General features: G+C 32.3%; 2 protein-coding genes and 1 long non-coding RNA gene across 5 annotated transcripts; 2 read left to right on the top strand and 1 right to left on the bottom strand.

Moving 5' to 3' along the window:
• Positions 1-448: 448 nt before the first annotated feature.
• LOC126887967 (transmembrane protein 131) lies at positions 449-104,027 on the bottom strand. Of its 3 annotated transcripts, XM_050655924.1 has the most exons (19): positions 103,847-104,027; positions 103,711-103,766; positions 81,781-81,872; positions 81,599-81,722; positions 41,959-42,072; positions 40,768-40,887; positions 37,774-37,937; positions 36,139-36,440; positions 33,285-33,544; positions 31,380-31,556; positions 30,152-30,376; positions 27,978-28,169; positions 23,141-23,357; positions 20,034-21,652; positions 12,082-12,568; positions 7,277-7,885; positions 6,438-6,464; positions 3,472-3,752; positions 449-863 (listed from the first exon to the last, which is right to left on the bottom strand). In XM_050655924.1, the coding sequence occupies exons 1-19, from the start codon at positions 103,938-103,940 to the stop codon at positions 747-749; spliced, it is 5,277 nt and encodes a 1,758-aa protein (XP_050511881.1). In that variant the 5' UTR covers positions 103,941-104,027; the 3' UTR covers positions 449-746. The 3 variants fall into 3 exon arrangements, with proteins under 3 accessions (XP_050511881.1, XP_050511883.1, XP_050511882.1); XM_050655926.1 differs by lacking the exon at positions 41,959-42,072; XM_050655925.1 differs by lacking the exon at positions 6,438-6,464 and having other exon boundaries at positions 103,847-104,026.
• Positions 104,028-104,064: 37 nt separating this feature from the next.
• On the top strand, positions 104,065-106,349 carry LOC126887972 (28S ribosomal protein S10, mitochondrial). Its single transcript, XM_050655933.1, has 4 exons — positions 104,065-104,272; positions 104,328-104,548; positions 105,434-105,635; positions 106,229-106,349. Exons 1-4 carry the CDS (start codon positions 104,270-104,272, stop codon positions 106,301-106,303), a joined length of 501 nt encoding a protein of 166 aa, XP_050511890.1. The 5' UTR covers positions 104,065-104,269; the 3' UTR covers positions 106,304-106,349.
• Positions 106,350-109,749: 3,400 nt separating this feature from the next.
• LOC126887973 (uncharacterized) lies at positions 109,750-115,687 on the top strand. Its single transcript, XR_007699320.1, has 2 exons — positions 109,750-109,957; positions 115,580-115,687. It is a non-coding gene; the product is annotated as an uncharacterized LOC126887973 (long non-coding RNA).
• The last annotated feature ends 6,209 nt before the right edge of the window (positions 115,688-121,896 follow it).

Here is a 121,896-nt window from a genome sequence, read left to right as displayed (position 1 = left end):
AGACGACATCTGTTACTTCTCACACGCCCCCGGTACACAAAACTTTTAACATGATAGCGTAATTACACTACAATCTGCTTATACTTATTAAACAACAAGACTTGGTTTACTACACATACATTATTTCTCTTTATGTTAAATCACTATTCAAGTCTTCGATTAGTTTCCTCATTCTTCCTTTTTGTTTGATACTAACAAAATATCGATAAATGATTTTTCATTTCTATCCAACTTTGGACATAGGCCTTCCCCAAATCTATCCATTTCCGTCTGTCCTTGGCTGCGTTTTTCCAGTTAGTTCCTGCAGCTTTAACAATATCGTCCTTCCATCGCATCTGAGGTCTTCTTCTTCTTGTCCGCGTACTAACTTACTTATAAATTAACTTACTGTAGGTATAAATAAAATTAAAGGGGATATTAAAATTAAATGAAATGATGCTCGTACAAATAATTTGCTCATAACATTTATTGAGGGTTCTTCTTTTTTAAATAAAACTGTATAAACAGTTCCTTTAAGTCAAAGAAGGCGATTTCAACATCAATTTTCCAGAGATTGAAAGACTTCTAAGAAAAATCAAAAAAATAGGTCAGAGTAGGACAAAACGAATCCTACACAAATGAGTATTTCATATATTACATGCAGTCTTACAAAAACACAATCAATAAATTCCAAATAAGTATGGAATAAGTGCAAAAGGCCCAGAGAATCGTCGAAAATACGAATCAAAATCAGCCAGCGGCGGCGTTTACTGTCCTTGGGAGTAGTTCCATGGGTTCGTTTGCTGTTGGTTCCACAACGGAGAAATGTTGAAGGGGCTGTAGCTCTCCCTCGGCGATGACTGTTGCGGTTGTTGTGACGATTGCTGAAACAACAAAAATATCATTATTACTAACAATAGCAAGGTTTATCAGTATGTGTTCAATAATATATGGCACTATTATATTCGTTTTATTTTTCTAAAGATGGTACCACTGTTTGATGGACACATGTGAAGATCTGTCAACCCATTCGTTTATTTACAGCTGTTCAAATTTTATGAAATTCTTACAGCTGTGTAAGTTTAAATTCAACGTTTTTTAGGCATTTTTAAATGCCAAACCTCAAAATCAAAATTTCATCTTATACATAGGTTTTAAAAATTAGGCTCTAGCAAATAAATTCTATAGTGACCGGTCAATGAAAGTGATAAATTTTATTGATCTCATGAGAAAAGTAAAAAATGACAAAAATCGCGCAACGAATATATTTATTTAACAGCTTTATAGAAACTGACATCCTTTACGAAAAAATACAAAAATTGCTTACGAAAGTTGCACTCTTCAACTTTAAAACGTACTTTGATTTTTGTCGATAGGACACTCTGATCTAAAGATATCGAATTTTTCTCGTTGAGTTGATACGAATTTTATTTAAAAAATTGATTTCACCCTAGTAACTGACATTGAGAATCGCCGGTAGCTTCAAGCGTTGTTTCTGAGAGAACGGTTCATTCTACACAACAGATCTAATCAAATAATATAAACTGTAATACATACAACTCTTGCCATTTCCCAATAATTTTGAGGAAGCAAAAAAATAGCGCCATCTAGCGGTATGAGTAGGATAACCAGAGCAATCTAACCTTACATTCATAAAATTGCTTTATTATTGTTTTTGTATAAGTGTTTGAACTATTTTTATTTTAATTTAATTTAGCAAAATTAGCTCGTTATTCAAAAATTTATAAAATTAAATTTGAATGTTTACGTCAAATTTTACGTTGTCAAAACGTAGTTCAAATCAAGCCGACAGTGGCGCTAGTGGCAACGTGCTTCCAGATTTCTGTGGGAGTTGGATGTATTACAGTCAATAGTATTTGATCTAATAAACATGTTTGTTAAACATTATCTCAGCTACATTTCTTGTTTGAAACATTTTTTTCTACGGCATACAGATTCTTGATCAATATGTTTTCCGTTTCCCCCGCGCCTAATAGGGGGGTTTTAAAGAAAGCCCCTGGGTACGAATGGCTTGCATCTTTTTTGGGGTGGCAAAATTGACATTCTTATCAAAATTCCGATTCAGCTTGTTCGTTTCATTTTTAGAGGTCAAATCTATCACGGCTGGACTAATAGTAAAAGGAAAGAGAGAAGTAGATGAAGGACTAGGAAGGAAAAGACTATCATGGCTAAGAAACATCCGACAATGGACAGTGCTAAATTTTGAACAACTAATAAGAACAGCTGAAGACAGATAAGAGTTTGCAATCATGGTAGTAGATAACGTCCATTGAGGAGAGGGCAATTTAATAATAAGAAGAAGAGTTTTGCCCCTTATGCTTTTGTCGCCTTTTTGCTTCTTGAAAGTCTTTTTTTTTTCAATTTCTTGTATTTTATCTTCATTTTGTTTCCTTTTCATTTTGCGATATGGTTTTAAATTCTTTCCTTATTTATTTGTATTGTTTTTGGGTTAGTGTCACTGATATTTGACAATAGTTGCTACAGTATTTTCTATTTTGTTACAGATAAACTTGCACATTCTTAGTCAAACCAGTTTTGTCAAATCAGAAATTTGTCAAATGTACATTTGAGGAAAATAATTGAACTAAAACGACAGGATCATCCGTTCACAAAAAATATTATAATGGAAAAAGGTTTTAGCTGGGATAAAAAATGGTGATATTTGGGTACGAAAGAAATGGTTGGATATGTGGCTGCAATAGAAAATATACTTATAAATTGGGTTGCTCGTCATCCATAATCCGCCCTGTACTTATTAAGTAACAAAAACTACTGAATAGCATATTAAATTAAACTATGATAACTGGCAAAATGAGCGTCAACAAAGTAATACGATATAGAAAGGGAAACAAAGAAGTAAAAATACTCTGTTACGCAGACGACGTAATATTGATAGACCAAGATAAAGATAGTCTGCAAAGATTAGTCCCACAGATTTAACACAAGAGCAAAAGAATTCAATATGACAATTTCATCTCAGGAAACTAAAACAATAGTAATCAGTAAAGAACCAATGAGATGTAAAATAGAAATTGTATCAATAAATAATAATAATGTAATGTAACAATAAGAGATTGAAAGAATATTGTTCTGAAGCTATCTCTTTGTGGCATTTTTGTAATTCACTATTCTGATTGGGAAATAGGCCACAATTTAACTTAAAATAATTTTATTAACGTTTTGACTTCCACTTCGGACGTCGTTGTCAAAATACAAAATATTGTATTACATACAATATTATATTATATACTATATTCTGTATTTTGACAACAACGTCCGAAGTGAAAGTCGAAACGTCAATAGAATTATTTTTTCAAATTAAATTGTGGCTGATTTCCTAATCAGAATAGTGAATTAGATTGAAAGAAGTGAGAAATCAAGTAGAAAAAGCAAATAGACTGGCAGGATGTCTCAATAACACTATATGGCAAAACCGACATAAATAAATTAATATTTAGACGATTAACTAACCTCATCTTTCCGGTGAAGGAACTCATCGAAACCTGGAGGTGTCCTGGTAGGAGTCCTCGTCGTTTCCGGAGCCCAAGGTTGCCACACCGAAGACGATCCCCACAGATAAACATTCGATGCCGACGTCACGTTGTTCTGCGTTGGCAAGGCATTGGTAGCTTCGCTCAGGAGGGAATTCTCGTTCAAGAGCGGCGTGTCCGGCAACAGGGGACTGTCATTCAACAACGGGTTGTAGCTCTCCCAGTAGGAACTTGTGTTTAATAGATTTTGGTTCCATGGATCTTAAAAGAAAGAATATAAATTTAGAATATTGTTCTGAAGCTAATTCCTTGTGGCATTTTTATGAATAACTATTTTTATGGAAAATAAGCCACAATTAAATTGAAAAAAATAATTTTATTAATGTTTCGACGCCCAAATCGGGTGTCGTTGTCAAAATACAAAATACTACTAAAATAAACAAAAATGTTGTTGCTAAGTAAAATATTCTTCTAATAATTTATTTAATCTGACTCATTTATATTGGCAATTCAGACGTATATTATACATTTTAAAGTAGAAGACTTTAAAATGATATTGCCAATATAAATGATCTAACATATTATCAAATAAAATTAATGACACATCACTACAGGAAGACACCACATTTTTATGGAGTGCCGAAAATTCATAAAGCCAACATACCACTTAGACCCATTTGTGGTATGGTAGTATGGTAGTGAACTATCAAAATTTTTATTTAACATTATAAAACCATTTGCTAATAATGATGACACATTTATAAAAAATACAAAACATTTTTTAAACAAATTATCAACTATTGAATTTATTACAAATAATATTTTTGTAAGTTTTGACAAAACAGTTTATTTACAAATGTGCCATTAGATAAAACTTTAAACATAATCAAAACGAAATTAGAGAATGATAATACACTGACAACTAGGACAAGACTAAATGTATCAGCTATAATGGAGTTATTGACATTATGTACTAATAATACCTATTTTCAACTAAATAATGAATTCTATAAACAAAATTTTGGTCTAGCAATGGGCTCTTCTTTATCTCCATTATTGGCTAATATATTTATGGAGGATTTCGACACTAATATCATTTCTAAACAAAATTTAAAACCCCCAGTATGGTGGAGATATGTAGATGATGTGTTTTCAATATGGCCTCATAGATCAGAATTGTTGGATACATTCCTGAATATTATAAACGATCAAGAAGAGACAATAAAATTTACAATGGAAAAGGAATAATACAATAACACCCTGCCTTTCCTCGATGTTTTAGTCTCAAAGAAAGATACTGGATATGAGACTCAAGTGTATAGAAAACCAACACACACCAACAGATATCTCAATTACAAATCAAATCACAACATCAACGTTAAAAAGGGAATCATTAAATCCTTATATGATAGAGCCAAAATTACTTGTTCTAATGAAAATTCATTTTTAGAAGAAAAACAATTGTTAACATCTGTTTTATTAAAAAATGATTATCCTTTATCGTTTATAAATAAGGAATTGTCAAGATTGATTGATCAATACCATATATAAAAGGACTATCCGAGAAACTTAAAACAATAGGAAATAAATTCAACATTTCAACAACATTCAAAACAACAAACACATTGAGATCTATTCTATCTAAAACTAAACCTAGCAATGAACAAGATAGAACAAAAAATTGCATTTATAAAATGCCTTGTGAATGCGAACAATTTTATTTAGGTAAAACATCAGGATCATTAAACGTTAGAATAAGTGAACATCAGTCTTACATTAAAAATAGAGAATTTGATATATCTCAAATATGTCAACACGCATGGGATAATGAACATAGAGTTCAGTGGATAGATTCAAATATAGTCCTGAAAGAATCAGATAGTAAAAAGAGAAAAATCAAAGAAGCGGCTCTAATTATGCTAAATGACACCAACTGTGTCGCAAATTCCTCGGTAGAATGCAGTAGGATGTGGTTACCCATACTGAAAAAGGAAGTCAATAGAAAGAAAATACCACGATTAGTAAGTCAGTAACATATCGAGTTAGTACATATTTTATATTTTAGTATTACTTATCGTATATCTATGTATTATTAATATTATTTATAATTTAAACATATTAAAGTCAGAATTTGGTATTAGTTTCTTGAGAGTAAATTAAATGTAAGACCAAACACTTACGATGACGGGATAGTATCACGAGGTTTTTTCCTGGTTTTCCCTCGTGATTTACTATGGAATCTCTAACGCGAGAATTTTACTGTCATCGTTGCATTTGGTTCTCTTTTTAAAGACAGATCACATGCTATGATTTTTTGTGACGAATATTCATGAGTTGGGGTTGATTTCATGTAATCGAATGAACTATCTTTCAGTAAAGTCGTCCCAGGAATGCAACTCATAAATATTGGAAATATCAATTTAAAAGTCTTCTACTTTAAAATGCATAATATAACTATGTCTGAATTGCCAATATAAATGAGTCATATTAAATAAATTATTAGAATATTTTACTTAGCAACAACATTTTTGTTTATTTTAGTAGTATTTTGTATTTTGACAACGACACCCGATTTGGGCGTCGAAACGTTAATAAAATTATTTTTTTCAATTTAATTGTGGCTTATTTCCCATAAAAATTCATAAATTTAGAAGCTGCAAATTTTAACTAAAACATTAGTGTAGTCACTGAAGGTTTTCACCTCCGAGTTCGTTGAACCTCCATCGATTATGGAGATATTTTTAATAAAATAATTTTCACCCCTGAAAAGGCGTGGCATCTACCCCAGCGTAATAGCGTAAGTTGGCACCATGTCACTTTTGTTCCTTAAAGTATCCTCTTACTACTCACCAATTTTCATGCAAATCGATGGAGCTTCATCGAAATTGGGAGGTAATAGGTCATATCCACCACTAGTTACGTTACGCGTTTTAATTATACTCTTACCTATATCGTTTCCTTCTTCATAATCTTCTGTACGCAGCGAAAATTAGAAAAAAACACTGTATTAAATGATATCGTATAAATTTGTCTTACAAAATGCACCTTCCAAAAAAACTTTTATTTAGAACGCAATACCTTTTGCGCGACCCTGTATGATTTATTGCGGTTGACAATAAATAAAGAATGTTTAGTTTGAGCGGTTGTTGAAGAGACGAACTTTTCATTGTTTATTTTTCGAATGTTTCCTCTAAAATACCATACGTGACTATACGTGCTTATGGTTAATTTTAAACTGGCTCATATACTTTTTTTCTATTGACTGAATTAAATAGTTCGATAAGCAAATATGCCTTGGTGAGGTGATGTGTTAGAAATATTATTCATTCCTGGTTTTGGAGATGCCCTCCTTTATCGCCGATAGGGCATTTGTGATTGTTTTGGGCATCTTTTTGTAATTTAATTTTGAGAAATCTATTTAGTATGGTTTCCTTGTTGTGCTGCCTCTCGGTTTCCATGGGTTCCTCGGTTCAGTTCGTTATTTCTGATTAAAGGGATCTCATATATTGCAATCTATGGGTATAGTCAAATAAACTCACAATTCAACGTAGTATGAAGTAAAGACTTCTGTTACATATGTATATTGGTATATGAATTTATTAAAAATTCCTTAAAAGTTATCCAAAAGATAACGGAAAATCACAAAAATCACAAAACGTCTTCGCTCTAAACTAACCATCTTCAGTGTGAACGTCCAGTGTACAGGTATTTGAAACTAGCTACGGTAGAAGGTGTGAAAACCTTTCAATTACATTATTACTTACGTCTACGAGAAAATAACTTACCTTCCATGATGGTATTTGCCTCCGAAGAAGTAAATCCCGGCTCCAAAGCACTCCCAAACGTTTGCTGTTGGTTCCAGGTATTCAAATCCCCCAAATACCCGTTCTCCCTACCGACATTATCCAAGCGTATTTCATCAGAGAAGAAACTATTGGCTGGCTCGGTCCTTAACCCGTTCGTATGCAAGAAATTATCGTGGCCGAAACTACCCTCGCCCATGGATCTTCTGTTGTTCTCGCTGGAAGACCTCCTGTCTGTGCGTCTCGATCCAATCGGCCCGAGTTCTGTGGGGGTGGTTTGTTTGTAGGGCTCCACGTACATTGTGGGTTTCGTAACTGCTGACTTCGCCGTACTCGTGTGACTCAAGGGACGATTGTTGTTCGAAAATAAGGAACACGAAGATTCGGATCTCGCCACGACGTCGCTGAACTTGGCCCGACTTTCCCCCCATACCGTCGACGTCATGGGAGTTGGAAGGGGGACGTTGAAACTTAGAGGGTTTTTGTGTTTCTCGTGCTTCTCGTTTTTTTCGTGTTTCTCGTGCTTGTCGTGTTTGTCTGTCAGTTCATTGTGAATTTGTTTGTTTTTCTCCAATGATTTCTTATGGAACCCTAGAAATACAAAAAAAAAACGAACATATATTATATGAAATTGAAAAAAATCAGTTGATAGACGACAGGAAACTTAGAACATATGTTAAAACCATGAACAAAAAAGGTGCTACTCGCTGGGAGCGTTAACTATGATTATAGGTCATATGGGACACTCTGTCAATGCGGGGACGATGTTAGGTGTATGTTTTATGTGTGATTTACAAAAACAAAAGATTATTTAAATATTTACTATTAATTTTGTGCTAATGTATCAATACATTATGACAAATTTGCTATAAATACTCTCTATGGTAGAAAATGTCTTGATATAATATACAAATATAGTTTAAATATAGAAAAATTCGAAGGGATTTTAAGGTTGACAGCCGAAATGTGACGTCTTGACTGTCATATTGTTATTATCACTTTGTAAACAAAGGTTGAAAAGCCAGGATTTGCCCAATCTAAAGCCTTTTTTATTCCTATAAAGTTGAAATGTTGCTTTCTCTGCTGCTTTTTCTGCTTAAGTATATAGTGTTTTTAGGATAATATATTCGGTTCGCTAATTTCAGACACAACTCTCTAGTAGTTTTAGTAATTATTTTTTTGCGAAGTTAGTTACATTTTGACAGACTAGACTTGGCTGGAAATTACTATACAACCAAAGACACATGCCCATAGCCAATATTAAGAGTAAACAAACATCAATTACAGAAATCTTACGCCAATCAATAATTATTTATTGCACAAAATAAAACTATTTTGGGGAAATAAATTCCACCAAATTGTATGGGCTTAGTATACACTCCAACTATTTCCAATAATTCTTTAATTTGAGCTGTTAATAGCGTAAGGTAGGAATTTCTGTGTTGTATGTTTCCTACTCTGAATCTGTAGTGTAATCACCATAATTAGGTCCTAATATATCTATGAAATATAGTTTCTTAGTGATATTCACTAAGCAGTTAGGAACTTTTGAGTTTTTGAGAACTAAAGGGGATATTTAGATTCTTTGTGTTTCCAAAGGATCTGGTTGAAAAGAAGAGGTGGATTTCATTACTAAGGCAAGAAAATATAGTGAAGAAAAAGAACTGAAACAAAGTAAGTTCTCAATCGAAGAAGCATAGAAAACGACAATAAATATCGTTCCCATACCACTAGATTGACAACAGGTGGAATACTTTCTTTGGTTACACCTCCTGAGATTTTCAAAATTTATAAATCATACAGGATGCCAAGGAAATTAAGATGAGAGAATTTTAAATAATTCACAACTCATCTTCTCAGCGTGGTAAAAGTTCCAACAAGAAAGATTCCTTAATACTTCTACAAAAGAGTAAATGAATTAAAAATGTATAAACATTTTCAATTTCTTTGCAACACGAAAATGCAGCAGCTGCATGATCTCTGGTTAAATCGGATATAAATACCGGTTTCGGAAGTCTTTTCCCCCTTATCAGTAGTTCCATATCCTCTTCTCTCCGATTTCCCCAGGCATCACACTTTGGGCCTTTCCGAATTGCAAAGAAAGAAATGCCACGGATGAACTAAAGGCATCTACCGAAAAACAAAGTAAGTTATCAATCGAAGTAGCACAGAAAATGACAATAAATATCGTTCCCATACCACTAGATTGACAACAGGTGGAATACTTTCTTTGGTTACACCTCCTGATATTTTCAAAATTTATAAATCATACAGGATGCTGAGGAAATTAAGATGAGAGAATTTCCTCGGCATCCTGTATGATTTCTAAATTTTGTAAAATCTCAGGAGGTGTAACCAAAGAAAGTATTCCACCTGTTGTCAATCTAGTGGTATGGGAACGATATTTATTGTCGTTTTCTGTGCTACTTCGATTGATAACTTACTTTGTTTTTCGGTAGATGGTTCTAGTTCATCCGTGACATTTCTTTCTTTGCAATTCGGAAGGGCCCAGAGTATGATGCCTGGGGAAATCGGAGAGAAGAGGATATGGGACTACTGATGAGGGGGAAAAGACCTCCGAAACCGGTATAAACTCTTCCTGCACTCTTCGATTTAACCAGAGTATTATGCAACTGCTGCATTTTCGTGTTGCAAAGAAATTGAACATGTTTATACATTTTTTATTCATTTACTCTTTTGTAGAAGTATTAAGGAATATTTCTTGTTGGAACTTTTACCACGCTGAGCAGATGGGTTGTGAATTATTTAAATTCTCTCATCTTAATTTCCTCGGCATCCTGTTTGATTTATAAATTTTGAAAATCTCAGGAGGTGTAACCAAAGAAAGTATTCCACCTGTTGTCAATCTGGTGGTATAGAGACGATGTTTATTGTCGTTTTCTGCGCTACTTCGATTGATAACTTACTTTGTTTTTCGGTAGATGCCTTTAGTTCATCCGTGACATTTCTTTCTTTGCAATTCGGAAAGGCCCAAAGTGTGATGCCTGGGGAAATCGGAGAGAAGAGGATATCGATGACTTAGTGTGAAAACCTCGTATCTCATTTTTTTTCGAAAATGACATTTTAGTGGTTTTAGTTTGAAAACCTTTTATCTCACGATTTACAACTGTTAGAAAAATTCCAAATACACTAGACTATTTTATACAGCCGAAAAAAGAAACCACCTATATCACTTCTTGATTTAACCTCTTGATTTAGTGTGAATACCACGTATATTTATAACCAATAATTTGGTACTTAATTTGGAGTGTTTGTTTGAGAGATTCGACTTGCAGAAATGTTTTTTGTGAACAACAAAAGGTAGTCCGGCATATAGGAACATTTTATGAACCTTAAATCAAAATATTTGTATTGTATCGACCTAGTATTTGGAGGTGTGCAATAAGCTATGAAAAATGAAAACCTCGTAAATAATAATCAATACAACCCCATTTGAGATGAAAAACACGTATATCAAGATATACGAGGTTATCATAGTTACTTGGGCAAAGGCTCTATATACTGCAAGGATATTAACGTGTTTTTCATAGTTAATATTTTTATTTCCAATTTAATAGCAACATTTAACACTTTTAGCTTTGTGCCAATATCAGATATTTGTCTCAATGTGCTCGAATTAAAAATACGTAACGTAATTTTTGTTTTTAGGTTATATTATGCAGAAAATCACGTTTTTTGCCTCTCCTGTAAAATTGTAATTTAATGAGATACGAGGTTTTCACACTAAGCCTTCCATATGGGACTACTGATGAGGGGGAAAAGACCTCCGAAACCGGTACTCTTCCTGCACTCTCCGATTTAACCAGAGCATTATGCAGCTGCTGCATTTTCGTGTTGCAAAGAAATTGAAAATGTTTATACATTTTTAATTCATTTACTCTTTTGCAGAAGTATTAAGGAATCTTTCTTGTTGGAACTTTTACCACGCTGAGCAGATGAGTTGTACATTATTTAAAATTCTCTCATCATTTCCTTGGCATCCTGTATGATTTATAAATTTTGAAAATCTCAGGAGGTGTAACCAAAGAAAGTATTCCACCTGTTGTCAATCTAGTGGTATGGGAACGATATTTATTGTCGTTTTCTGTGCTACTTCGATTGATAACTTACTTTGTTTTTCGGTAGTTGGCTCTAGTTCATCCGTGACATTTCTTTCTTTGCAATTCGGAAAGGCCCAAAGTGTGAAGCCTGGGGAAATCGGAGAGAAGAGGATATGGGACTACTGATGAGAGGGAAAAGACCCCCGAAACCGGTATAGACTCTTCCTGCACTCTCCGATTTAACCAGAGCATTATGCTGCTGCTGCATTTTCGTGTTGCAAAGAAATTGAAAATGTTTATATATTTTTAAAAAGAACCGAATTTATCGCCCGTGGGGGACGGCTTAGAAATTATGCCACCATGAGAAGCACTGTCGACATGTCATATCCCCTCCATGTCAACCCTCCCAGCAGACAGCGATTTTTTCATTTTTGAGGTTATTTTGAGTTTGAAAGAATCCTTGACAGGGGACACGAATATATGACTGGTACTGTATAATTATAAAATGAAGGATTGACATATAATAATTTGAAACTTTTAGTTCAAATGTCACGAAAACTCTATACCTACTATGTACTCTATAATATGGTAATACTATTTATTATTATTGAGATTGTAGAAAATAAAGGAACAGACATTAGGAGTTATCTAAATTAAATGTTTTTCTCAAGCTTAAGTTATTTTTCAAAAAAAAATTTATAAAAATGTTAAAAACGAAAAACATACCTTTTTCTTTACGTTCTTTTGAAATCCTCTCCTTCTTCTTTTCGCTTCTGTCTTTCTGATGACTATGATGTTTGTTGTTAACAGGCGTACTGAGAGCGTGTTCAATGGTTTTATGATGCTCCTCGAAGTCTTTATTCTCCTTAATTTGTTTCTCGTTAGCCTTGGCGGCCTTCGCAAGTAATTTTTGATGTTTCAGTTTGTTGTGATGGTTACTGTGATTGAAATGAACGTGTTTGAACTCGTTAGTGTGATTCGGGTTGCCGTCTACGAAGCCGCCGTTCGTAGTGCTTGTCTTTTGGCTTTCCCTGTCTCTTTTTGTTGTGGTTTTTGAGCAAACTTTCACACTGATTCTTTGGTTGTTTTCTTTTTCGGGGTCTTCGTTGAGGCTGCCGCTACTCTCGGTCGTGCTCGACGAAGTCTCCTCTTCGTATGCAGGTACTACTGTATTTTTGGTATGCTTTTTGTTGTGGAAATGAGATTTCTTTACCTAAAAACCAAATATGACTCAATCATTTCTAGAGATAACATCTTGTCTATGTGCTTATACTTTTACCTAAGATAATAATCACCAAAAAAAATTAGGATTAACATTACTCAGGTTTTGCGTTTGCGCTATGCCGGATTTTGTTACATGGAACTTTGGACCCCCCGAATGACAAGGTAGCGCTAAGTATGTAAATATTAATCGTTTTGGATCCTGCATTAAACCTGAGTTTTTCGCGAAGTGCAGATAAATTATATACAATGCATAAAGTGTGAAATTAATCGGACAATCTTGGCACAAAAATTGACAGAGTAAACACAGACGTACAAGACTTGTTAGTCCATTGAAATGTAATATTTAGGGTTGCATTTCTTAGAGGAGTTAATTTTATTTTTTTAATGTGTAGAGGGGTTCAGTAGAAGCTTAAGTTCAAGTTTTTGGGGTCGCCACCCTTGTCCCCCGGCCGCCATATTGGAAAAAGGGGTACAAAGGGCTTTCGCGCTGTATCTCCTAAACTAGCAATCCTACAGAAAATTTAATTACACATAAAATATAGCAAATTAAATTTTCTACAATTTTATATGTATTACTTTTTATCGTCAAGTGACCAACAAAAAAGTTATAAATTGAAACAGACTGTATGACTTGTACACACTTCTAAAAAAGGTCAAACCGGCAAACAGGTGTATGTTCTCAAAGAAATTGAAAGTGTGTAAAAAACTTTTAATAATCAGCTAAGTACTTTCAGCACATAAGGTGCCATCATCAGAGCTTCCTAAAAGGACATTTAAGATAAGAGATTTTTTATAAACAAAAGATTGAAAAAACTTACGTCCTCTTATAAATCCTTCATAGAAGAGTAATTGTTAAAACTCACATGATAAATCATGTATACTGGGCAATAGCCACAGATATTGGGTATAAAACCCTTGAAATTAAAAGTTATCACATCTAAATTCTTTTTTTATTTTAAAATTACAACATGGCTGCGTCAAACCGTTGTGAGTTCACGTGAACAGCTGAGCGCTGTCATTCATTCAAATGATAAAGAAGGAACCACTAATTTATGCGCCCTCTATATTGGTATGTAAATAAAAATTAATTAAATTGAAAATGGCTAAAAAGCCATGTGTTGGTTAAATTAATTCTAAGTGAAGATACTAAATTTTTTTTTATTTTAAAGTTAAATTTTCAAAATTACAAATATTAATATTGAAGTGAAATGTTAACGTGTACGTAAGTTATCAAAAATTCTTTTAAAAAACAAACCGTTATGGTTTGACCAAGTGTAGAAAAGAAGTTAGATGAAAACAAACCAAGGAGAAGTCTCATTTGCCAAGTTCAGAGTTCAAAAGCTGTTATTTTATAAAATTAACAAATTTACCAAAAGATTAAGTCAAATCTCAAATATTCTACTTATATGTAATCAATGAAAGAAAACTCAAGAATACCGAAAAAGTAATGTTCAAAATACCTACAGCAATTGTTGGGTATACTGTATACTAAACCAAAATTATTAAAGAAATTTCTTAAAGATAGGATCAAATTTACAATTTAATTGAATCTGAGTGTTAACACAGTTTTGAGGATTTCTTTTCATTTCTCTACTTATTTCTAGATCTTCTAGTAGATTCATTTTAGTATAGTTATTATTTGGTATGCTATGTAGGATCCTACTATCTCTTTGGGGACTAAAGCTGTGTTTCGATGCATGCAAATGATGACCAAAACTAGATTTATCGATCTTTGAAAGATGTTCTTTAATACGTGTATCCAACGGTCGCATCGTTCTACCCACGTAGGTCACAGGGCAGTCACCACATGACAATTTATATATGCCACTTTTAGAAGTTTTTTTAATTCTGTCTTTAGTATGAGAAAAAATACACCTGCTGTTTTCTTTACATTTAAATGAGAGTTTTAAGTTAGGAATGTTATTTAAGATTTTGGCTATACTGTCTGAAGGATAACCTATGTATGATATAGATCTATACATAACTTCTGAATTAGAATTGTCAGGAGTAGCATTATAAGCTAGAGATCTATTCCTTTTATTCCTTAATTTGTTGAGTATGTTGTCAACTAAAGTAGGGGAGTAACCATTACTATATGCAAGTTGTTTAATAATATCTAATTCAGAAGTAAAATTTGTGTCTGATAATGGTAAGCTAAGTAAACGGTGGATATAGCAATAAAAAGATGCCATCTTCTGTTGAAAAGGATGATTAGAAGATCTAGGGATAGTGTGGTCAGTCTGAGTTGGTTTTCTAAAGACTGAAAAACTTAATTTGTTCTCTATTCTAGTCAATGTTAGGTCTAGAAAATTAATAGAATTGTTAGACTCTGTTTCTAAAGTGAATGTTATGGCTGGATGTAAATTATTGAGTGAAACTAGAATATTTTCTGCATCAGAGGAATTTCCATCTATAATAGCTAACACATCATCCACATATCTGAACCAATACAAGATTTTTTGTAAAGGATTATGAACTGAAGAATGATTGTCAAAGATATTACACTCAAGGTTATTTAAGAACAAATCTGCTAGTACAGGTGATAAGGGATTTCCCATTGCAAGGCCTTGTGCCTGTCTATAAATAATATTGTTAAAAGAAAAGAAATCTTGTGACAAACATAATTTAAGTAAACCCAACATGTGGGAAATTGTACCTCTATTAGTGTTACTTTTAATAATGTGATAACTTTTAATTTTAAGGGTTTTATACCCAATATCTGTGGCTATTGCCCAGTATACATGATTTATCATGTGAGTTTTAACAATTACTCTTCTATGAAGGATTTATAAGAGGACGTAAGTTTTTTCAATCTTTTGTTTATAAAAAATCTCTTATCTTAAATGTCCTTTTAGGAAGCTCTGATGATGGCACGTTATGTGCTGAAAGTACTTAGCTGATTATTAAAAGTTTTTTACACACTTTCAATTTCTTTGAGAACATACACCTGTTTGCCGGTTTGACCTTCTTTAAAAAAGTTATAAACAAAAATAAGAGAAAATTTTGTAAGAAGTTTCCTTTTGGATGTTATAACTTTTTTTCTGTTTATTTCACAATAAAATAACATCATAGCGATTTTGTAGAGGATTTTTCAATAAACGATGTTCACTATAAAGTTGTTTAATTTAATTTATTATCTAGGTTTTACAGCGCTCCAAACTTGACCAAATTCTCGAATTCTCATATAGGAATACAATAAAAACAATATTTTTCTATCCATATATTAGGCGAGCGGCATCAACCGTTATGCCGACCACGAAAATAAAATTTAAGGTGAATGACCATTTTTTGTCTATTTTTATGTTTTCGAGGTCGCTGAATCCGAACATGAAGTTTATTTTTATCTAGAGTTGGTGGAACATGTTCAAAAATCAAATTTTATACAAAAATGCCAAAAATAAATTTTGATGATTTTTCAAATTGACCTCGCTGTATCTTTGGTCGCTGTAAATATTTCCTTTTGAAAATTTTACTGTGTCATCTTTGAGGTATTTAGATAACAATGAAATTTGTCCAAAATGTTTAAACACATTAAAAAAGAAGAAGTTGTTAATTTTTAAACATTTTGTCATCATATTTCGTTAGTTTCATGTTTAGTTAAAAAAGTTGAGTGACAAACTTTTTAGTTTATAATTTTAACCAACACAACAATAAAATATAATTTATGAAGAAGTTTTTTGGAAAATTTAAGTCAAAATATACAATAGGAAAAAAGTTATGTTACTTCATAGACAAGCGGCACAACCCAAAAAACGCTTAAATCTCGAGATCCTGACCACGGTGTGGTGAATGGCTAATTTTGATCATACTTTATGATTTTGATATCAAAAATCGTTTTTGCAAAATCGTTTCTTAAGAATTTTGCATTTTGCGGTTGCGTAATTCTTCTTCTGAACCGGCGAATTTGTCCTCAAACAACTTCTTGGACCTTTTCTATATATGCTTAGGGTTATAAGTTTTATAGTGGGGAGAAAAGTCAAAAACAGATTAATAATAGCATAGGAATGTTCAAATCATAATAAATTGTATGAATAATATATATAGATAGAAAAGTAAGCCTAGCTTTTGTTTTTATTCGTATCCGGAATTTTGTTCGAATGAAATTTGTTCGAAGAAATTTATTCGACGGAAATTTGTTCGAATATATATTGTTCGAACAGAAAGTTGTTCGAAAGAAAGTAGTTCGAAAGGAAATTGGTTCGAAAATAAATTATTCGAGGAATTCGTATCTAGGGAATGGTCTACGTGATTAATACTTAATGACTTAGGTAATCTCTAATATCCGGGGTTACCCAAAAAGGCCACATACCAAAATACCTCTCTCACTCTAATACCCGCAAGTTGGGTTAGGACCGCAGGGTTAGGTCTCCTCCTCTCAGGTAAAATTTGGCCCTTTTGGGATGTCCCCCTAATATCCCTATTGCAATTAGACAGGTAGGAATTTTATTTTATAAATAAATTATTCTAGGGAATGGTCTACGTGATTAATACTTAATGACTTAGGTAATCTCTAATATCCGGGGTTACCCAAAAAGGCCACATACCAAAATACCTCTCTCACTCTAATACCCGCAAGTTGGGTTAGGTCTCCTCCTCTCAGGTAAAATTTGGCCCTTTAGGGATGTCCTCCTAATATCGCTATTGCAATTAGACAGGTAGGAATTTTATTTTATAAATAAATTATTCGAGGAATTCTAAAATAGATTCGAGGTATTCTTAAAAACGGTATCCGGAATTTTATTCGAATTAAATTTGTTCGAACAAATTTATATTCTAACAAATTTCTTTTCGAACAAATAACATTCGAACAAATTTCCGTCGAATAAATTTCTTCGAACAAATTACATTCGAACAATTTTCCGAGATTCGTTTTTATTGTATCCCTATGAGCATTCGAGAATCTGGTCAAGTTTGGAGCGCTGTAAAACCTATATAAATATGTAAATAGAATTAAACAACTTTATAGTGGAAATTATTCGCTGAAAAACCCTCTACAAAATTGCTATAATGTTATTTTATTTTAAAATGAACTGAAAAAAGTTATAACCTCCAAAAGGAAACTGGTTAAACATTTTTTACATATTTTTGTTTATATCTTTTTTGTTGGTCACTTGACGATAAAAAGCAATAGAAACAAAATTGTAGAAAATTTAATTTGCTACATTTTATGTTTAATTAGATTTTCCGTAGGGTTGGTAGTTTACGAGATATAGCGCGAAACCCCTTTGCACCCCATTTCCAAGATGGCGGCCGGGGGACAAGGGTGGCGACTCCAAAAACTTAAACTTAAGCTTCTACTGATCCTTCATCCCCCCTACACAATAAAGAAATAAAATTGACTCCTAACAAATGCAAGGTATGGCTTAAAAAATGTAACATTTTAATGGACTATGTACTTAGTAAGGTCAACAGATAAGCAGATAAAACGTCACCAATATCGGATCTGGCCCCGGTCGATTGGAAAGAGGTGTTGCGCCAAGTTTACAGTGAAGTCCTGTAACCAGGGAGACTCGAAATAGTATACATTGCTCAATACAATTATCACATAGAAATAAAATAAGGCGTTACACTGAGAAGGGAGGAGGCTTCAGAGGAGTCGATCCGGGTGAGACCCGTATCACGGTGAAACGGATCATATCTAATGAGCAGTGAAGAAAAGGGCAAATAACAGAATAGAATAGAAAGCGACGGTATCACAACAGACCAAAACAACAAGAAGACAAAAAGAGATCAAGAGAAAGAGTTACAGCGTGTTTAAAGAAAAAGGCGAATAATAGTCTGTTCTCCCACCAATAAAAGGGAGAAAATGGATGAAAACGTACAAAAAATTATCGAAATGATGGAGGAATGAGTAAAAAAGATCGAAGAACAATCAAAAGAACTGAGCGAAATCCGTAATAAGAGAATGTAATATTAAGCTAAAACGGGTAGCTTTTCAATCAGAGAAGAAAAGCCTGAAAGTTTATAAAATAATAGGCATAAAAATATAGCTATACAAGGCTTGGACATAGATAAAAATGTAATAATTTTTTTGCAGGTAGAATTAGCAGTAGATGATCAAGTAGGGAAGGCTGTGAAGTTAGGAAAAAGAGTCTGGTTATCTTGAAAAGGAAGAGGATAAAAGAAAAATTATGCAAAACAGAGATGGCCTAGTAGACAGTTGAGGTTGGACCAATAGGGAACTTGCATATTTTTTTTATTATATAATAATGTTCATCATCATCATCATCATCACTGGCTCGACAGCCCTTTCTGAGTCTTGGCCTATTCCAGGATTCTTCTCCATTCTGATCTGTTTCGTGCTTTTTTTCTCCAGTTTTTTATTTTTAAGGTTATAATAATGTTCAGTTTTGTATAAAAATGAGATTTCCAAAATTTCACGCTTCAAAAACTCATAATAACATAATAAGAAGTACAAATTTAAAGTCTTCTGTATTTTAAAATAGTTCAAACGACTCGTGACGTCACATAGTTTAACTATATGGTTCGGGTATGGTAATATTTAGGTATATTCTTCTTCTTCTTCTTTAGTTTATTGGCCTCCGCCTACATACTTGGGTATTTGGCCAGCTCGTCGTCGCGGAATAAAGGAAAAATATTTATATTCTAATTACATTTATCGTATGTCATTGTAATAATATATACCAGTTTGTTGAGATTGGAGTTTGATATAGTTATTGAAGGAAAGGAAAGAAGGTTTACTATGGAAAATAAAACCATTTTGTAAAAGTACAAATTTTCTATGAATAGTTCAAACGATCAAAAACACTTGTAACGTCACATAACTGTATTTTCTACTGACGTCTATAATGGCTCTAATTTAAAATTATATACACTTTTGTTTACTTTGTTGGTTCAGAATGTAAACATATAACCCGATGACGTCACGACGCCTTGTGGGCTGGCTGGTATAATTTGAATTTTTAATCGTCTTTAGGGGCCAAACGAAAGACAAATAAAACTTTTTTATCTTTGATACATGTTTTAAATTATGTCCTGTTGTGATTTATAACATTTTTTTCGAATTTAAAATTTTATGTAAGTTCCCTATTACAAAAAAGCTTTACGGCGCGGGAAATTTGAATTACTCCTCTTGGTTTAAAAACAGACTATAGTTGAAGTAGACTCTTCCTAACCCTTATTAGTAAAAGTAGATCGCAGGAAAAATGGAATAAACTCTTGCCATTTTGAGTTGACTATTCCTGGTTCGATTCAGTAAAATGTAGATTATACAAGTATAATCTCACGTGCTTTTTTGATAAGTGTGCGTCTCTTTGTTTTGACCGTTTCAACTAGTAAATGTTGAATAAAAATCTTAATTTTATATTTATAATCAACTTTCACTAAAACCAGCCGTTTGAGTTGACTCGAACTAGGAATAGTCCACTCCAACTGGATAATCAACTTGAACTGTAACATCCATAACATAATTAAAAATAAGCGAAATGACTTACCTCTTTTTCCTTAATATTATTTTGTACATGTTTCTTTTCTTTCTCGTCTACTTTCACAACCTCCTTTTCGTCTTTAGTCTCTTTAACTTTATGCTTGGGCTCCGGATGCCTTTCCTTCTTCTTCTCCACTTTGTCAGCCACCTGCATATAGCTCCCTTCCACCGGTGACGATTCGTTGCTGTTCCTCTTGGCCAACTTCTTCTTGGCCTTCCCGGTCGTAGGAACCAGCACCGTATATCTCTCCACCTCAGGCTTAGAATTGACTTCCGGAACCTCTTCCTTCGTGACCTCCTTCTCCACTTGGTCCGATTTGGTTTCCTCTTTACTAACGGTCACAGGTTTCTGCGACTGTATTTCCTCCCTGATCTGCTGCCCCACCAACCTTAAATCGAGAACGGGTTGGACTGAAGAATTACTGGGGAAGATGAAGGAATCCATAGCTTGTCTCTTAATACGCTCAGCGTCAAGAGTGGCTACGGATACGATAATAAATAGTAGCAGTGACATGGCGACCACTGCCAAATAACTTAAATAGACCTCCCAATTCGGTCTTGCTATCAGATCTGAGCACAACGATAGATATAACGGTGGAATAGTCGTATACAGGGTGTAATTCACCGGCATGTTAAGACTGGTACCTAACTGTAGCATTCGAGAAATTTTCGACAGTGTTAAGTCAGGCGTAAATGCTATATCTATCTTCTTCGTTTGGTTGGGGTACAAAACGAACGATTCGCAATCCATGACTTTGAATCCATAACCTTCACAAGGATATTCGTTTATATGAAACGAGTTTACATACAGAGTCACGTCTCCGATATTCCTGGCTGTAAAAGTTCTTTTGACTGTAAAATTTGGATCACCAGTGTAAAATTTTTGCTTCTCGCAATCCCTGAAGTGTCTTTCGGTCATCTCGAACGTTAAAGGCTGCAAGGAGCCTGGCTTCCGATTGCCAAACTTGAACAAAGGTTGCACACCCTTTGCGTTCAACCTGACAACTTCCAAAATCGTCAGATTGTTCCTTAATAATACTACAGCCGAATGGCAATGTCCGTCTTCCGCGTAAAATCCCACAGGGAAAGTAAATGTTTCTCCGGGGGGCAACAAAACGGGGATGCTTTCTGGATGCACGTTTACCCCTAACATTTCATTAAAATAATTGATTTGTTCGTGCCTGGTGTCATTAGGAAAGAAAAATCCAGTAGGAAAAAACCTGTCGTATATACTTTCGACGTCAAGATTGGGCGGCATGTCCGCCAACAGATCTAGATAGTTAGGGTAATCGCTTCCTAATACCAACTGTACCACTACAGTAACACTGGCTGGATTACGGATAGTGATGTTATGGTAGCTCATATTCCCCACTTGTGTTCGAGGAAACACTATGCTGGATTTGTTTTCTAGGTTGTTATCGACCAACAGACTAGGCCAGCTCATTTTCAATCTTGACTTAAAGACGTGGCCTCTGACTTCTGACGTATCTAGCCGCATGGATATATTTTGCCATCGTTTGGTGCCGTTTGCGGTTAGGTTTAAGTATCTGTTGTAGAATGTGTTGACTAGGTGTAAGTCGAAGTCGTACACGAACTTAGAGAGCGAAAACATCTTCAACCATTGTGCTGAAAAAAAAGTTTGCTACTGTCAATACAATATTATACTCAGCATGTTTTGCTTTTTAAGATTAGAAGTCCAAAACATCAACTAATTCTATATTTACACTTGATGGGGTATGGTTTGAAATCAACATTTCAAGCACATTTTTGGGATTTTTTTAAACTAGGGTAGAATTATTTTATTTTTAAATTAAATAAACATATTTAGTACAAAAATGTATAAACATTTTCAATTTCTTTGCAACACGAAAATGCAGCAGCTGCATAATACTCTGGTTAAATCGGAGAGTGCAGGAAGAGTCTATACCGGTTTCGGAGGTCTTTTCCCCCTCATCAGTAGTCCCATATCCTCTTCTCTCCGATTTCTCCACGTATCATACTTTGGGCCTTTCCGAATTGCAAAGAAAGAAATGTCACGGATGAACTAGAGCCATCTACCGAAAAACAAAGTAAGTTATCATTCAAAGTAGCACAGAAAACGACAATAAATATCGTCTCCATACCACCAGATTGACAACAGGTGGAATACTTTCTTTGGTTACACCTCCTGAGATTTTCAAAATTTATAAATCCTGTTTATAAATTTAGGCATCCTCTTTGATTCATAAATTTTGAAAATCTCAGGAGGTGTAACCAAAGAAAGTATTCCACCTGTTGTCAATCTGGTGGTATGGAGACGATATTTATTGTCGTTTTCTGTGCTACTTCGATTGATAACTTACTTTGATATTCAGTACAATTTAAAGAGTATTAAAAAAATTCAAGGCAAAATATTGAAAAATAAGCCAACAGTGGCAAATGTTAACAGACACCCAAAAAAATTGACTTTACGGTGGACATAAGAACTTTTCATTGTATCATGAAAAACAAAAGATTCAAAAAGATTTTATTAGCTTATGAGTTTCTCGAGGTAACTTTGTTGGGTTATTTAAATTTTAACGATTTTTGAGTTTTGGGTATAACTGTATCACACAGAAGTCAAAATAATGAAATTAAAAAAAAAAAGGAGAAAATCATCATATTTATTACTGTTAAACAAAAAATAAGCATTAAACAATGAATGTCTCGACAGCATCTAACGAAATGTCAAAAGAAAATCTATGAAAGATTTCAGATGGATCGGTCAAGTAGTTTTTGAGTTAACATGCCCACCCCCTTTGAAAAAAGCAGTTTGACAAAAACGCGTTTTGACAAATTTTATTTTCAATTTCTTTTTATCTGTCAAATCGTAAAGTGATGCATACCGGAATGTTTTTGAATCGCGGAGTAATTTACAAAAAAAGGAACAGTGAGTCGAAGGTAGGGATATTCAGTGTGCTTCCGGTAAGTTTGCTCCAATAAATCTGAGATTTTCAGATGGTATTCTTGAGGTTATGTACTTTCATCTAAAATAATAAAAAATATAAAATTTCAAACCATAACCCCACCCCCAAGGGAATCCAAATTAACCGTTAGAATGATTAAAAAACACATAATTAAATATAGATATCTTACCTGTTGTATCGCTTTGCAGCCCTGTGTAACATTCGGGATGACACCCCAACTCAGCATTTAAGAAGATGTGGCCTACAACTTTCGAAGTCTTGGCGAGAATGTGGCTTGTAAGTCGACTACTTATTCTCTTGTCAGGTGGCAATGTAATAACGTCTTCTATAACCATCGGGTCGTTAAAACTCGAATGCACCTTAAGAGGGTGCGTGCATAATTTGCCCTGAAACACACATAAAGTGAAACCAAATACAGTTGAGTCCGCGAGTCTTTACCCGTGCGTCATTAATACCTGGTGAGATAAAACACGTACTTTTTATTTAGCATCATTCTCTTGCACGCATGAAATTAATGACAAATCAGCTGCCGCCTGTTATTTAAGTAAAAACACATGTTATTTTTATGAGAGATTAAGACTCAGTGTATTGAAAAGAGATAGGTACAAAGAAAGACGATTGGGGATGTCTTCACATATTTTAAGTACAATTTCTGACGTTTTGGTTTGTTTACTTTTGTGGCTGTCAGTTTGTTGAATTTTTTGCTGTTATTTTGTCGAGTTTTTGCATTTTGAAGTTTTTTATAGTATACAAACAGTTGTTTTCACAACTAATTTTATATTGGAGTTAGAAATTTTGTGATAAGTTTATGTTATTTTAAGATAAATTTTGACGACGTACAAAGCTAACCTCATTGTTGACACAGTTGAATGCTTGTGTTTAGGGTTCCGCCAAAGTGAATAAAATAACAAAAAGAAAATATATTATTGAATTTTTTTATAAAATGTTTATTTATTTATTAATCAATGATAATAAAATAATTTATTAAGCTACTTCAAATGTAGCTGTAATGATGCACCAAAATTTTAAAGCAAAACTTAAGTTTGACATTCTGTTTATTTGATAACGTCAAATTTTATAATAACCCGTGGTCGGAATAATATCCATTTGCCGTTGCGTTCAGTAAATTTCCGACTTATTTCGTATGCTTTAAATGATGACGCACGGGTAAAGACTCGCGGACTCAACTGTATATAGCAACCTGTTTTGATGTATATCTTAATAGACTATGTTTCTTTTCATGAGCATATTTCAGTGCGTCACAAATGATAGAAAAAAAGGTAAGTCCGTGATAATACACATTTATGGCATTTATTCTAACATGACATTTTAGTTAAATCTGACAGTTGTCAAATTTTATTTGCAATTTGGCATAAAAACAAATCAATTGTGTTTATTGCATTTATAAAATGGTATTTTCTTTGATTTGTATAGTCTTATAAATTGTACAGATTATATTCGTAGATATATATTATATAATTAGTAAATAATTTTTTTTTTGATTATAGCGCCATCTATTGACAGCTAGAATAAATGTTATAAATGTCACCGAGGAAATGTAATCACCGACGTGCGTTTTTTTCTGTCACATACAATTTAATGCGTTAGAAAGAAATCGAAAAACTGTGACGCACTGAAAGATCCTCATGAGAAAAAGCATAGAATATTAGACTGCAAAAACACAGTTCATTGGCCTTTTTAACTTCGACAAACCTGAAGAAATGATCAAAATACAATTGATACATTTGAACTACTCATTTTGAAGTGCCTTCCTCTTGTAGTGCCTATCCGTTTCGGTGTTGGCGACCATCATGCAATCTTTACTTTGCATACTGCTGCTCTGAAAAGATTTGTGATTGTTGTGTTGAACATAGGTGTAACCAGGGGGCGGTTTTGGGGGTTGTAACATACATCCATTTGGATGTACTTTGAGCTCTATATACGCTTAATACCATTACTATTCCATACCTACCAGAGACCATCAAGTAGTTGTAACCCCCCCCCCCCCTTAGAATCATCCTGGTTACACCTCTGGTGTTGAACCACGTACGTAGATCTTTCAGCCAGGAAATCCTTTGCCTTCCTGATCCTCGTTTCCTTTTACTTTTCCCTGTAAAATTAGTTGAAGCATCCATAGCTTTCGCTGTTCTTCAAGATGTGACCGAGGCATTCGGTTTTGGCTGTTTTTATTGTGGTTAACAGCTTTTTCTTTTTGTATTCTTAATAGCCCAATAAATGACCGTTTTGGAGTGTAATTTCCAGGGGCAACTCCGAATTGCATGAAAATTTGGATTTAGGTTCTACTTACCCTCCACTTCAAAGTTAAAATTGAGCCGTTAGTTGCTTTTACTTGGGGGGTGACAGTCACTCATCTCGGGGGTGAAAAACATTCGTTCAAGATAAGACCGGAAATGGATAAATTGACTAATTTTAAGCACCTTTTGTTCTATAAAGTTTTTTACTTAAGTCAATACTTTTTGAGTTATTCGCGATTTACAATGTTGATTTTTCGACAAAAAAACTACGTTTTCAGACCGTTTTTCGCAAAAAACTGAAAAAGTACATATTTTATCGAAAAAATATTTTTAGCAAAAGTGTAGCTTATAAAAAAAACGAAAAAAATGGTGTACCAGTAAAGTCTACAAATTGAGTAGAAGCAAAGTTGTAGCTCATGAAAAATACGTTCTTATTCGTCTAATTCCAAATCGAATAATTCAACGCGAAATCACCGAAGAATGAAGCACTTTTCGGGAAAACCTTATTAACATTTTTAAAGTATCTAAAAAAAAGCTTACTATTTGTTTTTTACAAAAGTTTCCAGCATCAAAAATAAACGAGTTACACTGAAAAGAAAAGTTGGCCCCTTTTTTTGGTAAAAAAAAATCGTGAAAACCTCCCTCTATTTAGCACCCTAAATGAATTTAATCGTTACCGCTTTACCATTTATTTTAACTGTATGTGTATTGTTTATATGAACTGTAAGTTTGATTGGTTTGAAGTGCTTATTTTAAAAAAAATTTGGTTTTATAGTAAAAAAAATTTTCTAAAAATGTTTGAAAAATTTCCTTTTTCAAAATAATTTAAAAAGTATTAGTGATAAGAAAAATCTGAAACAGTAAAAAATATAGGTTTTGCTATTATAAATATGCTAGTTTCATTTTGTTTCTCAGTAAGACAAAAATTGGTTAAGATATGGCTGTTCAAAAGTTGCATACACCCGTCATTAGTGACCCATTCAAGCTTTTTCAACTAGAACCCTCAAAAATAAACAGTTTAAACCGGTGAGAGTGACAGATCATATAAAAAATAGATATGTAAGTAAATTGTTTGTAAAGCGGCAGCGATTAATTTCATTAGGGGAGCTAAACACGGGGAGATTTTCATGATTTTTTACAAAAAAAAAAGAGGGCCAACTTTATTTTGAGCGTAACTCGCTTATTTTTAATGCTAAAAACTTTTGTTGACAATTAAAATAAAGCTTTTTATAAACACTTTAAAACAGTTTAAATGGGTTTTTCCCGAAAAGTGCTTAATTTTTCGGTGATTTCACCTTGAAATATTCGATTTGGAAACTTTGTTTTTACTTGATTGATAGGCTTTACTGATACACCATTTTTTTTTTGTTTTTTATAAGCTACACTTTTGCTAAGAATATTTTTTTCGATAAAATACTTACTTTTTGAGTTATTTGCGAAAAACCGTCTGAAAACGTAGTATTTTTGTCGAAAAATCAACATTTTCAATGGCAAATAACTCAAAAAGTATTGACTTACGTAAAAAACTCTATAGAACAAAAGTTGCTTAAAATCAGTCAATTTATCCATTTCCGGTCTTATCTTGAACGTATTTTTTTTACCCCCGAGAAGGGGTGACTGTCAACCCCCAAGTAAAAGCAACCAACGGCACAATTTCAACTTTGAAGTGGAGGGTAAGTAGAACCTAAATCCAAATTTTCATGCAATTCGGAGTTGCCCCTGAAAATTACACGGTATCGCCGCATTTCCCGTAAATTTACTGGGCTATAATAAAAAGGTCGCAATTCACGTCTCTACATCGTTGAAATAGCACTTATAAGGCTAAAGAGAGCTTCCCTCGTGTTCACTAAATTCCGAAAACTAAACTGTGTACGTCTGAATTTTTTCTTCAAACAGTCTTTGATGTGTGATTTTTAGAAATACATAACTTTAAAATATGGCTCAGTAAGCTGATTTTCTGCAAATAAATGCTGAGACAACTCAGAAGCAATTATCAAAATTGTGACGATAATATAATTTTATCGTCTAGAGTACGCCAATGAATTAAGTAAAACGTGTTTTTGTACCGTCTTGGACGATATAAAAGTCAAAACGAAAAGCCTAGTTGATTATTATTCTTGGAGCGTTGATCGAAGAATAATAAATAACAACGAGGTATAAGAGGTGAGTTATCCCGACTATTTTCCGCCGTCGTTTTGGTGTGTTGAACGAATCCGACGGTTTTCCTTTTACCTATCCTTTTACGAGCGTTGATCGTATTTCCCTACATGTCTTTTTCGCTGGCGAGCTCAGCGAACTTTCCTCTCCTTATATGTCCGTTTCATATTAATAAATGTAATTCCTAATCCACGCGATCGTCGGTAGTATTCATTCATGTACTGGATATCGTCACATCAACCTGAACCTAATGTTCGATACATAGGTTATAAATATATTTTATTAACGAAATTAACGAATAGTAATTAAGGCTAATTATCTGATCATTTGTAATGTTTTGATTCCAAATAAATGTCTTAAAAAGCAAACCTTCTGTCTTCGGTTGAATTTTTGTTACCTGGAGCAACAAACGCAACGACCACGTTACAAAATACAATTGATACATTTGAACTACTTGATTTTGAATTGTGCCGAATCATAAAACAGTTATTTCATTTATACAGCGCCATCTATGTGCTACTTTTATAACTCTTACTTCTTGCTAGTAGTTGAATATAAACAGAAATATATAAAAACAAAATCTGAAATACTTACCGGAAAGCATTGATCGAAAACGAGTTTTTCAGCTCCGATTTCCAACTTTCCAGGCGCTATTTTGAAATGAACGGGGATTTTCAAATTCTCGAACTGAGTCTCCACGTAGATGTCGCCCCATACTTGCCCCTCCACTTGAGTCGTTGTAATGGTGACTTTTATTATGGCATAATGGCCTGCTTTGAGATTATGCTAAAAGACAAAGCAATTTAATAAAAATTAGTAGGAAGAATTGTCGTAAGTAGCTTTAAGTTTGCTTTAATGTTTCCTTGTGAGCAGTTTCCTTGAGAATTAATATTTAAAAGGGTTAATATCCTTCGTTAGATCAATTAACTTTAAGAAATCGTTACGGGAGATGGAATATGTGCATAAGTCGCAGTAGCGAATCCAAGGGAAGGCGATAGAGGCAATCAGCACCCTCTCCAAACAGGTTATTTTTTTTTAATTTTATACGAAGGTTATAAAAAAAGTTTTTTTTGAGATGGATGAATTTTTTTTTAAATTACAATATACCTATATGAAATATATTTATATTTTATTAGTACAGAACCTTTTCTGGTGGGTCGGTAGGTTAAAACGGGTCTGTATAGTAGAAAATTTTAGAAAATAGAGCAGATCCACCCTCCCTCTTCACAATGCTGGATACGCCGCTGCATAATTAGGATCTTTAAAAAATCATCGCAAAAATTCGTATTGCAACGGCATAATCTTTTTACATGCAACCAGTATTTTCCATTGTGTATATTTTCCCAAAAAATCATTTGTTACTGCACATTTTACTATTTTTCTGCTGAAAATAGTTAGGGCTCACATTTTTCAACATTTTCTTATTACTGAAATAGTTTTCCCCCTACGAATTATTTTTTATTAATAATTATTATAGTAAACGCCTCGTACATATCGCATATCAATATGAACATTATTGTGATATCGCTTTTAATCGATTGCTAACAATCGATTAAATCAGATAGGAATATCATTTTTTTTATCAAATGTAATATATTGAAAAGACGTTTACTTGTCAAGTATTTTATTAAATTATTTTTAATACCTGTCTTATATTTTACAATGTCAATATTAACCTGCCTTGAACCCTTTTTGGAATATTAACGTTATATGTATATAAATGTTCTCTGAGGATCAAGCTCGTGTAAAAAGCTGTATAATGTGGATAATATATATTTGGCGCCCAACGTGGCCACATGACGTTACATATTTGACGTCAAACGAGGTTAAAGAAAAGTCCGTATACTTCCGTTTTAATAAATACTGATTAACAGCTCTTTCTGCACTTAGAACAGAAAAGTAAGGACCCCGCGTACTAGGCAGCCGCAGTGCTATTGCACTGGCAGCCCGCAACCAAAGCGAGTGGATATTCTGAAGGGAAATGAATAATCCGCGTACTGGTCTTGTCAGCTAGACATATCTCACAACGTTTTTAAAATGACTTTTTTTTTATTGGCTTTAGGATTAGACCATGCGGCCAGAAACAAAGTAAATAGTACATACATACAGAAATATAATATATATCTTATCTAAACTATCTAATTACTAATCTAAGTTAGGGTTATCTAAGTCTGACCGACCTTTTTGTTAAGAATAGATATAATAAACATTTTATTTTCAGTGAATTTTTGCTAAATTAATCTTAATAAAAATTTTGGGATAAGGACAAGGGTTACACTTTTCTCATTCAAGGGTTTTTCTTTTTTTTTTTAATAATTATTGATTACCTATATACCCACCCCACACGGTAAGGCAGGCATGTAGGCAATCAAAAGGAAAGACATTTAAGGTTACAAGCCTAATCTAGTCATTCTATAACTTAATTTTACAGTCATATAGGAAAAACAAAATAAAATCAAAAATACGTTTATCACTCAGTGATAATTTTATTAAAATGACTTCTGACACCAAAAAATTAATTCCCATAGGAGTACCCATCAGTGCCCTTGATTGAATTTCTTAATTTATCCAAAAGATTATTAAACGATTGAACTGATATTCTTGTATAGTTAAAAAACCGGCTGGGAATCTACGAACATCCCTAAAATAGGTCATTTCCAGTGACATTCTAAAAGGAAACGTTGAATGGGTATTTGTTCTTGGTTCAGCAGGTTAGGCGATTATTTTAACAAAATTGCAATACACAAATAAAACAAATAGATACTTACGCATTTGGTGAGATTCGGAAACGAAGGAGAAAACAACACCAGTCTGAAATCACCCGAACCGCATCCTAGAATATCTGCGTGAGTCATCGGAATAGAAGAATGAACGTGTTTTACGTTGAGTGTAACGGGATTATGGTTGACGATCATAAAATAGACTTCTTTCTTTGTGTTGAAGCCCAAAAGCCCGATTTCCAAGGAAAAATCCTTACTTTTAAATGGCAAATGCTAAAAAAAAACAATTATGTATAACAAAATCAAGACAATAAAGACATTATTGTGGCTTTTTAGCCATGCATTTATTGTCAGTAGAATGCCAGAGGAAAGACAAATGAACGAAAGACTTTGCAAAGACAATGACGTCGACTTTGCAAAGTAACAAGACACTTACTCAACACACACACTACACATTACACCTGAGTTAGTGAGAAGTTATCCAATTACGTGGCTAAAGGTTCTAGTTCTAAACCAAGGCCAAAATCAGAGAAAAAAAAACATCGTTCCGATTGTGACTGTATTGTGTGTAGTACAGTCTTGTATGGTTCGCTTCCGTTCTGTAATCGTGCTTCAGATAGATTTGTGTTTGCGTGTTTTTTTGTCTACGTAATGGCAACAAAACGTAAAAATGTTGTAGTGACAACGAAAAATAAAGTAGAAGCATTAGGTAGGATTGACAAAGGCGAATCTTTAAAAACAATTGCAGCATCATATGGTGTCGGTACATCTACAGTATTGGATTGGAAGAAAAATATAACTAAAATCCAAGAATTGTTTCAAAATGATAATAAAAGACAATTTGGACAATCGGTGCAAAGCTAAAAAATCTAAAAATGAGACTCTCGACGACGCTTTGTATGTGTGGTTTTGTGCGGAACGCGAACGTGGTTTACCAGTATCTGGACCAACTCTATACTAGTCTATACAACTATACTTAATTTAGATGTGTACTGTGCATATACATTTCATGTTATTTCAATTATAACGTAGTTTATCTGTGTAAGTATATCGTATTTTATTAATTTTTGCCATATTCTCCGGCTAACCCGGATTTTCGATAACCCGGATCGGCCGCGGTCCCGATTAATCCGAGTTATCGAGGTTCCACTGTATGTATATACTTATAAGCATACATATGCGCATACTTTCCATTTTTTATGTGCATTCTCTCAGACTATTTGAAAATCTCCTAAACAATGTAAACATCATAAAAAAATTAAATAACGATACTTACCACTTGCAGCTTCCCATTGTAACTGACTAAGGAAACCCGCACGTGCGAAATGTTCGTTTTTAAAAGAATGAAAGATTGCAGTTGGAGATCTGATAGCCTAATGTTGTTTTTTAACTTAATATTAAATAAATTAGTTTCATCGCCCGGTTTTATCACCTTCGGCCAAAGGCTCTGAATCTGAAAAAAAAAACACAGTGATAGAATAAACATTCTGGAAACTAAATACATTGCCTAGCAAGACCACCTGTCTCTTATTAAACATTGCATGTCCATCACTTATTTCATCTTCTAAAATCAATTCTACAGACAAATAAATGGTGCACCAATCCTCACTCTCTCCAGTATTGCCAATATCTTTATGGAAGATTTCGAGACTCCACCACTATCCACATCAACGCTGAAACCCACATGTTGGCTACGATATATTGACGGTACATTCGTCACTTGGCCCCATGGCAAGGATGCTTTGATATATTTTCAGACCCATCTGAATCGTATAAAATATATCCTATTATGCAGTTCACGATGGAGATGGAAACTGATCCATCCCTACCGTTTCTCGACGTTCTCATAAAGAAAAACCAATCCAAAAATTTTCAGCAGTTTGTTTACCGAAAAACCACCCATACCAACAGCTATTTTCATGCCAACTCTCATCAGCCACATTCAGAAATTAATTGAATCATTAATGCCTTTGTATCCCGATGAATACGCCTTTGCGCATATAGTGCAAGTAAATCTACTGAGCTCTCTTGTTAAAACAAGCCCCCATCCAAAATGGTTACCTCGAAAATCACATAAATGGGAGCATCCACAGGCTTTAATCCCATGCTCAATCCCAACCCAAAGACTCAGAGTTTCATCATACGAAAACTGTTCTTCCTTACATAAAAGCTGTCACTGATAAAATCGACAAAATCCTAAAATCAAGAGGAATAAAGGCAATATATTCCCCTCAACAAAAACTCTCATCTCTTGTCTGATTAATCAAAGACAACATTTCAAATGAACAACATCTTCTTCTTGCAGTACCGTCTCCTATCGGAGGTTGGCTACCATCACAATTTTACCTTTGTTGGCTGCAGCTCTGAACAATTGTATTGAACTGTACCCGTACCACTCCCTTAAATTTCGCAACGAGGAAATCCTTCTACGTCCCACATTTTTCTTTCCCGAGATTTTTCCTTGGATTATGAGCCTTAGCAGAGAGTACTTTTCACCTCTCATTAGGTGGCCTAGATATTCCAGTTTTCTCGTTTGTATTGTTTTTATGACTTCGCATTCCTTCCCCATCTTCAGCAAAACATCTTGATTTGTTACTCTATCGGTCCATGGTATTTGCCACATTCTCCAGGCATCTTCATACAGGTCACAAACTTGACTTTGAACACTCCAGAACCATAGCCCGCATCCGCTTCTATAAACCACGAATTTTCCGAGAATCCATAAAGATCGAAAAACGCCCAAATCGTCTAATCTAAACAAAAGAGATGACGGCAACCGGTTGCCTTCGACATAGACACTCCTCCTAAATAAAACATCGTCCGCTCCACCTACCAATCAAAATTCCCCCGTCAGTAATCTTCGCGTCAACCCCTATCCAAGCGCCACGTCAGTGAACCCCGCAATCGACGATATAAATCAACTTTCCGCCGTCCTCAGCAGCTGTAGTGCAGTGAGTACTGGAGAGTACAGCATCTGGGCTTGGGAGACTAAAACCCCTTAAGCCCCGAGGAAGACAAAATAAAGGATGTCCAAAGCTCGGCACAATGACAATCGACGCGGTTCAACCTGGAGGTCTGATGAGTTTGACATTAATTTTTGTAGTAATATTAATGTTAATTTTAGGTTTAAATATATATAAATACATATCTTACTCTACATAGCTAATTTACGGATAAATACCTTAAAATAATGATGAATATCACGGGGAAAAATAACGTCAGCGACATAGATGTACTCGTCGAACTCGTTTTTCACTTTGAACGATCTCGCAGACAAATCCACCGTCTTGTCGTTTATAAAATACGTCGTTGTGAGGGGATCGTACGTCAGACCACCCTTCAAAATGGTCATATGGTACGGGATCTCCGACTTGTTCTTACCGTTTCTATAACTTACTGTTATTTTTCCTGAAAAGTCTTTGGTTTCGTAAGCAGTCTTCCCTAAAAACAAAGAAAGGGTTAATCACTCTTGGGATATGTATATAAGAGGATAATTTGATATTCTCATGCAGCCAAAAATGGTGCTTTCAACAAGAAATAATGCCGAAAGAATGGTGTGGTAGAATCATTGTACCAATACACATAAAAAGGAAAAAAGGAACATGTATGAACTACAGAGGAATTTCACTAATCAATACCACGTATAAAATATTGGCTTCGGTGATACTAAAAAGATTACTACCATATGTCGAGGAAATAGTTTTTGACCACCAGTGTGGTTTCAGGCCTGGAATATCGACTACTGATCAAATATTTACTATTAGACAAATGCTTGAAAAGTACTGGGAGTATAATCGAGACGTGCATTAGACCTTTATACAAACAGGCTTATGATTCAATTAATCGTCCAACACTATGGAAGGCAATGATTGAACTGGGCGTACCCAGGAAACTAACTGCAGTAACTCATATGTGTGTAGGTAACTCCTTTGCCCAAGTTAGAATAGAGGGAAAAATATCAAATGCTTTCTGCGTAAATTCTGGACTGAGACAAGGAGATCCGTTGTTTAACCTGGCATTAGAATGTCATGAAAAATTTATCAAAAAATCAAACCAGGCATAACTGCTCGGGGAGCAAAAAATTGTACTCGTCTTTGCCGATGACGTAGATGCAGTGGCACAATCAACATATTTCTACGAATTTTGCACTCTAGGATGTACTAAAAAATAGAAGAACAGCTTGGCGATACACAGTTTGGATTCCGCAATAACCTTGGGACCAGAGGAGTACTGTTTAGTATTCAGGTTATGGTACAGAGATGCAGAGATGTCGGACATCCGGTTTATATGTGATTCATTGACTTTGAGAAGGCCTTTGATCGAGTAAAACATACTGAAATGATTGCTATTATTCAGAAAGTGGGTATTGATGATAAAGACCTACGCATTATCAAAAATCTTTACTGGCATCAACGTGCAAACATCAGGATTGGCAGGGACACGTCTGAAGAACTTCAAATAAGAAGTGTAGTAAGGCAAGGCTGCATTTTGTCCCTAGTAAAATTCTGAGTTTGTTTTCAATAAAGCAGTGGATAATGCTCAATGTGGTATCAAAATGAATGGCGTCAATATTAATAATTTGAGATACGCGGATGATACGGTGTTAATTGCGAGCAATTATGAAGAACTTCAACATCTGATTAATAGGATTACCACAACGTGTGATGAATATGGACTCAAGCTAAATACCGCAAAGACCAAGGTGATGGTTGTCAGTAAGACGCCAATACAACCGGAAGTAGTAACAGCTTATGGTGAACAATTAGAGAGAACAGTATCACCTACCTTGGTTGTAATCTAAATGAGAACTGGAACATGAGCAAAGAAATTAGAATACGTATAGAGAAGGCCAGAGCTGCATTCTTTAAGATAAAGAAACTTTTATGTGGAAACAACCTCACCTTGCATCTTAAAACTAGATTAGTGAGATGTTATGTGTTCCCTACTCTTTTGTACGGTGGCGAAGGTTGGACTTTAACAGATACTCTTCTCAAGAAATTGGAAGCCTTTGAAATATGGGTATACCGGAGAATCCTACGAATAAGTTGGGTGGATAGAGTTCGTAACGAAGTTGTTTTGCACCGGATGGGAAAAGTCACGGAAGTCGTCAGAACAGTTAAAAATCGAAAACTTGAATATTTTCAAGGTAGATGGAAGAAGAGGGCCAGGTCGAAGAAGAACGTCATGGCTTAAAAACCTGAGAGAATGGTTTAACACATCCTCTGCATCCCTTTTCCGAGCTACCGTCAACAAAATTACTATAGCCAATTTGATAGCCAACGCTCGATAATCGAGCACGGCACATGAAGAAGAAGAAATCAACATCAGAAGCTAAGGATATTTTCTCGAGTTTTGAAGAAGCTTCATTAAATATCAGTCTAAAAATAAATGAAGACTAAACAAAATACATGGTACAGTTACGGTCACTGAATAGTTTACACTTTAATTTTTATATTGTAATACTGTAAAATTGCAGTGTCGTACGGATTTGATAAATGTCAAAGTCAAAAATCTCAAAAAGTCAATGCTTGTCAACAATTTCGTGAGTGTTGAAAAATAAAATAAGAAACTAAACCATATTAAGACCATAATCTATTTTATTCAAAAAAACTTCTTTCTATATTTTCCATTTTGATAAATTTTGTTAAATTTATTTTTATTATTTTGATTTTTTAAATTTAATCAACCTATTCTATAAAAAATTAAAATTTCATCATTGAAATCTGAAAAAAATGTTCAGTTAAAAACAAAACTCATACAGTTAAAGAAAAGAATCTGTGAATCGGAAATTAAAGAATATTCCTGCAGCTCCGAAATTCACGGAACCCAAATTAAAAATGTATATCTAAAAAGGTTGTAATGGAAATTACTAATTATATATACAAAGCGTAATATCTGTCAAAAAATCAAGTAAAAACAAGAAATTATTCCATTCTAATATTCACCGAAAGCAAATACCTACTGTTCAAGATATAATACAAATAAAACTGTTCCTATTGAATCTACACGTGATAATATTAAAGAGCTATACTTACAGTCAACAATGATAGTGCCGACATCTACGCACTGATCCCCTTGTTCTTCTGTCTCTCTCGCCGGAGGTAATCTGATGTTGTAATATTGTAATTTGAGCGCCTTGGATTCGGTGTAGATACTGTGAACCCTGACGTGCTTCGTGTTGGGATTATGCAGACATAGGTTTATTTCTGTCGGGTGATCCAAATGACCGCCCAAACCTAAGTCGACATAGCCGCTCGGATGGATAATCTCCGTGTCTTCGGTTACCTCAACCTCTACCGGCACCACTAGTGTTAGGTCTGGTTTATTTAAACGTATCCTATAAAATATAATATGGCTTTATACATATTTTTTATTGCACTCCTTTCAGAGTAACATTACAATCTGTTGCCTAACAACAAACGACCTAACCAAACTTTTCCAAGCTAGTGTTACATTAGTTACCTGTCAATGGGCCCCGAGGTTGAAGATTATGTGAATGAAATGCGAAGAAGAATGGACGAAATACACGAGTTGGTCCGTTCCCATCTTCAGATCACTAGCGACCGAATGAAGAAACAATACGATACCCAAACCAAAAAGGAATGTTTTCAGAACGACAAAGTCTGGCTCTGTAATCCAAAGCAGCGAAAGGATGGTTCTCCCAAGTAGCAGCAGTTCTGGGAAGATCCGTACCTCATTATGGAGAAGATTAACGACGTTATCTACCCAATGAGCAAGATTATGAGGGAAAAGCCGATGATAGCACACCATAACAAACTGGCGCCATTCGAAGGAGACCATGACATAGATAAAGAAGTGGAAGTAAACCAAGTCCGAGCCGAAAAGTATCTGATCTCACGTTTGAGAAAGAAAAGCAAGATCTACTCTCACTTTTAGATGACTACTCACTGGTCAATATGATCCAGGCCAGTATTAAAGATGTACAAAAGTTGGCATCCATCTTTCGAAGGAAGTTTGGTCGAGTTGCAAAACTTCAAAGCCAAGTGCCAGCTCCCAGCACCAAAAGGTGCTAATGGTTTGAAACTCCAAGATGCATTACTTCAATTGAGATGGCACGTGCTGGAGTCCAACGTGCAAAAGTTAGCCATGTCAAAGCTAGAATGCCACCAATTGGATTGGAGGGTTGTCCGAAATATGGTAGAAGAAATCTTTAAAGACACTGAAGTCCAACACTAGTCTGTTGCAATCCGCATGGTTACTGGTGCGGAGGGAAAACGGTCCCTTGCCACTTTTATACAACTGGGAGTTGTAAAAGAGGGTCCAGTTGCCGATACCAGCATCTAGTTCCAGTCCCAACCAGATTTCAGGAGGAACCAACTTTTAAGGAGGGAGCAATGTTACATTAGTTACCTGTCAATGACCCCGAGGTAATTGTTTTAATCGGAGCGTCACGTAGACAACTGTCAACTACTTGCTTTCAAGTATTAAGGACTACATCCCGAACGCTTCCATTTTGATTTAACTATAAAACCTGTTGGTACCAACAACAATTTTAGGTAAATATGACAACAATGTACAGAATACAAAATTAAAACCTAATTAGACAATTTTTTCATTTATCTAAGATCTAAGGTGAATTATGTAATTTTTCTTTGTTTTTTACATATTTATACATAAAAAGCAAACAAAGAGGTATATAAACTACTTACCTAACGTATGCGGTATAATTCTGTAAGATCTCCGGTTGTATAAACACCCGAATGATGGCTTTAGTTTCGTGGGGATCTAACTTCCACAGATCTTTAGCCCCCTCTGATTCCCCATTTGGTAATTCGAGATGAAATCCCCCTCCTTCGCCATGTACTTCTACAATCTAAATAAAAAGAAGGATTATTTTTACGAATATTCTTATCCTTTAGTTAAGCGAGTAAAAAACCCTTTGAAAACGAAAGTTTGAGAAAAAACACCCTTTAGTTATTTTATATACTAGGTACTCTAATTGAATTTTTTATTGCACTATTGTTAGGGCAGTCAATGAGGGTATTTGGCTCCGAATTCCATCCTACTACATCGATTTACTTGATATTTTCATAGTAAGTAGGGAATAGTTTAAGAAACAAAGTCTACCCTCTGACGATGTGCGCTTTTATCTTGGGGGTGGTTTTCACCCCTTTTCGGGGTGAAAAATTTTTTGGTTAAAATAGTCACGTAAGAGGCTAGATAATATAATTCTAAGCAAAAACTGTTCTATAATTATTTTTTGAAAACTCAACACTTTTTGAGTTATTCGTGGTTGAAAATTTGCCATTTTCATTGAAAAATGACACCTTTTCGGACGGATTTTTGCGAATACCTTAAAAACTATGCATCTAACAAAAAAAAACTATAAAAAATGTTTTTGTACCTTATAAAAAAACAAAGAGATTCGTTCCTTCATAAATCTTCTAGTTATAATACAAAAAGAAATATAGTAGGTGAGAAGTGTTTGTTTTTTGGTGCATGCTCAAATCGGTGTATTAAACTTGAAATAGAGAAACGGTCGATTTTAGGTGTATAATGGTATATTTAAAATGAGCAATATTAAATGGCAATTACATTCAAACTAAGCGAGATATGCTACAAAAAATTGATGACTAATGTATTTTAAGAAGAAATGTATTTAAAATATATTTAACTCCTCATCCATCAGAATTAAAATACATCGTTTTGCTTTTACAATACTTTTTATTATAGTGTTATTTCTATTTCCAAAAATTTAGACTGGTTTAAAATGAACGGTTTTTGAAAAAAATAAATATATAAATAATTATTATAATTAATATATAAATAAATATTATTATAATATAAATAAATATTAAAATAAATAATTATACAGCGCATTTTTAAATTTTCTTGAAAATCTTCCTTTTTCTCCATGTAACTCGAAAATGATAAGAGATACGAAAAAAAGATACCACACAAAAATGTGGGGTTCTTTTAGATAAAAATTTCGTTTTTATTTTTCATTACTGTATCTCTTATCATTTTCAAGTTACATGGAGAAAAAGGAAGATTTTTAAGAAAATTTAAAAATGCGCTCTATAATTTGATCTTATTTTTTTTAAACCATTCATTTTAAACCCGTCCAAATTTTTAAACATAGAAATAACACTATAATAAAAGGTATTGTAGTGGGAAAATGATGCGTTTACATTCTGGAGAATGGGGGTTAAAATTACTTCTCATTTTTTCTTAAAATACATTAGTTATCAGTTTTAATTGCAGCATATCTCGCTTAGTTTGAATGAAATGGATCTTTAATATTGCTCATTTTAAAGGTCTTTTGAAGCACTACAAAAGGTATTGATAGCATTATACTATACACCCAAAATCGACGGTTTCTCTGTTATTTCAAGTTGAATACACCAATTTGTCATGTACCAAAAAAAAAACAAACTCTTTTCACCTACCATATCTCTTTTTGTATTACAAGTGAAAGATTTGTGAAGGCAAGCGTCTCTTTGTTTTTTGATAACCTACAAAAATCTTTTAATATATAGTTTTTTTAGTTAGATGCATAGTTTTTAAGGTATTTGCGAAAAACCGTTCGAAAAGGTGTTATGTTTCAACGAAAATGGTCAATTTTCAACCACGAATAACTCAAAAAGTATTGAGTTTTCAAAAAAATATATAGAACAGTTTTTGCTTAGAATTAGGTTCTCTAGCGAATTCCGTGGTTATTTTAACCAAAAAAATGTTCCCCCTGAAAAGGGGTGGCAACCACCCCCCAAGATAAAAGCACACATCGGCATAGAGTAGACTTTGAATTAGGAGATAAGTAGAGGCTATTTCCAAAATTTCATTAAAATCCATGTAGTAGGATAGAATTCGGAGGTAATATCCTATTCTTGCTCCCATTGACTGGCGTATGTACAATTAAGGCATGTACAGCTGCGGTCATTGAATTTACACCTTTATTTTTACATTTATTTTTTGATTTATTTATTTACCTTTTAGTTTGACTTTTTAAATTTTAATCACCCTATTCTGGATCCGCCACTGATAATTACCGTCACTTTGACGTAATATGTGCGTTTAAACGAGGTAAAAAATTCAAAAAATCGGCTACTAGATATGTAAGGGTGTAAACTATTAAATGGCCACAGCTGTACATAAGCAAAATTATTAAAATATATCCATGAGTTATTAGGACTGTATTATAAGTATGGTTCAAATACATTAGGAGAGGTAATTATGTTATACAGACAATATCTAAATCAAGTTTACAAAAAAGGCTCACCAATAACACTATTATTTCACCCGCGCATCGATAGTCGTCACATAGACATATCTTGTCTGTCTGTTTTTCGCGGATACATGCGTACACGTCACTGTTTAAGTTTTATACTAGTTCAAAAGGAGAAAAAACATTTACTTATTTATTACGAGAGGCGGAATCAAAGAGCTTCGCGGTACTTATCACGTGTATCAAGGTACTGTTTTTGTTGAGATAGTCGTTATCAGTGAGAGATGGTACAAGAGCGAAAATAAAGGAGAAGAAACTGTGTGTTCTCTTCGAGAATCAAAGTCAGAGAGAGCGATTTGCGTCTGTTCGAGAGAAGAAATCAGAGAGTTATTTTTCATTGTTTTTCGCATGTGAAAATTGAACCACTATAAAAACGATTAAAAATAAAATATATTTTCTCATTGATTAGGATACTTACTTGGAGAGGTTCCAAATGGGGATTGTGCAAAAAAATTAACGGTGCAAACGTTGAATTCAATGGTAGTTTGACCCCTATGGGTCGTATCCTGTAATGGCTGTATGTACTGGCACCACGTACCTGCAAAAAACACTATCTTTAACTGTCAACCAAAAACAAATAACTGATTAATTCGGTCTACTTTTTCCAAGATAGAAATTAATCGAAGATGTGTTAATAGTGAAAAAATATGGACATTGGTTACTACTACCACAGTATAAAGAGGAATAGTAAAACCTTTTCCATGTCGGCACTTTGATCTCAAGAAGTAATACCGGCAGTACGAAATTTGTAATTCACCAGTGGTGGATGCGGGTTTTCCCTGTTGAAACCCGTACGTTTCTATGCGACTAGCAATGCGAGAGTGGGGCAAAAGCGACTGAGAACATTTCGCGGTCGCCATGCGCGACTAAAGATTTTACTTCCAATTTTTCGGAGAGAGGTTCTACTGTCTCTCTTTATACTGTGCTACTACTAGTAATACACTGACTGAGGCTAAACAGGCCATGGTGCACCCAAGTACGAATAACTCTTGGACTTGAGAGCAAATCGATTTTAGTCTTTAGTTAGCCAGCCATCTTCGGACTTTCTGTTTTCTTAAATCTGCTTCAACACCATCGATCCCGCGAAAACGCCGTCTTCTTCGATGACTTTATGGACAATTGTAAGTTTTCCTAATGCCTGATAGAACACAACCCTTTAAGCATCTTCAGACCTTCCAGTCTGTCAGAAAACCTAATAGTGTATCAGCGTATCTTATGTCATTCAGTCGTTCTCCGTTTATGAGTATTCCTTCATCTATATCAATCAGCACTAGGTTCATACTGTGCTCTGATTATATTGAATAATAATGGGTGCAGTATGCATCCCTGCGGTACACTTCTTTTAGTCGCCTGTTAAATGATCCTCAACTCTAATAGCTGCAGTTTGTTCATAAGAGATATTCTTGAGAATTGTAAAAAACGTTTAAGCACTAAGAAAACTTTGGAAAAATAAAGTCGCGGCGAGTAAAATACCCATTTTTATGAATCACTCTATATATCTGTCTGTAAGGCCAGGTTCAAAACTAATCATCAAACTTACATATCAAATCTACTTTACAAATCCGTCAAAAAATTCAATTCAATCTGAATACAACATGAAATAGCTTACATTGTACTTCAGAAATCCCTCTGAAGTATGTATGTACAGGTCGCTTTCTATATATCCTTCTTCTCGGCCCAGGAATACCACGTTGAAGGAGGTGTTTCCCTTTGGTGGTATGTTCTACAACAAATTAAATGCTACTGTATTTACAATTTCTTTAAAATTTACCGAGCCTTATGACGTCATTTTTATTCAGCCCGAGTGTCTGATGAAGGCATGGGAGCCTGAAATGACGTCATAATACTCTGTTGATTATCAATTCAAATATGAGAGGTTGGCGAATCGTTCTCCTACACCATATACTGGCTTATAATACATCGAATCAATAGTAAGGTTTTGTTAGATGTAAACTTTTGCACATTTCGTAAGTACAAAGAACAGAAAACGATATTATTACGTTGTTTTCGTTTATAGTCATGAAAATAGATGACACCTTAGTAAGCTAACCACTTAAGTGGAGAACAATTTAGAAACATTCCTTGGAGTTCAGTGTTTGATTTTTTTTTCAGCCCGAGTGTCTGATGAAGGCATGGGAGCCTGAAATGACGTCATTACACTCTATTGATTATCAATTCAAGTACGAGAAGTTGACGAATAGTTCTCCTATGCCATATATTGCCTTTTAATAGATCGAAGCAATAGCCAAGCTTATGCTAGAAGATGTGAACTTTTGCATAGGGTAAGGAAAGGTATATTGGTGATACAAGTAATTTGGTGATAATTTTTAATCAGATTACCACACAGTTTCCTATGCAAGCATATTCATGACACAGCGCTAGTAAGTTATTACGAATGTAAGCAGGACAAACATATATTACGATTTCGCAATGCGCGCACCTGCTTTTAGTAAACAGACTGTTTTGACCGATGCGTTGTGCGACAGTCGACAATGGAGCCATTTCTTATCGAATGTGAGAGACGGTTACATATTTATTGGACTAATTGCTGTTTTATTTATAAAACCATTCAATAAAATAATTATCAATAAAAAAGCTGCATTGAATTCGTGATTTAGCCAAGGTAAGTTAAATTCCTTAAATTGCGATTGTTTCACCACATTTTCTAACCACTATCACCAATATACCTTACCGTGTCACCAACTTACCTAACATAAGTTTGTATGCCAGTTTGACATTTACTATCATCTATCATTATCATTCATTTTTTGTTAACTAACTCTTCTAAACATTTACTTCAAATAATAAGTAACATAATAAAGCAAAACTTATTTCTTGCTTAGTTGTCAAAATTCCTATATTATTAGTATTTTTCATTTTTATCACCAACATACCTTTCCTTACCCTATACGTAGAAAATACCTACAGGCAAGAATATGCACTGTAAACGGCAGGAAATGGAAGTGAGATACACATATTTAAAACGACATAGCAATATTAGGTCTCCCAAATTCCTTGTCGAAAATTTAATAGTAGAAGTAAGTCAAGAGGAGAGGTTTAACACTCTTGCCAAACTTATTGTTTTTAACTAAAAATAAAGATGATTTAGATTTTATTACAGAATAGGGCGTGTACTATGTGCTTATACGTATTTCGAATCAACTTATTCTCATCGGAGCACCTGTGTAGAAGCACTGAACAGGAATAAAATATTTTCATCCTTTCGATGTAATTATTAAAACAATTAAAAAATATGCAACTAACACCATCTATGAATCTATGAAAAGTCAAAATGAGACAGGAACTAACATTAGAATTATTTATCCTCTGCGCTTTTTAAGATGGAAAAATAAAGCAGAACAGAGCGGTGAAATACTCGACAAGGGAATCTATCAGGCATAAAAATAAATTGCCTACCCATATGTGAAATTAGATATGCTGATGATACATTACTAATAGCAGAAAATATTATGCGGGCTCCACATTCTCGGCGAAGTTACTTCGTCAAAGTTGACCGAAGTCCGAAGTACCCTCTCTACACATTCGTTCTACTTCGCGAGGAACACATTCAAGCGGTGCGATACCGACAAAGATCCCTTTGACTCGGACGCGCCAGACCGACAGAGAATGGAAGTACAACGAAGTGAGGCAAAGTTACACAAGGTGGCCGTCTACACTCTCGTACTTGTTGAACCTCGATCGACTTCGGCGAGAGTGAAGTGCGGGCATTACAGATCTACAAAGAATTTTAGATAAGGTTGTGGCAACGAGTGAAGAATTTGGTCTGTCACTAAACATAAAGAAAACAAAATTCATGGTTATATCCAAGAAAAATAGAACGGGTTCAGAATTATAACTATTTAGGGACCAACATTAATGAAACAAACGATTATACTAAAGAAATCAGAGTTAGAATAGAAAAGGCTAGAAGTGCATTCAATAATATGAAATAAATAGAGACCTCAGCCTAAATCTTAGAAAACGAGTACTAAAGTGTTATGTATTTTCTTTTCTTCTGTATGGTGTGGAAACATGGACTCTTAAAAAAATATCTAAATAGATTGGAAGAATCTGAAATGTGGACTTATCAAAGAATGCTGAGAATCTCCTGGACAGAAAGAATAACCAATGAAGAAGTACTAATAGACGGAGAGGCAGCGCCGAAAAATCTCTTTGAATTTACTAAAGCTAGATCTTTCACAGTTGATTACTGTGAATGTGTAGAGAAACATACTCCGGTCGGTCAAGCGAAACGTAGAACAGGGGTTACTGAGAGGGTATCAAAGTTGCTTTCCTACGAAGGTAATTAAATCCATTTACTAAGGCTGAAAATCAGTACACACATTCTAAATTAAATATAAATAAAAGTTATTTTAGTCGGTCAGCTGCATGACGGGACAGAGCCGATCGGTTGGCCCCAATAGTCGATTGAGGAAATGAAGCATTTTGGCTCGCAATTTTTTCGTCCAGCATGGATTTATATGAAATTTTCACAGAAGGTAGGGAATAGTCCAAGGATCATTTTCTATATCATGCTGCTATCATACGCTAAAACCTTGGGGGGTGGTTGCCACCCCAACTCGGGGGTGAGAACTTTTTATTACATTTTAACCATGTAATTCGATGGAAAACGTGATTCTAAGAAAAAAGTTTTTTACATTTTTTTCGTAAAACTAATATTTTTTGAGTTATTCGCGCTTGAAAATAACAGTTTTTAGACGAAAAAATCGACTTTTTTAGAGGTTTTTGAGAATACCTCGAAAAATATGCATTTAATCAAAAAAACTGTAGGTATCAAAACTTTTAGTAACACAAACCAAATTCTTTTCCAATAATATATTTAAGACCAATACAAACCGAGATACGGTTAAAGGTTAGCTTTTTTCGTCAAATGCATAATTTGCAATATTCAAAGCCAAATAATGGGAAAAATTTGCATTTTTCGAGGAAAACTTCAATAATCTTTTTTCAGGTATTTAGACCTTTCAAAAAAATAATCAAACGTTTCTAGCATGAAAATTAAGCGACTTATAATCAAGAAAATATCGGTACCTGCTTTTCTCTACGAAAAAATCCGTGAAAACAACCCCCTACTACTAACTAACTTCCTAACAACTACCTTCCTAATTCAAAATTGGTCTTCACCTTTCTATAGTTCCTTTTATATTTATATTATCAATACACTCAAGGAGTTTGACCTATTTTACTTCAAAATATCTCCGAAAATACTGAAGATAGGAAAAAAATTATAAACTATAAATTGTAGCTTTTTTAATGACTAAAATTACCCTGTGCATAGATTTTCATTACAGTGAATAGTTAGCCAGATATAGCTGTTTAAAACCTCTATTTACCAGCAAACACCCCCTTATTCGAGCCCTTTAAACCCGCCCAAATTAAAAACTAAGGGATCTTACGGAATTTAATTTACACAGTCTTATAGCTCTTTTAAAATCCTTCAAAATCATTTTTGAAGAAACTTTTTATCGCCAAAAATATATAGAATATTTTTCGAGGTATTCTCAAAAAATCCTCTAAAAAAGTCGATTTTTTCGTCGAAAAACTGTTATTTTCAAGCGGGAATAACTCGAAAAATATTAGTTTTACGAAGAAGATGTAAAAAACGTTTTTTTCTTAGAATCACTTTTTCCATCGAATTACATGGTTAAATGTAATAAAAAATTCCCACCCCCGAGATGGGGTGGCAACCACCCCCAAGGTTTTAGCGTATGATAGCGGCATGATATAGAAAATCCACAAGGAAAAGAAATTTTTTTCCTGTAGTTGGCTGTATACCATCAATCACAAAATTGGAAAGAAATCCCTTGTAAAAGGTATAAATTTTTTTTTATTAAGATCCCTTAAAAGGGCTACATCACAACAAAACGTTTTCGATTTTTATAAAAGTCATCATCAGTGTTCTATAAACTGGATGCTAGCTGAGCCACAAAAGAAAAATATCCGGGTAAAAACCCTTTACATATAATATAGATGCCTTAAAAGTGCATACTTCAATAAAAAGCCCTGTGAGGGTCACATGGCAACCAGGATAATGCCCTAAGGTAATGTATTGAGATTTCCCAACACGTGGGATCCAAATTGAGTTTATTACATTTCAATGACTTAATGGCAACTGGTTGCCACTGCCATTGCCTAGTTGCCATTAAGTCATTGAAATGTAATCAACTCAATTTGGATCCCGTGGCATCCTGGTTGCCATGTGACCATCACAGGGCTTTTTATTGAAGTATGCACTTTTAAGGCATCTATATTATATGTACAGGATTTTTACCCGGATATTTTTCTTTTGTGGCTCAGCTAGCATCCAGTTTATCGAACACTGATGATGATTTTTTATAAAAATCGAAAACGTTTTGTTGTGATGTAGCCCTTTTAAGGAATTTTAATAAAAAAAAATTTATACCTTTTACAAAGGATTTCTTTCCAATATAGAAAATGATCCTTGGACTATTCCCTACCTTCTGTGAAAATTTCAAGTAAATCCATGCTGGACGAAAAAATTGCGAGCCAAAATGCTTCATTTCCTCAATCGATTATTGGGGCCGACCGACCGGCTCTGTCCCGTCATACAGCTGACCGACTATAATAACTTTTATTTATATTTAATTTAGAATGTGTGTACTGATTTTCAGCCTTAGTAAATGGATTTAATTACCTTCGTAGGAAAGCAACTTTGATACCCTCTCAGTAACCCCTGTTCTACGTTTCGCTTGACCGACCGCAGTATGTTTCTCTACACACTCACAGTAATCAACTGCGAAAAATCTAGCTTTAGTAAATTCAAAGAGACTTTTCAGCGCTGCCTCTTGGTCCATAAGAAGAATAGAGAACAGCAGGGAGATACTGGATCCCATCAAAATAAGAAAACTACAATATTTGGGTCATATAACACATGGTGACAGATAGGAAGTCCTAAAATTAACAATGCGCAGGGAAAGATTCAAGGAAGGCGCAACATAGGTAGAGGAAAAATGCCCTGGCTGAGAAACCTCAGATAATGGTTTGGATGCAGCTCAACTGAACTTTTTAGGGCTATAGTGTCAAAAGTTAGAATAGCAATGGTGGTTGCCAACCTTCGTCGCGAAGTAGGCACGTAAAGAAGAAGTAGTTTCTTGTACAGAATGGCCCCTACGTACGTATTTGATTATTATTTGTACTCCTTCTGCAGTTGTGTAAACAGTCGGCATATTGAATGTTTATTCGTTTCTTACTTTGAAGAGTATAATTAGATCGAAAATAATCGGCTTTATCGTTCATTTTGTTATAAATATCGTGTTAAAATATTCATCTGGTATCATATCCCACCACGGTACGTAACATTTTCCGCAGAAAACAGGATGGAAGAACCGCAAGATCCAACAATGATTAAAGGTAAGCCATATCAACAACACGGTTGATAACAACGACAACCTCAGTTTATAATAGCTCTAAATAAATAAAAAATGACATCATATGACAAGAATTAATTGTTGTGTTTATCTTTGCGTCATTGATAATGTTAAGGTGATTTAAAGTGTGTGTGTATATAAACGTTATCATTGCCACGGTCACCGAAATTATATTCAAAATAATTCACACTTTGAAATGATCAATTATTAGAATCCGAAGTATTACGAAAATGCACCGTAGGATTAGAATTCACGTTAAATTAACACGTTGAGATACGGAAAATATTCGTAAAATGGAAAATATAGTGATGAGCGCGCTAATAACCGGCAAAATAGCGCAAAAGATGGAAAACATATTACACTGCGAAACAAAAAGAGATGAAACTAGTGGAGGTGGAAATTATCAGTAGTATGTAATTGCACAAGAGCTCTAAAATTATTGAATTTTTCCCGAGTGACACTTTGACAGTTTTAATTTGTCAAAGTGTCACGAGGGCAAAAATTCTATATTAATTTTAGAGATCGAGTGCAATTTGTTGCGTTTATTTCATGAATAAAACTGTTAAAAACCAAAATGTTATTGTAATTTATTTATGTAAGTACAAATTAGTGCAATTAAACACACAGTTGTTATAAATATTTTACGGTTGAAAGTCATCACTTTTATAATTTTTAAAACATTAATTGTCAATAATGTCACTGAATGTATTTTTTCATAGCAACGAAGGGCATCTGACGTAATATACTTGACGACGGGAAATTGTCAGTAGTAATTGCACAAATTCTATATTAATTTTAGAGATCGAGTGCAATTTGTTGCGATTATTTCATGAATAAAACTGTTAAAAACCAAAATATTATTGTAATTTATTTATGTAAGTACAAATTAGTACAATTAAACACAGTTGTTATAAATATTTTACGGTTGAAAGTCATCACTTTTATAATTTTTAAAACATTAATTGTCATTAATATCGCTGAATGTATTTTTTCATAGCAACGAAGGGCATCTGACGTAATATACTTGACGACGGGAAATTATCAAAAATTATCAATTTAATTTAGATTTCTGTAGCTTTCTATTGGTCAGAATCTTCTATGAATGAAATAATCAAAAATTATCAATTTAATTTAGATTTCTGTAGCTTTCTATTGGTCAGAATCTCCTATGAATGACATAATCGTTATAAACGTATAAAATAACATTAAATTGCATAGTTTCCCACCTTTAAACGTCTGTGACAGGAGTATTTTATAAAATTCAACTGTCATAGTGACAGTTGTCATACTCCTCTGATACGTCTACAGGTGGGAAACTATGTAATTTAAATTTATTTTAGACGATTAAAACGATCGTTTCCATCTCCACTAGTTTCATCTCTGTTTGTTTTGCAATGTATTATGTTTTCCATCTTTTGAACTATTTTGCCGGTTATTAGCGCGCTCATCACTGTATAAACAAGACAATCGTAATACAATAATTATTTTGTAGTGATACATATTACCACCAATATTTTCTTTAAAAAGAAAGATAAAAAAAGTAGATGAAACTATAACGTAGATCATCGTCATCATCATCATTATCTTTGCTTAACCCTATGCGGGGCCTGCTTCCCCAATTGCATTTCTCCATAAGTTTTTATCTTGAGTCATATTAACATCAATTCCCTTTACTGACACATCCTGCCTAAGAGTCTCTCCCCAGGTATTCTTTGGTCTTCCTCTCCTACTCGTTCCAGGAACCCGTAGTTCAGCAGTTCTTTGTATTGGGTCATTAACGTCTCTGCGTTGAATATGACCAAACCATCTTAGCATATACTCCCTCATTTGGGTATCAATCGGTGCCACCCCTAGACTTTCCATAATGTACTCATTTTTAATTTTATCATTTTCTGTTACTATAGTCCGTCTAGAAAGTATCCGGAATTTTATATTTTTCCTAATTTTAATAGATTTCCTTTTTGTAACATTTTAAGACAAAAGTAATGCATCAAGTAGGTTGTGCCGATAGTAGGTTATGGACAAAATCGCATGACAACACCATCTGTCAAATATTGTTGTTTGTAAACAGACTTAAGATTTGTGAAATAATGTCGCAAGTAGAAAAAAGAAAAGTGGTGGAATATTTGTATAGAAAGGGTATCCGAAACGTTAAAAAATTAGTGCAATTGACTGAACTCGGAAAAAGTGGAGTGTATGAGACAATAAAGAGGATAAAAAATGGCATAGATATGAGACATATACCAGTTTCAGGTAGACTGCGTAAGATTCGCGGAAACAATTTAAATGCTTTAGTGGCTTTAGGATGACAAAATCCACGCCTAGGGTTTCGAAAATTTGCGAACAGATTTGGAAATCAACGAAGAATAAAAGTGTGCCCAGAAACTGTCCGCATGCCACTGAAAAAGCAAGGCTACATATCAAGGAATCCAAAAAAATCCCTACAATGACGAATGACACCTCTGCAAAGGCAACGAATAATAGATGTTTGTCAACGTTTTCGAGAAGATAATTTTAATAATGTATGTAATTTATATCTGATGAAAGTTGTTTCCAGCTTGATGCAAATCATCTAAAAGTCCTATCAAGAGAAAATGTTACCGTTCAAATTTCCAAATTTCCCACTAAAATAATGGTTTGGGGAGCAATATCTCAGCGTGGTGCTACACCTCTCTGTATAGTTAATGGTACTGTTGATAGTGCGAAATATTGTGACATCCTAAATGGTTTTCTTCTTGAAAGGGCTCATGTTTTATATCCAGAGGAGTGGCGTTTTCAGCAAGATAATGCAAGATGCCATACTTCTGCTTATACTCAAGCTTGGATGCAAGAACACGAATTGGCAACAATTCCGTGGCCAGCAGCATCTCCAGATCTTAGCCCCATTGAAAACATATGGGGACTGATGAAGATTGAAGTGGAACGAGCAGCGCCACGAGATAAAGAAGGTTTGATTCGGTCAGTTTTACAGGCCTGGAACACCATTACCGAAAATTATGGCCTTGACCTAGTTTCGGGTGTACCTAGACGATTAGTTAAGTATTTAGATTTAAATGGAGGTTGTATAAGTAAATGAGATGAAATATTTGTTGAAATTTTATATTTCAAGTGATAGAAATAAATACCGTAAAATTATAATTCTGCTTTCTTTTTCCGGATACTTTCTAGACGGACTATACATTCAACCATGTAAGTGTTCTCATTTCCGCCACATGCATTTGTTGTTCCTCTTTTTTTTAACTGCCCAACATTGAGTTCCGTACGTTCCATTTTGAGATGTATTAAAATAATTTCAAAATTTTATCAATTGTCATTAAAAAAGCGTTTTGTTAAAAAAACCTGTATACGATTTTTTCAGCTGTTTTTTTAATGGTCTATGTGCTGTTTCATATTATAAGGATTTTGAACGTGCGGTAGTTCTGACGCACTTTAGTCCAGGGCGCATCTGTTTTGAGATGGACGTTGAGAGGTGACTCAAATTTTTTTGCAGAAATTGCTTGAAAATAACTCAAATAATAATATTTGAGTTATCCTCCCACTCAAAATGGTCCGGAACATTGTTTAAATAATCAAAATGTCAAAATATGAAGGAAAAATTCGATTTTTTTATTGCTTTTTTGATTATAACTTTAAAGAAATTTCTGAGAAAAGTTGTACTGACATAAAAGTTGCGTAATTAAATTTTCTACAACATAGAATTGGTTAAAAATTAAAAAAATAGTCACCCTTGTTGCAAAATAGCAATAATTGCAAAAAAAAACATACAAAAACAAGTATTCGCATTTTACGTTTTTCAACCATTTATTCTACACTTAGGACCTTCATATTTTACCCAGAAAAACTTTATGATATAGTAAAACAACACTGTAAATTTCATTAAGATCGGTTTAATAGATTTTGCAAAATTAATTTTGCAATCCAGCTTTCGCAAAAAAAAACATTTTTTTTTAAATGTTGCAGACTGAAAATAAAGCAGGTAGCAAGTTGAATTTTTTTTGCTTATAGAAGTGTACTGCAACTTTCATTTGCAATTTGCAAAATTAAATTCGATTAATTACCACGGCGTCAGGAAATTTTTTAAATAAACATTAATTTTTGGTGCTACGCGCAGGACAGCGGTGTTCAATTCACACAAGTTGATTTCCACCAAAATTTCTTCCAAACTTTATCTAATATATTATTTTCTTACTCTATATTTTGTTGTATTTTAATATTTTAATTCCACAAAAATCAAATTAATTTTATTATTGTTTGTGAAATATTGTTTAAACAATGGCATATGTTTAAAAATAATAAACTTATTCTCTAAGTTAAAATATATGAACAAAGAGAGTTTTTGCTAGAAAAAGTGTTATTTCAAAGGATAGAGTATGTGTCTTTATTTTGCAATAAACAAATTTATTTATTTATATCGAAATGTAACAAAAATTAAAATGTATCAATCATTATCAAAGGTCATTGGAATGCCCTATCAGAGCAAACTATCCGCTGTCCTGCGTGTAGCACTAATAATTATTGTCTATTTAAAAAAATTCCTGACGCCGTGGTAGTTAATCGATTTTAGTTTTGCAAATTGCAAATGAAAGGTACAGTACACTTCTATAAGCAAAAAAAATTCAACTTGCTATCTGCTTTATTTTCAGTCCTGTAACAGTTTGAAAAAATAATATTTTTTTGCGAAAGCTGGATTGCAAAATTTATTTTGCAAAATCTGTTGAACCGATCTTAACGAAATTTACAGTATTGTTTAACTGTATCATAAAGTTTTTCTGGGTAAAATATGAAGGTCCTAAGTGCAGCATAAATGGTTGAAAAACGTAAAATGCGAATACTTGTTTTTGTATGGTTTTTTCGCAATTATTGCTATTTTGCAACAAGGGTGACTATTTTTTAAACTTTTAACCAGTTCTATATTGTAGGAAATTTAATTACGCAACTTTTATGTCAATACAACTTTTATCGGAAATAAATACTTTTAAAGTTATAATCAAAAAACGAAGAAAAAAATCGAATTTTTCCTTCATTTTTTGACATTTTGATTATTTAAACAATGTTCCGGACCTTTTTGAGAGGGAGTAATTTTGTTGCAGCAATTTCTGCAAAAAAATTGAGTCATCTCTCAACGTCCAAATGTACTAATATTTTTACAGATGCGCCCTGGTCTACTTATCCTTTTCACACAATAAGGATTGAGTCGCACGAAGATATTTTGCTGTGTTGTTTGGTATATTATTTTATTTACACTTTGTGGCTGAGGTCGGTACATGACACGATGTCTGATATGTATCATTACGATGTATCATTACAAATGGGTATTTTTTGTTCATGCTTTTGTCCTAATGTACTGTAATGCGTATTTAATTCATTTGCAATACTATTTTGTCAGTTTTTATTTCTTATGTTTTTAATTAAAAGCCTTAATTTGTTTTTATAATCGTTGTTCTACTAATTATTTGTGGGATCTTGGATTAGCTCATCTAATTAGTTCATACAATATATGTAATAAACTATTCTAAATGGGAAATAAGCCACAATTTAACTAAAAAAAGTATTTTATTAACGTTTTGACATCCGATTTGGGCGTCGAAACGTTAATAAAATAATTTTTTAGTTAAATTGTGGCTTATTTTCCATTTACAATAGTTTATTACAAAAATGCCACAAAGAAATAGCTTCAGAACAACATTACAATCTATGTTTTTCATGTACAGAATTTAAAAGACCCTCCGTCATCCACTCGTTTTTAAATGTTGTTCCCCTCGTTTTAAATGTTGTTTTTAGATAATTTCACGCAAGAAGCGACGGCCACCCTAGTACAGTCTTCCGAGTCGTTTACTCTATAAAACCAAATATAATTTCGTAGAATAAAAGATATAGTTATATTATATGGAGCGAAATCACATTATAGCGTTGTGGTTAATTTATTGTCGAAGAAAGAGAAATAAGAGGAACCGAGTTCTGGGTTCATCCTATGAACGCAAAAAGATACGATTTATAGATTTTTGTATTCACACATATTGATGGAACACCCTCTATATTGAACGGTAATTGCAACTATGTAAAATAAAGTTTATTATAATATACTTAGCAGTTTTAATTACTGTTGTTATGTAACATGTAATTAATTTTGCTGTGCTTACCAAATGTGTTTTTTTCTTTATCACCTAATTCGTCAAATTCACTGTTAAGTGCACGGTATACACCATTCCAAGCATTTCTCGTCAAGTTTCTATCTTTATATAGTTCTATATAATAATATAGTGTAAATAAAAATAATATACCAAACAACACAGCAAAATATCTTCGTGCGACTCAATTCTTATTGCGTGAAAAGGATAAGTGCGTCAAAACTACCGCACGAGAAAACCCTCGCACGTTCAAAATTCTTATAATGTGAAACAGCACTATAAGTAGTCATCGCACAAGACCATGTATTTTTCATTAAAAACTTTATTTTTTACTATCGTAGCCAGAGCTTTTTTACGTTGCTCTACGAAGTCAATCAAGCCTATAAATTATAACTTCTACCTTCGTAAAAACACGCCAAAAACAACGACATGATCGCCACGCAATCTAGTTCCCAATAACTTGTTCCATTTCTAGCTGAATACATCAGCAATACCCTCGTAATCACCTCACCGCTTAATTAGCAAGATCAGTCTGCTACATCGCAGAAATTTCATCTTGTATGTAACATTAGTGTACAGTACATGTACAAGCTATCAACTCCGCTAGACTTCAGGTCTGTGGTTTTACCGTATAATCCCAATTCCATTGTGATTTTGTTTCGGAACAAAATTAACCACACGAGAAAATGCCTCGTTTCGGAATGTGGTTACTTCCAAGGGAACTTAATAATTTGAAAATGTAGAATATGTACACACAATAAAATACTTCACCGCAAAGCGATATTTTTTATTTAAAACGTTTTTTCACCTTTTTATACATTTAGACCAGGCGGATCTGTTTTGAGGTGGATATGAGAGGTGGCATTCGGATTTTTGCAGATAAAGTTAGAAGTTATAGTCTAAGAGCTAGTGAACCCTCCGACTAACGGTCGTCCTGTAAGGCTAGAAATTTTTCTAGTGATAATTCATAGCACATCAAGGCTAAAAACCATGACCTGGCAGGCATCACCGGTGCACGTGTATCTACCAGGTGAATCGAAAAGTGCAAATTTAGGGGGTAAAATAAACTTTCTCCTGTAAGGTTTAAATTTAAGTATGTGTTTGAGTAAGTCATTTACAAGAAATGTGTACAATGACAGGCGATTCTGAAGAGCATAAGACCTTGCCAGGCGAGGGGAAAGATTAGGGGTTTTTCCTAAAATTATTCTTTTTGCATCGAACAAATTTTTTTTAGGTTTTTTGAATAATTCCAAATAGAAAAGGTCTTTAGTGATTTTTCTCTTAAGTTAATAGTTTTTGTTATATAACTGATTGAAAATTTTGAAAATTGCGAAATCGACCATTTTTAACCCTAAATCGGACATTTATCTAAAAATTTCAAAGTTGCCAAGGTAGGTAGATATTCTTTAAACATTGATTGATGAAATCCCAAAGAGTTTTTTTAAGACAATATCGGAAACGCCTTTGTTTTTTAATTGCTAATCAAGCGGGCGCGACACTGTGGTATAAGTGAGGACGTTTGAGTTCTCATAAATTCATTATCTCGAGAATGGGCAAATTTCGAGAGAAATCCTCAGACAGGTCGATTTTTATTTTTAAATTAGGACTTTTTGGCATATATGTAATACTAGTGACGTCATCCATCTGAGCATGATGACGTAATCGATGATTTTTTTAAATAAGAGTAGGGGTTGTGTGATAGCTCATTTGAAAGGTTATTTAATTCTCTATTCACTAATATAAACATTAACATAACTATTTATACAGGGTGTACAAAAAAATTTTTTTTATTAAATTAACTTTGATTAAATTTGACAAATAGAAGAAAAATTCTTTTTGTACACCGTGTATAAATAATTATGTTAATGTTTATATTACTGAATAGAGAATTAAATAACCTTTCAAATGAGCTATCACGCAACCCCTACTCTTATTTAAAAAAATCATCGATTACGTCATCACGCCCAGATGGATGACGTCACTAGTATTATATATATGCCAAAAAGTCCTAATTCAAAAATAAAAATCGGGGTATCTGAGGATTTCTCTTGAAATTTGCCCATTCTCGAGATAATGAATTTATGCAAACTCAAACGTCCTCACTTATACTACAGTGACGCGCCCGCTTGATTAGCAATTAAAAAAACAAAGGGGTTTTCGATATTTTATTGCAAATAACTCTTCGGGATTTCATCAATCAATGTTTAAAGAATATCTACGTACCTTGGCAACATTGAAATTTTTAGATAAATGTCCGATTTAGGGTTAAAAATGGCCGATTTCGCAATTTTCAAAATTTTTAATCGCTTATATAACAAAAACTATTAACTTAAGAGAAAAATCACTAAAGACGTTTTCTGTTTGGAATGTATTAAAAAACCTAAAAAAAATTGTTCGATGCAAAAAGAATAATTTTAGGAAACACCCCTAATCTTTTCCCTCGCCTGGCAAGGTCTTATGCTCTTCAGAATCGCCTGTCAATGTACAAATTTCTTCTAAATGACTTACTCAAACACATACTTAAATTTAAACCTTACAGGAGAAAGTTTATTTTACCCCCTAAATTTGCACTTTTCGATTCACCTGGTAGATACACGTGCACCGTTGAGGCCTGCCAGGTCATGGTTTTTAGCCTTGGTGTGCTATGAATTATCACTAGAAAAATTTCTAGCCTTACAGGACGACCGTTAGTCGGAGGGTTCACTAGCTCTTAGACTATTAGGTGACAACTTCGTTAATTGTAATTGACTTATGCTCCTTCTCAAATATGCCCGAAACATTAATAAAAAAATTAAAATATTTAAAAATTTCGATAAACATCCAATTTTTTCTACTTTCTTTGCTTATAACTTTAAAACAATTCATTTTGGAACAATGCCGTAGAAAAATAAAATAAAGATAATTAAATTTTGTATGATAGACGACTGATTAAAAATGTCTTAAATTATTAGGTACCCTTTCTGCAAAATACCAATAAATACAAAATAAGGGGTCAAAATGAGCCTGTTTTTATTCAATGTTTTTCAACCACTTTGGTTGCACTTAGAACCTTTGTAATTCGCTTAAAAAATTTTTATAACATACTTAAACCGTCCACCATTTCATTAAAATCGACCCAATAGATTTTGCATAATAATTTTGCAATCTAAATTTTTTTAAAATGTTCAAATTTTTTAAAAACTTTCTGAACAAAAAGTAGACCATTTAAAAGTTTTCTATTTTTTTACATATAAATAGGTACTTTACCTATGTATCTAATACACCTTGCAGCATTAAAATCGGATTATTTAAGCAGCCTCAGCAATGTTTTAAAGTTATATACAATTTTTTGGTTTATAAACAAATTAGTGCTGTCGTCAGGAGAGGGTGCAACGGCCTCCTTTATTTAGAAGGACTTACCCATTAGATATCGATAAAATTGTTATAAACAAAGAACTTGAGGAATTACATAACATCGATTTTTTGCAAAATAAAACATTTTTTTCTTCTATTTCTTGGGTCATTGTAAGCAAAAAATGTTCTTACAAGTTTTTTCGTAGGGTGCATAGTATAGCTTTCGAGATAAACGCGGTTGAACTTTCAAAAAATGGAAAAATTGCAATTTTTGAACCCGAATACCTTTTGATTAAAAAATAAAACAGCAATTCTTCTGACAGCGTTAGAAAGTTTAAGTCAAATTATACCGGTTTTGATTATTTGCATTGCTAAAAATTAATTTTTAATTTTTAAACAAAGCTATTTGTTTATAAGCCAAAAAATTGTTTATAATATTAAAACTTTTGCTGAAGCCCCTTAAATAATTCGATTTTAATTCTGTAAAGTGTATTATATAGGTAGAGCGCCTCTTTGTATGTAAAAAATTAGCCAACTTCTAAATGGTCTACTTTTTGTTCAGAAAATTTTTAAAAAATTTGAACTTTAAAAAAAATAGATTGCAAATTTATTATGCAAAATCTATTAAGTCGATGTTAATGAAATTTGGTAGACCATTTAATTAATTTATAAGAATTTTCTAAGCGAATTACTAAGGTTCTAAGTGCCACCAAAGTAATTAAAAAACATTGAATAACAACAGGCTTATTTTGCCCCCTAATTTTGTATTTATTGCTACATTGCAGAAAGGGTAATACTTTAAGACATTTTTAACCACTCGTATATCATACAAAATTCAATTATCTTTATTTTATTTCTGTACGACTTTGTTCCAAAACGAATCGTTTTAAAGTTATAAGCAAATAAAATAGACAAAAATCGATGTTTTTCGAAATTTTTAAATATTTTAATTTTTTTATTAGTGTTCCGGGCATGTTTGAGAAGGAGCATAAGTAAATTATTATTACTAAAGGTGTCACCTAACTTTATCTGCAAAAATCCGAATGCCACCTCTCACATCCAAAAATAGACGTTTTTTCACAAATCAGTCCTGGTCTAATTGGTCAAAGCGAAACTTTACTAATAATATGAAACATAAAGGCATAATATTATTTTGCCAACAATTTAGTAATAATTTGACATGTTTCGCTGTATATCATCTTCATCAGAAAGGAAATTTTATTTATCTTTTATTCAGAAAAAGAATAGCAGAAACATGTAGAAATACATACAATATCATCCAAAGCGATGGAATCGAGGAAAGCTGGGCAAAAATTAAAGCAAACATCTTATGGCCCAGCTAAAGCTCTGGGCAAAAGAGAGATAAATAAAAGAAAGTCTCTCTCAAAGCGAAAAACTCCGTGGTTCTGTACAGAGGTACAAAGAAAAATGCCAGTAACAGAAAAAAGCTGTTCTGAAGTACATGTCAAATAAAACACAACAAGCGAACGAAGATTGCAAGAGAATAAAATATGAAACAGATGCACTTGTAATGGTAGGGGAGCCCAAGCGGGGATTTTTGCAGTTACTCGAGCGCGTCAGATTATCATATGGGGAGAAACCTGGTACCCTGCAGATGTACCTCTACCATATATTGGCTCTTAACACAGGGAAGTTCGTTAAGGGGGCCCGTAAAAAAAATCTATCCTTAAAAATACTCGAAATTGTCAGATTAAGATAAGGTAAGTTAAGTGCATGCAAAAGAGTGTATATTTCAAAAATCTGACGATTTGAGCAGGGCGTAAGGAAATGGGTGAGTCAGAAAGTTTCACAAAAAAAAAGCGAATATTTCGCGAAACGAACGTCAGATCGAAAAACTATTTATTTATTTAGCGTATGGCTATATCACAGTTTTTGTATACACTGTGTCCGTAAAGTATGGAACAAATTCTTTTTTAGCTAAACAGAGCATTTTAAGAAATAATCCTGAAACACGTCGATTTTTGATTTTAATTTACCGTATTTTAAAACAATATTCTAATATACAGGGTGAATTACTTTCGAGTAATGACGTCACCGTCATTTTTTTTAAATGGAACACCCCCATTTTGTCTCCATTTTCGGATTACTCTAGCCGAGCTGATTCCAAAAATGTATCACATGTTGATTCAAATTGGTACAGGGTGGACAAAAATACAATAGATTTGTGTGTGTTCATACAGTAACGCGTTAGTTAAATTAACAATATTTTAAAAAATACTTATTTTATTTTTGATATTTTAATTATATTTTAATTTTAATTAATTTTTGATATTGTTTAGTTGAATATTTTAATTTAATATCAAAAATTAATTAAACTGTAATAATATGAGCATACACAAAACTATTGTATTTTTGTCCACCCTGTACCAATTTGAATCAATATGTGATACATTTTTGGAATCAGCTCAGCTAGAGTAATCCGAAAATTGAGACAAAATGGGGGTGTTCCATTTAAAAAAAATGACGGTGACGTCATTACTCGAAAGTAATTCACCCTGTATATTAGAATATTATTTTAAAACACCGTAAATTAAAATCAAAAATCGACGTGTTTCAGGATTATTTCTTAAAATGCTCTGTTTAGCTAAAAAAGAATTTGTTCCATACTTTACGGACACAGTGTATAAATAAAGATAACAATACATTATAAATAATAATTAATTTTTATAAACGAAAATTTAGTTGAAATTTGTTTTCTGTGTGTGTTTCTTGCATTGCGACCAGATCAACATTATCCTTTGCATTGCGACCAGATCCTTTAATAGTCTGTATAGAATTTGACATTTTGCTCTGCTTTTACCTTCTGTTATTTAATTGGCAAACTCTTACATTGGGTACAATTTCTTGTGTAATTTGTTCCTTAAAAAGTCCATTCATTGACTGTGTCATCTTTAATTTTATTCCCAAAAAACTGCGATATACTTCTGCCAGGAGATCTTTGGAAAGATTGTCTGGCGCCTCTTGTGCTAGTTCTTTAGTTTACCCAAGGTGCACGTGCAGTATTACCTGCGGACGCGAACTAGCGTTACACCCCCTTTAAATGTATAAAATTATGTATATGAATAAGATATAAATATAAAAATATATTTTAAACGATTTTAAAATCGAAAAACTAAAAAATACGTCTTCAATATTTTTCAAAAATCTATCGAATGGTACTAAACAGGACCCCCCACGGAGAGGGGTGGAGGGTAAAGGACATCGCACACATCTTATGGAAAATATAATGTCACTCAAATTCAATAAAATTTATACGAATAGATTCGTTTTAAATTAACGGTTAAATCTTATCATTGCGCCAACTCTTAATTATGATTAATTACGGCGCAAATTGCAATTAAAGTTGATCGAAATCACATTTTTGGAGTCCATAAATGTGTCAGTTACAATCACTATTGCTCTGGGTGCTATTCAAAATAGCTTAAACCCCGCTGGGCCTAAGCGGATTAGTGAAACTAATCCGCTGATTTATGGAGTACCGACAATTTGGGTATTATAAAATATTTTTTCTCTCTCTAACTTATGTACGTATCCATTTGATTTCAGATTTATTTATATCAATTTCTGCTCTTATTATTGAAAATATGGAGTTGGCGCAATGATAAGATTTGACCGTTAATTTAAAACGAATCTATTCGTATAAATTTTATTGAATTTGAGTGACATTATATTTTCCATAAGATGTGTGCGATGTCCTTTAAAATTTTAAATACAAACCCCGCGATATTTCGCAAAATGAACATCAGATCGAAAAACTGCGAAATACACTTTCAAAATGTTTTTGAAAAATCAATCGAATATTACCAAACACGACCCCCCACGGAGGTGGGGTGGGCGGTTACTTTAAAATCTTAAATGGGACCCCCAAATTTTTATTGCAGATTTGGATTCTTTACGTGTGTAAAAATAAGCAACTTTTATTCGAGACATTTTTTCGAATTATGGATAGATGGCGCTATAATCGGAAAAAACGATTGTTGGAAATTTATTTTATTTATTTTATTTATTGGTACACATCACAAACACCAGTAATAAACAAAAAAAATGTTACAATGGTAATCACAGGTGATGGCAACTTACAAACTAACAAACAAAACAACAGACCAACAATAACAAAAGAAAATACATATATATATATACATACATACATATATATACACACATACATATACTTACATACATACATATACTTACATACATACACATATACATACATACACATATAATACATGTGCATAGATATAGATAACATATAGATCTATATCACATTATGATATAGAGCCACATGTTACATAACTTCTAATTGCATCTGAAAATTATCCCAGCCCACCAGAAGCTTCTGAATATCTCTACAACTTGCATCGAAAAAATCCAGTTCTGGATGTTGGTCTAAAAATTCATTACAAACTCTGAGCATATTATTGATAGGAGATAAACTGTTCCATACAAAAAAAGGTTTCCTATTTATAATTCTCAGCCTAATCTTTGGTATCTTAAAATGTACAAAATTAACCATTTCACAGCTTTTATATTTAAAATTATTTACAATATTATATATGAACATCACAGACTGCCGATCCCTTCTAGCAGAGAGTCTTTCGACTTTGAAATACCTTAGCATTGAATAATATGAGATCATATAGGGGTACACTCTATATTTTCTGAAATAAAGATATCTTAAAAAACGCTTTTGAACCTTTTCAATTAAATCCGTTTTAAAAGCTGTTGTTGGGGACCATATGACTGACGCATATTCTAGATTTGGTCTTACAATGGCATTGTAGAGCCTTATAATTGTGTCAATATCAAAGTCCCTAGAATTACGTATAATAAAACCTAATATTTTATATGCCTTATTTACAATACTATAAAGATGTTTATGAAAGCTCATATTTGACTCAAAATTGACCCCCAGATCCCTAAATTCATTTTTCCTGTCTATAACTACACCATCTATATGATAATCTTCAATGATGAAATTTAATTTACGAGTAAATGTAACAACTGAACATTTGCTAATATTAAGTGACATCTTATTAATTCTAAACCAACCAGCCACATGACTTAGATCAGACTGTAACATATGACAGTCTTCATTACATGAGATTGTTCTAAAAAGTTTAAAGTCATCAGCATACAGTAGGCTGGTTGAAACAGTTACTGATGCTGGTAAATCATTGATAAAAAGTAAGAATAGTAAAGGGCCTAAATTACTACCCTGTGGAACACCTGACATGGCATTAAACTGACCTGAAAATGTTCCTCCCACCTTTACTATCTGTGATCTGTGAAGCAGGTAAGATTTCATAAAGTTATATGCATTCTCAGAGAAACCATATTCAACCAACTTATTTAAGAGTATGCCATGGTCCACCCGATCAAAAGCTTTTGCGCAGTCTGTATATATGACATCTAGCTGTTTTTTATTGACTATTGCATTACACGCATGTTCTGAAAATAGGCAAAGATTAGTGACTGTAGATTTATCTGGGAGAAAACCATGTTGTGAAATTGTTATTGATTCTTTTACAAAATTATATATATTTAAATATAAAATATTTTCAAAAATTTTAGCAACTCCATTCAAGATACTAATTGGTCTATAATTACATATGTCACATTTTTTACCATTTTTATGTACAGGAGAGATCACAGCATTTTTTAAATAGCTAGGAAATCGATTTTGTTCAATTGCTAAATTAAATATAAAAACTAAAGGCTTAATTATAAACTCAGCACAACCTTTATAAATATAAGACGGTATCTCATCAGGTCCTGTGGACTTTTTTGGTTTTAATTTTTTAATGCTATTTAATATATCAGAATCTACAACTCTAGGAAACTTAAAAAGCCCCCAGCTTTCTTTATTTGAACTATAATCAGTGTCATCAGTTTCTGCATATACAGACTGAAAAAACTGTGCAAAAGCGTTTGCTATATTCTGAGAACCCTCGTAGCTCTCGGTGCCAAATACCATCTTCATTGGTACCCCACTAAGACCTGCTTTTCCTTTTAAAAATCCCCAAAAACTACTGGGATCATTTGTTAGGTTCTTTTCTATATTTTGTTTATATAATTTGTAATCATTTTTTGTTTGAAATTTTATATTTTTTCTGAGTGTTAAATACATACTCAACTCTTCTGCATTTGCCTTACCTTTTTTAACTAAACAATGCAGACGATTTTTTAACCTAATATTTTTAAAAAAATGAAATGGAAAATTAAATTAAAAAATGGAAAGTCTTCACTAAAATGGAAAATTTTACTTAACTTTTTTTTGGTTTTACGACCTAATAATCACAACCCAATAGGTCCCTATAATCGAGTGACTGCAAATTTAGCATACTTTGCTCCCCCACCATAAGAAGAATTAAAAACGAGCAAAAGCTTTTCAATTGAACTGGAGTGTCACTTTTATGGTTTATAAAAAGAAATACGGCGCTTTACAAGAGCGAATGAAAAGGAATTAATAGACGCAAAACACTTTAAAAAGGTTGCAATGATTGACTATCTAAAGAAGAACAAATGACGTTGATACAACAAAAATTAGAAATTGACATAAACTAGCTGTAGGTACCAATTTGCAGAGGTATCAATTTGCTAAATTCTACCATGAAACTTAGAACTAAAACTTTGCAAGAACGAATAAATCAGTACATGTAATATTCGTCAAACATTTTACAGAGAAAGCATTAAAATACAATAGCCCCGCATTCCTAAGACTTAGACTTAAAGAAGGCATTTGACATCGTAAGACTTACAGATGTAATGCATTTCTTTTATAATAAAGAGATCCCGCTGTATTTACAGTCCCTGGCCATATTATTATGACCACCTATGAATTTTTATAAAAATCAACTATTCCACTAAGTACATTTTGTTTAAAAATTATTTTTAAATTTAATTGTGTTATGTAATGCTAATGTTATACATCAACTATAATATATTTAATAATAATAGGCTATTGATTATATTCAAAATAAGATAGCTAAAAGGAACTACAACGTTAACGGGGTTTTATTATTTCATATAGTCAAAGGACATCTATATATGAAAAAACCGCGGAGTGCTACCATTTAAAGTGGTGCGTTTTTGAGAAATGGGTGAATTAGTCTCTGGGCACAGGTTACATTAGGGTGAGTTCTATGCACTTTTGGTACAAACATATCTACATAAAAATTGTTCCTGGTTAAATTTCGTATCTAAATATCACTATTTAAAGTCAATGATACTTTTTTTTACAAAAATATATTCAAAAGAAAAAGCACAAAATAACCCAAAAGAAAGAAATTTTGTGTTTTGTCCCATAACTTTTGTCCACGAGGATATAGGTATAGACATTGCTTTACAGAAAAAAAATCTACATATTTTTTCTTTAAAATGTTGTTTAGTAGAGGTAATTAGGATTTATAGTTTTCGAGATATGATTTTTCAAATTTCGCAAATCACAGCAATTTTGGGCAATTTCCCTTGTTATTTCGCAAATATTGTTCTGTAACTTTTTTCTACGTAACTTTAGGTATATGCAATGGTACACGTAATAGGAATAGAAATCAATTACCTTTAAGATGGTCTACTGTATAATGTTGTACGACTTTTTTTTTAAAGAGATTATGGTTTTTAAATGTTTTATACTTTTAACGATTTTTTATAATATAATATAAAAATAAAATAATATTATTATATAATATATTATATATTATATAATATTATATTATATATTATATTATAATACCTAATATAAAAAACATATCTATTATTTTTTACGATTATTTTTGAAATTTCTCATAACTGTTTTCTTCTACATTTAGGTATATGTTATATAAAAAAAAGCTTATTTTGTTTACTTTAAAATGGTGTATTACAAAAAATTCTAGGATTATTTTTGAATAAGATAATATTTTTCAAAATGTATTAAGTACTTTCAACGATTTTTGATTTTAGGTTTATTTTTTAAATTTCTCATTATACCTTTTTTTCTTGTACATGAATAATATACTATATATTGCTCAATAAAGATGGCTTACTTTCTGTTCTTTAAAATGGTGTATCATCTATATTTAAATAATGGAAACCGAGTGATTCGTTTGTATTTTTTACCTGTATTATTTAAAATTATTTCATTTACAAAAATTACAAAAACATTAGTCTTAGAAAACATCACTTTAGTTAAAATTATTTAAACGTTGACATTTAAAAAATTTTTAGAATCAAAGTCCATCTCTTCGTTAGCATTAGATTCAATATCTTCCTCTGACACCTCAGTTATCTTAGAGTTCCCACAATTAGTACCCATGCACATGCACCCTTTGCAGAATATTGAACAACTAATTCCTATCTTCCTACAACCGCAGTTTTTTGTACATTCTTTGGTACATTTACATGCTATTTTTTCAAGCAAAGCTTGTGGTGCAGGAGCTTCAAGTCAAGTCAAGTCCGAGTCAAGTGGATCCAAAGTATTACCTATAAAAATAAGATTCAATCATAACACACAATCACATACAAAAATTACAATGAGAAATTAAAAAAATAATCCTAAAATCAAAAATCGTTGCAAGTACTTATTACATTTTGAAAAAGCATATCTTATTCAAAAATAATCCTAGAATTTTTTATAATACACCATTTTAAAGAAACCAAAATAAGCTTTCTTTTTATTATATAATATATACCTAAATGTAGAAAAAAAGTTATAATGGAAAATTTAAAAAATAATCGTAAAAAATATAAAAACTCGTTAAAAGTATAAAATCTTGAAAAAGATAACCTCTTTAAAAGAAGTCGTACAACATTATACAGTAGAACATTTTAAAGGTAATTGATTTCTATTCCTCTTACGTGGACCAATGAATATGCCTAAAGTTACGTATAAAAAAGTTACAGAACAATATTTGCGAAATAACAAGGAAAATTGCCCAAAATTGCTGTGAGTGGCGAAATTTGAAAAATCATATTTCGAAAACTATAAATCCTAATGACCTCTGCCAAACATCATTTTAAAGAGAAAATATGTAAGTTTTTTTTCTGTGAAGCAATGTCTATACCTATATACCCGTGGACAAAAGTTATGGGACAAGAAACAAAATTTCTTTCTTTTGGGTTTCTTTGTGCTTTTTCTTTTGAATATATTTTTGTAAAAAAAAGTATCTTTGACTTTAACAAGTTATATTTAGATAGGAAATTTAACCAGGAACAATTTTTATGTAGACGTGTTTGTACCAAAAGTGCATAGAACTCACCCTAATGTAACCTGTGCCCAGCGACTAATTCACCCATTTCTCAAAAACGCACCCCTTTAAATGGTAGCACTCCGCGGTTTTTTCATATATAGAGATTCATTGACCATATGAAATAATAAAACCCCGTTAACGTTGTAGTTCCTTTCTATAGTACATAATCAATAGCCTATAAACAACAATAGAATATTTGAAAATATTACATATTTATATATTTTTTAATATCTTATTGAATTCCTGACCCTATTCCATAGAAAATATTTGAGAGCTTTTAAAATGAGAAATTTCCAGTGAAAAGGTCACCAACAAATTTGTTTTGATTAAAGAACTAATAATCATTGGAACCACAATGACAAAATGAAGCAAAGTGAATTTAACTGCATTCAAGGTATGCCAAGATTGGCACTAGCGGTAATCATAGTTAAAGGGGGCTCAACAAAATATTAAAAAACTATAAATATGTGATATTTTCAAATGTTTTATTGCTGTTTATTATTGAATATATTATACAGGGTGTCTGCGTAACTTGGAACCATATGGGAAACCTTTTTAATATCAATTTTACGAAAAAAAGTCATTCTTTATAAAGTGCTCTGCATAGTCTAAAACCTAAGATGCAATCATCAGATATCAAATTTTGTCAACAGTATACGAGGTATGTCAAAAAATATGAATTTCGCTCAAGAGCAAACTACCTTTATATCTCAAAATATCAAATAATTTTATTATGAAAAGTTATTTGTAATTAAAAACCATACTCAAATATGCAATAACAGCCTTCTACTTAAAAAAAATTCTGAAATTTTCCTAAATTACCGATTCTGAACATCATTTTTATTTATTAGACATGTAATAACTCTTTTATTAATAATTTTAGGAAAAAAAGTTATTCTTCATAAAAATCTGTGCATGGTCTAAACCTCAAGATGCAACCATCAGTTATACAAGTTTGTTAACTTTATACGAGGTGTGTCAAATAGAATTTCTAAATTCTTTCTAAATTCATATTATTTGACACACCTCGTATAAAATTAACAAACTTGGATAACTGATGATTGCATCTAGAGGTTTAGACCATGCACAGATTTTTATAAAGAATAACTTTTTTCCTAAAATTATTACTAAAAGAGTTATTACATGTCTAATAAATAAAAATGATGTTCGGAATCGGTAATTTAAGAAAATTTCAGAAATTTTTTTTTTTTCAAGTAGAAGGCCGTTATTGCATATTTGAATATGGTTTTTAATTACAAATAACTTTTCATAATAAAATATATTGATATTTTGAAATATAAAGGTAGTTTGCTCTTGAGCGAAATTCATATTTTTTGACATACCTCGTATACTGTTGACAAAATTTGATATCTGATGATTGCATCTTGGGTTTTAGACTATGCAGAGCACTTTATAAAGAATGACTTTTTTTCGTAAAATTGATATTAAAAAAGTTTCCCATATGGTTCCAAGTTACGCAGACACCACCCTGTATATAGCAATGAAACATTTGAAAATATCCCATATTTATATAATTTTTAATATTTTGTTGATCCCCTTTAACTTTCATTACCGCTAGTACCCGTCTGGCATACTTTGAATGCATTTAAATTCACTTTGCTTCAATTTGTCATTGTGATTCCAATGAGATATTAGTTCTTCAATCAAAACAATTTTGTTTGTTACCTTTTCACTGGAAATTTGTAGTTTCAAAAGCTCCCAAATATTTTCTATGTGATTAAGGTCAGGAATTCAAGAAAATATTAAAAAATATATAAATATGTAATATTTTCAAATATTTTATTGCCGCTTATTATCAAATATATGAGCGGCCGTGGAGTAACGGCATATTCACTGGCCTCATATGCCAGTGCACGTGGGTTCGAGCCCTGCCAAAGACAAACCATTTTCATTTCCAATAATGACACGAGCCGTCTCACCGTGCCTCGGAGAGCACGTAAAGCCGTCGGTCCCCCTGGGCTAGTGTACATCGGCTCTAGTTACTTGAAACAGGGTTAAAGATGTAAATGGCGCCGGAACTGTCCGAAAGGATCTCCCCGGCAAAAATGCCATACGATATTATTATTATCAAATATATTATAGTTAATGTATAACATTAACATTACATAACAATATTAAATTAAAAAATAATTTTTAAATAAAATGTACTTAGTGGAATAGTTGATTTTTATAAAAATTCATAGGTGGTCATAATAATATGGCCAGGGACTGTATATTATAAAAATAAGTTTAAACGTCTATCAAAACTAGACCAGGGCGCATCTGTAAAAATATTAGTACATTTGGATGTTGAGAGGTGACTTAAATTTTTTTGCAGAAATTGCTTGAAAATAAATCTAATAATTATATTTGAGTTATCCTCCCTCTCAAAAAGGTCCGGAACATTGTTTAAATAATCAAAATGTCAAAAAATTAAGGAAAAATTCGATTTTTTTCTTGGTTTTTTGATTATAACTTGTAAAAGTATTCATTTTCGAGAAAAGTTGTACTGACATAAAAGTTGTATAATTAAATTTCCTACAATATAGAATTGGTTAAAAATTTAAAAAATAGTCACCCTGGTTGCCAAATAGCAATAATTGTGAAAAAAACATACAAAAACAAGTATTCGCATTATACGTTTTTCAACCATTTATGCTACACTTAGGACCTTCATATTTCACCCTGAAAAACTATATGATACAGTAAAACAATACTGTATATTTCATTAAGATCGGTTCAATAGATTTTGCAAAATAAATTTTGCAATCCAGCTTTCGTAAAAAAAAATCATTTTTTCAAAATGTTACAGGACTGAAAATAAAGTAGATAGCAAGTTGAAATTTTTTTTGCGTATAGAAGTGTACTGTACCTTTCATTTGCAATTTTGCAAAATTAATATCGATTAACACCACGGCGTCAGGAATTTTTTTTAAATAAACATTAATTATTGGTGCTACGCGCAGGACAGCGGATAGTTTGTTTTGATTGGGCATTCCAATGACCTTTGATAATGATTGATACATTTTAATTTTTATTACATTTCGATATAAATAAATAAATTGTTTATTGCAACATAAAAACACATACTCTATCCTTTGAAATAACACTTTTATTAGCAAAAACTTTCTTTGTTAATATATTTTAACTTAAATAATAAAAGTTTATTATTTTTAAGCATATGCAATTGTTTAAACAATATTTCACAAACAATAATAAAATTAGTTTGATTTTTGTGGAATTAAAATATTAAAATACAACAAAATATAGAGTAAGAAAATAATATATTAGATAAAAATTGGAAGAAATTTTGGTGGAAATCAACTTGTGTGAATCGAACACCGCTGTCCTGCGCGTAGCACCAAAAATTATTGTTTATTTCAAAAATTTTCTGACGCCGTGGTAATTAATCGATTTTAATTTTGAAAATTGCAAATGAAAGGTACAGTACACTTCTATAAGCAAAAAAAAATTCAACTTGCTATCTGCTTTATTTTCAGTCCTGTAACATTTTGAAAAAATGAATTTTTTTGCGAAAGCTGGATTGCAAAATTTATTTTGCAAAATATATTGAACCGATCTTAATGAAATTTACAGTATTGTTTTACTGTATCATAAAGTTTTTCTGGGTGAAATATAAAGGTCCTAAGTGTAGCATAAATGGTTGAAAAACGTAAAATGCGAATACTTGTTTTTGTATGGTTTTTTCGCAATTATTGCTATTTTGCAACTAGGGTGACTATTTTTTAAATTTTTAACCAATTCTATATTGTAGGAAATTTAATTACGCAACTTCTATGTCAGTACAACTTTTCTCGGAAATGAATACGTTTAAAGTTATAATCAAAAAACGAAGAAAAAAAAGAATGTGTGTGTACTTTGTACGCACGTAAGAAGTTATACTTCTATTATATGATTATATGATTATAAACGAAATTAATATACTTTTTATTTATATTTTATTTAAATATTAAATTAATTTATACTTACTACTTCTCAAACATTTTTATTAAAACAGTGCCAAAAATTAAAATAATAAAAAAATAAAACACACACAAACACACTAAAAATGCCACAAATGATTTCTGAACATTAATTGTCGGAAAATTTTTTAACTAAATACGTATTTTCTGAAAATAAAATTATATAATAAATATACTTACAATCATAAAATGTATAAAAAAAAATAAAAGTTTCTATTGGGATTCGAACCAACTTACCACGCGGCTGGTATTTGCGTTGTATTGGGATTCTCTCGCATTAAAACTGCGCCACAGAGACAGCTTGTCATTATGTGCGAAGATCGTCTAACTAAACAGATTAACCTTTTGACATTTTTAACTTATGTAAATTAAATTATTTTGATTTTGAATTGAAATGATTTAGAATTGAAAAAATACAACAAAACATAGAGTAAGAAGACAATATATTATGTAAATATAAATATAAATTATGTAAATAAAAGTATTACATACTACTTATGTATTTTGGTAGGTTCAAGGTAGGTATCGGAGCCCGTATAACGACTAATAAATTTCGCAATCACTTGCGTCGTGCAAAGTGGCTATGTTCAAATATCATAACAAAATTTGATCAACTATTTATAAAACACTTACCAGTGAAAGATTCTTTAGCTTTGAATAAGCGAGATCTGCGGCACTCATACTAGGCACAGTTTGATGAGCTTTCACATTGGCATGAAACAATCATCTCTTCTATGTAAATAAGTCCAAAAATATAATATGAAAACTATTTAAAAAGGCAGTATAACCATTAACTAACTTTTTGTTTGTTGTTTCTCTTCCTACAAATTTTAAAACGCAACAAGCATACATTATAACCAAACGCAGTCCCACAGCTGTGCCACAGCTGCCATATTGGAAAATTTTTGTCATGTCATTTGAACATCCAATCAGAACAAAGTTATAATGCGCATGCGCCCGGTCGCTAGGTTTTCCCATATAAAATTTCACCGTCATTACGCCCGTAAAGAAGTATAACTTCAAAAATCGAATTTTTCCTTCAATTTTTGACATTTTGATTATTTAAACAATGTTCCGGACCTTTTTGAGAGGGAGGATAACTCAAATATTATTATTTGATTTATTTTCAAGCAATTTCTGCAAAAAAATTTGAGTCACCTCTCAACGTCCATCTCAAAACAGATGCGCCCTGGACTAAACAATGAGATAGAAGTCAGAATATATGGACAACTTACGAATCTTATGGAATATTTTAATTAATAGATATTATTTATTAATGATTATTTATATTAATTTTTATTTATCTATTTACCTTTTTAGACGTCTATCAAAACAATGAGATAGAAGTCAAAATAGATGGACGACTTACGTAATCTATAGTTTACAAACTTTTGACGTATTGTGTTGGAATCGTTGGAATATTTTAAGTAATATTTATCTATTTACTATCTAATGAGGTTTTTGTATTTCCTTTTTTACTACCTTTTTTGTTTCCGTACCAAAGTCTAAACCGAGCGGTAAATATCATTTTTGTTTTCATGTTTTTCATAACGTCGATAAACATTTGTTTACGAATTAAAATAGAATTCGTACGGTAAAAAATTAATTTAAAAGCAATAACAATTAGTAAAGCATTACGTTTATTACTTAATATAACATAATGAAGAGAAAACCTGGTTTTCTTCGTCTTACGGTTGGTTATGAAAATCATAATGTGAGATATTAAAAAAGTATTAACAAATGGTTTTTGCCGGTGAGGTCACGTGGTCACCTTCACTTCAACTGATTACGAACATGATAAAAGAAAAAACACACAAAAAAACTGTTTACGAAAAAGGTCAAATATTACGCATTGTAAAGGGTATTTTTCATGTACACAGAGTGCGAAGCATGCTAGCATCAAAGAATACTAACACACCCACTAGCATCGAGAATAAATCTGAATGTGGTGGTACAATTTGTCAGATTCTGGAAATAACTCGATTAGGAAATGAGCTAAGGGGGAGGGTATGGTTTGAAATCAACATATCAAGCACATTTTTGTGAATTTTTTTCGAAGCTATGGTACAATTATTTTATTTTTAAATTAAATAAACATATTAAGTACAATTTAAAGAATATTTAGAAAAAAAATTCAATCCAAAATATTGAAAAGTAAGCCATTGGTGACAAATTTTGACAGGCAGCTCACAAAAAAATGGATTTTGCGGTGGACATCAGAACTCGTCACTAGATCATACGAAACAAAAAATTCAAAAAGATTTATTAAGCTTATGAGTTTCACAAGGTTACAACGTCGAGTTTTTTTATTTTTATTGATTTTTGAATTTTTGGTATCACTCAGAAGTAAAAAAAAATGAAATTTTTGGTAAACATTTTGTGAAAATCAACAGATTTATTATTGTGGAACAAAAAATAAGCAAAAAAAAGAAAAATATCTCGACGTTGTTACCTCATGAAATGTCTCAAGAAAATCTGTGCAAAATATCAGGTAGATGGGCCGAGTAGTTTTTCAGTTACAATGTCCACCGCATTTGAAAAAGCAGTTTTGAGAAAAATGCGTTTAAAGTTTTGACAACTGCATCTTAAAGTGATGCACATTGGAATATGTTTTTTGAATCGAGGAGTAATCTACAAAAGAGAAGGCGAACAGTTTTAACGTTTCTCACTACGCTCAAGCGTGCTGGCGCGAAGTCGCGGCAAAGTGAGCCGAAGGTAGAGATATTCAACACGCTGTATCTCTGGTAATTTTGCTCCGATCAATCTGAAATTTTCAGAGAGTATTCTTGAAAGTACGCACTTTTATTTGAAATAATAAAAAAAGTGTATACTTTTAAGAACACTCTCTGAAAATTTCAGATTGATCGGAGTAAAATTACCAGAGATACAGCGTGTTGAATATCTCTACCTTCGACTCGCTTTGAGTGAGAAACGTTAAACAACTGTTCGCCTTCTCTTTTGTAGATTACTCCGCGATTCAAAAAACATATTCCAATGTGCATCACTTTACGATTTGGCAGACAAATAAGAAGATGAAGTGGAAGTTGTCAAAACTTTAAACGTATTTTTCTCAAAACTTCTTTTTCAAATGCGGTGGACATTGTAACTGAAAAACTACTTGACCGATCGACCTGAAATTTTGCATAGATTTTCTTTAGACATTTCATGAGGTAATAACGTCGAGATATTTTTCGTTTTGTGCTTATTTTTGGTAAACAATAATAAATCTGTTGATTTTCACAAAATTTTTACCAAAAATTTCGTATTTTTAACTTCTTGAGATATATAGCAAAAATTCAAAAATCATTAAAAATGAAAAAACTCGACGTTGTTACCTCGTGAAGTCCAGAGTAATAAGAATTTTCTCGGGGCACTCAAAGATTCAGGTAGATGACTAGTTTTTTAGTTATTGTAGACCTATAGGAAGAAAACCTACCTGCTTCCTGCCTAGAGTTCGCGTCCATTTTTTAATTGTTAACAATTTAGTGCAAAAATCGCGATTTTTTTTATTTTTTGCACTCTATTCAAAAGCTAAACAGTTGACATAAAATTACAAAATTCAGTTTTTTAGAACATTGAAAAACCTTCAAAATGCCGTTTTTGGAAAGTTAAAAAGTTAATTTGTTGCTACGCAAACTGCAAAATAAGTGAAAATCGTTATTTGTTAATAACTTTTACTAAAACTACCTTATTTAGTGTTTCACCCAAAGTTGGGTATTGGCGTACTTAACAAACCTTCAAAATTTGAGACCGATCCATTAATTAGTTTAAGAGTTATTCTATTTGTTTATCCCAGAGACCTTTATTTTGCAATAAGATAAGACAGAAAATAGTGAATATAGGGCAATTCTGAGTATGCCAAATAAAAGTAGAAGAGTGATAGTATCAAAATGTATTAAAAAAAGATCAAAAAAATTAATATAGTTAAAAACTCAATGCCAAATTTTTGAAATTTTGTAGTTTATAAACATTTAGAATAACTTTAAAATTGTTGTCCGTAGAAACAATCTCTTTATATATTCGGAAAGATAGTATTTTAACACGAATTTTCAAATAAAAAAATTTAGCCTGGGTTCATTTGGGACAAAGTTAGCCACATGTTTTTTTTTTATTCACAGCTAATTTGTTTATAATAAGTAAGGAATCTCATGAATGCCATTTTAAAGAATGGGATTTGTATTTTTTCTTAAAAAATTTGCACAAACATTGCACCTTCACAGCACCCTCTACGATTTTTCAAAAATGTAGTTCAAACGATTACTAGGGGGAACCTACAAATCCACCGAGTTAAAATACCGAAAAAGTAGTTTCAAACGAATATAATTTTCTGGATCTCCGGATCAACTCAATGGATTTTGATCTTTCTTTTTTTAATTTGTATGTAATTTCCACGTATATGCAATTTGTTTATGAATTTATTAATTAATAAACAGTCTAATTTGTTTAATCAATTCTTGAAAAAATATTTTTTTTACAAATATCTACTTTTTTAATCATAGTATCATTAATGATCATAAAAAAGTTAAAGTACACTTTAATAAATAAATGATTTTTATTAGATAATTATTTGTAGAAGATAATTTATTTATTAAAGTATACCTTAACTTTTTCTATGATTAATAACGATAGTATGATTAAAATCACGGATATTTGGGAAAAAATTATTTTTTCAAAAATTGTTTAAACAAATTAGACTGTTTATTAATTAATAATTGTCTAGACAAATTGCATATTTGTGATGTACAGAAAAATTACATACAAATTAAAAAAAGAACGATCAAAATATATTCAGTAGATTCCGAGATATAGAAAAAGATAGTAGCTTTAAGTTGCCCTTTTTAGTTTTTGAACTCGTGCATTTTTCGGCTCCCAGCTCCCCCTTCACTTACTAACTTAACACTAGTCACCAATTGAACTACATTTTTTATTTAATCAAAAAAGCCGGAGAAAGCAGAAATTTTTCGATTTTTTGCGATTTACTCAACGGATTTCCGTCACGAAATTTTGTCCACAAACCTCATATTCGGATTCAGCAGCCCAAAATACATACATAACGAAAGAAATCAGAACTACCCCAAAACTTTCCTAGTCAAAACACAATTTGATTGAATTATATGTTCATTTTTAATAAAGATTCTGAGAAAAAAAATCTTGAACAAATGCTTATTTTTGGTCTTCTGAAGTGTACTAAATAGTACCTTAAATGCCACCTTTGATCTTTCTAGTTTTAACAATAATTTAAATAACATATCTGTAGATTTATATCTATTGGCTATTTAAACTACCTGATAAGTGATAATGCATTAGTAATTGGATTAAAACAATTCCTACTTTTTCTATATCACACTGGGTCATTCAATTCCACTAAGTTTTACAAATTTTTCTACACAAACCATAACCCTCCCTATCAAGACAGGTAGAAGACAAGAACACAATGCATTCTGAGAAAAAAATACTGGTCTGTAGTGTTTGAATAACGCAGGTAAACAATACAGGATCCTTTAAATGACAAATTAATCTACCTGACCCTGCTACATTATTTCCTATGCAAATAGAAACGATCTCAGAATAGAATCTCAGTGTTTTGGAAAGAACGTAGCTATTATAATTTTTGGAATTGCTAGAAATAAATAAATTGAAATAAATAAATTGAGAATACACAATATTTTCATTTTAAATGTCCCATATAGAATCTACACAAACTAAAAACACCAAACCCTTGATCAAACATGAAATAAACATATGATGCAAAAGAGAAGCAATGAACATAACATAGAACAGAATAATTTACAAACAGCTGAACAGGTTGATGACGAAGAAATTATTATTTGAAGTAATATTACTATTTATCAAAAACTCCCCATTCTCGCTTGTTTCATTGTGCAGTGAGTGTTTTCTTATTGTGACATAAAACTGCGGCTCCTTGCCTACTTTAGCATTCATATCACCCATTATAATCTTGATGTCATTTTTTGGCGCACTATCATATACTATCTCCAGCTGTTGGTAGAAGCTTTCCTTTGTATGTTGCTCTTGTTCTTCCGTTGGCAGTGAATGTTAAAGAAGTGGGTGCAAATTCTCAACTTGCATATCCTTTCACTGACTGCCTGGAAGTCTATGATATTTGACTTAAAATCATTATCCACCACAAATGCAACTCAACATTCTTTGCTTCCTTGTTCCTTCCCACTATATAGTCCAGGGTAATAAGGATTTTCTCGGGACACCCAAAGATCCAGGTAGCTGACTACTTTTTTAGTTATTGTAGACCTACAGGAAGAAAACAGAAAACCTACCTGTTTCCTGCCTAGAATTCGCGTCCGTTTTTAATTATTAACAATTTAGTGCAAAAATCGCGATTTTTTAGATTTTTTGCACTCCATTCAAAAACTAAATAGTTGATATAAAATTACAAAATTCAGTTTTTTAGAACATTGAAAAACCTTCAAAATGCCGATTTTTAAAAGTTAAAGAGTTAATTTGTTGCTACGCAAACTGCCAAATAAGTGAAAATCGTTATTTGTTAATAACTTTTACTAAAACTACCTTAAAACTTTAGTGTTTCACCCAAAGTTGGACATTGGGGTACTTACAAATCTTCAAAATTTGAGACCGATCACCGATCCATTAATTAGTTTAAGAGTTATTCTATTTGTTTATACCAGAGACCTTTATTTTGCAATAAGATAAGACAGAAAATAATGAAGACAGAGCAATTCAGAGTATGCCAAATGAAAGTAGAAGAGTGATAGTATCAAAATGTATTAAAAAAAGATAAAAAATTAATTAACATAGTCAAAAATCCTAATGCCAAGTTTTTAAAATTTTGTAGTTTATAAACATTTAGAATAACTTTAAAAATGTTGTCCGTAGAAACAATCTTTTTATATATTCGAAAAGTATTTTAACACGAATTTTCAAATAAAAAAATTTAGCCTGGGCTCATTTGGGACAAAGTTGCCATATGTTTTTTTTAATTCACAGCTAATTTGTTTATAAGAATTAAGGAATCTCATTAATGCCATTTTAAAGAATGGGATTTGTATATTTTCTTAAAAAAATTGCACAAACATTGTACCTTCACAGCACTCTCTACGATTTTTCAAAAATGTAGTGCAAACGATTACTAGTGTTTTTTATATCAAACTAAAGCTAATTTTTTTTTCTAACAAGATGATAAAGGATGTCTGTGAAAAATGCGAGGTATCAGAGATGTGAAAGAGAGCTAGCGCGCAACGCCAATGGTTTGACAGGATGACAGCTTTACAACTCGCATTTACCATCAAACCTTGTCAACTTTCAATTTATTCTAATTACTATTTCTGTGGTACTAAGGCATAACCAGATATGTCAAAAATTATCGATTTTTCGTTTTTAAGGGGGGATTATGGTTTGAAATCAACATATCAAGCACATTTTTGTGAATTTTTTTCGAAGCTATGGTACAATTATTTTATTTTTAAATTAAATAAACATATTAAGTACAATTCAAAGAATATTTAGAAAAAAATTAAATCCAAAATATTGAAAAGTAAGCCATTGGTGACAAATTTTGACAGGCAGCTCACAAAAAAATGGATTTTGCGGTGGACATCAGAACTCGTCACTAGATCATACGAAACAAAAAATTCAAAAAGATTTAATTAGCTTATGAGTTTCACGAGGTCACAACGTCAAGTTTTTTTATTTTTAATGATTTTTGAATTTTTGGTATCACTCAGAAATAAAAAAAAAATGAAATTTTTGGTAAAAATTTTGTGAAAATCAACAGATTTATTATTGTTGAACAAAAAATAAGCAAAAAAAGAAAAATATCTCGACGTTGTCACCTCATGAAATGTCTCAAGAAAAGATGTGCAAAATATCAGGTAGATCGGCCGAGTAGTTTTTCAATTACAATGTCCACCCGCATTTGAAAAAGCAGTTTTGAGAAAAATGCGTTTAAAGTTTTGATAACTGCATCTTCATCTTCTTATTTGTCTGCCAAATCGTAAAGTGATGCACATTGGAATATGTTTTTGAATCGAGGAGTAATCTACAAAAGAGAAAGCGAACAGTTGTTTAACGTTTCTCACTACGCTCAAGCGTGCTGGCGCGAAGTCGCGGCAAAGCGAGTCGAAGGTAGAGATATTCAACACGCTGTGTCTCTGGTAATTTTACTCCGATTATTTTGAAATTTTCAGAGAGTATTCTTGAAAGTATGCACTTTTATTTGAAATAATAAAAAAATTTAAATATTTCAAACCATACCCCCCCTTAATGCCAATATGTAGGTACTAGTGATGTAACGAATGTCATTTTTTGAACATTCGCGAATACGAATGCGAATATCTGCTACCGACATTCGCGAAGGCAAATGCGGATGCGAATATTCAGTTTTTAAAAAAACATTTCTATTTTTGTAATGTTTTCTAAATTTATAATGAGAAGAAAATTAATATTTAGTGTAAAATCAAACTGAATCTTAAGCTTTATTACAATAAAAAATAATAAAATAAAGTGAAGGTTGATAATGTGATTATACGAGGTTGTTACCTTTTCTTAATAAAAAAAAAAGATAAGAAGTGGATAGATTTTGATTTTATTAACCTAATGTTATCTTCAAATTATTTTTTTTTCTGATATTCATATTCGCAAAACCTTCGCACAAATTTCGCGAATGCAGATACGAATATTCGTTACATCACTAATATGTACATTGAGTGATGAAGAATATGATGACAAAACCCTACATGGCTAAACGCATTCATGTAACCAGTAGATGATAAAATTAATTTCCGATATGTCCACTATTACAACAACACTGCGAACTTTTAAACTTATCTGCTGCAAAATCACGTTTTTTGACATATCGGGTTTTGCCTTAGCACCACAGATTTATTTATTTAATTAAAACTATTTGCGGCACCTTATCACTGGTAACCTGTTATCAATGTATTGTCCTATTCTTAAATTCATACAACATTTTTATTTTGAATAAATGTAGCAATAACTCAGAAATTACGGCATTTAGGTATAGGGAATATTACATAAAAAATAATCAGTATGTATTAAGGAATTCAAAACGAACATGGTGTCCTATTTGAAATAAGAAAGGGCCTAGCCGGGTAAGATGGTGAAAAGTGCCCCCAACTCGATTTAAATTCCATATAGGCCACTTTTTAGCACATATAGAGGAACTCACTTTCTGAAATTTTTAGCCTCCTGTTAGGCTTTTTATGTTTTTATTTTTTATCGCAGCCGTATCAAGAGCTAGCCAAAAACTTTATTTAAAAAAGTTTTAAGTTTCAAAAAGATCTATATGAAAATTTTTTTGTTTATCTTTTGGCGGGAAATTCGAATTTTTAGAACAATTTTATACTTTTAAATAACTCTGAAAAAAAAACTAAGACACTCGTTTTTACGAAAATCAATTATAATGTGTATTTTTGCACAATATTTCACGCTGAATTTTTTCATATTTTTAAAATTGGTGAAACGTACCTTTAAAAATAAAAAACCGCATTTTTTCGGTTTTTTTTTCGTTTTTTGATACAATTTTATACATATTTGTCAAAAATGGTAACACCGTCACGAGAATAGGTAAAAAACTGAAAAATAATTGGGGTTTGCTTAATAAAAATTTTTTGTAACGCCATCCATTTTCAAGATACAGGGCGTTGAAGAAAACAAAATTTTACACATTTTTTACGATTTTGCTGAAACTACTGGCAACATTGTAATAAAACTTGGCGGGTTTTAAGAGGTAGTTATTGTGCATGTTTTGACATACAATTAAGGATTTGATATTCACCATTGGCGCGCATAGGGGTAATGGACTGAACTTTTTAAAGAATAAAGATAGTACGCCACTGACATATTTCAAATTAACAATCGTTTTTGAATTCCTCGTTCAATTTGCGACAAAAAATCTATCTTCTTATTTTTTCATACGACGCGCCATTTTTATTCAAAAAATAAAAGATCTTAACCCTTACAAAGTATTCGAACTTCTAGTAGTTTCTACATCTACATAAACTCGTACATCCATTATAAAAATTAATGGGAATACTTTGGAAGCGTTAAGATATTTTATTTTTTGCAACAAAACGGCGCGTCGTATGAAAAAATGAGAAGATAGATTTTTTATTGCAAATTGAACGAGGAATTCAAAAATGATTGTTATTTTGAAATGTCAGTGGCGTACTATCTTTTTTTTCTTTGAAAAGTTCAGACCATTACCCCTATGCGCGCCAATGATGAATATCAAATCCTTAATTGTATGTCAAAACATGCACAATAGCTACCTCTTAAAACCCGCCAAGTTTTATTACAATGTTGCCAATAGTTTCGGCAAAATCGTAAAAAATGTGTAAAATTTTGTTTTCTTCAACGCCCTGTATCTTGAAAATGGATGGCGTTACAAAAAATTTTTATTAAGCAAACCCCAATTATTTTTCAGTTTTTTACCTATTCTCGTGACGGTGTTACCATTTTTGACAAATATGTACATATAAAATTGTATCAAAAAACGAAAAAAAAAACCGAAAAAATGCGGTTTTTTATTTTTAAAGGTACGTTTCACCAATTTTAAAAATATGAAAAAATTCAGCGTGAAATATTGTGCAAAAATACACATTATAATTGATTTTCGTAAAAACGAGTGTTAGTTTTTTTTTTCAGAGTTATTTAAAAGTATAAAATTGTTCTAAAAATTCGAATTTCCCGCCAAAAAATAAAAAAAAATTTTTTTCATATAGATCTTTTTGAAACTTACAACTTCTTTAAATAAAGTTTTTGGCTAGCTCTTGATGAGGCGGAGATAAAAAATAAAAACATAAAAAGCCTAATTAGGCTCTAGGGGGGTCACGTGACCACCTAGGGGGCTAAAAATTTCAGAAAGTGAGTTCCTCTATATGTGATAAAAAGTGGCCTGTATGGAATTTAAATTGAGTTGGGGGCACTTTTCACCATCTTACCCGGCTAGGCCAATACCCTTACCAACTAAAACCTACAAAATCGTGCAAGCCGTTTCCGAGATAATTGAGGCGTTCCATACATAAAACTCACTCTGTATAATATATAAACTAATGTTTATAATAATTTTGTTATTTTTTTTTATAATATTAATTTTAAATTGTTTAACATAACTACAATATCACTTACCCTATCTGCGAAGAAAGAACTATGGAAATGCACTGTACTTCCGGATATAGATGTCATATCTATGCTTTTGTTCTTATCGATATTAAATAAAGTAACTTTTTCCATATGGGGTATTCCAAAGGGTCTAAAACAACACCTGTTGTAATAAAAAAAGTATGGAGAAATGGAAAAGTACCACTCACCTTTTCTTAAAATCAAGAAATGTTGGTTCAAATTTCATGTGAAACTTCAATGGAACATCACTTAACTTGGAAGTTCTTGGTAAACCAAATTCCTGGAAGAAAGCATTTTGATATATAGTACCTTTCATTTCAAGATATTTTAGAAAAACCGTATCTTAATCCTATTTTATGCCATTAAATGAGAGCAAAAACAGGATATTACCTCCGAATTAAATCCTATTGCATAGATTTTAATGAAATTTTGGGAATAGCCTCTCTACTTATCTCCTAATTCAAAGTCTACCCTACAAACTTTGGTGCTTTTATCTTGGGGACGGTTCCCACCCCTTCTAAGGGGGTGGAAATTTTTCTGGGTAAAATAACCCCGGAAGTGGCTAGAGAACCTACTTCTAAGCAAACATTGTTCTATATTTTTTTTTGAAAACTCAATACTTTTTGAGTTATTCGTGGTTGAAAATTGGCCAAGTTCGATGCATAGTTTTTAAGGTATGTATTCGCAAAAAACCGTCCAAAAGGTGTCATTTTTCAATGAAAATGGCTAATTTTCAACTATGAATAACTCAAAAAGTATTGAATTTTCAAAAAAAAAATTATAGAACAGTTTTTGTTCTAGTAACAGAATTCTCTACAGGTTCTCTAGCCACTTTCGTGGTTATTTTGACCAAAAAATTTTGGGTGGTTGGAACCGCCCCCAAGATAAAAGCGCCATAGTATATAGGATAGACTTTGTTTCTTGAGCTATTCTCTACTTACTGTGAAAATATCAAGTAAATCGATGTAGTAGGATGGAATTCGGAGCCAAATACCCTCATTGACTGCCCTAATTACCAAGTCATTTGTATTTGAGTAGTATCGTTAAATTTCGAATAGTGAACATACTGAATAGCAGGTATAGTCCAAGAGGCAGCGCTGAAAAATTTCTCTGAATTTACTAAAGCTAGTTTTTTCACAGTTGATTACCGTGATTGTGTAGAGAAACATAACTGCGGTCGGTCAAGCTAAACGTAGAACAGGTGGTACTGACAGCTTGTCAAAGTTGCTTCCTGCGGAGGTAATTAAATCCATTTACTAAGGCTGAAAATCAGTACACACATTCTAAATTGAATATAAATAAAAGTTATTATAGTCGGTCAGCTGTATGACGGGACAGAGCCGGTCGGACGGCCCCAATGAATGTACAGGGTTATTCACTATATTTTGACCCCCTTGCAAACTGCTTTATGTACAGAATTAGAAAAAAATGTAAAATACAAAAGTTATTATATTTTTTAATTATGATTTTTTGACATATATATCGTACTAGTGACGTCATCCATCTGGGCGTGATGACGTAATCGACTATTTTTTAAATGAGAATAGGGGTCATGTGCTAGCTCATTTGAAAGGTTATTCAATTCCCTATTCAATAATATAAACATTAACATGATTGTTTATACAGGGTGTCCAAAAAAAATTGTTAATTAAATTAATTGTTTAATTAATAATTCAATTTTTTTGGACACCCTGTATAAATAATGATCTTAATGTTTGTATTACTGCACAGAGAATTGAATAATCAACTATTTTTAATGGGAAATAAGCCACAATTTTACCAAAAAAATGATTTTATTAACGTTTCGAAGCCCAAATCGGGTTTCGTTGCCAAAATACAAAATACTACTAAAATAAACAAAAATGTTGTTGCTAAGTAAAAAAAATTCTCCTAATAATTTATTTAATCTGACTTATTTATATTGGCAATTTAGACATATATTATACATTTTAAAGAAGAATAAAATGCCACACGGAAATAGCTTCAGAACAACATTGAGAATTGAATAACCTTTCAAATGAGCTTATCACACGACCCCTATTCTCATTTAAAAAAATAGTCGATTACGTCATCACGCCCAGATGAATGACGTCACTAGTACGATATATATATCAAAAAATCATAATTAAAAAATCGAATATCTTTTGTATTTTACATTTTTTTCCATTTTTGTAAATAAAGCAGTTTACAAGGGGGTCAAAATATAGTGAATAACCCTGTACATTCAGTGGGGCCGACCGACCGGCTCTGCCCCGTCATACAGCTGACCGACTATAATAACTTTTATTTATATTCAATTTAGAATGTGTGTACTGATTTTCAGCCTTAGTAAATAGATTTAATTACCTCCGCAGGTAAGCAACAGGGTCAGCAGCGGGGCATGCGAAGTAACGTTTGCTAAAAATACGTACCGGGTGTCCACGGCTGGAATGAGGGGGTTTTAGTGGGTAGGCAGTTACGTTTTCACGATTGATTCACTCGGATTCACGGGTGTCTGAATTGGGCAAGCGGACTGAATCCCAAATACCAGGGTAGAGGGCAGAACACCAGCTTCTTGGGGTGCTGCGGTCTACTCTGTCTTATGAAGATTTCCTCCTCCCACAAAAAAAAACAAGCTGTCAGTACCACCTGTTCTACGCTTCGCTTGACTGACCGCAGTATGTTTCTCTACACAATCACGGTAATCAACTGTGAAAAAATTAGTTTTAGTAAATTCAGAGAAATTTTTCAGCGCTGCCTCTCCGTCTAATCTAATGATTAAAGTACAATAGATTAAAATTTATTAACTTCTACCTGGACTGAATACTTAACCACACCATTCAAATACAAATGACTTTGCAGTAATCTTAAGATTAAGGTTTTCTAAAATATTTTGAAAGGTACCTACTATAACTTATATTCATTTCTACTAGGTCTGGATCCCGCGTATGAAAAAAAAGTTGATTAATAGCAAGCTGAAAATTTGTTAATAGCTTAAGGGTGTCTAGTCGAATAAACTTTGATATATGGGAACACTGAAACAGGGGTAGTTTTAATTGTGGAACAGGTTAAAAATTTGGAACGGTCACAGCACGAAAACGGCACATTTATTTTGTCCGAGAGAACAGACTTAAACTCTCCGAACAGAGATTAAACTCTCATGAAAAAATCAGACTGCTATTTATTACCTGTCATAATTCCTGTCATTTGACATATTCTACATGTTCCACTCATTAAAACGCCCATTTGCTGACAAATAGCAGTCTGATTTTTGCATGAGAGTTTAATCTCTGTTCGAAGAGTTTAAGTCTGTTCTGTCGGACAAAATAAATGTGCCGTTTTCGTGCTGTGACCGTTCCAAATTTTTAACCTGTTCCACAATTAAAACTACCCCTGTTCCAGTGTTCACACATATCAAAGTTTATTCGACTAGACACCCTTAAGCTATTAACAAATTTTCAGCTTGCTATTAATCAACTTTTTTTTCATACGCGGGATCCAGACCTATACCTGTGTTTAATAGTGTGTAAACTAATATTGTCATTGTTTATGAACTTTAACACGTTGAACGCTGGGCGAATCAAATACGATCCATGCTCATGCTTATTTTACTTACAGGGAAGCGCGAGTTGCAATTAGGGATGGGAAAAACCTACCGGTTTAAACCTAAAACCGGTTTTTACTTCGCAATAACCGGTTTTACCGGTTGTTTTTTGTCCCGATTATAACCGGTTTTTTCTTTTTAAAGTAAAAACCGGTTATTAGGTTTTTACGGTGATTAGGATTAGGTTAGGTATTATTTTGGATCCCAATCATAATTATTATTCTCAAGTAATTATTCCAAACAAAACCATAATTCAAATTTTATTTTATAAAATACAGAAGCAAACTGAAAGTGCAATCTCACATCAGCCAGAAACAATTATTAAGTTTTATTATATTATTTCCTTGAAAAGGTATTTGTAATCATAATAATTACATAAGAAGTGATCTGGTTGAATTAGACGCAAACATCATCTATTTTTTACACTTAACTCTTGACATTGAAAGTGGGTGAATGACTTTTTCTGATTACCAAAAATAATGCTCTGACTATGAATATCGAATTACTGATTACGAATACGAATCTCCAAGAATTTCGCTACGTTTTCAAAACGATACACTCACACAGGAAGTATTAAATGAGTTAAAATGTACCTATTCTACAAATATACAAACGTGTTAAAAGTAATACATGTTCTTTCGATAGTATGTACTAATTTTGATCATATTGATATCGAGTCGAATGGAGTATCGCAAACTAAAGTGTATTGTATATGTAACTTTGTAAACTATTGGATTAAAAAAAACCGAAAACCGGTTTTTCCAAAAACCGTTTTTTTTGGCCGGTTATAACCGCTAGGTTAAATCGTAAGCAAAAAAAAACCGGTATAACCGAAAACCGGTGTTTTGTCAAAAACCGTCATCCCTAGTTGCAATTGCTTCACATTGATGGTTATGCTGTAGCATTGAATAATAAGTACAGAGGAATATTTATAATCAATGGCTGTAGGACAGTTTTGAAATTTTTGTCCAATATGATCTATGAGAGGTGTTATCTTATACAGTCTTGTAGAAATATGTGCATTTTCGTTATCAGTAAAATGCCAATTATTCAGAAGAAGTTCAAATCTGTTTCTTGACATGACTTTATTTGTAGTACCTATACCAATAAAGGATAGTGTAGGATATAAAAGATGGTTTTAGAACAGGTCCAATCCAAATTTAAGTATAATCCCAAAAATATTTCTATTTGATCTATATTTGTATCTTTACACTTTCATAAATATGCTTTAGGTAAAAGTGCTTTTTCAATGTTTTGAGAATCATATCTATTTGTCTCGTTGACCATGAATATGAATATTCAAACAAATAAATATGTTTTGAGTAAAAAAATTGTCAGCCTAGAAAATCTTTACTGTTATATACATTACTGCATTCAACGTGTTAAGACTATTCTTTAAGACCTCATAGAATATTTTTCATAATCATCTTTGAATGATATTAAAATATAATTCACAATATTAACTATATCATGAACTTGAATAAATAATAATAGAAAAAAAAATGTTTTTTGATAGTATGTATACATGTAGGTAAATTAGAAGCAGAAATATGAAGATTAATTGTAAACAAGAATAGTTATTATGCTAAGCTATGCTAGTTTTGCAGGCGGGCACCTTATACTCTAACGCCAAGACGGTTGCAAATACATACTACATATTCTTTTAGTACATATGTTACAGTTCAAGTTGATTATCCAGTTGGAGTTGACTTTTACTAGTTCGAGTCAACTCTAACGGCTGGTTTCAGTAAAAGTTGATTATAAATATAAAATGAAGATTTATATTCAACATTTACTAGTAAAAGTAGACTCCAACTAGGAAAAGTATACTCTTCCTAATGCCATTTAGTAAAAGTTGATTCTGATTAACACAAACAGTCGATTCTAGAAATTAAAGTGTTACTGAATATATTCAAATTAGTCCAGGCTTTATCGTCGTCCCCGTTAGGTAAATTACTCCGATTCGAATTTTTTGCACAAACTTACTCAAAAAGAGGTCCTTATAACAAATCTACTGGGTGCCAGGCAGTACCTTGATCGATAAATTGTTTAAACAATTTTTTTAGACAAATTCACAAAAATAATTTTTTTTAGATCATTTGGGTTATTCTGAGCCAAAAAAGGTATTTTGTGATTTTACACAATATCTTATTAATGAAATAATGACAATGATTTTTTTTAGTTTCTGACTTTCATAATATATAATATCGTATGGCATTTTTGCCTTTCGGACAGTGCCGATGTCAATTACAGCTTTAACCCTGTTTCAAGTAACTAGTGTCGATGTACACTAGCCCTGGGGGACCGATGGCTTAACGTGCTCTCCGAGGCACGGTGAGATGACTCGTGTCATTATTTTAAATGAAAATGGTTTGTCTTTGGCAGGGCTCGAACCCACGTGCACTGGCGTATGAGGCCAGCGATTATGCCGTTACTCCACGGCCGCTCGCTCGACTTTCACAATAATTATCTTTAACCGAGTTATTAAACCTTGAAAATGGTTATTTTGGCGTTTTTCAAATTTTAAGTCGCTAATAACTCGACAATAGTCAATTTTAGAGAAAAAAGGCCCAAAGGATCTACAAAAAATTTGTACGAAGTGAAAAAATTATTTTTGCGAATTTGTTTAAAATCATTGTTTATCGCCAAACGTCACTAAAATCATTCATTATTGTACTCATTTGCCCTCAATTTCGGCAGTAAAGTAACACTTTGTTGTATTAAAAGAAGAATGTTATTTACTTTACCTGCCCCCAATTAGTAACCCGTTCGCAGTAGTTACTGAGAGTTTCTCAACTCTCAGTATCCCTATCCAACAGTATCTGCAGACTATGGTCCGAATCAGTCATTAATACTGTGTCGTCTGCATAGCGGATGTTATTTACTCTCTGACCGTTTATCCTGATTCCTTCTGAAAAGTGCGATAAAGAGTTCGCAAATATTACCTCAGAGTAGACGTTAAAAGTATGGGTGATAGCACACAACCCTGTCTAACACCTCGTTGTATTTCAATTGGCCTTGACGTATTACCATTGGTCTTTATGATTGCTGTCGTCTGATTCCAATAAATAGCCTCTATAATTTTAGAATTTCTTTTGTCGACTCCGATGTCGTTTAATCTTTCTATCAAGGTCTTGTGCTTCACCCTATTGAACGCTTTCTCAAAATCTATGAAACAGATAAAAAGGTCTGCTTGCTGATCTTTGTATCTTTGTGCCAGAGTTTGAAGACAGAATATTGCTTCTTGTGTCCCCATATCTTTCCTGAAGCCAAATTGTTCTTGACCGGTGACCTCATCACATTTTTTATAATATATTCTGTTCTGTATGATACGCAAGAAAAACTTCAGAATGTTATTTAATAGACTTATAAGGCGGAAGTCCTGGCATAATTTGGCGTTCTTCTTTTTAGGCAGTGGTATGAAGACTGATTCAAGCCATATTTTAGGGATAGTCCCTGTATTGTAAACATTATGAAATAGTCCAAGAAGAAGGTCTAAGTTTTCCTCGTTGATTAACTTCAATAGCTCAGCTGGTATTTCATATTTTCCTACAGATTTGTTGTTTTTTACTTGACGTATAGCATATTATTCTAGTTCGGACTTCAGTATTGGAAGACCTTCGTCGTTTTCGGTATTTAATGTAGGAGGTTCTCTGATGTCATAGAAGAGTTCCTTTATATAGTCTTCCCACATGTTTATTTGTTCTTCAGGGCTTGAAATCAGTTTGCCTTCTGCGTTGATTAGATTATTTGGTCCTTGTGAGTATGTCGTGCCTGTGAATTCCTTGAGTTTCTTATACAGATGGAAGTCATCATGTTTTTAATATAAGTTTTCAATTTCTTCACATTGTTCTGTTATCCATTTTTCTTTTGCAATTTTTATTTTTTGTTTAATGGTTCTATTTAATACTTTGTACATTGCTTTGTGCTGTTTGCATTTTCTTCTTTCATCCATTAAATCCAATATTTCCTCTGTCATCCATCTTTGCTTCCGTGGTCGCTGTTTTGTGAGCATTTCAGTTGCCGTTGCAAGGGTGTGTCTGATTTCCTCCCGAAGGCGAAAGTTAAGGATGTTTAATTATATGAAAGTGTGCTAAAAAACAGTGCGAAAAAGTAAAACCCATTTAAAATACATTGTTACTTCAGACACACTTTAAACGCTTCATGTAGTGCTATCTATATTTACAATTTTCACACAATAAAACCTTTACATTTACATAATATGAGATAGAGGAGATAAAAATTATTTTTGTGAATTTGATTAACAAAAATTGGTTAAACAATTTTTCGACCGCGGTACCGCGTGACACCCTGTGTATTTGTTATAAGGATTGTTATACGGATGTATTTCTTTGAGTAAGTTTGTGCAAAAAATCGAATCAGAATAATTTATCTAACGGGGGCGACGTTACAGACTGTACTAATAAGTAGTTGAAACGGTCAAAACAAAGAAACGCACACTCATCAAAAATGCACTTGAGATTCTCGTATAATCAACATTTACTGAATCGATCCAGGAAGAGTCAACTCCAACTAGTAAAAGTTGATTTAAATTTTTAAAATCAACTTTTACTGCTCGTTTCAGTTGGAGTTGACTCCAACTAGTTGGAGTCAACTCTAACTGAGAATCAACTTGAACTGTAACACATATACATATTATATACCTATAGAATTTATATATGTACAATACCCTGAAACTCCGCACAGTGTTAACACTGGAATTCCTTAGTAAATTATGGGAAATAGAAACAAAAATGTAGAAATAACATAGAAAAATTCAACAGTCATAATACAAACAGAAATAAACAATACTAAAATGGAAATAGCTGGAAAAAATCATGAAAAACCCAGGACTTTTTGGGCATTATTCGACCAAATTAGATGACTGAAACAACTTTTGATCCACTAAATAATTTATGTTACAATTTGTAACTCATTACAAACAAAATATTAGATAACAGATGATTCACACAAGAAACAGTTTTAGGAATATATTTAAAAACCAATATAATAATTATGTAAAATATTATGCAAAGATTAAATTGGAATGCAATCTGATAAGTACAGTAAACAATTGAACAATTTTATGGCAAAAGCAATTAAAATTACTAAAAATAAAATAAAAACACAACTTAAATAGTACAAATAATTCTATTTATATATTAGAGTATAAAATGTGTTAGAACTAGTGTCAAAAATTAAATATTATGCTGATAGTAATAAAAAATTATCAAGAGTGTCCTTTTTAGACATTAAAATTTTATGTGTATCAATAAATTAAAACTATCAATGATTACTATATTTGCTAAATATAAATTTACCATTTAAATGTATTTAATCATTTATAAAAAGATTGTCATACAAAATTTAACTTTTAAAAATATGTTATCTCTAATGACATTATTAATGTATTTTTGTTTAATAACCTTGCATGTAAATATCTTTTAAACCAGTTCTAGCAAAACCTTTTTGTATACCAAAGCAAAGACATAATAATTCAAATAAATTCTAGAGGGAAATATTTTCCTCAGCTGCAGATGTGATGTGCACATAATCAGCATCATTATCAGATAAAAATACCTAAATATTGAATATCGAAAAAATATAAATGGAAAATATAAATGTAATGTAAAGGTAAATAATGAGACCATTTAGTCCATTCTTTCACGGTTTTTGCTCTAAATTTTAAAGAACCGCTTGGATTGACATGAAATTTGGCATACTTATAGCTTACATGTCAAAGAAAAAAAGTGATATTGTGCCGATGTGTGCTTTTGCCCTGGGGGTGACTTTCACCCCCTATTGGGGGTGAAAAAATATATGTCCAAAATAAGTCCGGAAATGGGTAAACTGACTAATTTTAAGTAACTTTTGTTCTATAGAGCTTTTTCGCCAAGTCAACACTTTTCGAGTTATTTGCGAGTGAATATGTTCATTTTTCAACAAAATAACCACATTTTTAGACGCTTTTTCGCAAATAACTCAAAAAGTAAGTATTTTGTCGAAAAAACGTTCTTAGCAAAAATATAGTTTATAAAAAAGTAAAAAAAAAATGGTGTACGCGTCAGGTCTCTGGATCTCATAGAACATAGCCAATGAAAAATAGATTCATATTCACCAAATTTTAAATAGAACATTTCGACGTGCAATATCCAAAAAATTAAGCACTTTTTGGGGAAAACCCATTATAACTTTTTTATAGTGTTTAAAAAAAGCTTTATTTTTGTTTTTACAAAAAGTTTCTAGCATTAAAGTTAAGCAAGTTACGCTCAAAATAAAGTTGGTCCCTTTTGTTTTTTCAAAAAAAAAAATCGGGAAGACCACCCTCTAATTAGCAACTTAAATGAAATTAATCGTTACCACTCCACAAATTATTTTACTTATGTTGTGTTTATATAATCTGTAAGTTTCATCGATTCAAAGTGCTAATTTTTGAAAAAATTTGGTTTCAAAGTAAAATTTTTAAAAATTTAAATTTTGAAAAATATGCTTTTTTTCAAAATAACTTAAAAATTGTTAGAGATACCAAAAATCTCGAAAAACAAAAAAAGTCAGATTTGCTTTTCTCAATATCATGTATTTTTTTGTTTTTATGTTAGACAAAAATTGATTAAGATTTGGTGTTTCTAAATTTGCATACATTCCTGATCAGTGACTCGTTCAACCCCTTTTAACTACAGCCCTTTCAATAATAAGGACTTTGAACCGATGAAACTTACAGATCATATAAACAATATATACACGAGTCAAGAAACTTTTGAAATCGTAACGATTAAGTTCATTTAAGATACTAATTAGGGGGTGATTTTAACGATTTTTTTACCAAAACCAAAAGGGACTAACTTTATTTTGAGCGTAACTTGTTTAATTTTGATGCTAGAAATTTTTTTTTTTAAACAAAAATAAAGCTTTTTTTAAACACTTTAAATAAGTTTTAATGAGTTTTCCGCGAAATGTGCTTTATTTTTGGTTATTTCACGTTAAAGTATTCCATTTGGAATTTGACGAATATGAACCTATTTTTTATTAGCTATAACTCTGCTTCTACTAGGTGTAGAGACGTGATATATACACCATTTTTTTAAAAATTTTACAGGCTATATTTTTTCTAAGAACATTTTTTCGACAAAATACTTACTATTTGAGTTATTTGCGAAAAACCGTTTAAAAGCGTGGTTATTTTGTTGAAAAAATGAACATATTCACTGCCAAATAACTCGAAAAGTATTGACTTGTGAAAAAACTCTATATTACAAAAGTTACTTAAAATTAGCCAGTTTATCCATTTCCTGACTTTCTTTGGACGAATATTTTTTCACCCCCAAGAGGGGGTGAAAACCACCCCCGGGGTAAAAGCACATATCGACACAATATCACTTTTTTTCTTTGACATGTAAGCTATGTGTATGCTAAATTTCATGGCAATCCAAGCGGTTCTTTAAAATTTAGAGATTTTGCAATATTTTACCGTTAAAGAACGGACTAATTAGACAAGCAGACCATTTAAGTATCTATGATCAACAATGAATGGACATGGAAATGGATGATTCAGGTTATCGGAGGCTGACTTATCGGGGTTCCACTGTACTTATAATAAATAGGAACTGTTTATTTATTTATACTGCTTATTTTTCTGCAACTACTTACTTTCACAAACATTTTATTATCTCATTTTTAACATTTATTGACTTACACCGCTTGGCTTCTGAGACATCGAAATATAGAACCAGAAATAAATAGCAGGGTAATGAGTGCAACAAAATTATACTATGCATTAAATAAGAGTTTTCTTAGGAAAAAGGAAGTAAGCTTTAAAACAAAAATGAAAGTAATTAAGACTATATACGAGCCGGTACTACTCTATGGTAGTGAAACTTGGGACAGTGAACTACAAAAATTAAAGTAAAATTCAAGCATGCAAATTGCGATATTTGTGAGCGGTTACTGGGGCGACCAGACGTGATCGTATAAGAAAACAAAGAAATAATTGAAAGGTGAGATATCGGAATGCTTGAAACCAAACAGTTATCACAGAGCCGTGCGGTACATCTTTTCAATATGATGCAAGTCTTCGAAATGCTGCCCCTTAAATATTATTGCTACTTACGAAAACTTTCTTAGTTACCTTAAAAACAAAACATACTTTAAATTAAATGAAATATGTATTAACACTACATTAAGTGGGTAGGCGCAAAATTTGCTTGCAATGATTTTTCAATGCATTCATTTTTTTTTTCGAATCCTGAGAAAACTAATTAGTATTTTTGAAAGTCCCTGAAAGTCTCTATAATGTTTATTTGAATAGGTTACATGGTGAAAAAAAAATGATTGTAATTTTTAATTTCAAATATCTTATTCAAAAGAAAACTCTTGTTTATTCTAAGGGACTTTCGGCCCTCTAAATAATGTAATCTTTCAATCTGCGTTTAAATTTTTCAAAAATATTGATTAGTTTTTTCAGGATTCGAAAAAAGTGAATGCATTTAAAAACATTGCAAGCAAATTTTGCGCCTATGCTCTTAAGTAACATTTACAAAAACTATAATTTTACCCTTCTGATTTTAATTTTTTGCAAACTCGTCAATCAGATTGGTGTAGTCTAGTGGATATAGATAGATGTAGCAGCTAGTGAGAACTCTATTGAAATAAATGCTAAATTTTTTAGCTTTGTCTTATGGAGCTTCGTAAAGAATTTTTAATTATGAAAAACTTCTTTCCCCACTAGCTACTGACACAGGGAGTGTTAATAAAATTCTTAGTTTACAACTACATTTGGGTACTTATAAAGAAATTAGGTCATTTTGGCACAAATAGTTCAAAACCTCTAAAGGTTTCATGGAGTATAGTACCATTTGAAATACTTATATCACGCAATTCTTTTAAAATATCATTATATCATCAGATTTTTTTCTTTTTCTATTGAAAGTATTGAATGAAGATTCATACAATAGTTTTCTAGTGTTTCATCATCTATTTCCTTCAGTTTAAAAATACAGTAGAACCCCGATTATCCGTGCTCCTCGGGACCGGACGTTGGCACGGATAATTGAAATGCACGGATAATCCAAACATTTATTTCTCATATATAATACATATGTACGTATATACATGCATATGTACCTACCATAAAAAGATAACAGAAAAAATTAATCTTTCATTATGAGTCTCCTTCTCGGCATATAGGGTTTAAGAGGAAGGATACAAGGTTAAGTACAAGTAAACATTACAAAAATGAGCTCTACAGAAAAATTTTGTTTTTTCTGCAAAAAAAAGGTAGTTCATGCTGTAATGTGCAGCATTTGTAAGGGAAATTATTTTCACGAGAGTTGTGCAGAAAAATCTGGAGCAATGAAAGGAAATACAATCAAATGTGGTCAATGTGCAAAAAGTGAGGTTAAGTCGGATGAAGTCGATTTTTCTACAAACAAATCAAAGGAAATCTCAGAGTTTCAAAAGTTATTTCAGAAAATGGAAGAATCTATGGAATTCCTGAGCAGCAAATTTGATACTCTTACAGTGGAAAATCAAAATGCATTACGGGAATTGCGAGATATGAAAAAAGAAAATATCCAATTAAAAACCAAAGTTAGCCAGCTGGAAAAAAGAATCTGTGAACTAGAAATCAAAGAATTTTCCTGTAACCTAGAGATTCACGGAACTCAAATCAAAAATGAAGATCCCAAAGAAGTTCTAATGGAAATTGCTAACGATCTTTTATCATGTAATTTTAATAGTCAAGATGTGTCAGACTGCTTCAAACAAGAAACCAAAAATGGAGCAATAATTGTTGCAAAGATGAGATCACGGGATATAAAAACTAAGTTTATCAAAGCACGAAAAAATCGTAAAATGGAATCTAATATGCTGAGTTGCAACAAAAACAAAGAGAATACTTCAAAGATCTATATAAACGAGCAGCTCACCTTTACAAACAGAAACTTGTTTAACATTGTATATAAATTAAAAAAGGAAAGGAAATACAAATACTGTTGGACAAAAAATGGTAGGGTATATGTAAAAAAATCTGATGATTCTGAGCCAATTTACATTCACAATGAGGATATTATCAAAACTCTTTAATATTACTTGTGTGAACATTATAGTAAAATGGAAAATACGTTAGTAAAATGGATAATGATTGTAAATTGCAAATAAAATTTAAACTGGATAAAGTACAGTGTGATAATAGTACTGAGTTTAACATACTCTACCTGAATGCTCAGTCTTTGAGAAATAAGATATTGAACTTTGAAACGTTAGTTGTTAAGTTAAATATGCCAGATTTAATTGTAGTGGCCGAACATTGGCTGAGAGTGGGCGAAGAAACATATTTTAATGTGAATGGTTATAGTTCAGTTTTTGTTTGTAGGGATAAAGAAGGTGGTGGTGTAGGGTTATTTGTTAAAAGCTGTTACGAGTACTCAGAAGTCTACAGATATAATAAAAAGTGTTCAATGTTATTTTTACAGATTGATAAAAGTATTATAGTGGGTGGAGTATATCGACCTCAAGATTTCTACTGCAATGAACTTTTTGATGCACTGGATACAGCACTAAACATATTTGTGAATAAAAAAATTCCAGTTTGGATACTAGGTGACTTTAACATAGACCTTATTCAAGAGAGTATCCCACAAAAATTAGTTTGTCAAACAATTGTGTCCAACGGTTTTAGTATATTAAATAAAACTAACCCTACCAGAATCACCAATCATTCGGCTACTTGTATTGATTATGTGATGACAAACACTTTAAACTTTGATGTAATGTTATATATAGTAGATGAAGGTTTCGGTGATCATCAACTGCAGCTATTAAAGGTAAAAAACACATCATTTATAACCACTGACAAGTATTATACAGTAACAACTTTGAACAAACTGAAGTTCAAAAATGAAATATACAGCTTGCAAAATCAGATTTGGAATGAACCTGATTCTTTATGTGATGAAATATTACGTGTTTATTTAAATAATCTTAATACAAAAACAATTAAAAATCGATTTCGACAAAAAAGTGCACCATGGTTTAATGTCACATTACATAACCTTGTTTTAAAAAGAGATTTTCATTATAGAAGGCATAGACAATTCCCTAATAGTAAGTTCTTACAAGATGTTTATAAGTCCGTGCAAAATGAACTACTGAAAGCAGTAGGCAAAGCAAAAAAAGACTATTTCACGAATAAATTATCCGATGCACAAGGCAATAGTAAAAAATTATGGGCAACTATCAATCACCTTATTCATAATGCCGAAAATACAAAAAAACCAATAACAATACATGAACTACACTATGAGAACTCGATATATAATAAATCTGAGGAGCTATCAAACCAATTAAACAAATATTTTTCACAAGTAGGAAAATCTCTGTCAAAGAACATAACACCTTCAACAAGCACTCCAATAAATGTATCACCAAAAGAATATATATTTGAATGGCAACAAGTCTTAGAAATTAATGTTCAAGAGGTCGTAAGAAAACTAAAAAAAGGCAAATCTCCTGGCTGGGATGGCTTTGGTGTTGATATTATCAGGGAGTTTGAAGAGGAGCTTCTACCGATCATAACTAAATTAGTTAACCTTTCTCTTGTCACTGGAACAATCCCGAGCTCTATGAAAATGGCAATAGTGATACCACTTTATAAGGGAGGAGACTCAAAACAGCCAGGAAGTTATCGGCCAATATCTCTCTTAACAGCTATGTCAAAGATATTAGAATCATGTGTAAATCTTCAAATCGTAAACTTCTTGAATACAACTGGTGCCTGGTTTAATCGGCAATATGGTTTCAGACATAATTCCAGCACAGTGTCAGCAGCTACCGATTTGATTACAGATATATATAGTAACTTAGACAAAGGATTAAGCTGTGTATTTGTATCACTAGATTTACAAAAAGCTTTTGATACAGTTAACCATGAGTTACTTATCTCAGTGCTTGAACAATATGGTATAACTGGTATGTCCTTAGTATGGCTCAGGGATTATTTGACTGGCAGAATACAAAAAGTGCTCTGTAATAATGTACTTAGTACGGCAGAAGACATCACATGTGGAGTTCCTCAAGGGTCTATATTGGGACCAACATTGTTCCTTATTTATATAAACTCCATTTCCAATCTGCCTTTAAAATCAACGCTATTTCTATATGCTGATGATACGGGACTCTTGTATGCTGACAAAGATCCCAAAAAGCTAGAATATGCTGTAGAAAAAGATCTGACAGATATAGATGACTGGCTCAGATACCACAAGCTCTCACTCAATATGAATAAATGTAGTTACACAATAATTTCAAATATTGAAGAACGCAGAGAGTTACAGTTAAATTTTGGAAAATTCAAATTCGTTAAAAAAAATGTTACCAAATACCTTGGCTTACACATAGATAATCGACTAACATGGGAACAGCATATATTGAACACGTGTCAAAAAATAGCTCCAGCAGTGGGTATGCTTGGAAGAATTGCAAAATTTATAAGTATCCCACAGCGTAAAATGATCTATCACTCTTTAATAAATTCACATTTGTCATATCTAACTATTGTTTGGGGTAATACAAATCAAAAACAGCTACATCCTCTCATGGTGTTACAGAACAAGGCTGTGAAATATATATTTCAACTGTCAAGACTTCATCCAACTGACGACCTGTACTATCAGAGAGGAATTCTAAACATTGAGTCGCTATACATTTTACAAGTTTGTATATTCATTCATCAAATTAAGCTTTCTCAAACACTTACAAATATTACTCTAAGACGTATACAAGATGTGCATGACCATAATACCAGACAGGGAGGTAGTTTTCAAACCGTAAGAATGCGAACTACTGGTGCACAAAGAAGTATATACTCAAGTGGTCTGATTTTGTATAATAAGTTACCCACAAAGATCAAAGACTGCAGGCTAGAAAGTTTTAAAACTGAATTAAAAGAGTTACTTCTTACTAACTACTACAACAGATAGCTTTAATTGAATATAATTCTATAACAATTTAATAATAAATAATAATTTAATCATTTACTTTAATACAATTTCTTTAATGAATCTATATAGGAAAACTTAACCTTCAGTGTAAAGTAGTCTTACAAGTTTTATGTTATGTAATCTGTTACTATTATATTTATGTTTATTATGTTACCACAAAACCAGCATAGCTACGGCTCTTGGTTTTTTAATGTATTTTTTTTTTGTATATTGTTATTACGTATTTTAATAAATGGAATAAAAAAAAAAAAAAAAAGTCGAGTGGTTTACAGTGACTCTACTTTGATAAAACCTCAAAAATGCAATTTGAGTAATAGAAAGTCATAGCACGGATAATCCGCAGCCTGGATAATCCGCACACGGATAATCGGGGTTCTACTGTACCATATAAAAATTTAAAATTTTTATTATGAGTTTCTAGAAGCGAAAATCGAACAATCAAAGAATTAACGGCATTGTCTAAAACAGGGGTTCTCAATCTGTGGTACATATACCTACCACTGGTGGTACATTCCAATATGTGTGGTGGTACACAAAACACGAAACCACAGCCAAAATCCAGCATATTTGTAGTTAATTAAATTACCTACCTCCATAGATACTTCAGTTAGGTGGTACCAAAAATAATTATAAGCATTTTGGTGGTACATGGCTCAAAAACATTGAAAACCACTGGTCTAAAACATAGATGAACAAATTTATTTTAAATTTAGTTTCATCTGGTAAGGGCTCGTCCACAGATTTTTCGTAGTCAAATAAACGCTTTTTTCTTCTGGTTCGAATTTCATTTTCAGCTAGAAATTCAGAACTTATATCAAAATTTTCTGCAATTTCATTAAATTTTCATTTGGTCATTAGCCATATTGTCTGTAACTTTATTTTTTCCCATAGTTTATGAAAGCATTTTTACACAATCTGACAATTTTTTTTATTTTACTGATTATGCCGCCTGATGCGACTGCCTCGCCGCATCTTAGCACAGCACGGCCCTGAGTTATGGTGGATTTGGCCTTATGGCAAGAATGCCTGACAATCAGATAAAAAATCAAATGATTGACATCAGATAAAAAACAAAGAAGAGGCAGACCAGCAAGAACATGGAATGTAGACATGGGGAAGGTTTTTGCAAAAAGAAATATTGGGTGGAAACTACCTACTGACTGAAAGGCATGGAGATGTCTGATTACTCCACTTTCCTCAACACTGTAACCTATAAGAGGAAGACTTAAGTATGTTAGTATAAAGGTGTTAGAACTAGTGTCAAAAACTAGATATTATGCCGATATTAATTTAAAATAAATCATCAATAGTCCTTTTTAGAAATTAAAATTTTAGGTATATCATTAAATTGAAACTATCAAGGATAATTATATTTGGTAAATATAAATTTGACATTTAAATGTATTTATTCATTTATAAAAAGATTGTCATACAAAATTTAACAATCTGCGTTCACCAGAAATAACAGGTTTAAGTTTCAACTGAACAACTGTGTTTCAGCGGTTCAGTCTGGTGAATGGTATTTTTCCGTTTGACACTTTCATAGTTGGTTTTGTTTTGTGTTCTCGCATGTTTTATGAGTTATGAACTTAACCTAAAACGAGATTCGTTGTTTTTGTTTATTTTTATATCGTGCTACGTTCAACGATAACTTGGACGTGTCTACAAATTTAATTCAAAAATGGATAATATAATACTACCTTTATTGTAGTTTGATAATGACATGAACAAGAAATAATTTTTAGTGCTGCTGGCTGTGCTGGACTTGGCAGAACCATTGGATGATGATGAAGTATTCCCACCATAAATAAATAATAATTGTCACGAGAAATATGAATTATGTTGAAAATATTATTCCTCAATACACAGATTTACAATTTCGTGAGCATATACAATTATGTATCTCCTAAGTTTCAATTACTTTATAATTAAAACTATTGTAAAAGTAAATATTTTCAAATCAGCGCGCCATTGCAATATATTTCTTAAACACGTTCAAGATTGAAGCGATGCAAATACTACGTTCAATAAAATGGCGACTGCTTCGTCAACACGTTGAAGTTTAGCCTAAATTGACATGACGTTCACCCGAAAAATCTTAAACAGTTTCAAAGCGCTGACATAGCGCACTGGTCTGGTGAACACATATGTTATCACTAATGACATTATTAATATAGGTATCTAATGTTTTCATAATCTACATATTTTTGTTTAGTACCTTGTGCTTAAATATCTTTTAAACCAGTTCTAACAAAACTTTTTTGAATATCCAAAGCAACAATCTAAATCAATTCTAGAGGGAAAGGCACTATTATCCTCAGCTGTGTTGTGCAGATAATAAGCATCAGAGTTTCAGCACCATCATCAGATGAATTTAAATATTGAAAAAACAGAAGGTTAAATAATATCGAAAACCCAACAAAATATAAATGTACAGCTAAATAATGAGACCACTAGACAAGTAGAGGACTTCAAGTATCTAGGATCAACAATGCATGGATAACGAAATATAGAACCAGAAATAAATAGCACGCTAATGAGAGCAACTATACTACCTATGCATTAAATAAGAGTTTTATTAGGAAAAAAGAAGTAAGCCTTAAAACAAAAATGAAAGTATTTAAAATTGTAAATGAGCGACGGTCTTCTACGGTAGCGCAACTTGGACAGTGAACAACAAAGTTCGGAGTAAAATTCAAGCATGTGAAATGCAATATTTTGAAGTGGTAACCACAGTCACCAGATGTGATCATATAAGAAACGAAGAAATGCATAGAGGATAAGAGTTACTAAGAAGAAGCTGCAGAGTAATAAGAAAAGATAGAATAAATAGCAGAGATTAAGAGAAGAATGGGAGTGAACTCAGACATAACAGACTACATCGAACAGAAGAGATTAACCTGGTACAGACATGTCAGCACAGCAGACCAAAATCGTTGGATAAACAGAATAACAGAGTGGAGCCCGACAGGAAGAAGGAAGAGAGGTAGACCCCGAAGATCCTTCAGAGATGAAGTGGACAAAGCAACTGAGAGAAGAAATCTACAAGGAGGGGACTGGCAAGACAGAAAGAGCTGGAGAGAACGGTCGAGTGAAGGATTGCAGTGAAAAGTGTGGAAATCCTTAGTATATAATTTATAGAAATACATGAAGACAAAATTAACAGAAAACAAATGTATGAAGCCCCACGGCAAATGAAAATACCAGAAAAACTAATCAAGCTAATAAGAACTACCTTAAATATGACATCTAACGAAATAGTGTGGAACAGTCACAAATCGGAAGAGTTTGTAGTCAAAAAAGGACTCAGACAAGGGACCCTCTATCAACTGTGATATTTAATCTAGTTTTGGAAACAATTGTAAGGAAGAGCAGAATAGAAACACAAGAAACAATCTACTGTAACGAGCATCAATGCATGGTCTTCGCTGACGACCTTACACTGCTAGCAAAAACTAATACTGAATTAAAGAAAATCATGAGAAGATTAGTCAGAGAGGCAAAAAAATTCGGCCTAGAAATAAATGAAGAAAAGAAGAAGTATATGTTGCAGGGAACACAGAAAGAGAACCTGAAGATATGCTAAAGTTAACAGCGTTCGATGGAAAAGAATATAAATTTAAACGAGTAAAGCACTTTACATATCTAGGTGCCATAATAAATGAAAAAGGACACATACAATAGATGAAAAAGGACACGAGCAAAATGAACTAAAGCACAGGATAGCTAAAAGTAACCAAAAGGTCAGCAGTTTAAAAAAATTATTAAAATCAAATTTATGTATCAAGAAACATGCAAATCAGAATATACCAAAGTGTAATAAGAGCAACAGTCACCTACTGATGTGAGACATGGGTACTAAACAAAACAGAAGAAGAAATGAGATAGAGGTGGGAACGCAAGGTACTGTGGACTATTTTCGGGGGAAAAATATGGCAGACGGTTGGCAAAGAAGAACTAATCAAGAATTAAGGATGCTTTACAAGGAACCAACTATTACAAGATACACAAAGGCACAAAGAATTAGGTGGGCAGGTCATGTCGAGAGGATGGATAGGTCAAGAATGCCAAAGAAGGTACTGTTAAGAAGACCCGTTGGGACAAGGAGACGAGGTAGACCAAGAAAAAGATGGCACGAAAAGTTTCAAGAAGATATAAGATCGATGGAAATTACAGACTGGAAAGAGAAAGCAAAAAATAGGATACAGTGGAGAAAAATAGTGCAGCAATTTTTACATAGACATTAAATCAAATTATACTCTCTGATCATATAGTATATATAAGACATTAGTATACTGAATTCGCTCTATCGAGATTCACTTTGACACTGACGTTAGTAATTTCTTTTTTTGGAAAGTTCAGTTGTCAGAAGTGACTGGAAATTACTGTACAATCAACGCACCTGCTCATAGCCAATATTATTAATAGTAAACAGACATAAAAATAACATAAACCTTACGCCAATCAATAATTATTTATTTACACCATTATAATGTATTGATAACAAATGAGAAAATTATTTATTGTAGGAAATAAACATATTTTGTAGAAATAAACTCCACAAAATTTTATGAGATTAGTAGACACTCCCACTATTTCTAATAATTCTTCTTTTTTTAATGAAAGATTAAGTTTTTAGCAGTTAATAGTGTGAGGTAGGAATTTTTGTGTTGTATGTTTCCTATTCTGAATGTGTTAAAGTGAATCTCGGTAGAGCGAATTCAGTTTATATATTGTCATTTGTATTATGTAAAATTGTAATTGTTAAGTTGTAAAGCCCTAGGCCTACAAGGCCTGTAGAGTATATTAAATAAATACATAAAAACATGAAAGGTGCGGTATCAGAATGACCTCAGAAAGACTTGAACTGTAAAGAGGGTATGGAAAGCTGCATTAGATAAAAATCGATGAAGAAGTAGACTAGCAAGACATGGAAGGCATATATTGGGAAGGAATTCACAAAAAGAAATATTGGATGGGGAAAGGCAGAGGACTAGCTACTGACCAAAAGACATGGAGAAATCTGATTACTCCACTTACCTCGACACTGTAAGATATAAGAGGAAGACTTAAGTAAGTATAAAAGTGTTGAACTAGTGTCAAAACTACATATTGTGCTGATATTCCTTTAAAAAAAATCATCAATAAGCCTTTTTTGGATAATAAAATTTCAGTGTATCAATAAATTAATACTATCAAGGATTACTATATTTGGTAAATATAAATTTGCCATTTAAATGTATTTAATCATTTATAAAAAGATTGTCATATAAAATTTAAAATATGTTATCACTAATGACAATATTAATATATTTATTTTTTATAATCTATGTATTTTTTGTTCAAGAACCTCGCGCGTAAATATATTTTAAACCAGTTGTAGCAAAACTTTTTGTACATCCAAAGCAAAGAAATAACAATAATTCAATAAATTCAAGAGGGAAATATTTTCCTCAGCTGTGTTGTGCATTATCAGCATCACATAATACATTGTAATAGTTTATGAAAAATAGAGCTCGTATTAGAATTACATTCCTTACCTCGTGTAAATGCGAAAATTCTTCATCGAAGTACCTCGGATTTTTGCTGATGAAGCCTGCAAGAAAAATATAAAATTGGAGATCATGCTAATATTGCTAATGTCATTTAAGGACACAATTTGGAAAAAAATCTTACCATGACTGCTGTCATGCAGTGTTGGATGAGTTTTAATTATTAATTCCAATAACGAAAGAGTAAAAATATACCACGGTAAATAGTTGCTAAACATTTTGACATTTGCAGCAGCATTTATTTATATTCCGTAAAAATTCGACAATAAGCTTCCTATTTGCTCGTTTAACTGTCATTTAATGACATTGCTGGTGGTCTAAATCTTTATCACATCGGATGACAGCTATCAGTTGGATCATCAACGGTGCGTTCGATAATCGAAGATGAACTACTGTTTTTCTTAACGAACGAGACCAAAAAAGAGTTACAAAAAACCTACCAAAAAAATAAGTAGCTCAGAAGGTTACAAGTAGTTTAAATAAATATCTCTTAATCAGAAGAAATTGAGGTTAAGTTTCAAATGTTTAAAATTTTACAAAATTTAACATGGTATGTTTATAAAATTTTATTTGTATATTGTTTATTACTCTTAATTATTTTCCAGAATTCTTTACGGCAACTTCTATCAAAAAACCACATAACATCTACCCTGTGTCGGACTTTTTCTGCTGTTACCTCTGCAGGTTCAGATGTTTCTGCAAATGTTCCTGATAAATTATATAAAGTAGTAGAGTTAGAACTTAGAGGCAATGATCCCGCTGTCTTGAAAAGCTTTTCTAAGTTTGCAGTAACTACAGGAAACCACTTAGATATCGACACCAAGTCGTAAGTATTGATATCTTCTTTACCAGCCTCTTCTGATTCAGTTCTGAACATAGGTATCCCCTGGTGTTTTCCATATTTGCCTGTCTTGAGCTATCGTCGATCCATCTTTTGTGGTCTTGCTATACCTAGTTTACATGCTTTTGATCGCCACTATCTCTTTGCTTTCTCTTGCCACGTGCTCTACCTATTTCCATTTAGAGATTTTGCGATAGCTTAGATAATACATTTTGCTTTGGTTCTCATTCTTATATCTTCTTTTCTCATATATTATGATCTCTTGCTTACATTTATCATGTCTCTCAAGAGCTCTTTGAGAGATTGGTTAGTAAGTGTCATGGTCTCCATTCCATAAATCATGACAGGAAGGTTACATGTGTCCAAAACCTTTCATTTTAAATTAACTGGAATTTTTCGGACTGTTATAATAAAGCTTAGTTTACCTACTGCAATCCAAGTTGTTATTATTCTTCTGGTATTTCTGCAGTTTGATTTTCTTTGCCTTGTTTTATTTTATGTCTCAAGTACACATATTCTTCATTCTTCTACATTTTCAATCTTCCAATCGTCGAGAGTGATATCTACTTCTTCAGCTAACCTTACCTTAGTTTTCTCAAAATTCATTTTTAATCCTACTCTCTCTGATGCTTGTTTTAACCCATACTCCAATCAGGTGTCGTTCAAGCGCTAGCAACTGATATGGTTGCTTCAGTTAGGTACTGTTTAACAAAATGGCTCCTAGCCAAGTTTCATCCTCTTTGATAGGCAGTGAATGTGTTAAGTTTGTAAACATTTATTGTATTTCATGTGCCCTTCTTTACAGGAGTTACAAGTATTCATATATTCTATGTGAATTATTGATAGATTGACAAAATGTATGTTTTTAAGGTGGACACTACGAAAACCCAACCATGAAAGGTATACAGTCTTAAAATCTGTACATATTTATAAGAAACACAGAGTGCAATATGAATATAGGACATATTACTCCTTCGTGCAATTCAAACATTTGACGGGTTCAACAGCAGACACTGTTTTGGAATATATAGAGAGGAATTTGCCTGAAGGGGTTGCCTTAAAAGCTACTAAGGTAAGATTTGATAAGTTTCTTTAACTTATTTAATTTGACAGTCAGATTACAATAGAAGTTCAACCATGATTTTATCCCTTATGCCTCCTTTGAGAGTACTGAAATATGAAATCAAGGAGAGCAAATATGTGAAAACTGTAGGGTTTCCTAGGGAAATCTTATCATTTTCTTTGATTATGTAAAGTAACATTAAAATCAGTTAGACCACTCTGGCTCTCATGGCCTCAATTTTCTTTTTATTGCTTATCTCATATATGACATTTTCAGTACACAAAATGGTATAAGGGATAAAATTGTCGTGGAACTTAAGAATATTATTACACTTTGTTTTCAAATTATTAATAGTACACTGCTTGTTATTTTTTTAGTATCTTTTAGAACAAAATGGTTCTGTATGCTTATTAATAATACACTGCTTGTCATTTTTCTAGTACCTTTTAGAACAAAATGCTTCTGTATACATAAAAATTTTAGTATAAATCTCATGACATGATATATTACAAGTAAATCTGATCTAGATTATCAAATTTCATTCCAAACATATTTTAAGTCTGTTCATTTTTCATCATGAATTAACTTACTTTTAATTCTAGGTTGAAATTCAACAAATACCTGAATATTTAGTGCCACCAGAGGAAGCAAAAGGGAAGAATCAGGATGCCATATAAATTTATTTAATAATTTAGAATTAGTTTTAGTAAAAATAAAAAAATACGGACAGTGTTTTACTCTATATCCAATAACCATTTTAAATGTGATTAATTTAGGAGTTATTGAACAAATTGATCCAAAATGTGATAGTTTTTATATCTCTCTCTTCAGTCCTGACCCCCGCCCCGGGAGGTAGTGGTCATCGTATATAGTCTGTCTCCAAAGATCCCTCTCTCTCTGGTCATTTCTTTTAATTTATACATAGGTCTTTTGCATATTCCTGTAATTTGGTAGATCCATCTTGTTGGGGATCTTCCTCATGATCTTTGCCCATCTACCTGGTTCGTTGGATAATAGTATTTCCATATTTTCTGTGTCTGCTCTCATACCATGTCCAAAGTATTTTAATTGTTAGATAGTAGTAGGTGAAATGGTGGCACCACTGCTATCACTTGTAACCACAAACCATACATACTTATGGTTTGTGCTTGTAACTATTGTAGTCATTATATGCAGAGACCCTCCGGAGGGTTTTTCTCTGAGCTTTCTCCAAAATTCTTCTGTATTTTTGTTTTTGTATTAGCTGCTGCCATCCTGGAGCTGCATAAAGTGGAGTGGACCAGTTCCATAGAAATTCTTCTTGTACATGTCCCCGAACCTCGTCATTTGGCATTATTTTTGTTGGAGCTGCTTTTTTCGCTGTGCATATTTACCGAAGCCCTGTATGGTGTCTAGTATTACGCCCAGATATTTAACTTTCTTGACAGGTAAGATACTTTATCTGGCATTATTTTTAACTATTGGCTAAGATTACATATGCTTGTTTGTATAGTAATTTCCAGTCAGTCAAAATTTATCCAACGTAGCAAAAAATAACTATTACTAAACTAGCTAGACAGTTCGGATCAGGGAACCAAGTATATATATCAAATTTTCAGCTTTATTGGACAACAAATCAATCTACTCGAGACATAAATAATATTTTTTTAATAATTCGACAATTGTTGCAAAATTATATTGCCTGTAATACCAATTATTTATTAACAAATTTCATTCTCAGAATAAAACATTTGCGATGCGATCATTTATTTTAGGCAATACACAATATAATACATAATATATCAAGCACCTATTTTTCACATTTGGGAGAAGGAAAAATTGTAGATTCTGCTAATAATCTTAATAGCTAATTGTAAATTCCAAACAATGTCTCAAAAATTTGAGTCATAGTCTTGCTGCGCCCAAAATTTGGCATGATTCCAAAAACAAAATGAAAATACTTTCACACTTTTGAGATAATTCATGCAATTAAAAAAAATAAAAGAATATTATTTTAAAACGCTACTATAGGCAAAGATCATTTACGATTTTAAATTGCTCAATAAAGAGTTTTTACAATTAAATTCTTTGTATTCTAAAGTATTTACAATTAAATTCTTTGTCTTTACTTTTCCGTACCAACGTGCCAGTAGTTCTCACCTACACAGAACAGGAAACTCCAGTCCAGAGGAAGGTCTGTCAACGATTTTTGAATCTAAAGCGATATTAATTTGAACATCCACTAGATGGCGCTGGCTGTAACTTTTATATTTAAAATCGCATTGACGTCATTACGAGGGAGAATAAGCTCATAAAAACAAAATTCGAAAGAGCGAGACCGCGAATCGATTTTCTTTGTTGACTGCATTCCTTTCCTATGCCGCTGTCTTTTGTAACTTTAATATATGCGGCAAAATGCATTTAAAAATGTGTTGTTTACATATTTGTATGTAAAAGACAGCTGCGCCTAAATATATCTAATATTAGTAAATTATTATTCTATATCGGCGATTTTATATTTTATCAATTTTATATGTGAAACACCCATATACCCATGGTGCTTTTAATTATTATTTAAAGTATACAAAACACAGGGTGTAACAAAAATGCAGGTCATTTTAATCACATATTTTGGGACCAAAATTAGTTCGATTGAACCTAACTTACCTTATATTAGTACAAATGTGCACATAAAAAAAGTTACACCCCTTTTTTTACAAAATGAAAATCGATTTTTTCTTTTCCAATAGGTATGTATATCGAAAACTATTAGAGATTTTTTATTGAAAATGGACATGTGACATTCTTATGGCAGTAGTATCTATAGAAAAAATTATAGTGAAATTTGGATACCTCTTAAAATGGGGGGTTTTGTTCCTTTAAACCCCCACAAACTTTTGTGTACGTTCCAATTTAATTATTATTATAGTACCATTAATTAAACACAATGTTTTAAAAACTTTTTTGCCTCTTAGTACCTTTTCGAAAAGTGAGTTTTTATCGAGATATTTTGAATATTTGTCAAATCCACCACATATTTCTATATGGTTAAGTACGATTATGGAGACTTGGTAATAATATGAAAATTTATTTATGATTTACATTTTTATTTATATTTTGAACCATATTAAAAAAGAATCCACATCTCGATAAAAGTTGCCTTATCGAAAAAATACTAAGAGGCAAAACAGTTTTAGCAACACTGTGTTTAACTAATGGTACCGTAGTACCTAATAGTTCAATTGGAACGTACACAAACATTTGGGGGGTTTAAAGGCAGAACACCCCCATAATTTTTTTATGTAAATATATTAAAAAAGAAGCCGCATCTCGATAAAAACTGCCTTATCGAAAAAATACTAAGACGAAAAAAAGTTCTGAAAATATTGAGTTTAACTAATGGTACCACAATAATAATTTAATTGGCACGTACACAAAACCCCATAAAATTTTTAGGGGGTGCACAAATTTCTCTATAATTTTCTTTAAGATGCTCCTGCCATAAGAATACCACATGTTGATTTTCAATAAAAAATCTCTAATAGTTTTCGATATATTCGAGAAAATCGATTTTCATTCTGTAACTTCAAAGGGCTGCAACTTTTTTTATGTGCATATTTGTACCAAGGTAAGTTAGATTCATTCGAACTACATAGTATGTCTTACTTTGTTGAATGCTTTATTAATTTATTATAGTCAATAAAATACGCATATATATATATATATATATATATATATATATATATATATATATATATATATATATATATATATATATATATATATATATAAATATCTTGATTGACGTCCAGGCACATTTGTATTATGTATGGATGACTTTCAGTATTCAGTAGCAACTAGCACATTGGACATCAACATATTGGTGCGGTAGTCTCCGCATTCTCTTGCGTTTTTCTTTTTAGGGAGACAAATAATAAAGATCGACGTTAACCATTCTTTGTGTAATATGCCTGAGCTATAAATTTTGTTCAAGAATAATGTAGTTATAATTATTACATATCGCAATAAAAATGTTCTTGGCTTACGAAAATGTAAAACACTAGAAAATACATAGAATAAATTAAAGGTTAACGCACGGTTAACCTAGAATATTAAGAATTCTAAGAAAATGTTGTATATTTCTCAAACCCTCGGTATAAATATTTGATTTGTAATCTATTTACATAAATACATCTTGTTAAAAATATATGAATTGTTTTGTTTGTTTACCGAAATTCGGTGCCTACGTGTCTGTAAACACGGACGTTTCACAAAAAAAATTCGAGGCTGCACGGCCTATTTTCTAATCTTCGACCTCCATCAATGCCACGAAAATCTCACTGGCGTCGCAGGTATGTACATAATAATTGAGAAATTGAGTTATTTTTATACTTATACTGCGATCTATTTTTTTTTCATGAAGTTAATTTTATCCAAAGATATTATCAATATTGTTGGTACCTTACCTTACTCTTTCTTTCAAACAAGGTGAAGGTCTGCTTCTTAACAGTTTCTTGTTTGAATAATTTTGAACAGAATGCTATCAGACGAATATTTCATCCAGTTACTCAGACATTTAGATCGATAACATAATTTGATGAAATTATAATTCAATAAATGCTATACAACGACGGCTAGGGTCAGATGAGATGTATTTGTTCATCCGTATTTTTTGATAGGTATACTTACCTATATAGTGCAGTCACTGAAGGTGGATTTGAGCTACTCCCTCTGATTTCGTTGAACCTCCATCGATTTCCATGAAAATTGGTGAGTGGTTAGAGGATATCCCAAGGAACAAAGGTGACATGGTGCTAACTTGCGCTTTTACCCTGGGGGTGGATGCCACCCCTCCTCGGGGGTGAAAATTATTTTATTAAAAATAACCCCACAATTCGATAGAGGGACAAATTATAAGCAAAATTTGTTATATAAAGTTATTAAAATAAATCAAAACTTTTTGAGTTATTAAAGATCAAAGATTTTAATTTTTCGTGAGAAAAATGCATGTTTTTAACCGATTTTTCATAAATAACTCAAAAACTATAAGTTTTTACAAAAAAGTTGTTATTATCAAAATTAAGGTTAATAAAAAACCAAATAAACTCCTTACTAGAGAAACTTTTCAGTGTTGGCTAGAAGCGAGTTATAGGTAGGGTTACCATACGTCCGGATTTCGTCCGGACAGTCCGGATTTGAAAGACATGTCCGGATTGGCGTCCGGATATGAGAAATGTCCGGATTTTTTTCTTTACTAAAAAAATGGAAAACATTTGGCCTAGCGATGGGAAATTTCATTCTGCGCAGCATCTAGTTAAGTTATTTCGTTCTGTAATATTATTTTCTAGGTCTAAAGTATGTTAAAACATAGGTGTAAGGTGTATATGTATTTTAAACGTTCAGAGATTTTCGATGTTGGTTGCATATTGTAGAGAAACAGATGTACTTTTAATTGTGCCATAATATGCATTTCGCATATGTGAACAATGTAGAGGTAGCAACAGAGTCAAATTTACATTTTAGATTTTCTACAACCACTTGGACTACCCCCTGTCCGGATTTGGGCTTAATAAATTATGGTAACCCTAGTTATAGGTTATAGGTAATTTAATGTATATTTCTTTCGTCGAGTACCCAAATCTAAGTATCAAGCTTAAATACCGGGAAAATGATGCATTTTTTAACATAAACTTATTAAACATTTGTCAAAGTTCATAGAAATATCTATCAAACAAGCCCTCGAACAAGTTGATAGCATTAAAATTTATGCACCAAAAATGTTTCAAAATTTATCTTTTAAAAATTTTTCCAAAAAATGTTATTGTTTTTTTTTATAAATAACTCCGTTAATTTTTAAGATATCAGGTTCACCTAAAAATTAGTTAAAAGTTGATTCCAAAAGCCAATGAAAAACGTCAAAATTAGTCTTTTAAACTTCTTATTTTTTAAAAAATAAAAGGTTAAATGGCCCCGGTTACATGGTTCTCGCAGCAAAATTGAAATTTTAAACGTTTCTATCTCGGTTATTTTTCATTCTACGGAGTAAAATGGGTAAAGTATTTGGAACTGACAAAACTAAAATTTAGTCATGTATCATTTTTTACGTATATTGAGTATTTTTGGAGTTATTATCAAAAGAAAATGAAAAGTACGATAATTTTAAAAATTCTGATTTTTTTAAATTATACCTTTTTTTTTCAAAAATATGCATTTTAAACCGGCCAAAATTGTTGAAATCATTAACTATGTTAACCTAAAGAAATTCTTGTGAGGATTACTACAAATTTTAATTTTGGTGGAAATGGCGTATGTTTTATTTTTCACTTTTTCCTAAAAAATCGAAAGGGTTCTCTTATTTTCATCATAGCTTGCTTAATTTTGATGCTATTAACTTCTACTGGAGCTCATTTGATAGGTATTCCGAAGTACTTTGACAAGTGATTAACAAGTATATTCTATAAAATGCATCGTTTTCCCGTTATGTAAGCTTGAATACTTAGATTTGAGTGCTCGCCGAAAAAAATATACATTCAATTGCCCATAACTCACTTTGAAATAACATTAGTTTAGTTTTTTAAGTAGGGAGTGTATTAAATTTTTTATTATCTTTAATTTTGGTAATAATAGGCTTTTTTTACAAAAGCTTATAGTTTTTGATTAATACGTGGAAAACATCTTTAAAACATGCATTTTTGTTAAGAAAAAATAAAATCTTTGCTATTTAATAACTCAAAAAGTATTGATTTATGTTAATAACTTTATATAACAAATTTTGCTTAGAAGTTGCCCCTCTATCGATTTCTGGTATTATTTTTAATAAAAAAAAATGTCACCCCCGAGAAGGGGTGGCATCCACCCCCAGGGTAAAAGCGCAAGTTGGCATCATGTCACCTTTGTTCCTTGAAGTATATTCTAACTACTCACCAATTTTCATGAAAATCGATGAAGGTTCAATGAAATCGGAGGTGAAAACCTTCAGTGACTCCACTACTAATCATATTTTATTTTGCCTTTCTGTCTATTCAACAAAGTCAACAAAGAAATAAAACGGAGATGCAAGGTTGACAAACAACAATAATACTAATACATATACAACAATAGGGCTTTTCATCGATTGTCATTTGTTTCGAGCTTCTGTCATATGTTGTATAATCTGTGTATATACACGGATTATACGACATATGACAGAAGCTCGAAACAAATGACTGTGAATGAAAAGCCCTATAGGAAGGAAATTAAGAGTCATGATTAAAACAACCAGCCAAGGGACCTGTTTCGAAAAATACAAGGGATACAAACATAACAAGAGACTTTGAAGCCAGAACATGAGCTATCGAAGACCACACAGGGATTCTGAAAACAAATAGAGAGGATATAGCAGAGACCTCTAGACATACTGCCAGTATCTACATATATAAAGACGACCAACACCTGGAACATATCCACCTTAATTTAGAAGAAATGGAAGAAGAACATAATAAACTAGAAAGCGAAGAAAGACTGGAAATCAATAAACTGAAAATTAATAAGGAAGCAGGCCCAGATATATGATACACTCAACGAAAAAGGTACGTAATATCAATAAAAATGTTAATTCAGACAACAAACGCAATACTTAAAATTTGTCCAATTCTTGGTTTTATTGGGACAACAAAACGATGTTCCTCAATTCATTATTTTCGTTCGTTGAGCCAATGTATTACGTTTATTGAATGGATGAACATTAATTATGTATACCATAATATCACTTTATTTGGTATTACGAAATCTGTTCACTGAGTCAACGAACACTATTTATTGATATTACGAACTCTGTTCACTGAGTCAACGAACACTATTTATTGAAACAACAACGTCGTTAATTGACCGACGAAGACTATTCGTTGTGTCAATAACAGTGTTATTTCTCCTAACGTATTTCGTTTATTTCTACAATTATTTCCGTTTATTGTTACAATTAATTCCGTTCATTCCTACTATGAACGTATTTTATATTAATAATTACTGAATGCAATAACCCAATGTATGATATTAATTGATTAATAATAATTTTTTAAATTCCCCTTTTTTGTCCTTAACCTAAAGGACTTTACATTGTGTGATTTTTCATATGATTTCACTTATACAGTGTACTGGAAAAAGTGTTACACTCCCCCACCCCCTTATTAACTTATTTATTTTTAGCACATAAGCAAAACACTCGGACAGGTCGATTTTTAAAATAATCAAAGTATATTATAACATCAATGTTTCGAACTTTACAAGATCCCTCTTCAGGTGACAGGCGCGGCGTAACTTTGATTTTTTTAATGGGAAAGTACGTCATGTGACAGCTTATTTAAAAGCGTTTGAAATAGTGATTCCAAAAATGTATAACACTTTAATCCTTTTTGAGAGCGCAGGTTCAAAATTTCGATCGAATTCTTTTTAAGCGCATTCATTTTTTTTGGAATTCTGAGAAAACTAATAAGTATTTTTGAAAAATTTGAACGCAGAATAAAATATTACATTATTACCGAGGGCAGAAAGTCCCTTAGAATAAACAAAAAGTTTCTGTTGAATGGTATGCCTATTTGAAATTAAAAATCATACTAAATTTTCTCTTTCACCCCTGTGACTTATTAAAATAATCATTATAGAGGTTCTCAGGGACTTCAGACCCTCGATAATACTGTAATATTTTATTTTGCATTTAAATTTTCAAAAATAATAATTAGTTTTCTCAGGATTCGAAAAAAATTAATACATTTAAAAAGAATTCGACCGAAATTTCACGATAATAGACACACAAAAACTTCCTTCTACTACGGACTACACTTGAAAACGAAATGCAATTATTATTCGGCACTTCGGTAACACAGAGAAGCTAGGGGTATCACGATAAGGAAAAGCCGTTAACTTTCAAATGGTCAAGCAAAACATTTATTGTCTCAACAACTACGATTATTGTCACAATCAACGCATTGATTGTGGGAATTAAATGCAGTAGTAGATTGATTAATGCATTCGTTGTCACAACAATAAATTTATATCTATTCAATAATCATATATTACTCTATATTAACAACATTTGTACATTGTTTTAATGAAATCTGTACGTTGTCACGATAAACCAAGGTAATTGCTTGTCATCTACGAAATCAAGAACGTGAGTTGCTGCCAGAATTAACAGTATTTATTAAATATACGAAACTAAGTTATTGGCTAAATAAATTGAGTGTTATTGATTAATGTACTCTAGTTATTCTCACAATTATTATTCAATCATTGTGACAATAACCAAATACATTCGTCAATGTCTAAAAGTTCGTTGAAACAACAAATTAAATTGTTGTGACAACGAAATACTATTCAGTAATCACTGTTAATCAATATTACGAACTAAATTTTTTTGAGTGTAACAGCAGAAATGCTTAAGAAAAAAAACAAGGGTTTCAACTACTTTGCAATCAAATATGGCATTTCAGGCAATGTCCCATTGGTTGGACGCAAAAGATCCATGGGGATCTCTTTACGAGGTAAGAGTATGTACAGTTGGGTTCTCTCTGTATAATAGGATGAAGTCGCTGTTAGACTAAACCATTAGTGTTGCCATCAAATTAAAGCACAACAAATTATCGGCTGGAGGTGGCTTCTTTTGTGGATCATAAACAGAAGATTGAGTCACTTTACAAGAGGTTGAGACACTTTAGTAAAACAAATATTAGCTACAGCCTGGGAGTACGATATAGATATCCACAAACTCTTTGTAGATTTTCGACAAGCTAATCACAAAATAAATAATAGAGATAAAAAATGTGAGAGTTTGGTATACCAAGGAAATTAGTTAGTTCAACCCACTATGAATCACAAACAAGCGCAAGTACGACCCGATAAATTATTAATATTTTGATCGCGTGACTGTTTCGTATCTTACACTGGAGTGAGGTGTAAGGATATTTCGTTTTGTTATTAATTTTGTTTTTCTTTTGCAGACATCTATCCAGGGGGACTTCTCTGCAACAGGGCAATATACAGAATTATATTTTATTTTTATTTTGATCTGTACATAATTACCTTAAATATATTTACTATTAACCATAGTCAGCCATATTAACTATTCGTTGAGGCAGCATATTTATGGCCAATATAATTTTAACTTTTTTTATATCCCAAACTTACATCCTAATATTAAATTCGTTATTGCGACGAATATTTCGGTAGTAAACATTGGATATTAGTATTCTATTTATACATCCTTAATTCTATTTTTACTGGAAAAATAGTATGATTACGCGTAATTTGTTTATCTCAAGATATTTCCAGCGAGATAGAATTTTATAGTAAACACGCACTATGGCTGAAAATCACGAGGAAGAGTATGATATAACAGCACAGAGTGTTTTACGTTTTCGAAAACAGAGTGAAAACAATCACAAGAGAGTATAATCTGATATATAATACTATTTATTTACATTAATACAACCATATATACGATTTTAATAATACTTTTCCACTGATCTAAACAATATACGAAATCTATTAGTTTATGCAGTAAAAAATATTTCTGATATAATATAAAAGCACCAATACGGCTTTGACACATAGACACTGATGGGAAACTTTTTTGAAGTAATACTTCTTTAGGCGCGATTGGGAGGGAATTTTTATTATTCTGCGCGCATGCGCACACAGACAGTATGGAGTTCGTTGCTAAATCCGAAGAATATACTCTCTCTTAAAGTCTATATTCTTTGCTAAATCTTTTAAATTATGTATGTATTGTGTATGTATCAGTCCAAAAGAGGTGTGGAAAGAATATTACTATTTATACTGAATAGTATATTCATTATAATTTTTGTGTCTTTGGATTTGTCTTCCTCAGGAGTAAGATAATACGTATTGCTATATCATTTTTATAATTTATACTTCACTTCGTCTATTTGTTACCGTGATTTGTCATAACGTCCGAGAAACCGTATAAACAGTGAGCTCGTAGAGTCGTGGATCATTGATTCGACTACAGATCGAGAGGTCCCTGGTTCAAATACGGACAACTGCTGCCTTTTTTTTTAATTTTTGGATTTTTGGAAAATGGTAACTATTAAAATTAGTTTAATATTTAAATAAAATAAGAATAAACTGTTTATAGTAAGTATTTTATTTCGTTGAAATCATATAATAGAAGTATAACTTCTTACGTGCGTACAAAGTACACACACGTTCTTTTTTTTAAGATGTAAAACAATATAGTTACCCATCAGAAACGGTGGGCGTCAATGTGTAACAACACGAGTATAACTCCAGCTAACGTTGAAAGCCAATTTACTTAAATTCGACTAGCTCTGTCTCTCAGCTGTAGGTGTGTCTTTAGGGTCTCTCAGGCACCGGTACGTGTATATTGACGAGGGAGGACTTAAGATTAGCAGGTCAAAAAAGGAGTATTATGTGGTTGGAAGCAATAGGAATGGCTGGTGAAACTCACTGGCGAAGCGTCCATGTAACCACTGTTACCATTGGTAACAGTTAAAAATCTTGCAATAAATATTTTTTGACTGTTATGAAATAATTCCATTTATATTTTTTACTAACAGAAATATTTGTTAATAGTACCTAATTCAGTAAATAGCCAACTAGACGCACGAAAACTTTGACGAGATATGTGAATCCATTGCACGTTATTATATGCTGTTACCAATACTGGCAGTGGTAACGCAGGAGAAACCTCGCTATCGCTCGGGACTAGCTCGTTTCTGAAAATTTTGAAGGAGCGACGGCTCTGTTAGAGAGGGCGCGCGGGCACGCTGTGTATATCAGTATTGTAACCATTTTGAGGATTGGTAACATTAGTTTAGTACCTATTACAGATTACAATGTGCGTGCATTTAAACATGGAAGAGTGTTACTACGTATTGCGTAATTGATCAACTACTTGAAAAGTTGATATTGAAAAAATATTGATATGAAAAAATGATATTATTGAAAATGGAAGAATTAAAATATAAACAATAGTTTTCAAAATCTATTCTTTTTCCTACTTTTTCATTTTTTTATGTTAATTTTATGGTAGGATAATATGTTTAGTTTGTTTATTATTTATTGTTATACCTGTTACATATACAAAATTACATACATATAATTTGGGAACAGTGATTTGTTTAATTTTATCCCACAGGATTGAAAACAAAAACTTATATTTGGGAGGTTCAAAATAATTTTTTTTAAATAAGATTTTTTTACATCTGGTTTGGTAACACTTTAGAAAAAGTCACGCGTCGCCACTGGTGAAACCGCATTGCTTGAAGAAAAGCTAGTATCAGTTAAGTAGAAGCATTAAAATACTTTGGCTCCTACATAACGGGAAATTGGGGAAATGGGATATTGGATCGAGACATTAGAGCAGGATGGTGAACTGTGGCCTGTAAAGAGGGTTCAGAAAAATATCACCGAAATTAAAATGTTATGGTGGATGTTGGGTAAGAGTAGAATGGACACGATCAGGAACAACGTGATCAGGGAAAGATTCGGGGTGACTACAGTCTCAAAAAGGGTTCAAGAACAAAGACTGCAATGTATTGATCACGTCAGACGTAGAAATGGAAAATAGTGTGGCGAAGGATAGAGCTAGAGGAAAAGAGAAATACAGGTAAATGGAGGAGAACAGAGGACTGTAGAGAGAAATGTTTAAATGAAGAAGAAATGATGGACAGGAATGAGTGGCGAAGAAGAGTAAGGAACACAGATCTCTGAAAAGGGAAAAGCAGAGGAAGAAGAAGATTTCAGGTAGGCATTCCATGTAGAGGTCTGCACTCCGGTAGAAGCCCAAGAGTCTGGCTAGCTGGTCGCTGATCACTAAATGTGTCACAAAATAAGTGACCACGACCGCGCAAGGTGCGCTCCTTCACCAGTGCATAGTGTCACTTTCATAGCAGTGGACATTTACTAATTACATCAAGGACCTCTTAGAGTAAAAAATATCAAATAAACTCTTTGTTTCTATCAAATATGCTTTCAGAGTAGAAGTCGCTGACATAATACATTTTTTATACAAGAAATGTATTTTCTATAAACTTTAATTGTATTTTGAAATAATTATTTTGATATCAGTTTCTACTTTGGAATCCTAAAAGAGGTTAGGAATGTTAAGTAAAAAGTTTATGGTTTATTACGAGATTGTATCAAAATATTTGATGGCAGAATAATATATTTAATAAATATAATTGACCCAAAAAAGCAAAAAGATATGCAAAACACTCATAAATATTAAATAAAAACTTCTGTAATCGCTAAAGCCAATTACATATTAAAATTACGAACAGCAGGAAATAGGTCAGAGTATGCCCTAGACAGAACACTGGCGCCACTCGAAGGGGTGGTTATGTCTCTTGAACTCAACTGGCGCGGTCTGCGGTTGGATTTTATGCATTTCAGACATTTTGGCTCATTGCAAGTCGTTTCGTAGTTCGTACATCGAACCATTTAACTGAACACTTCAGTAGTTGTTCGATATTTATTTTGTGGATGCATGCTTTTAGCTAAACAAGTAGTAAAGCTGGTCGTTTTCAGATTCATTTAGAAAATGTGCAGTAAATAAAAATACTTATACACAGTTAATCATTTTATAATATTACATTTATAACATTTATAAACATGGCAATAATGAAAAGTCACATTCTAATGTTTTGACAGTTCTCTTACGTCAAAAATTTTGACCTACGTAATATCGCTTTTGTAGTAAAAATACTATACTTGAAAGTTTACCTTTGAGATGGTCAATATGGTTATACCAAGTCAGTGTGTTGTCAATTGTCATGCCCAGCAATTTTACAGTATTTTTTTCCACACGAGCATCGAATGGATTAGATGAAAAGAATAAATTTTGAGTTTTGTTGTCATTTAGTTTAAGTTTATTTGCTGCGAACCATGATTGAGCATTTGAATTTACATTCGTAGAAGTGGTTTCTAAAAGAGAACGATTTCTGTCAGAAAAAATAAAAGTAGTGTCGTCGGCAAATAATACTGTTTTACATGGAGCCATAAAATTGGACAAGTCATTAACATAATATAATAAATAATAGAGGGCCCAAAACAGAACCTTGTAGAACTCCATGCTTAACATGCTTAAATTCAGAGAGACAATTTCCATATCTGACTGCTTGGTATCTATCACTTAGATACGATTTAATTAGTTCTAGAGGAGTACCTCTGATACCGTAAAAGTGCAGTTTTTTAGTAGGATATCATGAGAAACACAGTCGAAAGCCTTTGAAAGATCACACAACGTTCCAGTAAAGGATCTGAGGAGTCAGATCAACAAAGCATCTGCATTGTCAGGATGTCTGCGGGAGATAGTCTGGTCAAATCCGTATATGCGCACAGATAGTAAAATTATAAATAGAATTCCACAAGGAAAAATTTCCTGTAGCTGACTGTATACCATTAATTACAAGTAAAATTTAATAAAAAAATTTTGGTTTGTTAAAGGTATATTAGTTTAAAAAGCCCCTATAGGGCTACAAACATAGAAACAAAACGTTTTCGCTCTGTAACAAGAGCATCATCAGTGTTACAGGAACATGGTGAGCCAACAAAAAAATACAAAGGTCAAAGCCTTTCAAAAACAGACTAAAAGTCTTATATAGATGCCAACATGGCAAAACCCAAAGGATGGATAAAATTCCTATGGCTACGGCCCTAGGGCAACATATGACTCCCACACGTGGTAAGTGGGTAATAGATAACATTAGGTCATTATGTTACAAGAGGTGACAGGCGAAATAAATAGAATCTACAAGACCTGCATACGATCAATCATGACATATGGCACAGAAGTGCGCGAAGACACCAACAAAACGAAACAGATGCTAAGAAATTGCCGAAATGGAAACCCTAATAACAATAGTGAGGAAAACAAGAAGAGACAGGGTGAGAAATATAAACATTACAGAGCAATGCAAAATTCAAGATATTGTAAGATGGGGAAGGCAGCGCAAGAGGATGTGGTACAACCATGTAAGACGAATGGATGAGAATATACTCCCAAAAATTGCCCTAGAAAACAACCCGCCCGGTTCAAGACCTCCCGGAAGACCACCTAAAAGATGGAGGGATAGTTGGCAATCCATCCATTTCTCTGTATTAACAATCTGTGCATTTCATTTCATTAATAATACTCCAGGCTGTGGGTGAAAAATAGGTCGATTTCAGGATATAATTCAGGAATTATTGAAACCTATCAGGTGTTGTAAAGGACGATGCCAAGAATAACTTCTACTAAAATGTGACCAAAAATATTGTGAGCTTTTTTTGTTATTGCGATTTTCATTTGTTAAATTTGCAATTTTTAAAGATTTTTAATTTTGCAGCTTAGGATATTGATTCGAGGGAAAAACTTTTTAATAGAAAGTTGTAGTAAATTAAAAACCTACAATTTGAGCTATGGTAAGTTTAATTTAGTGTATTGGTTATTGCAACACAGCCTGCGAAAGGTCCAAAATGGCCGTTTTTTACAATTACGTTATTTATTGTACAGATAATTTTTTTTTATTTTTTAAAGCTTTAAAATGAAGATCTTTCAATTCCAAACATAAAAAAAATTGTAAGGCCGGATTAACGAATTTGTTGCTTAGATATTATAAATTGTTTATCCCAAGAGGTCAAATGTCCAAGGCTATAACTTTTTGAAAAAAAATCGTAGAGAGTTGGTGAAACATCCAATCTCCTTCTACAGAGTTATATTTTCATATTCTGATGTTAATAAATGCGTAAAACATTTTTAAACTTCTAATTTTTGGGTTTGAAAATAAGGGGGCAATATTCGTTATAAACATTTAGATCTGAAGCGGCCCTGTACATCCTATGAGTTTCTAACTTACAGACTATTGTTGCTGAAGACGAAACGAAGATTTATAAAAAAAAATAAAAAATTTCTACGACCAACTGAAGCCGAGATAATTGATTCTTTTTTCTTAAATCGTAGTGCCTTTATTTACAACAATTAAGAAATTATTTTACAGTCATTGACTAAAGAAAGACTTATATTATCTTAAATTAAAAATAATTATAAAATATAGTTACATTTAATTATTAAAAATTATTTTTAAAATCGGTGCTTTTGCGAACGTCTGAATTTTGCAAATCGCCCGGCTCGCTTCAAATCCGCGCGCTCGGAAAATTTTTACGTAACTTGTATTAAATTTTGACCGAAAACAATTTAATAATATTACCATTATAATATACAGTCTATTTACCACTGTATTTGTTTTTCTTGATAAACTTTTATATGTGAATATTCTCATTTCTGAAGAAATAA

The sequence above is a fragment of the Diabrotica virgifera genome, chromosome 7 (assembly GCF_917563875.1).
Source record: "Diabrotica virgifera virgifera chromosome 7, PGI_DIABVI_V3a".
Classification (NCBI taxonomy): Eukaryota; Metazoa; Arthropoda; class Insecta; order Coleoptera; family Chrysomelidae; genus Diabrotica; species Diabrotica virgifera.
This window is presented reverse-complemented; position numbering and strand designations above follow the sequence as displayed.

Excerpts from the sequence above, each read along its gene's own strand:
- LOC126887967 (XM_050655924.1), bottom strand. The coding sequence starts at position 103,940 with ATGTTTAGCAACTATTTACCGTGGTATATTTTTACTCTTTCGTTATTG. Across the intron at positions 40,888-41,958 it reads AGGGATTTCTGAAGTACAAT|GTACGTGGTGCCAGTACATA; the intron begins GTAAGCTATTTC and ends TGTTTTTTGCAG. Across the intron at positions 31,557-33,284 it reads ATATTCATCATTATTTTAAG|ATTCAGAGCCTTTGGCCGAA; the intron begins GTATTTATCCGT and ends TTTTTTTTTCAG.
- LOC126887972 (XM_050655933.1), top strand. Across the intron at positions 104,549-105,433 it reads TTAGATATCGACACCAAGTC|GTGGACACTACGAAAACCCA; the intron begins GTAAGTATTGAT and ends TATGTTTTTAAG. Across the intron at positions 105,636-106,228 it reads TTGCCTTAAAAGCTACTAAG|GTTGAAATTCAACAAATACC; the intron begins GTAAGATTTGAT and ends TTTTAATTCTAG.